The 144179-nt window shown below is 41.1% G+C and overlaps 4 protein-coding genes and 1 pseudogene across 14 annotated transcripts in view; 3 read left to right on the plus strand and 2 right to left on the minus strand.

Moving 5' to 3' along the window:
- CECR2 (CECR2 histone acetyl-lysine reader) overlaps window positions 1-35068 on the plus strand; it is a 180054-nt gene extending 144986 nt beyond the window's left edge. The window contains exons 9-19 of the mRNA XM_077759258.1: window positions 9113-9266; window positions 20716-20845; window positions 21354-21391; window positions 21478-21569; window positions 21786-21912; window positions 22629-23017; window positions 23634-23762; window positions 23929-24772; window positions 30357-31779; window positions 33757-33868; window positions 34608-35068. Coding sequence (XP_077615384.1) covers window positions 9113-9266; window positions 20716-20845; window positions 21354-21391; window positions 21478-21569; window positions 21786-21912; window positions 22629-23017; window positions 23634-23762; window positions 23929-24772; window positions 30357-31779; window positions 33757-33868; window positions 34608-34613 — 3444 coding nt within the window. The 3' untranslated portion in view covers window positions 34614-35068. The remainder of the gene's footprint in view (window positions 1-9112; window positions 9267-20715; window positions 20846-21353; window positions 21392-21477; window positions 21570-21785; window positions 21913-22628; window positions 23018-23633; window positions 23763-23928; window positions 24773-30356; window positions 31780-33756; window positions 33869-34607) is intronic.
- A 6931-nt stretch (window positions 35069-41999) lies between these two features.
- On the plus strand, window positions 42000-70615 carry SLC25A18 (solute carrier family 25 member 18). Of its 2 annotated transcripts, XM_077759259.1 has the most exons (12): window positions 42000-42187; window positions 46919-47093; window positions 47234-47307; window positions 59005-59104; window positions 60387-60509; window positions 60755-60810; window positions 61917-62007; window positions 64330-64448; window positions 67663-67825; window positions 68617-68771; window positions 69375-69450; window positions 69847-70615. In XM_077759259.1, exons 4-12 carry the CDS (start codon window positions 59085-59087, stop codon window positions 69986-69988), a joined length of 945 nt encoding a protein of 314 aa, XP_077615385.1. In that variant the 5' UTR covers window positions 42000-42187; window positions 46919-47093; window positions 47234-47307; window positions 59005-59084; the 3' UTR covers window positions 69989-70615. The 2 variants fall into 2 exon arrangements, with proteins under 2 accessions (XP_077615385.1, XP_077615387.1); XM_077759261.1 differs by lacking the exon at window positions 46919-47093.
- Window positions 70616-71576: 961 nt separating this feature from the next.
- Window positions 71577-99136, minus strand: ATP6V1E1 (ATPase H+ transporting V1 subunit E1). The gene is made up of 9 exons (XM_077759262.1): window positions 98957-99136; window positions 93806-93871; window positions 91848-91957; window positions 91378-91444; window positions 80418-80507; window positions 79759-79827; window positions 76950-77044; window positions 73384-73471; window positions 71577-72183 (listed from the first exon to the last, which is right to left on the minus strand). Exons 1-9 carry the CDS (start codon window positions 98987-98989, stop codon window positions 72121-72123), a joined length of 681 nt encoding a protein of 226 aa, XP_077615388.1. The 5' UTR covers window positions 98990-99136; the 3' UTR covers window positions 71577-72120.
- A 10489-nt stretch (window positions 99137-109625) lies between these two features.
- The window catches only part of BCL2L13 (BCL2 like 13), an 88777-nt gene continuing 54223 nt past the window's right edge, over window positions 109626-144179 (plus strand). For 4 of the 10 annotated variants that reach the window (XM_077759263.1, XM_077759274.1, XM_077759272.1 and 1 more), the window contains exons 1-3: window positions 109631-109738; window positions 120937-121107; window positions 141780-141869. In XM_077759263.1, coding sequence (XP_077615389.1) covers window positions 120987-121107; window positions 141780-141869 — 211 coding nt within the window. In that variant the 5' untranslated portion in view covers window positions 109631-109738; window positions 120937-120986. The other 6 variants (XM_077759264.1, XM_077759273.1, XM_077759265.1 and 3 more) reach the window with 6 other exon arrangements.
- On the minus strand, window positions 135851-136017 carry LOC144227562 (small ribosomal subunit protein uS14 pseudogene; annotated as a pseudogene).

Below are 144179 nucleotides of genomic sequence, written 5' to 3' on the forward strand. Positions count from 1 at the left end.
GTGAAAGAACCCTCAGTCCTCTGAAACCTCCATTTCCTCATTCTTTTACCAGAGGTTTTTCTCTGTTGCTAATTTCACTCTCAAATCCAGACCCTGTGCCAGTCAGTTCTTACATTCTCTATACTTTTAAATTTTTAAACGCCTTTTAGCATATGTCTTGTTGAATATTGCATAGTTTAGTGGTCTTAGAAAGTATAGAGCCTTCTTACTGCCTCAGACTAATGTTTTCATGACTTTTAAATTGAGGTAACAGCACAATCGTGTTTTACAGAGGTCTTGTCATCATCTAATATATTCTACCTTGAGCCTAAAAGGAGGAAATTTATACTTAAATTTATAAACTTCTATTTAGTTAAATACATTTGCATTTATCCTTTCTCTTTTTCAGCTCATAGATGTGTTCTTGCCAGTAGATAAATGCCCAACTTTTAATGATTGGCAATTCTGTCATGACTGACTTCAATCTCCCCAGTCTCTTCTTTCTTATGGCATCATTAGTTTCAAAATGGCTTTTGGTAATTGGTAGCCACCCATAGTTCTCAAATGGTTTTCTAGCTCCTTTTGTTTTTTGTGTCCTCTCCACTTTCTTCAATACCGTAACAGTTAACACCTCTTTGAACGTTCTCTTTTGTATTTTATTTTCTGTTCATTGCCCCTGGACTGAGTCCTAACTGCCCTAATGTACATTTCACATAACATAGTAATCTGAATACAGACCATAAGGTTTTTCATAGCTTAAGCAAAGTTTAGCTTTAAACACTAAAATTTCTTTTTAGTTATTCTTCATAGGGTTTGTTTTTTTTCTGTTATCTTTAGTTTTAGATGCAACTAACCATGGAATTGTAGAGCTCCTGAATATCTGCTGCAGTACCCAGTGTCCTAGGGAAAACCTTACATGTGGTATGAGTTTTGTGCTTTTATTTAAGCAACAGAGAATCATCAGACCATTAAAGCCTTATAGGCAGGGTGTCTGACCTATATTGGTTACCCAGGAGGCCAATCTTTTTGTCTCAAAAAGTCTTTTAATTGTGACTCCTGGGGAAAATATTAGTGAAGGGAGATAGTCTTTCTGAACTCTGGGATTACAGCTGCATTGGTTATTTTTGTCAGAAGACTCTGGACATTGCTGTTACTAGGGAGCTCTTTGTGGTGGTGTGGTCTCAAGTGTGCTACTAAATAAAGTTGGCAAGGGCGCTCTGGGTAAGGGGGGAGCACAGAAGGGGAGTCTAGGCACTGCTTCAACCAGATTCTATTTATAATACTTCAGAGGATTTCAGAGTGGTGTTTCTAATTAGCTTCTCATTAAAATCTCCCCTTGATTCTAGCAGGTCTCTTTCTTATGTATAAAGCATTTAAAAATAAAAATAAATAATAAATAAACAACATAGACCCCACCCCATCTACACAACTGACCACGTATAAAAGGGGGAAAAAATGCAGAGCCAAATAGTGTAAGAATTTTTTTTAACTGTTGAGGTTTTGTTTTGTTTTGTTTTTGTTCTTTGGGTTGTACTTGTTCTTTAAACTCAGTGTTTAAACTATTAGAGTTTAAAACATTACCAAAAGTGTCTCCAGGCAGTGAGTCATGTCTTAGTGGTATTTTCATCAATACTTGCTTTATCTTGGGGTGGTGTACTGCTGGAAACAACAAAAATTTTAAAAAACTATTTTTAGGGGCTCCTGGGTGGTCCAGTCGGTTGTACGTCCAACTTCGGCTCAGGTCATGATCTCACCACTTGTAGGTTCGAGCCCCACATCAGGCTCTGTGTTGACGGCTCAGAGCCTAGAGCCTGCTTTGGATTCTGTGTCTTCCTCTCTCTCTCTCTGCCTCTCCCCCACTTGCAGTCTATCTCTCTCAAAAATGAATAAATGTTAAAAAAAATTTTTTTAAGTTTTTTAATATTCAGTTTTGAGAGCGTGAGCCGGGGAGGGGCAGAGGGAGAGGGAGACACAGAATCCAAAACAGGCTCCAGGCTCTGAGCTGCCAGCACAGAGCCTGATGCTGGCTCAAAACTCAGGAATGGTAAGATCGTAACCTGAGCCAAAGTTAGACACTTAATCGAGCCACCCAGACACCTGGAGAACAAAAATTTTTAAAAAGACTCTTCGTTCACAACGTGGATTTTTTTTTTCAGGTGTGTATGATGCAATTTGTATAAAACAATACTTGTTAATAATTCACATCAGATAAGAATTGCTGAAATTATAGCACATGATGAAACACAGCCACACACCGATTTACATTACAACCAACTGTGCATGAGGTTTCCTTTCCTCCACATCCTTGCCAACACTTGTTATTTCTTGGCTTTTTTTTTTTTAATTTTTTTTTAATGTTTTATTTATTTCTAGGAGAGAGAGAGAGAGACAGCGCGAGCAGGGGAGGGTCAGAGAGAGAGGGAGTGACAGACTCTGAAACAGGCTCCAGGCTCTGAGCTGGCAGTCAGCACAGAGCCCGACGCGGGGCTCGAACCCACAAACCGCAAGATCATGACCTAAGTGAAAGTCGGACGCCTAACCGACTAAGCCACCCAAGCGCCCCATTTCTTGGCTTTTTAATGATAGCCATTCTAACAGGTGTGAAGTAATATCATCTCATTGTGGTTTTGATTTGCATTTCACTGATGATTAGAAATGTTTCATGGAACTGTTGACTATCTGTGCCTCTTTGGAAAAATGTCTGTTGGGGCACCTGGGTAGCTCAGTTGGGTTAGCGTCCAGCTTTGCCTCAGGTCATGATCTCACAGTTCATGGGTTGGAGCCTCGCGTCAGGCTCTGTGCTGACAGCTAGCTCAAAGCCTGGAGCCTGCTTCAGATTCTGTGTCTCCCTTCTCTCTGACCCTCCCCTGCTCACACTGACTCTCTCAGAAATAAATTAAAAAAAAAAAAACATTAAAAAGAAAAATGTCTATTCAGGCTCTGCTTATTTTTTTTTTTAAGAAAAAAATAGGGGTTTTTTGCTATTGATTTGTCTAAGCTTTTTTAAGATGCTATAAATTTAAGTTAATTGTATCTTACGTGCTTAGCATAAACATTAAATCATTGAAAACAACAACTAAATAGATACATACTGTATAATTCCAGTCATGTGACATATTCAGAGTAAGGAAATTCACAGAGAGAGAGAGCGCGGATCAGTGGTTGCCAGGTGCTAGAGGATTAGGGAGTAAGAACTGGCTGGCTAATGGGTTCCGAATTTTCTTTTGGGGTACTAAAAATGTTTTGCAACCTAATGTAGGTGGTGGTTACATAACATAGTGAATGCACTAAATACCACTGAGTTATACACTTCACAGTTGTTAATTTCATGTGAATTTCTCTTTGATTTTTAATAAAAAACTTATTGAGAGTAAGTTTTACATCGTTTTTAAATGATGTAGTACCTCTGATTTTTAGCAGAACATGTTTTACATCTGTAATTATCCCAAACTTTTGGATTCCTGCTTCATTGTTACCAAAATAACTTAAGCTATGTATAATCAGTTTCTAGTGCCTCATCTTAAAAGCTACAAGTTCTGGGGCACCTGTGTGGCTCTATCAGTTAAGTGTCCAACTTTAGCTCAGGTCATGATCTGGCAGTTTGTGAGGTCAAACCCCACATCTGGCTTGCTGCTGTCAGTGCAGAGCCTGTTCAGGTCCCTCTCTCTGTCTCTGCCACTCCCCTGCTCATGTGCACAATCTCTCTCTCACAAAATAAATAAACTTAAAAAAATTTTTAAATAAAAAAATCAAGTTCTAACCTTTGGGCACTTTAACATAATTTTTTTTAATGTTTTATTTATTTCTGAGAGAGAGAGAGGCAGCGTGAGCAGGGGAGGGTCAGAGAGAAGGGAGACACAGAATCTGAAACAGGCTCTAGGCTCTGAGCTAGCTGTCAGCACAGAACCCGATGCGGGGCTCCAACCCACAAACCGTGAGACCATGACCTGAGCCGAAGTCAGACTGAGCCACCCAGGCACCCCGTACTTTAACATATTTTAATTTTAGACTTTTAACAGAGATCACATAGAGGGAGTAAAAAGTCAATAAAAATAGATCATTTCAGAATATGTAATACTAGTTTATTTCCTCAGTTTACTTGGGAAGTCCAGAAGAATTTACCTACTTTTATAGAAAACGTGGGGGACTACATTAGAAGACTATAGTACTCTAACAATTCACAGATCATCAGTACTATGCCTTTACCTTTTTGCTTCAGGCCCTTTCTCTAGGCATTTATTACAAAACTGGCAACTTTTTTTTTAATGCTTATGTTTGAGAGAGAAAGAAAGAGAGAGACAGATGTGAGTGGGAAAGGGGCAGAGAAAGGAGACAAATCTGAAGCAGGCTCCAGGCTCTGAATTGTCGGCCCAGATCCCAACAAAGGGCTTGAACTCAAAAACCGCGAGATCATGACCTGAGCTGAAGTCACTTAACTGACTGAGCCCTTCAGGCACCCCAAAACTCGAATCTTATTGAATATTATTTTGTGGCTTGGTTTTTCATTTAACACTGTGAGCATTTTCATATATCATTAAAAATTCCTTAGAAATATATGGTGATGACTATATAATTTCACCTATTATTAGACATTTAGTATATTTTTAACTTTTCACCATTTTAAATGTTGAGTTGAGCCTATTTATAGAAATATCTTTGCCTGCCTGTCTCATTTTTACAGTAGTCACAGAAGTGTGTAATACCTCTGCTTAGGGTTCTTTTTTTTTTTTTTTTAATGTTCATTTTATCTTAGGGAGTAAAAGAGTGCGTGCAAGCAGGGGAGGGGCAGACAGAGGATCCGGAGTAGGCTCTATGCTGACAGCAGCGAGCCCTGTGTGGGACTCGAACTCATGAACTGTAAGATCATGACATGAGTCAAAGCTAGACACTTAACCAACTGAGCCACCCAGGGGCCCCTAGGTTTCTTGATATTTATATCCAAACTGTCCTCCAAACCACCTGTGTTCCAGCAAGTTGATACCATTCATTTTACCACATTTTTACAAATGTATCACCTTTTATCCTCCTTCACTATTTTATAAGTGAAAAGGCTATTTTAGGGAGAAGATATTTGCAAATGACATATCAGATAAAAGATTAGTATCCAAAATCTATAAAGAACTTATCAAACTCAACACCCCAAAACAAATAATCCAATGAAGAAATGGGCAAAAGACATGAATAGACACTTCTCCAAAGAAGACATCCAGAGGGCCAAACCACACATGGAAAGATGCTCAACATCACTCATCATCAGGGAAACACAAATCAAAACCACAATTGAGATATCACCTCATACCTGTCAGAATGGCTAACATTAACAACTAGGCAACAGACAGATGTTGGCGAGTTTGTGGAGAAAGAGATCTCTTTTGCACTGCTGGTAGGAATGCAAACTGGTGTAGCCACTCTGGAAAACAGTATGGAGGCTCCTCATAAAATTAAAAACAGAACTATCCTACAACCCAGCAATTGCACTACTAGGTATTTACCCAACGGATACAGGTATGCTGTTTTGAAGGTGCACATGCACCCCGATGTTTATAGCATCACTATTCAACGGTTGAATGGATAAAGAAGATGTGGGTGGGTGGGTGTGATATGGAATATTACTCAGCATTCAAAAAGAATGAAATTTTGCCATTTGCAACAACGTGGATGGAACTAGAGGGTATTAATGCTAAGTGAAATTAGTCAAAAAAAGACAAATATCGTGTGACTTCACTCATGAGGAAGATATAAAACAGATGAACATAAGGGAAGGAAACCAAAAATAATATAAAAACAGGGAGGAGGACAAAACATAAGAGACTCTTAAATATGGAGAACAAACAGGGTTGTGGGTGGGGCAATGGGCTAAATGATAAGGGACATTAAGGAATCTACTCCTGAAATTATTGTTGCACTATATGCTAACTACCTTGTGTGTAAATTTAAAATAGAATTTAAATATGAAAATAAAAAGAAAAGGCTGTTTTCTTTTTAGTCATGGATGTGGTTTATCTTCTCTGAACTTGATATTCATGTTCCATTTGTTTTGAGGGGGGGGGCTGTTAATTTATTTGTAAGGTATCTTTACATAGTAAGAATAATAAATTGTTGGGGTGCTTGGGTAGCTTGGTTGGTTAAGCATCTGTCCACGTGTTAGTCTAACTTCACTTCAGGTGATGATCTTCCTGTTCACGTGTTCAATCCCCACATCAGGCTCTCTGCTGTTGGCACAGAGCCCGCTTTAGATCTTCTGCCTCACTCTCTGCCCCTTCCCCCCTTAAAAATAGACAAACATTACAGGTGCCTGGGTGGCTCAATTGGTTAGGCATCCAACTTCGGCTCGGGTCATGATCTCAAAGTCCGTGGCTTCGAGCCCCACATCAGACTCTATGCTTATAGCTCAGAGCCTAGAGCCTGCTTTGGGTTTTGTGTCTCCCTCTCTCTCTGCCTCTCCCCTGCTGTGCTCGCGCGCACTCGTGCTCTCTCTCTCTCTCTCTCTCTCAAAAATAAATAAACATTTAAAAAAATGTTTAAAGAATAATCATATTTGTTGCAAAACTAATTATGTAATTCTGTAGATATTCTTAAGGTTTATTTAATTAACTATTTTTTACGCTTTTCACCCCTTCCATTGACTTCAAACATGAAACACCTCCCCTGTTTATTAACAGGTGATTCTTATCTTGATGCTTCCATTCATAAGTGAGTAGCTTGAATTTCTTTAGTCCTTAATAAAATGCTGACCCTAATTAATATCCCCTTGCACTGGTTGAAGGAAGAATATTTCACGTGTTCTCACCTGCTCACCCCTGGCAGGAAGAAGCAGGATACACATACATTATACAGAAAACACTACAGTTTTATTCAAATGAAATTAATTCCTTTGTCCAGGCTCAGTTCTCCTCTCTCCTCCACTTGTCTCACCCTATCAGTTGTTAGGAGTATCTGCTTGGAGTCTATACAACTAAAAGGAGCAAAAGCAATTTGTTTTGGTATGTTATGACTTGTTACATAGTTCTATCATAATTTCTCAACTGGGTTGGAATAATTAAGGACTTGTTTGGGTCAGGATATTTGTTTAATTGAGAGAAGGTGCTTAACTAGCATTTAGGAGGCAATAGCTAGATATGCATTCTTCAGTAGCATCTCCATTTCAGAAAAAATATTTACTGTATCTAAACTATCTGCCTTCTATAGAGGATAAAGATATTAGGGAACTTTCTTTCATTTTACAATGTTAGATGTGTGATAATGTGAAAAATTTTTTATTTTTTGGTTTGTTTGGGTGTTTTGGGGTTATTTTTTTTCCATATTCATCTCTCCTTTTTCATTCATTTTGGATTTTTACCTTGTAGGTAACAAACTCATGCTCATAGAATTTGAAAGGTCAAGTGACTTTGGGAAGGTCTACTATCTAGGCAAGAGCACTTCTGAATTCTGAGTCAAATATGAATCTGAACTTGGTTTCAAGGATCATAAAGAAAATAATACAAAATTTTAATCAGAGCACTTTCAGTGTTCAATGAACACTTATAAATGACTTGTAAATGTCAATATGCATTTATCTCTTTTCTCCCTTCTTTAAAAAGAACACTTGTGTAATGTCCATAGCATACAACTTTTTGAAAATTTATCCAATACAGCAGATTTCTTAGGTCTTCTTACTACCTAAAAGATGTGTAATGAAAAGCCTCATATTCCTGATTAAGGTTTACCCAAAATGGGATAATTATGTTATCTTTTATGTGAGGGTATTGTAATTCTCCCTTTGTTGATAACGGATTTATTTTTTTGTCTCTGCAATTCTATATGCAGGGAACAATTACTACCTCTTCAGTAACAATTTTGCTTAAAAGTTATAGCTTTCACATCATCACAGAAGGCAAAGGAAGAATTGAAAATAAACAATTTCAGCCCTAGCTTCACTATTGTAGTTTACAGAATGGCTTGGAACTAGTTATATTGGAAAATATACAGAGTAAAACTTACATAAATTATGATGGTAATGGTCCTATTTTCCCTTTTGTTAGATTTCTTAGCCAATCACTTTCTCAGTGACCATCTGAAATATTTGTATTAATGTTGTTTGTGTGAAAAACAAAGAAGATGCTAGCCAATCTGAGTAATTTTAAGAATTTCTGGACAGTTGCTTCCTTTCTGTATCTTAAGGCAAAATGGTAGACCCTCCCACTAAACTCGATTTTATTCATTATTTTATTTTATTTTTTTAAAGAGTCCTTTCTTTTCTTTTTAATTTTTGTTTATTTCTAAGAGAGAGAGCAGGGGAGGGGCAAAGAGAGAGGGAGACACAGAATCTGAAGCAGGCTCCAAGCTGTCAGCACCAACAGCTGTCGAACCCACAAACCGTGAGATCGTGACCTGAGCCAAAGTCGGACACTTAACCGACTGAGCCACCCAGGCACCCCAGTTTTATTCATTATTTTATTTGTAATGTATTAAAGTTAAGTGTTTTAAAGTCATACATGTTGAAATTGTGACCCTATGTTCTTTCATCCTTTCAAAAGTTTATTGAGATGAGAGTACTTTTAAGATGTCACTTTTCTCGAATAGTAAATCTGTAAAAGTGGTGTCTCCAAACTGTTTCACTTTCTCTTTTCTGGTCCAACATATTCATAGAATTATCTCCTAAAGACTACGAATTATGTAGATTGTTGAGACCAACATGTTTACCTTGTTTTAAATCGCCATTGTGTTGTAATGTTCATGTTTTTGTATATCTCCATACATTTATTCTATAGATAAGATCAACTTGTGGATGTAAGTTCCCTACCTATCTAATATTGGTTATTAAATAAGTTGAATTCAGTAAAAGTTGAATCTTAGGGGCACCTGGGTGGCTCAGTCGGTTAAGCGTATGACTTTGGCTCAGATCATGATCTCACAGTTCATGGGTTTGAGCCCCGCATCGGGCTCTGTCTGACAGCTAGTTCAGAGCCTGAAGCCTGTTTCAGATTCTATGTCTCCCGCTCTCTCTGACCCTCCCCTACTCATGTTGTCTGTCTCTCAGAAATAAATAGAACATTAAAAAAAAAAAAAAAAGAAGAAAAATTGAATCTTAGAGCAGAGAACTGATCTTACACAATTGTGTATTGACTCTGTATACTTGATTGACTCTTTACAGGAGACCCCTGTACTTACCAGAATAGAAAAACAGAAGCGCAAAGAGGAGGAAGAAGAACGTCAGATTCTCCTAGCAGTGCAGAAGAAGGAGCAGGAGCAGATGTTAAAGGAAGAGAGGAAACGAGAGTTGGAGGAAAAGGTCAAGGCAGTGGAAGGTACGTGGGCTCTCTGCGCAGTACATTTGGTATGGGAATAACCCTCCACTGGCAGTTTCTATTAAATGTCTTGTTAACTGTGCTCTGTCTTGGATCCAGTCTCCTTGCATTTGCTTTCCTTCTATTGCACTTGTATTTGTTAATCTTGGTGTTCCTTTTAGTCTCGTGCTCATTTCTCTCATCTATGCACATTCCTCATGTAAAATATCAATTCTAAAATATTGATGCCAAGTTTCAAGTATGGCACTATACAAATTTAGAATATTACCATTGATTTGATTAGGACAAAATAGTTTTCTCAGACTTGGGTCCAGGTGTTGGTCTGGTCTGATGAGATTTTTCTTTAATTTGCAGTTAATACCAGGGATAATGACTATCCCTAGATGTATCAGATAGCAGTTGTATTTATAAGCTGAACCTAATAAATCATGTGGTAACAGATCATTTGGCTTAGCTGAATACAGATCAGTATTTCTTTTCTTTTAAGTAAATGTATTGAATATTTTAAATTTTTGAATAAAGTCACATGGCCTGTATTTGACTCTTTAATGCGGTGTTTCATTTCAGAATTTAAATAAATTTTGGCTGTAAAATTTAATGGATTCTGGCTTTATTAAGTGCTTTTTTCCTACCATAAAGAGGAAGTGGTGCCTTCTGTTTCTTCACAGGTTAACCCCATTCCTACTTTGATCATTTCTTCATTATAAAACCCTTAGGACATTTAATCTACGAATTTAGCCTGTGTCACAATATGTAGTATAACCTACTTATAAAATGTTTCATAGGTTTTGTTTCCAGTGCTAGATTTAAATTCCTTGAGACAGCAACTGTGGCTTTTATTTCTTTATATTTTTTAAGGGGATTCTGTAGTTTTCAGTGAGGTTCTTATTGGCTACACTATTGTCATTTGACTTTTATTTTATACAGATAGGTTCAAAATCTATTTTTATGGCTTAGTTTCTCTGCCTGTATGATTAATAATACCTGTTATAGATTGTTCTTTAAATCAACAAATATTTTTGGAGGACCCGTTCTGTGTCATGTGGTGTTCTAGGAATATAGATATTAAACAAAATAGTCCTTTCAGAGAGCTTATATTTCAGTGGTAGGAAGACACAATAAACAAGTATTGTAGAATCGTAGATAGTAGTGAAAGATCTAAAGAAAAAACAGGTTTTGAGATAAAGAGTGACATGATGCAGGTGGCATTTAAATTAGATTGTCAAGAAAGCCCTCTCTGGGGGCATCTGGGTAGATCGGTCAGGTAAGCATCCTACTCTTGATTTCAACTTAGGTCGTAATCTCAGGGTCGTGAGATCAAGCCCTGGGTCAGGCTCTGCACTGACAGTGCCAAACCTGCCTGGGATTCTCTCTCTTCTCTCACTCTGCCCCTCCTCTGCTCACTCACTCTCTCTCTTCCGCTCATCCTCCCCCCTCCCTCACTCCTTCCCTCTTGCCCCACCACTGCTTGCGCATATGCTCCCACTCTCGCTCTCCCTCTCTCTCTCTCTCAAAATAAATATACTTTTTTAAAAAGGCCTTTCTGAATATATAGCATGTAGTAATGAAGTGAATGAAGGTTCCATATGAACACCTAATGGGAGAAGAGCATAGCACACAGAGGAAATAGCAAGTGCAAAGGCACTGTGGAAGGAATAAGCAGGAAGAAGGTCATTGTGCTGGATCAAAACGAGCAAAGCAGGGGAAGTTTGGCAGGAAAAGAGTTCATAGAGATAACCAAGGGTCAGGTTATGTAGGGCTTTGCAGACCTTGTCAGAAGGATTAAATAAAAACTGGGTAGTCTCCAGCATACAGCAAGCTCGCAACTAATAATTAATCATGGGGGAAATATGGAGAGAGTTTTTACAGGCTGTAAAATAGTTAAACTTTTCCTGAATTCTTAGAAGCTAAGTAAAAAAGAGAGAATAATGGATTTTTTAATTGAGAATTTATTTACTGAAAATTTTATAGTTTATAATAGTGAATTCAGAGAAGCAACCTTTTTGTAACATTAAATTCAAAGAGGATTTCATTATGTGGTTCCTTTTACCATAACGAATAATATTTATCTGAGGTCTTAGCAAAACAGAAAAACTTTTATACTAATGTTCTGTAAAGGGAGCACAGAACCTGTCAGTTAGTTTTAGTCTGTTGTATGCTTCTTTCTACCTGTCGTCCCAGCAGTGTTGACAGGCAGTCACTAGAATGGGATCCCCTGAAGTTGCTGGCAACGTTAATGTGATATGACATGAACACATATTTCCAAAGAGAGGGCTCATAGCTTTCATTTGTTTCAAGAAATTTGAAAAATGAGACGTGGATTAAGAAAAGGTAGAAGCCAAAAGATGGAAAGAACCGAAATGTCCAGAAATGCATGAATTGATAAACAAAGTAAGGTTTATACCAATGATGATTTATTATTCATCCTTAAAAAGGAATGAAATTCTGACACAGTCTACAACATGGATGAATCTTGAATATATTATTGTAAGTAAAATAAGCCAAGAGGAAGGAAATGGGGAGTTCTCATAATAGGTACAGAGTTTCTATTTAGGATGATGCAAAAGTTCTGGAAATGGTAACAGTTGCAGAATATTGTGAGTGTACTTAATACTACTGAATTGTACACTTAAAATGGTTTAAAAGGTAAATTTTTTTATTTCTTAAAATGTTTTTAAACTGGACGCCTGGGCAACTTGGTCAGTTAAGCTTCTGACCAGCTCAGGTCATGACCTCACAGTTCGTGAGTTTGAGCCCCGCATCAGGCTCTGTGCCGACAGCTCAGAGCCTGTAGCCTCCTTCAGATTCTGCGTCTCCCTCTCTCTATGCCTCACCCTTGCTTACACTCTGTCTCTCCCTCTCTTTCAAAAATGAATAAATGTTAAAAAAAAAAAATTAAACCAAAAGGAAGAAAAGGCCACAATAAATGTACTGCTTTTTATTAGTATGATAGTTGTATAAAAAATAAAACTGGATTGTGACATAAATATTCATACCAAGTTGAATAATTCAGTATGGAAATCTGAATCTCAATCATCATTGAGACTTTCTCATCTCCGCTATGGTTGATATGTAACCTAAAAATTCTTTTTGCCTCAAATACATAGAAATTCATTATTTTCCTTAATGTTTATCTATTTTTCAAAGAGAAAGCATGAGGGGTGCCTGGGTGGCTCAGTCGGTTAAGCATCCAGCTTTGTCTCAGGTCATGATCTCCCGGTTTGTAACTTCAGGCCCCATGTTGGACTCTGTGTTGACAACTCAGAGTCTGGAACCTGCTTCAGATTCTGTGTCTCCGACTCTTTCTGCCCCTCCCCTGCTCATGCTCTGTCTCTCAATTATAAATAAAAACATTTAAAAAATTATTTTTAAAAAAGAAAGCATGAGCAGGGGAGGGACAGAGGATCTGAAGCAGTATCTGCATTGACAGCAACAAGCTCAGTGTAGGGCTCAAACTCAAAAACCGTGAAATCATGGCCTGAGCTGAAGCTAGATGCTCAATTAGCTGAGCCATCCAATACTAGAAATTCTATTTGTAACATATATTTGTTATAATATTTTGTCTAACATTGTATAAGTACTCTTTTTAAGAGCATATCTGAGGCCACTTGGGTGGCTCAGTTGTTTGTGTCTGACTCATGGTTTCAGCTCAGGTCATGATCTCATGGTTTCATGAGGTCAAGCCCTATGTCAGTCAGGCTTGCGCTGCCAACACAGAGCCTGCTTGGGATTCTCTCTCCCTCTTTCCCTGTCCCTCCCACACACACTCTCTATCTCTCTCAACATAAATAAATAAGCCTAATTTTAAAAAAAGAGTATATCTGAAATCTTAGCCAAATAAAGGAAGTTATCAGGCATTGTCTTTACGGTAACTAAAAACAGAGATAAGTTGTCAGCAGATGATTAGTTTGAATTGTGGGTATGGAGTGGCCTGTTTACCGAAGCTCTACCCCTCCCCCAGAAATGACAACCATCAGTAAATTCCTGACAAGGATGTATCCACGATAAGAATTTCAAAGCAAACAAGGAAGCAACACTGTGAAGAGTAATTGTTGGTAGTTATAGCAGACAAGAAAGAAATCCATTCAATATTATCAGGAAAAAAAAAGAAGATACTGGAAACATAAGGAAAAAGTAACCTTGTTGAAAATAACAAGCAGATTCAAGGAAGCAAACAGAACTCCTAGAAATGTAAGGTGTGGTTATTAGAATATTAAACAGCTTGGGTACATGTGAAAAGAGAATCAGTCAACTAGAAGGTATGTCTGGGAAATTACATGGAACACACACTAAGATAAAAGTCACTGGTGGTTAATCTTTCAGTGTCCAGTCATGAAAACAAAACCTATGCTAGATGTTTTGACACACAGAATTTTACTTTTTTAAAATATTTTATTGATTGATTGATTTAGAGATTGCTCGTGCACACACATAGGACGGGCAGAGAGAGAGAGAATCCTAAGCAGGCTCTGCGATGTAAGCACAGAGCCCAACATGGGGCTCAGACTCACAGACCATGAGATTATGACCTGAGCCAAAATTAAGAGTCAGATGCTTCATTGACTGAGCCACCCAGTTGCCCCTCAACACAAAGAATTTCAAATGGGTCTTTGGTTAAATGGAAGTTAGAAAAATAAAAAAAGTTAAAAGAGCAGTGTAAGATAGCACCCCTAAAGGGGAAGCAAAGAGAAGAGTTTAGGTTATCAGAACTTAGAAGTTGAGGGGCTCTGCCGAGTTGGACCTCAGACATCAAAACATGGGGTGCTGTTGGTACCTCTCTACAGGCAAGCAGCAAGCCTGGTTCTGGGACTACCAAAGAGAAGCTGGTTATCAGAACTAACTGGGTTGGTTCATCTGGTCCCAGATTAAGGACCATTGCTATCATGGTATTGAACAGTGACAACAAATAGGGAGAAGGAAATCCCTTCTCCCCTCATCCTGCTGCCATTCTTCCTCTGGTACTCTCTTTTGGCAAAATATAAAACTAGGAAATGGAAAAATGATGGATTTGGAGCTTATAAGCTTGATATTGATAGTTTAATAACTTAGGTGGTATCTAGCATGAAGGATCCAGTGTGTGCCTACTGTTAGTTCTAAAATGAAACAATCAAGAGAATGGGGGAGAGAAAATATAGATAGATACAGTGGTTGAGAATTTTCTTGATTTATTGAAAAACAAACCATCAAAGTTAGAAAGCAGGAAGAAATGTAAACTGGATATAAGTTCCATGTAGACACATTGTAATGAATTCTAGAACCTATGACCCACAGATATTAAAGTAATCAGTTTGGAGGGGTATTTGGGTGGCTCAGTCAGTTGAGCATCAGACTTCGGCTTAGGTCATGATCTCGTGGTTTGTGAGTTCAAGCCCCATGTTGGGCTCTGTGCTGACAGTTCAAAGCCTGGAGCCTGCTTCGGAATCTGTGATTCCCTCTCTCTCTGCCCCTCCCACACTCACGCTCAGTCTCAAAAAATAAACGTTAAAAAATTTTTTTTTTAAATAATCAGTTTGGAAAAGGCAAATTACCTTAGAGGATGTTCTATAACAGTGATAGACTTCCCAAGAGTTATAATAGGATTCAGGAGAAAATGGATTGAATTTTATATTAATTTCCAAGGAAATTTATATTAATTTCCATAACTAGATAGTTTAAGACAAATTTAATTTTCTCAGAGTTCTGGAAACTAAAAATCTGAATCTAGATTATGACAATCTCTATAGACTAGAGGGACTCTTTAGACTCTTTAGAATAGAGGGAACTTCCTCAACCAATATCCACTTTTTTTTAATTTTTTACTGTTTTATTTATTTCTGAGAGAGAGACAGACAGCGTGAGCAGGGGAGGGTCAGAGAGAGAGAGAGGGAAACACAGAATCTGAAACAGGCTCCAGGCTCTGAGCTGTCAGCACAGAGCCTGACGCGGGGCTTGAACCCACAAACCGTGAGATCATGACCTGAGCTGAAGTCGGACGCTTAACCGACTGAGCCACCTAGGCGCCCCCCAATATCCACTTTAATGGGAAACATTACAGGGATTCCTTCTTAAAATCCAGAAGAAAAGATTTTTTTCTATCATTGCTTTTATTCTGTATTATATTGTTTTGCAGAGTGTTTTCTGCAAATAAAGGAAAAATATTTCTGTTTATATATACATTTATGTTATAGAACTATATACATTAAATATATAGATTAGGGAATGTGTGATTTGAACCTCTAAGAAAATTACAAGAAACTATCATAACTGATAAGAATTCAGCCAAGTAGTTGGATTCATTTTAAGTGTTAATATGAATAACTTGTAAACATGACTTAATAGCAGTGGGAATTTTTACCACGCAGATAGTGGCCTCTAAATATCATTTCTCACCAGAAGGAACCACGTTTCTCTGGAGAAATGACTGATTTCCGTACTAGGGCAGTAAAAATACAAGGTGTGAGCCTAGATTATTTTATAACAGAAAGCAAGGAAAGTTGAAAATTCTCTCAACAGATATATTCTCACTGGCCAACATTGGATATTTTTGAGCACTGAAAAAAGAAAATGAACAAAAAATATGAAATAAGTTTAAAATTTATTTTTGAGAGAGAGCATGTGTTCATATGACGTAGGGAAGGGCAAGATAGAGAGGGAGAGAATGAATCCCAAGCAGCCTTCATGCTGTCAGCTTGGAGCCAAATGCGGGGCTTGATGTTTAGAACTGTGAGATCATGGGACACCTAGGCAGTTCAGTTAGTTAAGGATCCAACTTTGGCTCAGGTCATGATCTCCCAGTTCATGGGTTCAAGCCCTACATCATCAGGCTCTGTGCTGCCATCTCAGAGCCTGGAGCCTGCTTCAGATTCTATGTCTCCCTCTCTCTCCCCCTTCCCTGCCCGTGGTGTCTCTCTCTCACAAAATAAATAAACATTAAAAAAAAAAAAAAGAATGATAACACTGGTGGCAAGAACAGAAAGAAAAGAGAGAAAGAAAGGAAGGAGGGAGGGAGGAAGAAGGGAAGAGAAGAACTGAGAGATCATTGACCTGAGCTGACATCAGGGGGATGCTTAACCTACTGACTCACCTAGGTGCCCCATAGTGGTATTTTATAAAACTCATTGATTACCTTAGGAGTTTAACAGGACAACTTGTTATTTTCAGACCTAGTAAAATAGAAAGTCCTACAGACTGTATTTGAGAATATGCAAATAATTGATGAGGAAAATAATTTTTTCTATAAATACAGCAATTATAAAGAATAACAAGTAATTAAAAAAGGAACCTGGGCAGAGCTTTTCTCAACCAAGCCTTCCAAGAGACTATTAAGCCCTAAAGTAGAGATCAGCTAACTTGTTTTTTTTAAGTTTTAGGATATAAAGCTTTTTATTTTTATTTATTTATTATTTTAAGTAGGCTTCATGCCCAATGTGAAACTTGAACTCACAACCCAGAGATCAAGAGTCCTATGCTCCACTGACTGAACCATCCAGGCCCCCTGAAATCAGCTAACTTTTTATAAACTGTCAGATAGTAAATACTTTAAGCTTAGACATAATATGGGGCTGTGTTCCTATTAATCTTTCATTCTTTCCCTCTTTTCCTTTCTTTTCTTTCTTCCTTTCTTAATTATATAAACAGTCACCCTAAGTGTCCTACATACTGTAGTTTTCAGTTTGCATACCCCTGCCCTTGTAGTTTGAAAGACTGATGAACTGAGTAGTGGAAAGATGAAGTTAACATTAATATAGTAGAAAATCACAAAAGACAGATAAGTAGATATTATATCTGCTGATGTAATGAAAAAGGATATATACATATACATCATCCATGAAATAATATTGCCCAAAAAATCAATCATGTTTGTCTGATCAAAGCCTCTAGACATAACTCAATTTACAGAAATTCTAGAGGTATGGGAACACATTAACACCACAGTGAGGATGCCATCAGCTAAATCCAGAATGCACGAAATTACACAAAGACAAAATGACCCAACTTCTCCAACAAATAAGTTAGAGGGAACATTATTAGAAATTCAGCTAAATTTAGTCTACGGCCATACCACCCTGAACACGCCCGATCTCGTCTGATCTCGGAAGCTAAGCAGGGTCGGGCCTGGTTAGTACTTGGATGGGAGAAATTCAGCTAAATTTAGACACAGACAAATGCAGTATATGGGCCTTTTTAGGTTTGATTTGAACAACCCCAACTTAAAAATATTATTGCACTAGAGGGAAAGTTTGACCATGATTCAATATTTGATATTAAATAAATCCTTTTATGTTCCTAAAGTTCATACAGAAGAGCAAAGGACTAAGGATCGCCAAGATAATTTCCAAAAACAATATGGTGGGGACATTCATTTTATGGATAACAAAATAAAAGTAACAGTGAATAAGAGAATGGTACTGGGGTACCTAGGTGGCTCAGTCAATTAAGCTCAGGTCATGATCTCACAGTTTTGTGAGTTCTAGCCCCGTATTGGGCTCTCTGCCATCAGCACAGAGCCTGCTTTAGATCCTCTGTCCTCCATTCTCTCTTCCCCTCCCTTGCTGTCTCTCTCAAAAATAAAAACATAAAGTGAATGATATTGGCATAGAGATAAAGATGAAGCCAGTAAACTACACAGCAGCAGGCCTTGAGAAGGAATGTGGATTCTTAAGTAAATGATACCAGTACAATTGTGTACTCATCAGAGGAAGAAAAGAACATTTCTGCTTCCCATTTATGGTCTAGATGAACTAAAGCCCCAAACCATTTTGAAGACAGTGTAATAGATGAGTATCTTCAAGATGTCAGAATGAAAAAGAATGTTATTAAGCACAAAAATGCACAAGCCTAAAAGGGGAAGATTGATGTTTGACTGCACGGATTGTTAAAAATTTACGTATGATACAAACATCACAAAATGAAGAATCAAAGTGGAGGAAGATTGGGGGTGGGGTGGGGCACGCAACCAAGTAAGGGGCAGAGAGAGACAGACAGAAGCTGGGCTCACCCGATGCAGGTCTGGAGCTTATGGACCGTGAGATCATGTCCTGAGCCGAAGTCAGATGCTTGACTGACTGAGCCAGCCAGGCACCCTGGTAGAAGATAATATTAACACATAATCAACAAAGTCTTATTATCCAGATTATTAAAAGCATTTCTCTAAATCAGAAATGCAACAACCCAAAGGAAAAGGGGCAAAGTATATAAGCAAGAAATTCACACAAGGACTCTAAATTGTCAGTAAACATGAAAATACATTCAGTATCACTCCAGTCAGGAAAACAGAAATGAAAACATCAAAATTCCTTATCAGTAGTCAGCAGTTTGGCAGAAATGCTCGTTTTATCAGACCAGGTGAGTGTGAGTTCACTCAAATCGCTGTTGAAAGAATAACTATACCCCTTTGGAAAGCACTCTGACAACTCCTGATAAAGTTCACTATCTGGCAATTCACCGGTAGGTGTGCACCCTAAAGAACTCACATGAATGAGAAGACATGTCAAAAGAATTGTCATTTATATCATTTACAAGATACAAACAAATTGCAACCAACTGGAAAGTGGATTATTTTTTCTTTTATGTTTTTTTTTTAATAGTTTATTGTCAAATTAGTTTCCACATAACACTCAGTGCTCATCCCCACAAGTGTCCTCCTCCATGCCCATCCCCCCTCCCCCCCACATCCATCAGTCCTCAGTTTTTGTCAGCATTCAAGAGTCTCTCATGGTTTGCCTCTCTCCCTTTCCCCCACCATTTCTGCCCTTCTTCTCCCCCTTGTTCCTCCGTCAAGTTCCTCCTAATCCTCCTATACGTGCAAACATATGATATTTGTCCTTCTCTGCCTGACTTATTTCGCTCAGCATAACACCCTCAAGGTCCATCCATGTTGCTACACATGGCCAGATTTCATTGTTTCTCATTGCCATGTAGTATTCCAGGAGCACATGTACCCCAATGTTCATAGTAGCACTCTCCACAATAGCTAAAACATGGAAAGAGCCTAAGTGTCCATCAACAGATGAATGGATCAAGAAGATGTGGTTTATCTATACCATGGAAAGTGGATTATTAAGCTGTGAAGTACTATATTAAAGTTAATAAAGCAAAAATGTTAAAATCTGCCAGTTTGTTAGGTTCGTGGATATTCGTTAACTTCATTACATTTTTCTTTAATCTTTAAATCATTTTTTTAAAAGTAATATTACAAGTCATTGATAGCCAACTACCTTTCACTAATTAAAGCAGATACACATTTAAGTTTTTAAGTGAATAATTGTAAGAACAAAAACACAATTAGCAGGGTCCTGTCATACTCATCATGGTGGACAGATGGAAAGACTGTCTCTTGAGTAAGAAAATGGAAGATCTGTCTTGGCTTCTCCCTTCCATTTTTGTGTCTTTCTGTCTGACAGTGTTCTTTATCTTCCTGGCTGTTCTCTTTTCTCTTCTCTTCTCTTCTCTTCTCTTCTCTTCTCTTCTCTTCTCTTCTCTTTCTTTCTTTCTTTTTAAATTTTTAAAAATGTTTTTTATTTATTTCTGAGAGAGAGAGAAACAGCGTGAGCAGGGGAGGGTCAGAGAAAGAGGGAGACACAGAATCTGAAACAGCCTCCAGGCTCTGAGCTGGCTGTCAGCACAGAGCCCGACACGGGGGCCCGAACCCATGAGCTGTGAGATCATGACCTGAGCTGAAGTCGGACCCTTAACCAACTGAACCACCCAGGCAGCCCCTTAGCTCTTTTCTTTACTCCTGACCTTCTGGTTCCTTGCTGGCAGTGAGTGTCCCATCAGACTAATAGTGGAATGCCAAGTGTGTTTCTCATGGCTGTGACTATGAGCCAGAAAAAAAAAAATCAGCCATGCCTTCCAGATCTTTGCGCATTCCAGCTGGCATCTTTCTCTTTTTCCCAGCCAAATTTATTACTACCACTGGCCTGATAAGGGCCAGCTGCCAGTGGTGAGGGTGGATTGAAGAGCAAAAACCATTGGTACGCAAAGATACCTTTGCAAATGTAAAAGCTGAGTGCTTAGATGTGCATATAAAATCTTAATATGTTTTGGATTGAGAATCTGCTCCTTAAAAAGGGATGTTGCTTTTCTGAGAAAACTAGGAAAGGCTTCAGGTATTAAAAAAAAAGATAATCTTCATTCAGTCTTGTATTTTTTTCCTTTTTCTTCTAATTCTGTTTTTCTTCAGCCTTGCTCTTTTCTCCCTCTCCATCCCAGTGCCTACCATACTATCCTCATCCCACTCCCCAGCCCTTGATCTCAATATGCATAAAGGAAATGAGATCCACAAGATTATATTTTTCATAAAGCATTCCTTCTGTAGAATCATCCTAATTGTCAAGAGAGGATGGCAAAAGAAGCAAAAATAATTTTATGATACTGTTTTGGTGATCTTTCTTCTCTCAAAATGCTTAATATCTAATCTAAAGAGTACTTACCTCACTTGTACAGTAATGCACTGTGTTCATTATAGATCGAGCAAAGAGGAGAAAGCTCAGGGAAGAAAGGGCATGGCTGCTGGCCCAAGGGAAGGAGCTCCCCCCAGAACTTTCCCATCTGGACCCTAACTCCCCCATGAGAGAAGAAAAAAAGACTAAAGACCTGTGAGTATTTAATGATCCTGACAGTAGCAACCAAGAACATTTAGGAAGCACTCAGGGATTGTGCTAAGCACTTTGCTCATTTAATTCTTAAAACAACCCTGTGTGGTAGGTAATATTCAGTGTTCATAAGCTTCTCATTCTTCTTTAAGCCCTTCTGTATTATTAGTATTAGTATTAGTATTAGTATTGAGATTACAAAAATATTCATGAGGGTAAAATATAGCCCAAGAAATAATGTGCTATTAAATAACTAACATTATAGAATCATTTAAGTTGTGGATCATCTCCATCAACCTCAGCATTTTATAGATGAGGAAAATAGGCTTGGGCTCACTGTCACCTTCACGATTCTTTTCTGGAGATTATCAGTGTTACAAACTTACCTTAAAAACAGTTTATTGGGACTATTCCAAACCTTGGTACAATCAGCTGTGTATCTGTGATTAAAGTAAGAGAGCTAAGGAGAAAAGGTTGTCAAAGTTACTGTTTCTTATTTTATGATTCACAGCTTTGAGTTGGATGATGATTTCACTGCCATGTACAAAGGTCAGTTCCCATTCTCAACTATTACTGTTTGTGATAGAAATACTCTTGTGTGAGTGCGTTAATTAAGCTCTCTCTTTGGCTTTCAGTTCTTGATGTGGTAAAGGCTCACAAGGATTCCTGGCCCTTTTTAGAACCTGTGGATGAATCATATGCCCCAAACTATTACCAGATTATTAAGGTAGATGCTGTCTTTACTGTTATACCTTCTGTGGTATGTGTTTCTTTCTTGATTTTTGTTGCTTTTTTGTTTTGTGTAAGTTCACCTGTTCTTGAGAATCAGGATTGCTGGATGCCATGCTCCTGAGCATCTCATAATGGCATGATTCCTTTTCCTCACAGGGAATATGAGATGCTTTTTCTCCAGCATGTTGTAATTTAATGTATCCTATTTTAGGTGCCCATGGATATCTCAAGCATGGAGAAAAAACTGAATGGAGGTTTATACTGTACCAAGGAAGAATTTGTAAATGACATGAAGACTATGTTCAGGAATTGCCGAAAATACAATGGGGAAAGTAGTGGTAAGTGGGGAAGGAGTTTGCTATGGATACACATATTATACCATTTCAACCAAGAATAAAATGCCTTCTTTTTTAGAAATATACAAAAATAGAAGTTCATCCCTGACAGAAATGATACAGACATTTCTTTGGGGCTATGAACACCATGTACATTAAAAGCCATGGGATTGGCCATTCTAACCACTTACACAGGAGTGCTAGAACCACTCCTGTTCTGTGTGACAAGAGAATATATCTGGCGGCTAACTGGGCTCAGGTTAGTTTCCATTATCTTAAGACCAGGCTGGGCTTAGTTTGTACTGTGCTTCCTTAATTCAGCAAGTTAAGCACTGACAAGACTGACCCTAGATTTTTTAAGTCATCTTGAGAAGTCGGTAGAGTAGATCTCCAATAATAAATAAAGCTCCAGTAGCTCAAATGCTTTAGCAGCTTCTAACTAAATACAGTCACTGTACTTAATAATTCTGCATTTAGGTTTATTTGTACTCATTTAAGGTAATAGTCCTAAAGTCCTATTCCAGCCATACAGCCTAGAGCCTCTTAGGCCAAAAACAGTGCCTTCTTGTGTTCATAGCTGTACAACATAAGTGCACTCAAGCCAAATTAAGCTTAGGAGTTTACCTAAACAGCATCTCTTCTTGTTTGTTGGTAGGAGAATTGTTTTTTATGTCCTGTAGAAGCTATATCTGGAAGTCAATCCTTGTATCTTCCCACAGAATATACCAAGATGTCTGATAATTTAGAGAGGTGTTTTCATCGGGCAATGATGAAGCATTTTCCCGGGGAAGATGGAGACACAGATGAAGAATTTTGGATCAGAGAAGATGAAAAGCGAGAGAAGAGACGGAGCCGGGCTGGGAGAAGTGGCGGAAGCCACGTTTGGACCCGCTCCAGGGATTCTGAAGGACCCAGCAAGAAACAGCAGCCAGTAGAGAATGGAGGAAAGTCATTGCCACCTGCACGCCGAGCTCCCTCTTCTGGGGATAATCCTAGCAGCAGTTCTACACAGCTCCCTCGGGAGGGGAGCACCTCAAATGGCCGAGGCTTTTCTCGTCCCCTACATTATGGGGGGATGCCCAACCAGGCACCCCTTTTAAACCAGATGGTAAGGAGTAGCTTAAAATTCTCATGTGGTTTCTCCTAGTTGGTGAATTCAAAGAGAGGTGGAGCCTTTTAATTGGCTCCTCTTCCAAAATAATTTTTCTGTATATGGGTGATTTCTTCTCTCCTCTGTCCATTCTTTCTTCATTCTTCCTCTTATTTTAAATCTCCTTTCTCGTAATCAATCTGACATACTCTCAGTATGGGCAAAAAATTGTGATTTAAAAAATCTTTGTGTAAAAAGCACAGAAATACATGCAATACTTAAAATACACAGCATATCTGTGGCATTAAAATTACACATTAAGGGGCAGTTGGGAGAAAATTGACTTAAGAGGCTCTTGGGGAAGGAAGTAGCAATGAAAGAGAGATTAAGAAACACCAGTCTGTCTTTCCTACAGCAAGAGATCACTTTGGGCTCAGGAACTAGTCCTGCTCTGGGTGAGCCCATGTGCTAATGTTCTTCCCTGTCTTGACCCTATGCTGAGTTGTTTTAAGGTCTGTGTTATTTTAGCAGTACATCCATCTGTAGGAACATCCTTGTTTTCTACCTAATGTCTTCTATGCTTTTTTTTTTTTTTCCCTTGCCTCTCCCCTTGCCTTTATTCAACACCCTCCAGAGGCCAGCAGTACCAGGAACATTTGGCCCTCTTCGAGGATCAGATCCTGCCAATTTATATGTCTCCTCTAGAGTCCCAGAACCCCACCCTGGAGAGCCTATACAGCAGCATCAGCCTTTTACCATGCAGGTAAGCACTGTGATGCTCAGAATATGCAGATGCAAAGGGTTTCACAGATAAATTTCAGAAATCTAGTCTCTTCCCAGGTTAAATAGGGTCTGTTACTATAGATTAAGAACATTACTTATTCAGTGCATCTCTTGAACATTGCTTTCTTCTCTTTTCTTGTTGCCAGCCCCCAGTTGGAATTAACCACCGAGGACCCAGGCTAGGCACACCAGAAGAGAAGCAAGTGTGTGGGGGGCTGACACACCTCAGTAACATGGGATCACATCCTGGATCCTTGCAGCTTAGGCAGATGGGTGGCCCCAGTCAGGATGGAAATATTTATCCCACAACTCAATTCCAGTCAGGATTTATTCCTCCCAGGCATGGTGGGGCTCCAGGCCGACCCCCAGACTTTCCTGAAAGCTCAGAAATTCCTCCCAGCCACATGTACCGATCATACAAGTACCTGAATCGAGTACACTCTGCTGTCTGGAATGGGAACCATGGTGCTACAAACCCAGGACCCTTGGGCACAGATGAGAAGTCCCCCATGGGGCCAGGACCCTCTCACCAGCCTCGTACTCTTGGTCATATGATGGATTCCCGAGTGATGAGACCTCCTCTCCCTTCAAACCAGTGGACTGAACAATCAAGCTTTCTACCTCATGGAGTTGCTTCTTCAGGGTATATGCGACCACCCTGTAAATCTGGTGGACTTCGGTTACAGCCACCTCCAGCCCCAACGCCAAGTTCTCTATTTGGAGCACCCTCCCAGGCTCTGCGGGGGGTGCAGGGAGGGGACTCCATGATGGACAGCCCAGAGATGATTGCCATGCAGCAGCTTTCTTCCCGAGTTTGCCCACCAGGTGTGCCTTACCACCCCCGACAGCCTACACCGCCCCATTTACCTGGCCCTTTTCCGCAGGTAGCTCATTCAGCATCAGTAAGTGTGTCAGCCCCCAAGCCTACCTTGGGGGATCCCGGGAGGACACAGGATAACAGTGAAACACAAGAGCCTGAAAATGACCGAGGTAATTTGCACCGTCACTTTCGTCTGACTTCTGACATTTAAGCTATTAATTCATAAAGAATCTTTTTTATGAAGACTGTCACAGTCATTTGTAGCCTCTTTTTCTTGAACCACTCACTCAGGGTTGGGCCAAAGATCTGAAAGGATTTCTGGTGGTAATGATCATTACACAAACACAGTCCTTACCATAATGTGTAGTCTTTTTGAGACATGTACATACAGTAATTCAGTTCTCAGAACAAGCTTTGAGCTAGCTACTGTTTAATGATCCTTGTTTGTACAGGTGGAAAATCTGAGGCACAAAGCTATTAGATTGGTTGCCCTCATGAGATGAGGAGTGGTAGAGCTGATATTTGAACCTAGACCCACTCAGTCCAGCACTCATGCTCTCAACCATGGTGACATCACACTGCCTTTAAAAATGGCTATCTTGGTGTGCCTGGGTGGCTCAGTCATTTAAACCTCTGACTCTTGACTTCAGCTCAGGTCATGATCTCAACGGTTTGTGAGATCGAGCCCCATATTAAGCTCCATAGTTTCCAATGCTTAGCCTGCTTGGGATTCTCTCTCTCTCTCTCTCTCTCTCTCTCTCTCTCTCTCTCTTTCTCTCTCTCAGAATAAATAAACTTTTTAAAAAAATAATAAAACTGACTGTCTTAAAATTTATCATTATGAGATAACTTTTCAGTACTTAAAGTCTAATTATTTCCATCCTTCTATTCCTTGGACACATAGCTATAGCTACTAAGAATGAAAAATGGTGAGATCTAGCAAATCATGAAGAAATTTCTTAAAAATGTCATTTAAGAGAATAAACCTGAAAATTGAGAAGAAAAATGAAAAGAATAATTTGTGGGGCACCTGGGTGGCTTAGTCAGTTAAGCGTCCAACTTTCGCTTGGGTCATGATCTCGCGGTTCGTGGGTTCAAGCCCCGCGTCGGACTCTGTGCTAACTGCCAGCTCAGAGCCTGGAGCCTATTTCTGTACCTCCCTCTCTCTCTGACCCTCCCCTGCTCACGCTGTCTCTCTCTCTCTCTCTCTTTCCTANGGATAGAGGTCAACCACATATTGTATGTAATTTTTTTAATACATGACTGGAGAATAGAGACATCTAGACTTTAAGCAAATATGAATATTCCACATAAAATTAATGGTAGGCCTAGAACTCATTTACTTTTTGTTTTAATTAATTAATGTATTTTTTAATTTAAATACCTACTGAAACTTTTTTTTTTTTTTTTACTTACACCATAGTTAACATACAGTGTTATTAGTTTCAGGTATATAATACAGTGATTCAACAGCTCTTCTATACATTACACAGTGCTGTGATAAGTGTACTCTTTGTCTCCTTCACCTATTTCACCCATCCCCACACTCCTCCTCTCTCTGGTAACCGTCAAATTATTCTATATAGTTTTTCAGTTTGTCTCTCTTCTTTTTCAGTTTGGTTCTCTTTTCTTTGTTTTGTTTTTTAAATTCCACATGAGTGAAATAATATGGTTTTTGTCTTTCTCTGATTATTTCACTTAGCAAAATACCCTCTAGATTCCTCCATGTTATTGCATATGGCAATGTTTCATTGTTTTTGACGACTGAGTAATACTCCATTGTATATACGGACCACTTCTTTATCCATTCATCTCTTGATAGACACTGGGGTTGCTTCCATATCTTGACTATTATAAATAATGCTGCAATAAACACAGGTGTGCATATACCTTTTCAAATTACTGTTTCATATTCTTTGGGTAAATATGCGGTAGTGGAATTAATGGATCACATGGTAATTTTTTTTTTTAATTTTTTAATGTTTTATTTATTTCTGAGAGAGAGAGAGAGAGAGAGAAAGCATGAGCAAGGCAGGGTCAGAGAGGGAGGGAGATACAGAGTCTGAAACAGGCTCCAGGCTCTGAGCTCGCAGTCAGCACAGAGCCCGACGCGGGGCTCCAACCCATGACCCGTGAGATCATGACCTGAGCCAAAGTCAGATGCTTAACTGACTGAGCCACACAGGCGCCCCTATTTTTAATTTTTTGAGGAACCTCATACTGTATTCCACGGTGGCTGCACCAGTTTTCATTCCCAACAGCAGTGCAAGAGGGTTTCTGTTTCTCCACATCCTCACCAACATTTGTTGTTTCTTGTTTATTTTACCCATTCTGACAGGTGTGAAGTGATATCTCATTTGCTTTTTGATTTACATTTTCTTGATAATAAGTGATACTGAGCATCTTTTCATGTGTCTGCTAGTGATCTGAATGTCTTCTTTGGAGAAATGCCTGTTCATGTCATCTGCCCATTTTTTAATCGGATTATTTATTTTTTGGGTGCTAAGTTATAGAAGTTCTTGATATATTTGGATACTCTTTATCGGACATGTCATTTGCAAATATCTTCTCCCATTCAGTAGGTTGTCTTAGTTTTATTGACTGTTTCTTTTGCTATGCAGAAGCTTTTTATTTTGATGTAGTCCCAGTACTTCATTTTTGCTTTTGTTTCCCTTGCCTCAAGAGACTTATTTTCAAATGTTGCTGTGGCCGATGTCAGAAATTAACTGCTTCCAGGTTTTTGATTTCAGGTCTCTCATTTAGGTCTTTACTCCATTTTGAGTTGATTTTTGTGTAAGGTGTGAGAAAGTTGGTCCAGTTTCATTCTTTTGCATGTGTTTGTCCAGTTTTCTCAACACCAGTTGTTGAAGAGACAGTCTTTCCCATTGTGTATTCTTGCCTCTTTTGTCAAAAGTTAATTGGCCATGTACCAGTACCATTCTGTTTTGATTATTACAACTTTGTAATAAAGTATGATACCTGGGATTGGGATACCTCCAGCTTTGTTTTTCTTTTTAAAGATTGCTTGGGCTCTTTGGGGTCTTTTGTGGTTCCATACAAATGTTAGGATTATTTGTTCTAGTTCTGTGAAAATTGCTGTTGGTGTTTTGATAGGCATTGCATTAAATTTATAGATTGCTTTGGGTGGCATGGACATTTTAACAATATCTATTCTAATCCATTGGCATGGAATGTCTTTCCATTTGTTTGTGTCATCTTCACTGTTTTATAGTTTTCAGAGTATAGGCCTTTCACCTCCTTGGTTAAAGTTTCTTAGATATTTTATTACTTTTGGTAAAATTGTAAGTGGGAGTTTTTTCTTATTTTCTCTTTCTACTATAAGTATATAGAAATTGGATAGATTTCTGTATCGTGATTTTTATATCTTGTGACTTTATTGAAGTTATTTATGGTTGCAGTATTTTTTTTGGTGGAGTCTTTAGTGTTTTCTATATGTCATATCATGTCATCTGGAAGTAGTAAAAGTTTTACTTTTTCTATACCAGTGTGGATGCCTTTTCTTTCTTTTTGTTGTCTGATTGCTATGAGTGGACATTCTTTTCTTCTTCCTTATCTTAGGGAAAAGCTCACAATTTTTCAGCATTGAGTATGATGTTAGCTATTGGATTTTTAATATATGGCCTTTATTATATTGAGATATGTTCCCTCTAAACCTACTTTGTTGAAGGTTTTTATCATGACTGGATTTTGTGCTTCGTCAAATGTTTTTTCTGCATCTATTGATATGATCATATATTTTTAATCCTTTCTCTTGTTGAGGTGATGTATCATGTTGATTAATTTGCCTTTGCATCCTAGGAATAAAACTTGATCATGGTGAGTGACTTTTTTTTTTTTTTAATATATTGTGTTTGGTTTGTTGAGCATTTTTTTGTCTTTATTCATGACAGATACTGGCCTGTAGGTGTTTTTTTGTAGTATCTTTATCTGGTTTTGGTATCAGGGTAATGTTGGTCTTATAGAATGAATTTGGCAGCTGTCCTTTCTCTTCTATTTTCCGGAATAATTTGAGAAGAATAAGTATTAACTCTTCTTTAAGTGTTGGTAGAATTCACCTGTAAAGCTGTCTGGTCCTGTACCTTTGTTCGTTGGAAGTTTTTTGATTATTGACTCTATTTTTTTGCTGGAAATGGCCTGTTCAATTTTTCCTAGGATTCAGTTTTGGTACGTTGTATGTTTCTAGTAATTTATCCATTTCTTCTTGGTTGTTCAATTTTTTGGCATATAATTTTTTACAATCTCTTGTAATCTGTATTTCTGTGGTGTTGATTGTTATTTCTCTCTCTCTCTGAGTCTGGCTAAAGATTTGTCAGTTTCATTGATTGTTTCAAAGAACCAGTTCCTGGTTTCATCTATTGTGTTATTTGTAGTTTCTATTTTGTTTATTTCTGCTCTAGTCTTTATTATTTAGTTACTTCTACTGGTTTGGATTTTATTCTTCTTTTCCTAGCTCCTTTAGGTATTAAAAGCCTGGGTTGTTTATTTGAGATTTTTTTTTTTTTGAGGTAGACCTACATAAACATCCCTCTTTATTTTTTTTTTAATGTTTGTTTATTTTTGAGAAAGTGTATGCGTGAGCAGCAGAGAGGGAGACCAAGGATCCACTTGCGCTCTGTCTCTCTCAAAAATAAACATTTTTTTTTAATTAATAAAAATTTTTAAAAATAAAAATGTTTCTTTTGAAATAAAGCTTGCTTTGTAAAAACCACCTCTAACAGAATTGTCTAATACTGGTTTCATATGGACTCTCGAAGAAGCTTTAGAAGAGTCCCTCTGGTAAAACTGGATAAGCCTATTTGTTAGTTGCCATGTTTTATATTGATAAAATAATAAGTGTAGATTTAATTTTCATTGTGTAGCTTGTGCCTTTGATTTTTGAAGACCACATTATTAGTTCATTAGTTGACCGAGATTTTAGTAGGTCTTTAAAAGTTGTTATGAATCCTTTATCTTGTCTTTAAAATTTGTTACCAGAATTGTATTTTGATCCACCTGAGCAACAACTCTGTCCTATTCAAAGGCTTATAATAATAAGACCATATTTCTGGTTTGATAAAATAGCAAGGTAAAGGATTCTGAATTTATAGTTAAGCGTTTGAGTCCAGTAAATTAATTTATTTGGGTTTATTAAATTTCTGTAATATGTTAAAGATGCCTTTCGAGTCCTGTAGGTATCTTGTTTTCAAGCACCCGAACAAGATATTTTCATTCATTCAACAAATATCGATTGAGTCCCCGTTTTGTGAAAGTACTAAGAGCAGTAAGAAACAAAAGTCCCTGCTGCTATGGAATTTGTGTTCTGAAGGGACAGAAGTCAGGGATCTGGCCTTCTTGTTACATACCCATCATGTCCTGGTCCTTATCTCCATATGTGACATGCATCTATGTGGAGTCCACAAGCCATGAATTATCTCACCCTCACTTACTAATCTGACTGTGACCACACAGGAAGAGGGAGGCAAGGACATCTCCATTCTTTGGCAGACTTTATGAGTAGCTGTAGAGGTGCTAGGTCTTACCTCTTGGTCTATAAGAGGGAGTTTGCAAAGGCCTCAACATCATGATCCTTTCCAGGGACTCTCAAAATTTCTAGCTGAAACTTCAATGGCCACATATCCACCTCAGTCCTACCTCTCCTTATCTGACAGCTTTCATGTTCTTTTCCCTACCAACTCTATCAATATTGTCATTATAGCTATTGAATTATTATTTTCTTCTATGTTTTCCTTACAGCAGATCCCTTGCCTGGGCTTGAAGAGAAACCACCAAACATTGGTGGTTCAGAGGGGGTGTACCTCAAACAACTACCTCACCCTACACCTCCCTTGCAGACCGACTGTACGAGGCAGAGCTCACCACAAGAAAGGGAAACAGAGGGCCCAGAGCTCAAAAGTGACTCCTCAGAATCTGGAGACAGCTGTAAAGCAACAAAGAGCAAGAATACCTGGCCCCCAGAGAGCAGCTATACCAGCCCAGCCACTCAAGGATGTATGCGAGACCTCTCCACTCTGGCAGATAGAGGGTCTCTATCCGAAAATGGAGTAATTGTTGAAGCATCCCCTTGTGGATCAGAGGGGAAGGGCCTTGGTGGTAGTGGTTCAGAAAAGCCACTCTGCCCCAGAGGCAAAGCACTACAGGAAACCATGCCATGTGCAGGACATAACCCAGCTACACCTCCCAACACAGACCCCAGTTTGATGGGAGGCACTGTAAGCCAGTTTTCTCCCTTGTACATGCCTGGCTTAGAATACCCAAATTCAGGAACCCATTACCACATCAGTCCAGGCCTGCAAGGTTTGGGCCCTGTGATGGGAAGTAAACCCTCAGTATCCCATCCTCAGCATTTTCCCCCTAGGGGCTTTCAATCTAACAACCCTCATTCTGGAGTCTTTCCCCGGTATCGTCCCCACCAAGGAATGAGGTATTCCTACCAGTCACCACCTCAGCCTTCCTACCATCACTATCAGCGAACTCCTTATTATCCGTGTCCACAGGGCTTTTCTGACTGGCAGAGACATCTTCATCCCCCAGGAAGCCCAAGTGGGCTCCCACCTAATCCACCTCCCCCACCAAGGCCCCTCTTCTCAGATAAGAGCACCTTGGCTAATCTGCAAGGCTGTGAGACACTGAATGCTGCCTTAACTTCCCCAACCCAAATGGATGCAGTGGCTGCTAAAGTAGTCTCAGCTGATGGGCAAAATCCTGGTCCAGAGGAAGAAAAGCTGGATGAATCTATGGAGAGGCCAGAGAGTCCCAAAGAATTTTTAGACCTGGACAACCATAATGCAGCTACCAAGCGACAGAGCTCATTGTCAACCAATGAATATCTTTATGGAACTCCTCCTCCACCTCTGAGTTCAGGGATGGGATTTGGTTCATCTACTTTCCAACCCCATGGGGTGATGCTACAGACAGGGCCTCCTTATACACCTCAGCGGCCAGCCAGTCATTTCCAGCCCAGAGCTTACTCTTCCCCTGTGACTGCTCACCCACCTCATCATCCAGTGGCTGCCCAGCCCAACGGCCTCTCTCAGGAGGGCCCCATCTATCGCTGTCAAGAAGATGGCCTGGGTCACTTTCAAGCTGTAATGATGGAACAGATTGGCACTGGAAGTGGAATAAGGGGACCTTTCCAAGAAATGTACAGATCATCAGGGTAAGATTACATTTTACCCTGGTTTTTGGAGTTTTGTCTCTTTTCTAAAAAAAGAAATAGATGTTAGTTTTGTAAAGCAAAATGACCTTAGGAATGACGATACATGTTAGCAATCTAGGTCCAAGAAAAGCATGTGAATCATTGATAATTGAAGACTTAATGGAAATGAATCAGCCTTAGAGTCTGATTTTATCTTTGGCACTTTTTTCCCCTCGTGAAAGTGAACTGGCATTTAAATGACCCAGTAGTTAGATTTTGAGACTGGAAACCTGATAGCCAGGTTTCTGAGGGCTATAGGCAGAGGCATCAACATGCTGCTAAGTTCAGATACTTTGACCAAGGTAAAATGGGTCTCTCAAATCCTGAGGCTGTGGGATCACATGTAATGTTCAGGTTTTATCCTTTATCTCTCATATCTTCCCCTAACACTGAATGAAGAAACTAGGTTTATCCAGAATTAAAACAAGTCAAATACTGTCCCCATGAGAGTTCTTGCAAATAGTGATGAGGTGACTTGTGATCCAGGAGATTTTCAAATTAATAATATATAAAAGATGGTTCAATGAGTTGTTCGTATTAAAGTTACAAAGCCTAGGGGTGCCTCTGTGGCTCATTTGGTTAAGTATCCAACTCCATTTCAACTCAGGTCATGATTTCACAGTTTGTGAGATTGAGCCCCAGGTTGGGCTCCGCACTGAGGGTAGAAAGGTAGAGCCTGCGTGGGATTCTCTCTTTCTCCTACTACCCCACTTGTTCTCTCTCTCTCTCTCTCTCTCTCTCTCTCTCTCAAAATAAATAACAATAAAAAAAAAATGAAGTTATGAAGCCTAATTGTAAAACCATTACCATCCAACTTAAAAACTAGCATGCCCCTCTTCGATGCCAACCTAAGACCTGACCGTCAAATCCTCTTCCCCATTTAACATTGTGCTATGTTTGTTTTATGCCTCACTAAATGTATTGTTTCTTTTCTTTGTCTTTTCTTTTAAACCATTGGGAAGTAAGCTGCAGACATCCTGACCCCTTCTCCCTCAATGCTTCAGCATGCATCTGCTAAGAATAATGACATTATCCTGGAGCACAATCTCAAACTATTTTCACACCCAAGGAGAATAACACTAATAGTATTTAATACAGAGTTCTTACTTAATTTTTCCAATTGTCCCCAAAATGTCTTTTAAAACTATATTTCTTATGGCACCTGGGTGGCTGAGTTAGTTAAATGTCTGACTGCGGCTGAGGCCATGATCTCGAGGTTCATGAGTTTGAGCCCCGCAACAGGCACTGTGCTAATGTTCTCAGCCTGCAGCCTGCTTCAGATTCTCTCTCTCTCTCTCTCTCTCTCTCTCTCTGCCCCTCCCCTGCTCATGCTGTCATCCTCAAAAGTAAAACAAATATTAAATCTACGTTTCTTTTATTTCTTTTTTCCAATCCAGGATCCAGTTTAGGTTAACATGCATGTTTGGTTGCTTTGTCTGTTTAGTCACTTAATTTAAGACATTTATGCTATCATTGTTTTGTTTTCTTTTGTTTTTTGAAGACTCCAGGTTAGTTCTCATGTATGACTGTCCCAATCCCTGGATTTTTTCTCATTGATTCCTCATGTTTGGAGTCCAGTTAAATACTTGTCAAGAATACTACATAGGTTGTGTCATGTGCTTTTTTTTTTTTTAAGTTGGCTTCATTCCCAGCATGGAGCCCAACATGGGGCTTGAACTTAACCCTGAGATCAAGATCTGAGCTGAGATAAAGAGTGAGACACTTAACCAGCTGAGCCACCCAGGTGCCCCAGTATCAGAAACTTCTTATTGCAACTCACCTGGAGGAACATGATGGCACTTTGTCCCAGTATTGATTCCAAGTTTGATTACCTAGATAATTAAGGCAGTTTTTACTAGGGATTTTTATGATTAAAGAATCTCTTTTTTAATTAATACATCTTCATTAATTTGTAACTATGTTTTCTTGTGGCTACAGAATGCAAATGCATCCAGTCCAGTCACAGTCCTCGTTCCCAAAGACCCCAGCACCAACAACGTCACAGGAAGAGCTGCCCGCACATAAGCCCCCAACACTTCCTCTTGATCAGGTAAAAATTACCAGCAGTTAGAATTTTTGTTATTCTTTGAGGTGGCAGAGAATAGTTCATTGTGATTTTGAAAAAATCTTTTTAAGGGGTCCTGGAAAATGCTTCATGTCTCCTAGCAGCCAAGTAAAAAGGGCCACTCGGGCCCTATGCTCCAAGTAGATTCAGCAGTGGGAGAAGCCAGGAAAAGATGACCTGGAAGTAGCTCCTGTGCTGTTTCCATATGGTCCTTTTTTCTGTCCTTGTGGTAACCGACTATTTGGGTTGTTTAAGCCTCATGTTTCCAAACTGGCCACTAGTATTTATTTTGACGAGATAGCTTTGTATTTTTTATCCTTTCTACCAATTTCATCTGAGAGAGACTAGCCAGTCTAGTTTTAAAAGAACAGTAGCTACCTTTAAGTGCTGCTTTTCTGTCAGCACCATGCTAAGGGTTTCTGCATGCAGCATCTCATTTAATCTCTTCCTTGACCGCCGTGAACTAATTGTCATCACCAACATCACTTCCATTCCCTAGTGTGCAAGAAATCCCACAGCTCCTCAGTGATGAGGTTGGGGTCTGGATCAGAAGGTCCAGAACTTTTAGAGCCCACCCTCTGGAAGTAAACTGTGATGGCTGGAACCAAAACCAAGCCATTTTCCCAGGTGGAGAGGAACATGTACAGCTCTTTAGCTTAGGTATTTCTTTTTAAACAACACAGCTATCAATTTTGTTTAAATTGTCTTTATTTGCTTCTCTTAGAGCTAGTCCAAGGAGGAAATAAACCCCAAGGAAACAGAAAGCTGCACATGAAGACTGGAACATGGAGAATTTAGGGGAACGATCCCTGCCCATCTCTGTTCCTGTTACCCCACCACACCCCTTCACAGTGCATCACTCATGCCATCCAAGAGCTGGAGCCATTCCCAGAGTCCTAGACTAACACCAGCCTGCAGCGGTCCTTGGGCGGGGATCTTTTGCATGGCTGATAGTTAACAGATGAACTGACATTAGTGATGGCTTTTCTAAGTCCTGAGACTCTTTTTTCAGGGAAGATCATCCTAAAATTGGGGGAGGGGTCATACTTATGAATGGAGTGGTGCTTGTAAACTTTCATGAGCAGCTAAACTCAGGTATATATTTGGGGAAGGGACTACTCGTAGTATTAATGTGTTTGGAGCTGGGTCCAGTTTACAGAATTTTCATGTTGCCTTTTAAAAATATTTTTTGTTGTTGGTGGTGAATGTATTGTATATAAAGTGGGAAGGGTGGGTGGGGGTGTGGAAGAAATGGAAGTCCTAACTATGGCGGGCACACAGCACTAGAGTGATCCTTATCTGTTTACAATCATGTCACACTGAATACTTTTGGGAGCTGGAGAAGAGGGTAGGGAAAGTTTACTCTTGTAAAATGTCACTATTTCCTCAGTGGCTAGCAGTCCTTTGTTAGCTAAAGGCCTTCTTTCCAATCATACTTTTGCACCACCCCCTGGTTGTTTGCTTTTTCTCCTTTGGGAAGCGGAGTACTCTCACATCTTCTTCCAGGAGCATCCGCCCATGACACTGGCTTCCCTCTCGTCCAGTGGCCTAACTCCTGGATTTCAGAGAGCAATGCCCTTCCTGATTTGCCACCAGCCCTACCAGATAGTTGTAAACCATTATCAGGAATTGGGATCACTAGAGTGCTTTGCTTATTTGAATATAAAATGAGTCATCCTCTTCACAGACCTGCCGGGACTGTGATCTGGTAGGCATCACACAAAGCTTTCTGGCACGAATCACATTATGTGGAAGTGACTACTCAGGTTTGTATATGTTAGTATCAATAAAGAAATTGCACAGTTTTGAATAGGAAAAATGTATTCTATAGATTTACAGTTTGAGTTTAGGATTATCTCGGTATATATAGTTTTTATTCATTTTAAGTGAATCATAGTAAGATAAGTCATGGTGATTTAAAATAGCTTTCAGGAACAAGTTGTTGGAAATCATTTGTCATATCTGTGATAGGAAACAATTTTACAGTATTAAATTACTTTGTTACAGTTTTAGAGGTGAATTACACTGGATTGTCCCTGGTTAGCATTCTGTATTTGATTTTAGCTGAGATGCCACCAAAGTTAGGACTCGATGTTTTAAACTTTTGAATATCCCACAAAGAAAAAATAAGACTAAGGAAAAATGCCCTGAACTTACAGGTTTTTGTAAAGAATAGCATATTTTTAAGCATGCTTTTGGGATAGTAGAAAAGCTACCATGTAATATTAATCTGCCCTAGTTTCTTACAAATTCAACCTTGTGAGGGGCCAGTAGAATCTTTCCCTCCAATTCCAGCATCCTTGATGAAACGTGGAGCTAACGTGTTTAAAGTGTGCTAAGTGTGTGCTATCAGGAAAAGAAACAAATTGGATATATCCCTGTTATACATATAGGTGGATTCCAGACACCAGCTCCAGTGTATGGAAACTCACACAAATAAGGGAATGCTTTTGACCTGGCATTGTGGCTCACAGCTCAGGTAGGATTGAGAGTTGCATAGGGAACAGTGGAGCCTTTAAGATACAGTACACAAAAATACAAATTTTTCTCTAATACTTCAGTTTTAAATTTGCTGTGCTTTTATATGGCATGAGTTTTGAGGCTGTGTTCTCACTTGATCCTAATTCTTGTTAGAGAGCTGTCACTGGCATAATCTGGTTTGGAAGAGAACAGGTCAGCCTTATCCCTCTAGGAAGAACAGATTCTGTGTTAGCCCCTGAGCTAGTGTAAGCTAACATGGCCGAAGCATTACTACTTCTGTTTTTGTGTTTGTAAAGAAGCAGGGAGGAGAGAAAAACCAACTGGTCTTGACAGCTAGTTTGGGTCTGTTTAGAGCTGGTCCAGGCCAAGAGCCTTGTGCTGCTGACAGTCTCTCTTTTCACATGAATGCTGGTTTGGGTGGGAGGCTTCTGGCTGCTGCATAACTGGGAGCGCAGTAAGCACGGGGTCTGTTCCCCTGGCACCAAAGTTAGAGGCGTTGCTTTGTGCTGAATGGCCCTGGGGCGTGGGAAGGAGTGGACCATAAGCAATAGTTGGGCCAATTTGGGCCCTTTCCTTCCACCCACTCAAGGTAACCTTTTCTCCACACTCCCTCAGCCCCTTACCCCCTGTTCTCTGTTGCTAGAGAGAAGCTGTGAACAATATAGGAAGAGATCAGTAATCCTTAACCTCCCTTCTTAGTATGTAGAGAGGTGAGACGATATTAAGGAAGAATAGTATCAAGGATGAACTACTGTATCATATAACACTGGGAAAAGGGGCAACAGCAAACTTGTCAGCCTTGTTGCATCCCATGTGGGAACTGGGTCATGTGTTATAGGTGCCGGCACTTCAGCCCTTGTCTGCTATATCCTGAGCTTGTATTGGTCTTTGAAGTCCAGATCTGCTAAAAGCAGTCAGGTGCTGCAAGATTGCAGGAACACATGTGACCGTTGAGCTGCTGTGAATCACTGATCCACAGGACCATTTCTTCCCTTTTCTTTCTTCTCTGGCACTTCTCTTCCCAAGTGTCTTAAGCAGATGCAGATGCATTTGCCATCGTCTCCATGGTGGGGTTGATGGTCATGTGATATGCTGTAACTAGATAGTGTGTGAGGAGGTACTAAAAATGATCTCTCTTGGGCTAGAAGGACTTTTACACGGTGGGTCAGCTCTCGGCTGACTCTCAGGGGTCCCCAGGAGGGGATAGCTGGAGTCCACAGGTAACGAGGATACTCTCACACCTGTTTGATTTGATAGTCCTGGCTAGCCTTTATTAGAGTTGTTAATAAGTTAGAATCTGTTTCCCCAAGACCCAAGAGAAATAAATGATCCAGAAAGAAAAGTAAAGCCTTTCGGAAGGTTTCTGGTTTGGGTTTTTGTTTTGTTTCGTTTTTCCATCAGAGTCTGTTCATTTAAAAAGTAGCTGTTGGCTAAAATTATGGTAGATGCATGTGAAGAGTAAGGGCAAAATATGCAGATCTTTGTTCCTAAAAATAAAATTAAACCCACTCCACACCTCTCCTTAATCACATTGGTTTAGTTCTTCTGGCAGTGCACATGAGCTTGTTATTAACGATTCTTTTGTTTTCAGTGAGCCCAAGTCAGACTGCTCTCCAAAGGCAAAATTCTTTTCATGCTCATCTTTGTTTTTATGTTTATTGAAAACTTTTAAGACCCATAGTGTGTGTGTGTGTGTGTGTGTTCACTCACACCTCAGCTTGAAATGTCAGTGTGCCGTAGCCTAGCCCTCAGACCTTGGAACTGCTTTTCCTGACTAACCATGTGGTGGTGTTATCCCATGGCATTTGTGTAGTGTGTGGTTTCTGCTAATTCCCATGGAGTCCAAGAGTATGTCCAAAACACATACTCCAAAACAAAGCGCTGTCCAAAACACACAAAATCCCAGTGTTGCAGTCACCACAGATGTCAGAAACAAGCTTTTGATCCATACCACTAGATTGAAATTTTTTCCCTTTTTTTTTTTCATGGAAGTTCAAATCTGTAAATAATATACTGCTCTTAAGACCTAATCTGAATTTCACAGGAAGTCTTAACCCAGTAGTCCCAAGGCAAGGACAGTCACATAGTGTCAGAATCCTGTCATACTTTCAAAGAAATGAAAGGCTTAGAGTGTTCTAGCATTATTGCTACCCTCTGCTTTGTGACTGAGTGTCAGTGCTTTTGCCCCCTACCAGATTCTGCATGGGCCTCCATAAGGAAGTCAGCTCCATGTGCATGTGAGTCAAGATTGTGCCACCGTGGGGGGTTCTGGGATACAGTGTCCCTGTGGATAGCTCTCTGTTCAACATGTCAGTGAGGATACTTGAAATTGTGGTTGAGCTTTTATTTCTGGGCTCATGTCACTGTCTAAGAACTAAGAATGTGATTGAGACTTGCATGAGAAGAATCCCCTTTTTAAACTTTTTGGGTGGGTTGGACTCTCTCTATAACATGGAGCCGTAGGACACCCAGCCTTGCCCTGCTTTCCCGTTGGGAAAACAGAACTTATATGAACATTTCTGCATCCCATCTCTTATGAAGCTGTGACGCAAACCTTCTCTCCAGGTTGGGTGTTCATCTGGCTCTGCTTTGTAGGCCTTTGCTAAACAGACATTTAGCAGGGCTGTCTCCCCAGCTAGTCGTGGTCTCTCACTGTGTACCAGGGGACTGACTGAACTCTATGTAGAAATGCCTGAGAAGCAGCTGATTGTCCTGCATGTTTTTGAAAAGGGTGGGATGGGGTTGGGAACAGGGGTGTGGATAATGAGTAAGTTATTGCAATGCTGAACCCCATTCAATGTCCTCCGTGTGACCCCTTTCCCCTAGCTGGGACCTGGGTACCTCACTCTCCTGCCTTGCACACAGCTCCTGGGAGCCCAGGCCAGTCTCCACCAGCCTGCGGCATGGTGTCAGGGATTCTTCGCTCCTGCTGCAAAAGCCGTGAGAACTTTCCTGGCCAGTACTGGAAAGGGGAATGCTATTTATTTTTATATTGTGTATATTTTGTCGTGGTCTGCTGATTTCCTTGTTTCACTGAGAGCGACACTTACCTCAATAGTTAGTTCGATATCGTGTGTTGGATAATTTTTTAAAAGAACTTTTTAAAAAGCTTTTTGATCCTCAGAGATCTGTAGATTTTATTTCCATATGAACTGGTTATTTTGTATAAAGTACATTCTTAAAATAGCAAGGCTCTGATATGTGTGAGTTGTGTGTGTCCGTGTGTCACTTTTATCATTGGGATGAAGGTTTGAACGAGGCCCCAGCACCACCACCCATCTCCCCTGGCTTCATCAAGACAGGCGGGCGGTTGTAGGGGCAGTCAGAGGAGTGTGCCCTTTGCAGGTGATGGTGGTGCGTGTTCTGTGGAGGGCCTCAGAACAGTATGAAAACTGACTGGCTGTTCACATGGTATCTGGGATACAATACCCCCCAGCTAGCCCCGTCAACACCCGCCTCGTTGTGCCCACTCTCAATACCACCCCCACACACCTAGCCCTTGATACACACCTTTGACACACTTGTATACACTACTTTTGCTCTCCTTCCAGCAGACAGCTCTGGCCTACAGCTGTGTGTGAATTACAGGTGGTCAAAAGTGGGAGCTACTAGGCTAGGTAAGCAAGCAGGTGCTCTTCTACCTGCCCAGTTCATTGAGGTTTTATTTCCAGTTCCTAGGAGGGTTTTTATTATGGGGGAGGAGAATAGATAAAAAGTGACCACCTTGGGGCACCTGACTGGCTCAGTCGTGGAACATGTGACTCTCGTTCTCAGGGTCATGAGTTTGAGCCCTGGGTTAGGTGTAGATTACTTGAAAAAAGAACAACAAATTAACCGTCTTAAAGTAGCCATAGTCCCAAGACCCCAAAATTTCTGGACTGTTTTATCCTTACTTGGCCTTGTGAGTAATCTCATTCAGTAAAAATTCTAACACAAATAGTATCAATTTCCAAATCTGTTGTTCACTCAGGTTTATCACTTTCTAGGACAGTGACAGATCTCTTTTGACCTCCTGATTATCTGGTGTTGTTATCTCTGTTGATCTATTATTATTAACTAATATATTTTTGAGATTCCTATCCTGTCAGCTGCTTTAAAACTATCTCCCATAAAAGGCATTTTTCCTAAAAAATATTATACCAGTCATGTTTTCTAGTTTAGTAGTTGCATTTCCATATAATTTTTAAAGCAAAAACCAACAATAAGGAAAATCATTAGTAAACCCTAGATTTGACACGATGCTGGTTAGATGCTTTCGTAGTGTCTCCTTTTGCATTGGTGGGATAAGGTGGGTGGACCACTGCCCTGGCCTGGCTTCCTTTGTTGTCGTGGCAACTGTGACACTGACATGGTCCATATCAACTCTACTCCCAGTTCATTTGAGTATCACATCCGTAAGATGCATGAAAAAACTGATTTCTGACTTCCAGATTCCCAACTGCAACTACTGTGACATGAATTCTTCACCAAGCAAGGGCTAAAATTCTTTGACTGTTTCAGCTAATGATAGGGTTTAATTTACTTTGTCATAGGAACTTAGCTCTTAGCTGAGTGTCCTTTAGGATGTTTCCAGATTTATCTCTTTGGGATCAAAACAAAGTACCTTCCACAAGTGAACTCTGTTTCAAAATTTGGTACAGTAGGCAGTGTTGATGCAGCTCTATTTTTGGAACTATTATTTGAATTAACACTCATTAAACCCTATGTGTACATAGCTCACACAGCAATTATAATCACTGAGCTGCTTGCTTCAAATTGGAGCATGAAAAGAAAGCTGGCAGGGCAAGATTTAGGGAAAAGGAAGGAAGTCACAAATTGTCAGTGAGGATTAGTCTCAAAACTCTGCGGAACTTTCTTTTTTGACATTTGGAAACATCCAGAGTGCTTCTCTTGTTAAACATTAATGTCTTCTGTCTCTAAACCAATTGCTGTCATTGGGGAAGGAAAGGTATCTTAATTATATAAACAAGTAGTCCCTGTAGGGTTCAGTTTTGCCATAATCTACACTCTCTGAGAGTGGTATTAGCAGAATGCAGAAAATAATCCAGGCTTGGACTCTCTTGGAGGTCACCCTTCACCCTGTAATCTAACTAGAGGTGAAAGGCCTATGTCAGTAAACTGTTGTGCAAGGGGTGCCTTTGGAAGAAATGCCATCGGACCTTTTCCTCCCAGGCCTGGATTCTAGACCAGCTGGGAATGAGGCAGAGCTCTGAGTGTCCTGACTGCTGTAGCTGGCACTCACCCTCCCTCCCCACCCCCAACGGGATTCTCTGTAGATTGGCCCTGCAGATCTGTTACCCTGGCCTTGAGGTTTTCCCTTGGGTTTTTTCATGGAGAACATCTGTGTATGTGCTTTAGTCCCCTCTCTTGCTTACCAGTGCTCGCTCCTCTAGTTTCCTTAGGCAATTTTACCAAAAATCTTCAGTGTAAGATGGACTGTGAAATACCAGCCAAAGAGGCAGCTGGAAAATCCCCAGATTTGGCTATTGTGTGCTGAAATCCCAGCCCCCTTCTGTTTCCATGACCCGCATATAAATTCAGGTCCCCTTGAGAAGTCTTCAGGTTTGGAAAAGCACTACTTGCTCCTAGAATCTTGGATTTGAACCTCATTTTGGACAGAGAATGGCAAGGAAGAAGTAGCTCTATTCTAAGCCAGTTCATGCTAGATAGAATTTTTTTTTTCACAAAGTGGAGTTAGTTCCTTGGATTGGATTCAAGGTTTTTGCTTTGGGGAGGAATTGAGTCCACAGTAGGAAGGCAAAGACATCCAAACGAAGCCTGGCCTGTGTGTGCCCCAAGAACTAATTTGCAGTCAAGTTCTCAGTAAGTATTAAATTCCAGCTTATGTCTAGTTATTTGCCTAATTACTAACAGTGGAAAAGGAGGGAAATAGCTTTCTTTGCTCAGAGTTCACAGTAAAGGGAGAAAAGTAATACAGAAAAAATGGACTACAATAAAGTGTTAGAAAGAACACACTGCATTAAGTAGTAGAAAGATTTGTATTCCCTCCCTGCAGTTTAATCATTGCAGGAGGGTGGTGTGTTGTTAGCCATTTGGTTTGGACAGACCTGGATGTGCTGGCGAGGAACGCAGAGCCGGCATCTCCTCAGCCTTGGCCTGGTGTCTCAGCTTGTTCCGTTCAGTAGTCTCTGCCTGGTTTTCTCTGAGTCCTTGCTGCAGCTTACATCCCTCTTCCTTTTCATCCTGGTTCTGCTCCCATGAGGCTACACTACAGTGATGAAGACATGGAGCAAACCATTCTAACACCAGTAATTCTCCCCAGGGGGGGACTGAGAGGAGGTTTCCTAGAGACAACATAGGTCTGTAGAAACGAGCATGTTTATGGAGAGGGCATGGGACGGCCCCACTACAGCAGCCTTCCATATTAAGTGTCTGCTGTTGTCTTGTGGTCACATACTCTATTGTGCTTCTGAGTGTAGTCTCTGGACCAAAGCATCACCTGGGAATTTGTTAGAAATGCAAATTCTGGGGTCACCTGCGTGGCACAGTCCGTTGATTGAGATACTCTAACCCCTTCTCTCTCTGAGCCCCTCCCCCACTTGTTCTCTGTTTAATATATATATGTGTTATTTTATATAGATAGATAGATAGGTAGAAAGAAATGTAGAAGGACACCTCCGTGGCTCAGTTAGTTAAGCATGTGACTTCAGCTCAGGTCATGATCCCACGGTTCATGGATTCAAGCCCTGTGTCAGTCTCCATGCTGACAGCTCAGATCCTGGAGCCTGCTTCTGGTTCTGTGCCTCCCTCTTTCTGCTCTTCCCTTCCTTGTGCTCTGTGCTCTCTCAAATATAAATAAACATTAAAAATCATTTAAAAAATACAAAATCTGACTGCTGGCTTAGACTGAGGGTGGGTTTTCTTTGGGTGTTTTTTTTTTTTTTTTAGTAATTTCTACACCCAACATGGGGCTCAAACTCACAACCCCAAAATCAAGAGTCACATGCTCTTCTGACTGAGACAGCCAAGCACCCTGTACCTTCATCCAAACTTTACCAATAGAACCTGACTTTTTTTTCCTGACATTGGCTTCCTCCCTACCTTTCTAAAACTACTGACTTACATAGAGCCTCAGCCCTTTCACAGCCCTTACAACTTCTGCGTGGCCTCTGACAGCTTGATCGACCCCCTCTTGAACCGGTTCTCACTGGTGCCATGTCCCACATTCACCCAGCTGTCACATGGCGTGCCCTTCCAGTTACCTTCTTTTTCTTTCCAAAGGTGTGTTCTTCCTAAGACCTGCTCCCTTTCTTCTTTTTTTTAAAGACTTTTTTTTGAAATGATCTCTACACCCGACATGGGGCCCAAATTCACAACCCCAGGACCAAGAGTCACATGTTCTACTGACCAAGCCCAGCCAAGCACCTTCCTCTAGATTCCTTTTACTTTTACCGACAACTTAAGATGTCTATTCAATCAACTTCCATCTTCAATTCAGACTTTTTTGCCATGATTTGGTCACTTTTTCCAAGCTCCTATTGGACATTGACACCAAGTGTCCCTACTGCCATTATTCGATAAGTTTTATTTGCCACTATTAAATTTTTTACCAAAATGATTTACAGTTTTGTTTCCTATGTCTTGTTTATTTTTAACATTCTTTCTTAGCCATTTTATTATAATTCACATTAATTGGGGTGAATTGGGGTGCCTGGGGTGCTGAGTTGGTGAAGCATCCAACTTTGGCTCAAGTCATGATCTTGCTGCCCATGAGTTCAAGCCCCTTGTGAGGCTATGTGCTGACAGCTCAGAGCCTGGAGCCTGCTTCAAATTCTGTGTCTCCCTCTCTGCCTCTCTCTTTCTCAAAAATAAAACATTTTTTTAAAAGTTAAAAAAAACTGGGGCGCCTGGGTGGCTTAGTCGGTTAAGCGTCCNCTTCCCTTCTTCATCCAGTGTCACCCATTTATGTTTAAATGTAATATACTGGCTTCATGGCTCATCTCTTTTCCTTTCTACCCTGATGAAATACACATAAAATATACCATTCTAACCATTTTTTAAATACTTTCTTTTTGTTCTTTTAATGTTTATTTTTAAGAGACAGCATGAGGAGGCAGAGAGAGGGGAAGATACATAATCTGAATCAGACTCCGGGCTTCTAGCTAACACACAGAGCCCAACGCGGGCTTGAGCTCACAAACTGTAAGATCACAACCTGAGCCCAAGTCAGATCTTAACCAACTGATCCACCCAGGTGCCCCAAATGCATTTGCTTTTTTTAAAATTTTAGATGTTAAAAAAAAAAAAAATGTTTATGTTGAGAGAGAGTAAGCACAAGCAGGAGAGGGACAGAGAGAGGGAGACACAGAATCTGAAGCAGGCTTCAGGCTCCAAGCTGTCAGCACAGCGCCCAATGTGCAGCTTGAACCCACAAGCTGTGAGATGTGATCTAAGCCGAAGTCAGACGCTTAACTGACTGAGCCACCCAGGCGCCCCTGGCCATTGTTAAGTGTATGCTTCAGTTGCACTGAGTACAATCACCTCATTGTGCAACCATAACAACTATCCATCTCCAGAACTTCTTTATCCCATAGTGAAGCTCTATACCCATTCAACTAATTCCCTACCTCCCCTTTCTCCCAATCCCTGGTAACTACTTTTCTTTCTGTGTCAATGAATTGGACTATTGTAGGTGCCCCAGATAAATGGAATCATACAATATTTTTCCTTTTTCTGTCTTAGCATGTTTTCCAGGTTCATCTATGTTGTAGCATGTAGCAGAATTTTATTATTTTTTTGAGGCTAAAGAACATCCCATTGTGTGTATATGCTGTATTTTATTTATCCATTCATCCAACAAAGGACATTTGGGATGTTTCCCCTTTTGGCTGTCATGAATAATGTTGCAGTGAACATGAGTGTACAGATACATGTTTAAGGCACTGCTTTCCATTCTGGGTGTATACCCAGAGGTGGAACTGCTAGATCATATGGCAGTTCTGTTTTTAACTCTTTGAGGACCTGCCATACCGATTTCCACAGCCTCTGGGTTATTTTACATTCCCATCAGCAATGCATGGGAGATCCAATTCCTCCACGTCCTTGCCCACGCGTGTTGTTTTCTGTTTATTGGATCACCACACCCTAACAGGTGTGGTACCACTCTTTCTGGTGCACACTGCCATCCCCTGTTTTGTGGCTGCCACTTTAAACTCAGTAGCTAGCCTAACTTTTCTTCCTCCTCACTCTCCTAACCTACCCATTCCTGATGCTACTAGTGGGGTGATGATCTATCTTCTCTTGTTGATCCATGTGTCAAACCTGATATTTGTCCCTGGCATGTTTAATCACCTGCCAAGCCCGATTGATTCTTCACAGAAATTACACATCTCTTCCCTCCTGCAGACAGGTTCTCATTTTATTTCTCACCTAGATTATTGTCATCTCCTGGCCTGTCCAAACCACTTGGCACTGCCATAAACCTGAACTGTGACCAAAAAGAAAGAAAAAAAAAAAAAACAGGTGGGCACCTGGCCAGTTCAGTCAGTAGAGCATGTGACTCTTGATCTCAGGGTCATGAGTTCAACCCCCATGTTGGGCATGGAACCTACTTAAAAAAACAAAAAAAAAAACCTGAACTGTGCCCTCTGAGCCCCTACTCCACATCCTGTGTCAGCTTTCCATTGCCCATCAAGAAAAGGGAGGAAAAAATGTTATCACTTAGTGAACACCTTTTATGTGCCAGCCACTAAATGCTAAATGTACTAAATGCTCTACATCTCAGTCTCATTTCACAGAAGAAGACGCAAACACAGAGAAATTAAGTAATTGTTTAAAGTCATGCAATGCAGCTAGTAAGTGGTAAACTGGAATTCAAACCAGTTCAAAAGCAGTCTTACTCCAAAGCCCACTCAATCACTCTACTCTGCTGCCTCGTAGCAGTCTTATAGAAGAAGTGGATATCTCAAGTGCCTTTTGAGGAAGAAAAGCACTAAGTTAAATAACTTGCCTAAAGTGAGGTAGTTATTAACTTGGAAGCTGGAATTTGAACCTGGGTCTCTGACATCAAAGTCTGTCCCATGCTGATTCTTCATCCCTCCCAAATCCTTGGCCAGGCAACTAGGTCCTCTACCTTTGGGACCCAGTATTTTACCAGCTTTTTTCTCTCCGCTACTGCCTCCTCCCTTGCCCCAGGTTAGACACTTTGCCGCTAAAAAGAAGCTGGGTTTTAATTTTACCTCTCTGCCCTCGGTCTTCAAGGCCAAAACCGATGACTACTTCCAGTAACCTCTCCAGCGGTGTAGCTGGAAGAAATCCTCAGTGGCGGCATGGAGTTCACGACTCAGCTGTACCGCATGTGAGTGCAGGCAACGTGCCACATCAGCACTGCAGCCCTGCCACGGTGGAGTACGTGGTGGACCACTATACGTGGTGGACCACTGAAAATACAGAGCCACTGAACTAGGCAATCACCTGTAGCTGGAAAAGTGTGTGAGTCTGAGAAGCAGAAGCTGGCTTCTGACCTCAGAAGTCTGGCAGAAGTGTTTGCACTGCATTGATTTTCCCTTGTTTGTCCTCCTCCCTGACTTCCAGGTCTCTGAGTGGGTGGCCAGTCTCCCCTCACGCCCAGCCCACGCTGCCCTGACCAAAGCTTTTTCCAGCCCGAATTTTTGTCTCAGTCATTCCACAAGCAAGTAAACAGCCACTTGCTTGCCACCTGGCGAGGAGGGACTGGGCTTGGCTAGGCTGCGTAGTGACCTCTTTTCAGGTAGGAGAGAAGCTGGGGACCCGGAGTAGAGGATGGCTTAGTGACTCCCTCCCTGCCCCAGGGGAAGGGGCTGTGGGGGCATGAAGAGGGAGGGCCACTAACGATACCAACAGAGGACCATAAACCAACCCTTCCTGCAGTTCCTGCGGTTCATCAGTGACTTGGCTTCGAGCTTGGCATCCAGAAAAGGCGGAAGGTTCCTTACTGAAAGCAGGTAAGTGTTTCTCTTGTCTGTATCAAGCTTAGCGTTGGTAAGGAAAGACCCACTTCTAGCAAATAAATATCTGGAGAAGGTCAGAGCAGCCAGTGAGAAAGGGTCTCCTTCCATTTGCTGCACTGAGTTGGAAGGGGGTGGCCAGTCCTGACCATAGGACATCCCAAATGACATCTCAGTCAGGAAGCCAGTTACTTCCTTGGCACTGCCCTGACAGGGGCTTATCTCTGAAGAACTCTCGCTTGCCCTGCTAATTAGAGTAGGTGGAGAAAGAATGCTCCTCTTCCCTGAGGGCCCCCGCACAAGGTAGAGAGAGAGACAACTGAGAGGCAGAACTGTCTGTCTCACGATGAGACTGACTACAGAGTTAAAGGCAGCAGTCACCCTCGTGGTCTGCTGATTCCAACATCTTCATTGACTACCTCTGCACCAGGCCCTGGGACACAACCCTAACCCTTTCCTCCCCCAGTAACATTTTGATTGGGGGTGGACAAAACCGCTGTAATACGACATGGTGTGTGCTATAACTGGATATTAAATGGGATCACAGAACAGGAACAGGACTCCTGGCCAAGATTTGAGGGACTTAAGGTAAGGGCCCTTGGGTACCTCCGTGGGTTAAGCGCCTGACCTTTAATCTTGGCTCAGGTCGTGATCTCACGGTTGGCTGTGAGACAAAACCCGTGTCAGGCTCTGCATTGAATGTGGAGCCTGGTTGGGCTTCTCTCTCTCTCAAAATAAATAAACTTTAAAAAAAAAAAAAAGGGGGGTGGGGGCCCATGAGAGGAAGCTGAGGCCCAAAACACATTTTTTTCTTTTTTGTTTTCCAAAAACCAATTTGTATTTCATCAGGTACAGATGGGGCAAGAGTGTCCTACTTAACAGGACAGTATGTGCAAGGCTCAGTATGTGCAAGAGACCATGGTGTGTTCCCAGAAGTGAGTGTTCTCAATGGCTGGCAGGGAGAGTAGTCTTGGTGATTTGGGAGGGCACAGTCAAGCAGGAAAGCAGGGTCCGGGTCTGGCCAAAGGATTGGGAAGCTGCCCTAAGAATGGTGGGAAGTTAGCGCTACACTTCAGGCGGGGAAGTGCTTACGTGGCAGGCTAGCGGTTGGGTCCAGACTTGCCCTTCTGCTTACTTGGCCACGCGTGGAGCTTAGATTTGAGGGAAGCAAGACTGAAGGCATGGACAGGGGGTGGAGGGCTGTCAGGTGCGCCAGACAGTGGGTGATGCCCATGTGATCAAGCAGTGGCTGGTGGGCTCATGAGAGACTTAGGACAGCTCTTTTCCACCCATGATGAAAAGCCTGTTTATCCTAGTCTATTATGGAGAAATAATTTTCTAAAATACAATAAAAATCAATTGAATTTTTTATGTTTTATTTATTTCTGAGAGAGAGAGAGAGAGAGAGAGANAGTCAGATGCTTAACTGACTGATCCACCCAGGCGCCCCTAAAAATCAATTGATAGAAAAATAATTTTATTAAAAAAATTTTTTTTAAGTTTTATTTATTTTGAGAGAGAGAGAGAGAGAGCATGAGCAGGGGAGGGGCAGAGAGAGAAAGAGAATCCCAAGCAGGCTCCACGCTGCCAGTGCAGAGCCCAATGTGGGGCTCGAACTCACAAACTATGAAATCGTGATCTGAGCTGAAATCAAGAGCCAGACGCTTAACCAACTGTGCCATCCAGCCACCCCCCAAAAAAAGAACTTTAAATGATAAAATTTTTAAACGCTCTAAAAATAAAAAAATTTTAAATGATAAAATATAAGCTCACATTTTTCTCAGTAAATTGTAAAACATGAAATTCCTCAAGATGCCATAAAAATTTCTAAGCATTTACTCTCAATTTCTGTGGTTGTTCACAGACCAGCACTGAACCAATGCCCTAAGTAGCACTGACTTTAGGAGAAAGAGTTGCCAGAACATGATAAGTTGTGGGGGCCTAAGGGAAAAAGGAGGAATCAAAAATGGCGCATGGACTCGGCCTGGATAATTGAATACCTGGTGGTGCAGCTTCCAGAGCTAGGGAACCAGGAAGAGAAATAGCAGATCTAGAGGGGTGGATACAAGTAAAAAGACATGTTACTATACTGTGTGAGGCCAGGCTGCTAATATGGGGACAGCCAGAAGCTGGTTAAGATGATGGTGAGGGGCTCAGGGCAGGAATCCTGAGCTGCAGGTACATCAGCGTCATGAGCAAGTAGACAGTGACTGAAGCCCAGGAGAAGGTGGGTTTTCAAGATGGCTGTGTGGAGTGCAATAGAAGGAGTCAAGAATCTTGGCAAGACTTTATGGATACCAGTGACCAAGGACACTGGTCATGAGAGGCTGGGAAGCCACTGGGGAGAGCCAGGGAGTCACAGAAGTCAAGATAATAGAATGTTTTAATGTGGGGGGAATGAAAAGTGGTGGAATCAGGAGCTCAGAGAACCCTCGCCTGCTCCGGTCCCTACAGCTCACCATCTAGAATCATCCCTCTAAATAGATGTGTCTCTGGACAGCCTAATTCAAAATATGATCCTGGGAAACCATGTAACAAGAATTACTTCAGGGGTGCCTGGTTGGCTCAGTCCATAGAACATGCAACTCTTGATCTAGGGGTCTTGAGTTCAAGCCTCACACTGGGCATAGAGCTTACGTTTAAAAAAAAAAAAAGAAGAAGGAAAGAATTACTATACAGGTTTCTGTGCTTTCCAAATTTTCTAATTTTTTTCTAGTACTATAAATACTTTAAGAAATAGAACAATTCGGGGCGCCTGGGTGGCTTAGTCGGTTAAGCGTCCGACTTTCGCTTAGGTCATGATCTCGCGGTTCGTGGGTTCGAGCCCCGCGTCGGGCTCTGTGGTGACTGCCAGCTCAGAGCCTGGAGCCTGTTTCAGTCTGTGACTCCCTCTCTCTCTGACCCTCCCCTGCTCACGCTGTCTCTCTCTCTCTCTCCTAGAAATAAATAAAACATTAAAAAAAATTTAAAAAAAAAAAAAGAAGAAGGAAAGAATTACTATACAGGTTTCTGTGCTTTCCAAATTTTCTAATTTTTTTCTAGTACTATAAATACTTTAAGAAATAGAACAATTCGGGGCGCCTGGGTGGCTTAGTCGGTTAAGCGTCCGACTTTCGCTTAGGTCATGATCTCGCGGTTCGTGGGTTCGAGCCCCGCGTCGGGCTCTGTGGTGACTGCCAGCTCAGAGCCTGGAGCCTGTTTCAGTCTGTGACTCCCTCTCTCTCTGACCCTCCCCTGCTCACGCTGTCTCTCTCTCTCTCTCCTAGAAATAAATAAAACATTAAAAAAAATTTAAAAAAAAAAAAAGAAGAAGGAAAGAATTACTATACAGGTTTCTGTGCTTTCCAAATTTTCTAATTTTTTTCTAGTACTATAAATACTTTAAGAAATAGAACAATTCGGGGCGCCTGGGTGGCTTAGTCGGTTAAGCGTCCGACTTTCGCTTAGGTCATGATCTCGCGGTTCGTGGGTTCGAGCCCCGCGTCGGGCTCTGTGGTGACTGCCAGCTCAGAGCCTGGAGCCTGTTTCAGATTCTGCGTCTCCCTCTCTCTCTCACCCTCCCCTGCTCATGCTGTGTGTGTCTCCCTCTCTCTCTCACCCTCCCCTGCTCATGCTGTGTGTGTCTCTCTCTCAAAAGTAAATAAAATATTTAAAAAAAAGAAAAAGAAAAAACGGGCACAACAGGGGTCAAAAAACTAGCCTGGCACCGCGCACAAGCAGAGTGGTATCCTGCCTGCCAAGTGAGGGCACCTGGTCACTGACTCCCGCAGAGCTGGAGGAAACCCTTCCCAGCACCCCGGCTTCTCCCCCAGGCCGCAGCCTCCCAGCAGACGGTCTCCTCTCCTGCCTTGCCTGCCTTTTCGTTCCTCAGCCCCTCCAGTTTCAGGCCTCCACCAGCTCCACGGTTCTTCAGCCCTGGACAGTTGCCAAGCCCAGGCCCTTCCTTTAAAGAGTTCTCTCCCAGCTCTCCCTTGCCCTCTGCACCCTCCACCACCCCCCTCTTCTCTCTACCTCCTTGCTTTGCCATCATGCCACCTGTCTGGCTTCTCGCATGAAATTTCCCTTTCTCAACCTGTTCTTCCTGAATTGTCCTCATACCACATACCTCATACCTCATACCACATTTAAGGGTGCTTTCCCCCTTAAAAGTGTGCAGTAGTTTTTTACTGCCTGAGGGATCAAATTTGTGAAAAGTTACCTAATTTAGCGGGGCACAGACTATACCGGGCAGCCCCAGGTTCTCCACGCCAGGCCTAACCTACTTTTGTAGCCCTTTTCCAGCATTCTGGTGAGCCAGCCAGGGCAATGAGCTGTGCCCTCCGCCCTTTGCTTGGCCCCCTTAGGTGCCTCACACAGTGCTGTGTCCAAGCCACCTCCCCCTCCTCGTCTCCTTATAAACTTTACCTGATTTTTTTCTTTAGTATATGTGCTGCTGAAGCAAGTACCCCCATATTTTTTTTTTAAGTTTATTTATTTAGATTGAGTGCTCATGGGGAAGGGGCACAGAGAGAGAGAAGTGCAGAGCCCAGCATGGGACTTGATACCATGAACTGTGAGATCGTGTCCTGAACTGAGATCAAGAGTCAGACGCTTAACCAACTGAGCCACCCAGGCGCCTTTCCCTTATTTTTTAAGGCCATTTCTAGATCCTTCTCCAAGCCAGGCTGGAATGGCCTTGCACATCTCTAAACACTTACAATATTCACTATCTAAGCATCTCAATTGTAATGAAATGGAATTTGAGAGTTCTTTAAGGTTTGCTTATTAGTTAAGAAGTCTTTGGCTAGTTGGGTGCCTAGGTGGCTCAGTCAGTTAAGCATCTGACTTAAGCTCAGGTCATGAGCTCATGGTTCATGAGTTTGAGTCCTGATTCAGGTGAGCTCGAGCCCCACTTTGGGCTCGGCGCTGACAGTACGGAGCCTGCATGGGATTCTCTCTCCACCTCTCTCCCCATCCCTCACTCATGCCCTCTGCCAGGAAGGAAGGAAGGAAGGGAGGGAGGGAGGGAGGAAGGAAGGAAGGAAATCTCTGTGGATACCCCGTTAGAAAAACTAATTCTAATTTGCTTAAGACAATAAGTCATTTCAAAAATAAACAAAAAAATCCCCAAACAAGAAGACAACAAGTCAATTCATTAGGATACTGGAATATCCCTTTGGTACTTAAGGTCAGGAATGAAATGGGTCACTGTATAGTCAGGGCTTCAGACCCCACCAGAACTCTCTGTTCTCTCTCTTGGTCTGCTTTATCCATTTCTCTTGTTATTATCTTTCTGTTTCCCAAACCACATACCACATGACAGTAAACATGACTGCAAATTGGTCGGAAGGGTTATGTTACAGACAAAACTTTAAAGAAGCTACACAATCTCTTCTTTAAAATACCTGTAGAGGGGCGCCTGGGTGGCTCAGTTGGTTAAGCATCCGACTTCAGCTCAGGTCATGATCTCATGGTTGGTGAATTTGAGCCCCATGTTGGGCTCTGTGCTGACAGCTCAGAGCCTGGAGCCTGCTTAGGATTCTGTATCTCCCTCTCTCGCTGACCCTCCCCCGCTCATGCTTTGTCTCTCTCTCTCTGTCTCAAAAAATGAATAAATATTAAAAATGTTTTCATTAATTTTTTTAAAAATAATAAAATACCTATAGGGGAGATTAAATGGTCTAGATTAAGTCAGGGGCCCATCCTCAGATAATCAACACTACCTAGGAGAATAGCCTCACATGTTAGAAACATGGCAGTCCCCACCAGGTGAATGGTTAAGAGAGAATAGGGGGTTCCTGGCAATGCAGTAATGAAGAGATACAACAGTTGTATTACTGCATCCCACCCTTTGATGCCTGGGTCATGCAGACGCATACCGTTTCCCATTCATTCAGATTTCTTTTTTTTTTTTTTAAGATTTTATTATTTTTTGGGGAGCGCCTGCATGGCTCAGTCGGTTAAGCGTCCGACTTCAGCTCAGGTCACGATCTCGCGGTTTGTGGGTTCGAGCCCTGCGTCGGGCTCTGTGCTGGCAGCTAGCTCAGAACCTGGAGCCTGTCTTCGGATTCTGTGTCTCCCTTGCTCTCTGACCGCCCCCCCTGCTCACGCTGTCTCTCTCTCTCAAAATAAATGAGACATTTAAAAAAAATTTTTTTAAGATTTTATTTTTTTAATGTAATATCTGCCCCCAATGTGGGACTCAAACTTGCAGCCTCAAGATCAAGAGCCACATGTTCTACCAACTGAGCCAGTCAGGTGCCCCTAAATTTCCCCCTTCCAAATATGGATCAATAATCACATGTCAAACTATAAATGCACTTATCTTCCCAATGTGAGATTACTCAGTGTCATGACCAGATAGTGCAGCCAGAGGCAATGACAGGGAGCCTCTGTTATCCAGATAATGATTACTTTTTTATATGTATATATCCTGTCCTTCTCCCCTTTGGTTCCAAAGGGTTCCAGATGTAGATTCTCATAATTCTGTATCCCGGTGCTTGAATAATTAGTATTACTACCCCAGTATTCCCCAAACACTCACTTTACAGAGAGCAGGCAAAATATTACCTATTGGCCAGTAGTCTAACGCATAGAGCACACCCGGCTCAGTCAGGCGTCCACTACACTTGATCTTAGTTGTGAATTCGAGCCCCATGTTGGGTGTAGAGATTACTAAAAAAAGGAAATTAAACAGGGTGCCTGCGCAGCTTAATAGGTTAGGCATCTGCCTTTGGCCTAGGTCATGATCTAACAATTCATGGGTTCAAACCCTGCATCAGGCTCTGTGCTGTCTTTGGGTCCTCTGTCCCCTTCTTTCTCTCCCCCTTCCCCGCTTATGTGCATTTTCTCTCTCTCTCTCTCTCTCTCTCCCTCTTTCTCTTAAAAATGAATAAATAGGGGTGCCTGGATGGCATGCTGACAGCTCAGAGCCTGGAGCCTGCTTCGGATTCTGTGTCTCCCTCTCTCTCTGCCCCTCCCCTGCTCACTCTGTCTCTCTGTCTCCCCCCCAAAAAAAATAAACATTAAAAAAAAAAAGATTCTCCCTTGGGGGGGATTCTTATTTTTAAAAAAAGAATAAATAAATACTTTTTTAAAAATCCTAAAAAAAAACAATTTTTAAAAAGGCTAAATATTTTAATCAGTGTCCATTTGTTTACTAAATTCTCTGGCAGTGTAGGGAGCTCTTTGGTCAGAAAAATGTCTGCCCCAGGACCTGGCTTACCAGAAGAATTTCCCCTGCCAGGGATCCTTCAGGTTCTACATGGAGAGAAAAACGGTGCCCAGGAGCGCCCGGTGGGAGGGTGTGCTGTATCACTCTGGAAGTGTATTCCTAGCAGGCCTGGAACCAGTAGAATTTAAACTCCGAAAAAGCAGGGACCTTGTTTTTGTTCTTGGCTGCATCCCTGCTGCCTGAAACTGTGATCACTGACATAGTCAGCACTCCCCACGTGTTTGCAGGGTGACTAATATGTACAGATTGCCTGAGGTATTGAGCAAGTATGGACCCTGTTGCCAAGTTTGGGGTTTTGGGGGTGACGACTCCTTTAAAACCTTCACTGGCTCTCTGTCAGTTTCCTCTTTATTGACTCTGTTTGCTAATGCCTTTACCCGCGCCAGAAATCTTGTGTGGCCCAGTCCTTGAATACTAAGTCTGTTCAAGGGAACTGCCATGCCAGGGACTTACAGTGGCCAGTACCGGGGGGGGGCGGGGTGCTCTGCAGTGCACACACACGCTACACACCAACAGACAAAGGCACTTAGAGGTGGAGACATTATCACATCTGCCTCATGGAAGCACTATGGCCCTGGGATTGGGGTGTCCCGAATCTCTCTGGCTTCTCTTAAATACCCCTATTCCAAACACCAGGGAATCGCGCATTGTTAAACTAATTTCATTCTAGAAAAAGCAGGGAATATGGCTGCAAGATACTCCATTATTTGAATCTCTGCTTTCAGACTGACAGGGTTTCTGAATGTCCCATTGTTTCCTACCTACTTTTAGGGTGGCGATTCAGGATTACAACACATCTTTCTCTCCTAACAACTTTGTAAGTGTCTCAAAGAACAGCTGACACACTTTACTTTCTTGACATTTTGTGCCTGGGGGGCTCAGTTGGTTAAGCGTCTGACTTCGGCTTGGGTCATGATCTCGTGGTTCCTGAGTTTAAGCCCGGAGTCAGGCTCTGTGCTAACAGCTCAGAGCCTGGAGCCTGTTTCGGATTCTGTGTCTCCCTCTCTCTCTGCCCCTCCCCCACCCATGCTCTGTCTCTCTGTCTCTCTCTCTCTCTCTAAAAAAAATTTTTTTCCTGACATTTTCCCACAAGTTCCCTAAAGCTCTGGCTTTTGGATGCACGTGGTTCGAGCCTCACCACATAAGAACTGCCAGCCTCTCAGCCCGGGATGGGGTTTCTTTACAGCCGGTGCCCTGCTTTCTCTGAGTCCACCTTCAGGCTTCTAATTTGCAAATCCTCACTCCCTTTGCCATTTTAGAGGATAATTAAGTCTCTTTCGGTTGGGAGTATCAGAAACACATTCTAGCAAGTTAAGTAATAATGACCTCACTGATTGACGGGACACTTGAGTGTCTCACGGAATCCAAGGACAAGAATACAACTGGCACCAGGAGCAAACTGGAAACTGGGATTTTAAACAACGTTAGGACTATGTCCGTCTTCTGTTTCTCCTCCAGATATACTTGCTTCACTTTTCTGTTTCTTTCTCTACAGACCAGCTTCCTATTTCTCCAACAGATCCAAGTGTTACACGTTCTGGGTCCAAACACCATGTTCAAAACTTCCAGTTTCTCAGACAAAAAACTCCGGTGTCCCCTTAACTAGTCCTGTGTCTCTCGCATCTGTTCCATTAGGAAATCCTGGTGGCCTTGCCTTCAACATCCATCCATAATTAACCACCTGTCATCCCCTCTCCTCCCTAACCCCCAACAAGCAGCCTTTACCTCTTGCCTAGGTTCCTGAAATAATTTAATTGATCCTTCTGCTTTTATTTTTTTTTTTAATTTTTTTTACATTTATTTATTTTTGAGAGACCGAGAGAGGCAGAGCACAAGTGGGGAAGGGGCAAAGAGAGAATGAGACACAGAATCTGAAACAGGCTCCAGGCTCTGAGCTGTCAGCACAGATCCTGACTCGGGGCTCGAACCCACAAACTGTGAGCTCATGACCTGAGCTGAAGTCGGACACTTAACTGACTGAGCCACCCAGGTGCCCCCTTTCTGCTTTTATCTTGAGCCCTCTGCTGCCTATTCTCAACACAGCAGCCAAATAGTCCTAGCAAGAGCATGTCATTTCTCTGCTCAAAACTCTCCAATTGTTTCACTGTTCATTCAGAATAACAGCCAAAGAGCTTCCTTGGCCTTACAGGGTCACATGTCCACCCATTATCTCTCCAACTTTGTCTTTATTGCATGTCCCCGTTCACACTTCCGGGCTACCTCACTGTTCCTTCCGCTCACCAGTCTTTGCACTTGCTCTGCCTTGAGCATGCTTTCCCACATACCCGCATGGCTCGCCCGCTCTCCTCTGAATCCTCAAGTCACCTCAATCAATCCTTTCTGGGTTAAGCCATCAAACACCCACCCCAGTGACATTTTCCTATCTTCCTTCCCTTCTACATTTCTTTCTCCAGAGAATGTATCAGTATCTGGTATCCTTAGGATTTAATTTCATTTTTTTATTTTTTTTTATTTTTTTTTTTAATGTTTTATTTATTTCTAGGACAGAGAGAGAGACGGCATGAGCAGGGGAGGGTCAGAGAGAGAGGGAGACACAGACTCTGAAACAGGCTCCAGGCTCTGAGCTGGCAGTCAGCACAGAGCCCGACGCGGGGCTCGAACCCACGAACCGCGAGATCATGACCCAAGCGAAAGTCGGACGCTCAACCCATTAAGCCACCCAGGCACCCCAGGATTTAATTTCATTTTTTTAATTTATTTATTTTGAGAGAGAGAGGGAAGGAGAGAGCACATACATGGGGGGAGGGGTAGAGAATCCCAAGCAGGCTCTGTGCTGTCAGCTCAGACTCATGAACCCTGAGATCATGGCCTGAGCTGAAGTCGGATGCTTAACTGGCTGAGCCACCCAGTCAGTTTTACTTACTTCATTTATTGCCTGTCTCTTCCTTTAGAATTTAAGCCCCATGAGAACTGTATCCCCAGACCTGGAACAGCCAGTGCCTGGCATCAATAAATTTTTTCTGCATGGATCAATATACACCAAGAGAAGGACAGATCTCTCTCTGTTCTTCTCCAAAACAAAACACTTGGAGACAACAGAAAATTGCCGAAAGCCTCAAGGACCAATGAGGAGCAGGGGACAGGAGTGGGTGCATAATGCAGCTTGAAGGGAGCCTGAAGAAGGAGGCTCCTCAGAGCTCAAGCCAGCCTCCATTAAAGCACCCAGAGAACTCTTCCTGACCCTGCCCAGCTGCGGTCAAGTAGGACCCTCCCCAGAAACTGTGATAATTCCTATTATTGTAGCCTTGACTTTTTGACACTGTCCCTGGTGCCTTCCATATGTATCCATTATAAATAAGCAGCTTAGTCTTTCAACAGGATCATAGGAAGTTCAGAAAACACATTTTAAGAGCCAAAGAATAACTTCGGAACATTTCATGTGTTTTATTGTGGTTCAGGGACCCTACAAGAGTCCATAGCAATTCTTTTTTTTTTTTTTTAATGTTTATTTATTTTTGAGAGACAGACCATGAGCAGGGAAGGGGCAGAGAGAGAGGGAGACACAGAAACCAAAGCAGGCTCCAGGCTCTGAGCTGTCAGCACAGAGCTTGATGCAGGGCTCGAACCCACAAACTCTAAGAACATGACCTGAGCCGAAGTCGGACACTCAACCGACTGAGCCACCCAGGCGCCCCCATAGCAATTCTTAAAATCCCTGTTTCGTATCTATCAGCTTCCCTCCCCACCATTCCCAGGCGCTTCTTCCAAATGCCCCAGAACTCCTCTTCTTGAGCCTAGTGTGGGCCCGTTCTCTCTCTCTCATCACCTTTCTTCTGATCTCAATCCCCAAAGTCCAAAAACGTCCGTGAAGGTGCGCCTGGGTGGCTCAGTCGGTTAAGCATCCAACTTCCGCTCAGGTCATGATCTCATGGTTCAAGAGTTTAAGCCCTGCGTCGGGCTCCGTGCTGACGGCTCAGAGCCTGGAGCCTGTTTTGGATTCTGTGTCTCCCTGCCTCTCTGTCCCTCCCCTGCTCATGGTCTGTCTCTCTGTCTCTCACAAATAAATAAACATTAAAAAAAAAAAAAAAAAATTGCTATGGACTCTTGTAGGGTCCCTGAACCACAATAAAACACATGAAAATGTTCCTAAGTTATTCTTTGGCTCTTAAAATGTGTTTTCTGAACTTCTTATGATCCTGTTGAAAGACTAAGCTGCTTATTTATAATGGATACATATGGAAGGCACCAGGGACAGTGTCAAAAAGCCAAGGCTACAATAATAGGAATTATCACAGTTTCTGGGGAGGGTCGTACTTGACCCCAGCGGGGCAGTGTCAGGAAGAGTTAATAATGTTCTGTCTCAGCACATGCGAGGTTTCTCATACCATGAGGCCGGTGGTGTTCTGAGCACATTCTAGAGGAGGAAACCGGCCCGTGGAGGCTCGTCAGAAAGGTGGCTCAGGTCCATCTCCACTGACACCCATGTTCTTTCCACTCTGCCGTGGTGGGCCACAATCCAGGACCAGACACCACATCTTCCTCGGCCAGCCATCTCCCTGAGAAGCCAGCAGCCCGTGTCCTGGGACCCACCAGCAGAATAATGTCCAGCCAGGATTTGAGGTAAACTGGCTGAGACTCTCTGGGCTGGGTTTCTGTGGTAACAACACTTCATTCAGCTTCTCTACCAGATTCCTGAGTCCTGGGGAGGAGCAAGCAAGGCTCCTTTCCCCCCACTATTCTTTTTTCTTTCTTTCTTTCTTTCTTTCTTTCTTTCTTTCTTTCTCTCTCTCTCTCTCTCTCTCTTTCTTTCCTTCCTTCCTTCCTTCCTTCCTTCCTTCCTATCATCTCATTGAACTACATCTTCTCAGACTGAAAAATTTCAGTCACAATTCTATTTGTTTTCACAAAGTTCTTCTTTGTTCGCTTATCAGGGTTCAGATATGAGAAAATCTATTACCTATCCCTACTACTTCCAAATCTACCTCCAAAGATTTTGCTCACAGTCTGCCCTTGGCCTGAAAGATAAGAAGATATTACTAGGTTCCAAGGAGACTAGGAAGCTTTATTTTCTATTTTCAGTCTTCCAAAATTCCTGGATAAGGGGGCTCACATTATATAAAGTGTGACTTTTTCTTTCCTTTTTTTTTTAACTTTTGGCTAGAGTCAGATAATCTCCATACATTAACCCTGGTTATCTTGCACTGTCTAGAAGCCAGTTCTCTTATTATAAATAATAGCTATCATTTAGCAAGTGCATTAACTTATTTAATCCTCACAAAATCCCTTGAGGCCAGTTTTACAGAGGGAAAAGCAAAGGATCAGGGAAGTGAGGTAACTTGTTTAAGTAAACAGCATAGCCAGGATTCAAATTCCGTTCTGCCTGATCTTAAGCCAAAATAAAATTGCAATCTGTTTGAAAACTTTTCCTCATGTGGCTCTAAAGATGGGGATCAGCTGGATCACCCAGGCCCTGGGTGAAAGCTGTGAGGGACTGCTCTGAGGCGAGCTGAACTCCTGCACCCTGGTACGCTCCCAGGGGGCAGAGTTGGCACTTTGGGCCTCCTTTCCAGAAGCCTTTGCAGCATCGTAGCTTGAGGAACATTTCCCTGGAGTGGTTAGGACAAGATGCCCGAGTCCTGGCAAGCGCAGTGCCTCCGGAGAGGGCGGCCTGACACCTTACCTGTCTGTGGGGGAGGGAGCCCCAGGTTGGCCCAGGAGGTGCTGCAGATGGGGAAGCGGGCTGAGGAAAGGCGTCTCTGGTGTGGTGCTGAGGTGGAGCTGCTGTGGAGCCCCACCTCCATCTAGTCCTGGCGTGCGCTTTGTGCAGCCAGCCCCCCTCGGAGTTCCTGAGTCTCTCTGCCTCCCTCACTTATTCTTTGCCTCCCTCCTCCGCACGGCCTAGTATTACAGCAAAACTCATCAATGGAGGTGTGGCAGGGCTTGTTGGGGTGACCTGTGTGTTCCCCATCGACTTGGCCAAGACTCGGCTACAGAATCAACATGGAAAAGATATCTACAAAGGAATGTAGGTATTGGTGAGGGGAATGGGGTGGGCAGGGAGAGGGGGGCTCCCAGGGAAGGAATATGGCGCCTCATTCCTTCCTATCTCTTTATTTAGAGAGTGAGTGCGTTATGGGGGTGGAGTGGGGTCAGGGGAGGTGGTCCACTGGGGTGTGCCCAGCAGGATTAGGACACCAGGGTGGGGGAAGGGGGGCTGATGGAGCAGCTTCTTGCTCCCCACTGACTTCGTTTTCTGGCCTCTGCTTCTAGGATAGACTGCCTGATGAAAACTGCCAGGGCGGAGGGCTTCTTGGGCATGTACCGAGGTGGGCTTATCATGCACCCCTGGGGGAGGCCTGGCTGGGGCCAGGTGAGAACACAGGGTACAGTACAGGGCACCAGACTTTTGTGGGTTTATAGAACATTGGGAACTGGTGTTTCTTCTGCACAGGGAGCTCCTGGGGCAAGCAGGGCCTGGGCTACCAGGTGATCCTAAGCCACATTTGCTTTTCACAAGCCCCCATCTTCCTTCGTGGAGACAGAGGCAGTTGTGAGGCTTTAGGGAAGCCCAGGAGCCCTAGTTTCCATCCTGGCACCACTACTGCCTCACCGGGTGATGCTGGCCCCCACATTTCTCTTCCCCCCACTTCTCATTCAGGGCTGATTGGGTAGAGGCTGCCTGGGAAGAGAATGGAGAGGGTTTTGAGCTCCTGAAAGGGAGCTACTGGATGGCTTTCCCTGACACAAGCCAGTGCTGTCCCTGGCTGTGTCCCCACACAGCCATGATGACGGATTGGAAAATGGATACCAAGCTGGCATTCAGGAGCTGATGTGCTAGAACCCCTGAGAAATAAAGTAAAAATCTCTGTGACTCAAAGAGCTGCCAGTGGGACTGGGCTAGTAAAGCACAGAGTAATGGAAACCGATCCCTGTCCCCCAGAACCTTCTTATCGGGGCTTGATTTGGGGAACTCTTCACTTATCATCAGAGATGGGCAGCACTAGCAAGGACCAAAATAACGTCCTTATAACTGCACCAGTGAGCCCATAAAGGAAACACATACGTGAAAGAGGGAAATGTGGAGGGAGGAGAGTCAAAGTAGGGAGATGAAAAAAAAATTCATGTTTCTATAAAATAGGCTGAGGAGCCCTCCTCAAAAATCCTTCCCTCCAAGACTCCAGTTACTCCCAGAACCCCCCCCTGGCTAGGTCTGAAAGGAGGTTGCCTATGTGAATGGCAGACTCAGAGAATTGTTCCTTTTTAAAAAATTTTTTTATTTAAATGTTTAAGTAAACTCTACACCCAACATGGGGCTTGAACTTGAATAACCCTAAGATCAAGAGTCACATGCTCTACTGACTGAGCCAGCCAGGTGCCCCAAGAATTATTACTTTTCAGATGGTCTTAACTCATCCTGGTTCTTTACTTGCAGGGGCTGCAGTGAACCTGACCTTGGTCACTCCAGAGAAGGCCATCAAGCTGGCAGCCAATGACTTCTTCCGGCAGCTGCTAATGGAGGATGGGTATGGCCAGGTGGGGGGCTGTGGGATGGAAGTCCTTCGCCGTATGTCTGTAGTTTGGGGAGAAGGTGACAGGGAGAGGAAGGTGCTGGCTTACCTGTCTGCATGTATCTAAACGTGCACACAAATGGCTGAAGGTTGGTTAGTGTATTGTTGGGCAAGTACAAAGTCAAGGGGAAAATGAGCTGGTGTAATTCGAAAGTTCTAGATGATAGATGATAGATAGAGAGAGAGACCATTATAAAATCTATATACACAAATATTTATCAACTAGCTGATGAACATTTTTTTGGTTTTATTGAGCCGTAACTGCAGTACCACACTGTAAAGTTTATACAGTGTATAATGTTTGTACTGTATAATGACCTCATGTACATATCCTGTGAAATGTGAGTTTAGTTAACATCCATTACTTCACTTAGTTACCAAAAAAATTTTTTTTCCTTGCAGCGAGAACGTTTAGGATCTGTTCTCTTAGCACCTTTCAAGTGTACCACAGAGCAGTGTTGACCATAGTCATCATGCTGTCATTGCTTGTTAATCTTATACCTGGAAGTTTGTGCCTACAGACCACCTTCACCTAATTCCTGTCCCCCACCCCCCACCCCCAGCCTCTGATAACACAAACCTGGTCTCTTTTTCTATGAGTTTGGATTTTTTTTAGATTCCTCATGTAAACAAGACCGTTGAGTATTTATTTTTCTCTATCTCCTAATCTCACTTAGCATAATGCCCTCAAAGTCCATCCATCTCTCATTTGGCAGGATTTCCTTCTGTTTTACGGCCGAACAACATTGTAGTGTGTGTGTGTGTGTGTGTGTGTGTGTGTGTGTGTGTGTGTGTATACTTATCTGTCCATGAACGCATGGGTTGTTTCCATATCTTGGCTGTTGTGAACAATGATGCAGTGAACATGGAGGTGCAGATACTTGTTGACATAGTGATTTGTCTCCCTTGGATAGATACCCAGAAATGGAATTACTGGGTCATGTGGTAGTTCTCTTTTTAATTTTTAATTTTTGAGGAACCTCCATACCATTTCCCATAGTGGCTGTACCAATTTACATTCCCACCAGTAGTGCACAGGGTTCCCTTTTTACTACATCCATGCCAGCATTTACATTCTATCTCTTTGATGATAACCATTCTAACAAGTGTGCACTGATATCATATTGTGGTTTTGATGTGCATTTCCCTGATGGCTGGTAATGTGGAGCACCTTTTCATGTACCTGTCATTTGATTATCTTCATTGGAGGCGCATCTGGATGGCTCGGTTGGTTAAGCATCCCACTTTGGCTCAGGTCATGATTTCACAGTTCATGAGTTTGAGCCCCATGTCGGGCTCTCTGCTGACAGCTCAGAGCCTGGAGCCTGCTTCAGATTCTATCTCCTCCTCTCTCTGTTTCTCTCTCTCTCTCTCTCTCTCTCTCTTTCTCTCTCTTTAGAAAATATCTTTTCAGGTCCTTTGCCTGTTTTTAATTGGATTATTTGTTGCTTTTTGCTGTTGAGTTGTATGATTTCTTTATATATTTGGATATTAACCCCTTGTCAGATATATGATTTATATGATATACAAATATTGAGTCCCATTCCATAGGTTGCCTTTTCATGTTGTTGATGGTTTCCTTTGCCGTGTGGAAGCTTTGAAGTTTGAAGTAGCCACGCTTGTTTTTGCTCAAGTGGCTGTGCTTTAGTGACCCATGTCAAGGAGCTTTTCCTCTGCATTTTCTTCTAGGAGTTTGATGATTTCAGGTCTTACATTTAAGTTTTTAATCCATTTTGAGTTCATTTTCATAAGTGGTATAAGATAGGGGTCTAGTTTTATTCTTTTACATGTGAATATCCAACTTTTCCCAGCACAATTTATTGAGGAGACTGTCATTTCTCCACTGAGAATTCTTGGCTCCCCTCGGGGGTTTATTTCTGGGCTTTATATTCTGTTCCATTGATCTATGTGTCTGTTTTTATGCTGATGAATTTTTAAAAATCAACCCCCACACACTTTCTAGTATTCTCTGTGCCTCCCATTGCCCTAGTGATATTGCTGAAGGGATCAGGGACCGTCAAATCCCCACAATAGGTAGTTTCACTGTAGTAGCTTCAACTTCTATGCAGGTGCTACCTCCCTGACAGCCGCTTTTAATGTAGTTTCATGTTTTAAGGAGGCTGAGTTTGAGGGCCAGGTGATTATTTACCCAGCTGATCTGAACATAGCTAAATAGCATGCGTGGATAGTCCCAACTACCAAGGGAGGGTAGATGGGGCGGGGGTGGGGTGGCAGACCTTGCCTGTCCCTGAAACAGCCTCGCTCATGGTCCCACAGGATGCAGCGGAACCTGAAGATGGAGATGCTAGCCGGATGTGGAGCTGGGATGTGCCAGGTGGTGGTCACCTGTCCCATGGAAATGCTCAAGATTCAGCTGCAGGATGCTGGCCGCTTGGGTGAGGCCTCTCCCGACTCCACATGAGATTATTGAAGGGCTGTGATCAGAATAGATCTCCCCACATTCTGCACTCATTTGCTAGACTGTGTTATTGAATCAGGTTTCTAGGTCAGTAGAAGTCTTTATTTTTTTAGTTTTTTTTTTAATGTTTATTTACTTATTTTGAGAAAGAGAGAGCATGAGTGGGTGAGGGAGGGTCAGAGAGAGAGCAAGTTCCGAACTGTCAGCACAGAGCCTGACTTAGGACTCAAACTCACAAACTGTGAGATCATGACCTGAGCCAGTATCAAAGAGTCGGACACTTAACTGAGCCACGCTGGAGTCCTCTTTTTTTTTTTTAAGACTTTTTATTTATTCATTTTTTTAAGTTTATTTATTTATTTTGAAGGGGGAAGAGGCAGAGAGAGAGGGAGAGAGAGAATCCCAAGCAGGCTCCACACCATTAGTCAGAGCTCAACACAGGGCTCGAACTCCCAAATGAACCATGAGATTATGACTTCAGCCAATATCAAGAGTCAGACACTTAACAGACTGAGCCACCCAGGCACCCCAAGAGTTTTTATATTTTTAAGTCACCTCTATACCCAATTCAGGGCTTGAACTTACAATCCTGAGATCAAGAGTCACATGCTCTACCAACCAAGCCAGCCAGGCACCCCTAGAAGTCTTTTGTTTTATGGTTACTATTCTAGATTTTAACACTTCCAGGTTTAGAACAAGTAACAGAAAAGAGAAACTTGACTCAGAGGGAAAGAAAATTCCCTAATATCTCTATCATATCACCATGACATTTAGGCTTGATTTCCTAAAGATTTTAAGAAGTGTCAACAGCCTGATCACAAATATTCCAGTCAATAGACATTCTATTATGCTCCAGAGCTGGCTGTTAGTGGGAAGGCCTAATAAGGGATGAGAGAACCATTCCTATTGTTTTTGTTTTCTCTGTCTAAAGCAGACAGTGGGGAAATAATGCCCATTGATGAACTATTTTTTTGTAGTTGTTTATTGATTGATTGATTTAAAAAATTTATTTAATGTTTTATTTATTTCTGAGAGAGAGAGACAGCGTTAGCAGGGGAGGGTCAGAGAGGAGGAGATACAGAATCTGAAACAGGCTCCAGGCTCTGAGCTGGCTGTCAGCAAGCACAGAGCCCGATGTGGGGCTTGAACCCACAAACCATGTGATCATGATCTGAGCTGAAGTCGGACGCTTAACCGACTGAGCCACCCAGGCGCCCTATTTATTTATTTTTGAGAGAGAGAGAGAGAGAGAGAGAGAGAGAGAAAGGAGCAGAGAGAGGGACTCCTATCTGAGCTGAAGTCGGACGCTTCACCGACTGAGCCACCCAGGCGCCCTATTTATTTATTTTTGAGAGAGAGAGAGAGAGAGAGAGAGAGAGAGAGAGAAAGGAGCAGAGAGAGGGAATCCTAAGTAGGCTCCGTGCTGTCAGCACAGAGCCCAATGTGGGGTCCGAACCCACACACCATGAGATCATGATCTGACCTGAAACCAAGAGTCAGACACCTGATGGAGCCACCACGCACCCCTGATTAACTACCTTCTTAAAGCTAATTGTTTGAGGTCTGCACCTAGATCGCTACCATTAGAAACTATGTGCAGTAACTAGCTTCTTACTATGAAACATTGCCCTGCTGGGTATCAAACAAAATTGAGATATGAAATAACTGCCTTTTAGTAAGACTTATAATCTAGACCAAGCTTCTCAAGCAGCGAGAATTAAGAAAACAGTCACACAATTTCAGTGCATTAAACCCTGTGGTCACTAATGGAACTCACCCACATTTGAAATGCTTATACTTGAAATGCTCAGGAAAAAAAAATGCCGTTCTATTTATTCGATGTTTAACTCATCAAATTATGGGTTCTGAATGATTCAACTAAAATGAAGAATCAAATTCTATAAAATGATGAAGGGTATAGAGGCCACGCTCACCTAATCTTGGAATACTGGAGGGAGGAGGCACCTCTGGAAGTCTGAAGGAGGAAGTTTCTGGACAAAAAGAATTTGCTGCCTTTACACATTAGGCAGAAGGTACATGGGACTCCAAAGTCCCAAAGTGCAAATAGGATGAAGCTATGTAAATAGCTCAGAGGTGGTTTAGAAATGGCACCCAGATCAGAAGCAGTTTTAGCAGGACAAGGACCCGGCTGGCGGCGGGGAGACAGGCGGCTCTAGCTTCCTGTGAAGGGAGTCAGGCAGGCCGTGGCTGTGCTACCTTGTGTGGTAGGGACAACAAATTGGATCCTAACCATCTTAGAAAGATTTCCTTGATGCCAAAAACTAACGTTCTAAAATTAGAACAGGGCCGCCTGGGTGGCTCAGTCAGTTGAACATTGGACTCTTGGTTTTGGCTCAGGTCATCATCTCGTTTGTGGGATCGAGCCCTGCATCAGGTTCTGTGCTGACAGTGTGGAGCCTGCTTGGGAGGCTCTCTGTCTCTCTCCCTCCCTGCTCCTCCCCTCTCGCATGCACTCTCTCTCTCTCTCTCCAAAATAAATTTATTTATTTAAAATTTTTTTTAAACGTTTTGTTATTTATTTTTGAGAGAGAGAGAGTGTGAGCAGGGTGAGCAGGGGAGGGTCAGAGAGGAGGGAGATACAGAATCCGAAGACAGGCTCCAGGCTCTGAGCTGACAGAACAGAGCCCATCACGGGGCTTGAATCCACGAACCATGAGATCATGACCTGAGCCAAAGTCAGACGCTTAACCGACTGAGCCACCCAGGTGCCCCTAAATAAATATATTTTTTAATTAGGACAATCCAGGGGGCCTGGCTGGCAAAGTCGGAGCATGCAACTCTTGATCTCGGGGTTGTGATTTCGAGCCCCACGTTAGGTGCAGAGATAATTAAAAAAATAAAAAAATCTTTGGAGCACCTGGGTGGCTCAGGCAGTTGAACGGCAGTCTCTTGATTTTGGCGCAGGTCTTGATCCCAGGGTGGTGGGATCGAGCCCCGAGTTGGGGGCTCAGTGTGGAGCCTGCTTGAGATTCTCTCTTGCTCTCTCTCTCTCTCTCTAATTAAAAAAAAAAATCTGAAATAAAATTAGGACAATCCTCAGAATTCTAGTAGGGATGTCAGGCCTGCCTCTGAGGCGTCCCAGGAACAGGAAGTGGGGGCACACTCCCGTCAGTGTTCCGCAGCGCCTGCTGGAGCCTGGCGCGTGACGGCATCTGTCCTGTCCCTTCCAGCGGTCCATCGTCAGGGCTCAGCCTCGGCGCCCCCCTCCAGGTCCTACACTACCCGCTCGGCTCCCATCCACAAGCGCCCGTCTGCCACACGTATTGCCTGGGAACTACTTCACACCCAGGGCCTGGCTGGTCTCTATAAGGGTCTGGGTGCCACTCTCCTCAGGTGAGCCCTTCCTGAACTTGGGACACAGAAGGGCCCCAGGGAACAGAGAGGGGCCAGCAGAGGGACTGCCTCTCCAATCTGTCTCTGCATTCTTCCTAGAACAGTCAAACCCCAGAAAGCAAACTATCTCTATGCTTCCTGTTTGGTCAAGAATTGGGCAAAATTGCACAGGGTGGGTACCTGGGAGACGAGTTTGAGGCCCCTGCTCCAGTAACCAGGCCCCCATGAGTACTGGGTGTTCTGTGGTCCAAAGGCACCTAAGAATGTCCTGTGTACAGAGGACTTTGGTTCATTTATAAGTGCACAGACCCCTCATTTTACTTTGCTACTTGGCCAAAATCCTTAAAGTTGGTCTGAAGTGCCCTGGGCCAGGGCGAGAGTTTTCTTGCATTACCTAGGCAAGAGATGAATGAACTTCACCTTCCTGCCCACCCCATCCCCTCAACACTTAGCTTACATAGCCCTTCACCAGCCACTTGCTCGACTCATTACGTCTAACCTGTCCACCCTTTCTCATTGAATGAGCCGCCAGCCTCTGCACCAGCTGCTGGCTCCGCACTAATCGCTGCAGGTGCTGGTAGGGCAGAGTAATGAGCTGGGGGCGGGGAGGCAAACCCACCTTCTCCCTTACACTTTTGCCCACATTATCACGGGTGCCAGAGGAACGGGAAATGTGGGCTTGTCTCTGACCCTCTGCGGGGCTATAAAGCTCACGGGAAGGCATGCGCATGACCTTGGGTGGGAGCCCCCGAGCAGCGGGTACCTCAGGGTTTCTTCTTCCTCCCCTGCAGAGACATTCCCTTCTCCATCATCTACTTCCCACTGTTTGCCAACCTTAACAACCTCGGGTTCAACGAGCGGACCGGGAAGGCCTCCTTTGTTCATTCCTTTATGTCAGGCTGTGTTGCAGGTTCCGTAGCCGCTGTCACAGTGACACCTCTGGACGGTAAGTGCATTGGCGATGAGGGGCCTTAGGGGTTGCTTTACAAAGGAGACAGCTGTATAGTTGTCTGTAGGATAAATAGGAATCTGCCGCTTTCAGGACAGAAATGAAACCGTTCCAACCTGAAATCCCTCTTGGGTCACAACCTGTGGCCACTGGCAGAAGCTCACCAAGAGTCTTACCAGATAAAGCAGGGACAGGGAGACCTTCGCTTTATTTCTTATCACTGACAAGTCCCTTCCCTTCCTAGGTGCTGATTTCATTCGTTCTTTGTTCCTCGGGTGGGGGTGAGGGGTTAAAATCTAAAAGGCTAAAGGGCGGAATTAAGCAGTATGGGAAGAACACGCTTCTCCTATCCTCAGGGCTACACCCGGCTCCTCCAACACCCGGGTGGACTTTTCTGTGGTAGGAGTCACCTCCCACTTTCCTATAGAAACTATGTCGTTTCTGATTCCTCCAGGAAGATCTGGTCCAAATCACGCAATGGCAGAGCTGGCCCCAGGACAGTCTTCTCTACGCTGGCTCTGCTAGGAAACCACTTCAGGTGGCAGATAGGACGCCACAAGCGAGACGTGCGTTACTAATTCTAACTTTTGCTTGATTTAGTTTTGAAAACTCGAATCCAAACCCTCAAAAAAGGCCTGGGTGAGGACAGCTACAGCGGGATCACCGACTGCGCCAGGTGAGAGCCCTGTGGCCGCTCACAGGCTGCGGCCGGGCCGGTTCCCCTGCTTCCATGTCTGCCCGCACCGCACACTCGGTCACCGCACTGCGCTCACCTCCTAACAGAAACAGGATGTAGCGGGAGCTTTTTCCTCCTTTGCATCCCTGCAGCATCTTTCTCCCAGGGTCTAGGCAGATTAAGCCGCTTTCCCAGGGCCTGGCCCGGGGGGCTTGGTAACCAGGCTGCACACACACCACGCGCAGGGCGGGGCGCCCACATGCCCGGGAAGTGATCTCGCTATGGAAAATGACATCTACCCTCCGTGGAGAGATGTGCACACATTGGAGGGGAGCGGATCACTTCACACCGTCTGCAGTGCACCCAGCAGCTCACAGGGCTCTTCTCTCTCCGCAGGAAAATCTGGACTCAGGAGGGACCATCTGCCCTCATGAAAGGAGCAGGCTGCCGGGCCCTGGTCATAGCCCCTCTCTTTGGGATCGCCCAAGGGGTCTACTTCATTGGTATTGGAGAGCGGATCTTGAAGTGTTTCGAGTAGAGACAGCTGCACAGCTCAAGTCCCTTTACTTGCTGCCAGCTCTCTAGCACATTCTACTTAGAGAGGGATGAGCAAGACGCCCCCCATGTCATCCTGTCCTCTAACCTGTAGTGCTACCTCACTCTCTCCCTTTGTGACGTCCGCATCCATTTTTTGGTGGGGTTATAGTCACCAGGGAGCTTCAGAAGCCCCTAACCACCTACCTTTCAACAGCAAACATAGTATGTGCGTGGGGTGTATTAACTGCGGGACCCTAACACACAGTAAGATAGAGGGGTGGTTTCTCCATTTTACATTTCTACTTCACACTCAAACTCCGCACACTTGAGTCAGTTTGAAGACTTAGTGTTAATTCTGAATTAAATAGCTTATGGTTAGTTCTAGCACTGGTTTGGGGGAAAAGGAAGATCAGAAGTTCAAGGGGACCATGAAAGCCCTCAAAGTCAGCACCTAGTTTGAAACCAAGCAGATCTTTTCAAGTTGTGGCTAGCAGAGGCATCAGGCTGACTCTGAGTGGCCTGGGCATCAGGGCGGCTGTCCTGGCCGGCAAATCCTCCCTGTGCCGCACAGGCTCTCACAGAACAATGTCCATGGAACATGGTTTTAAATAAAATTGATTAAACTCTCGTCGTGTGATTAGTGAGAGCAGCAGACCCGCTGCAATGGTTTGCCCTCCACCTTTGCCCGTCCATTCCAGAACCAAACTGCATGAAAATGAGCTCTGAGGCAGGTCTCTATCATGTACTCTTCAAATCACCACTCAGGAGGTCAGAGGGCAGCCATGGGGATACTTTATCTTTCCGTTACGCTGGGTTTGAAGTCCTGACCCCATCATTGCCTAACCGCGTCACGTTGAGGAACGGAGTCCGCTGTGACAGCTCCCACACACCTCAGTGCCTTCCCATGAGGGCTGCCACAGAGAACCGCTCTCAGCGTGCGGGCTCAAGTCTTAAGTAAAAAATGTCTGCTCCAAGAGTTGGTATGTACATTAGTCCCCACCTAATCTCACGTATGTTAATGAAAAAACGGCCAGCCTCAGTAGCCTCATTCTCTCCAGAGAGGCCCACATTGGAGTCCGGCTGCAGAGACAGACCCGAGTTAGATCCCAACTCTGCCTCGCTGTAAGATGTTGTTGGGTAGTTCTTAGTCGTCATCTGAGAAGAAACAAAGAACGACGAGAGGAAGAAAAGGACCTTTGTGAAAGGACTTAGGCCTAACACACAGTAACCCTTCTCCTCCAATAAGCCCCTAGATGCTTTTCTTTTCTGACCATGCCAAAGCTAGTAAAACTATTTCCTCAATAAAACCGTCGAACCCTCTGGAGGATAGGTAATACTGAACACCTGTGTGTGTGGTATGTGTGAAAGATCCTAAGGGGCTACAAGGAACACCTCTGGAGAAGGGCCTGGTAAAAGTGAGCAGGAAGTGCCAGAGGACACAGAGGGTTAATGGTTTCAAGTAGTGACAGCTGTCGAACAGCAAATGCTATAGGGATTAGGAAAATGCTGCCTTTCTAGATAGCTCAGGAAGAACTGGACCCTCTCAAACCACACACCTGTAGAGCCTTGCATAATAAATCACAATGAAATCCATGTAAACCTTTTGTTTTAATAAATAAAACATATTCATGGCTTAGATTTTAAATCACATTTACAGATGAGGAACACTTCTAGGCCCAAACAGGTTAACAGGGAAGCTACTACTGCTAGAAGGAATGTGTGCCCCCCCACCCCCCGGCGCCATGCATTTTAAGCCTAAAAGCAGAGACTTAATATCAGAGAACACCATACACGTCACCCTCTAGAGTGGAGAACTGAAACCAGAGGAAGAGCAAAGACTTGGTGAAGCTCCCGTAACCACCATCTGATACCCTCACCTCCATGCTACAGAAGCAAATGAAAGCTGTGCTACTTTTAGAGATGCTAGAAGGTTTCCTGATTACATTAAGCAGAACTTGCTCTCATTGTTAACAATTAGGCCACAGGCATTAGCTACAGAAGGGTATCCACTGATAAATACAGAATATTAGGAGAGCGAAGAGGAAGCCACACAGGTATCTTGTTTCTTCAAATATCAGAAACTTCCACATCACAGCCGGAGAGCAATGGATCAACTCCACCTCTCCCAAAGGCTTAGTCCAAAAACTTCCTGTTGGCATTTGCACCAAATAAGGCTCCCCGTACTTCTGGCATCATCTGTGAAGAAATAAAGTCTTTAATAGGTAAGTGTTACCAATAGGAAAATATGGAAGAACTGCACATCTTAACTGCAAGTGGCGAGTCACTGACCCCTGTGTGGCTGGGAAGGAAATCACAAAGCTAATAAGTGCATCCAATCTACAGAATCCCTGGCAAGAAACTTAACCAATCACAAATTTGTGGTTATGGCTGACTGCTTAAGAAGACGAAGAAAACAACAACAACAACAACTAAAACTAAAGCCATTAATTATCCATTTACTTATTAAAATTATATTTTAAGCCTTCTTTTTTTTTAAAGTAATCTCTACACCCAATGTGGGGCCAGAACACACAACCCTGAGACCAAGAGTCGCACGCTACTGACCGAGCCAGCAGGGCGCCCTTACCGCTTAAGGCTTCTGTTACTCTGTAATGTAGGGAGAAGAGAGGATCCCTTAACAATATTCTGAATCACCTATGTTCTTTCTTTCAACAAAATCTCTGAGTGCTTACTATGTGCCAAGCAGAAAACACATAATGCAAGTTTGTGAGGAGGCACCTGGTCATTATGGCAATTGAAAAATCCATAGGATTTAAGCTCAAACTTCTAAGGTTATGAACAGGCCACTTGTGCATTTGAAATGTGGCCAGTGCAACCACGGGACTCATTTTCTAATTTTACTTGAATTTATTCAGATGTAGTGGCTACTGTAATGAGAAACACAGCTTTAGGGTATAAGTAACCAGGAGATGATCTGCAAGGTCAAAGTGCTTTCACTGTAAGACAAGTCAGCAGCCACCGCAGCAGACTACCACCACTGAAAGAGGCACCGCATTTTGAGACAACTGGATTTTCCTGGAGCTCATTTGTGCAAAGCTGGAAACATCTGGAGAGCCAGCAGCACTATGGGAATTCCTTTAAACAACATTTACTTTAGATCCCACCATTCTTACTAGAGAAAGGGACTCTGCTAAGCATCTCTACATGGAGTAAAATGTTTCTATTAGAATCCTAAATAAATAAATCCTCATTTGACCCCAAATCCACTCTCATGTAAATGGTATCACCTCAGTAAATGCCACTAAATGCCCACTACCCATTCAAGAAAATGTCACAAAATGTGGACAAACTCAAATTCCAGGGAATGGACATATGTTCTCTGTACCACTTCAAAGCAACAACAGACCAACTAATAAGAAGTATTCCCACACTTACCTGCTGGGCTATGAGATCCAGCCGGCTTTCTAGGGTATTGGAAACTTTTATTTTACGATCTCCATTATAGATCTCAACTCCACCAGCTCTACAAAGAACACAGGAAATAACAATTTTTATAGATTTGAGTAAGAGAGACACATGGTACATTTACTTTCTTCTCTTGAAAGAAAACTGTTTTGGTGTGTGGTGTATCTAAATAATATAAGGGACCAATAAACATAAGCTTAAGCCTCTGAGAATTTAAGGTATGGATGGTGATAATAACTGTCATTTACCAAGTGACTGCTATGTGCCAATCTCATTTTATGCTTAGCACCTAATTTAATTCTAACCACCAGCCCTCCCCAACAAAATGGAAAGGGGAAGGATTTAGTTACATTTTGCAAATCAATGGAGTCCTTATCTGAATATTTCTCAAAGATCCAATCCTGCTAATTACCAGCAGGTACTGATAAAGCAATTTTCATAACTGCACTGTATATCAGATTATAGGTACCACAGCAATCTTGTGCCAAACTAGACCTTAGAAAGTCCTGCCTCTGGGGGCACCTGCGTTGCTCAGTTGGTTAAGCATCCGACTTCAGTTCAGATCATGATCTCACGGTTTGTGGGTTTGAGCCCCGCATCGGGCTCTGTGCTGACAACTAGCTCAGAGCCTGGAGCCTGCTTCAGATTCTGTGTCTCCCTCTCTCTCTGACCCTCCCCTGCCCATGCTGTCTCTAGCTCTCTCTCAAAAAAAAAAAAAAAGTCCTGCCTGTAGGGGCGCCGGGGTGGCTCAGTCAGTTGAGCATTCAACTTCAGCTCAGGTCATGATCTCAAGGTTTGTGGGTTCAAGCCCTGCGTCAGGCTCTGTGTTAACAGCTCAGAGCCTGGAACCTGCTTCTGATTCTGTGTGTGTCTCTCTCTCTGCCCCTCCCCCACTCATGCTCTCTCAAAAATAAACAGTAAAAAAAAAAAAAAAGTCCTGCCTCTAGAGCCACCTGGGTGGCTCAGTCCATTAAGCATCCAACTCTTGATTTCAGATCAGGTTGTGATCTCACATAATCTCATGGTTGTGAGATTGAGCTCTGAGTTGGGCTCTGTGCTGAGTGTGGAGCCTGTTAAGATTCATTCATTTTCTTTTTCTCTTTCTCTCTCCTCCCCTCCCTCCATCCCTCTACCCCTTCCCCACCTATGCAAGTGCACTTTTTCTCAATGGGGGGGAGAAAAGGTCTGCCTCTAAACACAACTCATTTCTTTTTCCTCTGTGCGTTTATTTTTGTTTAGTAATTTTTTTTAAAGTTTATTTATTTATTGAGAGAATGAGGGAGCATAAGCAGGGGAGGGGCAGAGAGAGAGAAACCCAAGCAGGCTCCACACTGGGCTGGATGAGGGGCTCCATCTTATGACTGAGAGATCATGACCTGAGCCGAAATCAAGAGTCTGACACTTAACCTGAGCCACTCAGGTGCCCCAATTTTTATTTACTCTTGTTTAGTAATCTCTCCAACATGGGGCTCGAACCTACAACCCCAAGATCAAGAATCACATGCTCCTTTGAATGAGTCAACCAGGTGCCCCAAGCCACAACTCACGTCTGTCATTTCTAAAGTTTCTAGCACTTAGAGGCTTAAGGCATATAATAGGCCAGCTCTTAAAAGAATTCCCCTGGAATGACATTATTTTACCACATTAGAGTTTTATCAAATAATTGTATTAAATAAGCAAGCTGTATGACAAAGCCTGGGAAAAGATTTTGCAAATTTTCTTTGTAAAGTTTTAATGGACTAGGACGTTAATATTATTTTCTTACTCTATTCTTCCTCCCCTGGCATTTATTTCTTTGTTAAATCTATCTTTGGTTTCTCTAAACAGACTAGATCCTTCATAAGGACACGGTTGGTTCTTTGCGGAAATCCTGACCCCAATGTCTGTGACAGAATTCTCTGTCCTCACAGAGGAAGTAAGGGAAGGAAGACCACCACTGTCTGAGAATATCGACTGTGTGCCAGGCACTCACTGAATGGAAAGCCTAGGGTTGCCCACGACTTCTGTCTTCATAATAACCCCACCAAGGTCTTGGTATCCTCACCATTTTACAAATAGGAAAACAGGTTTAAAGAGATTCAATAAAATGAACTGACTGAATAAAACAGTAATATTTAAAATTCTACTTTGAATTAGCACTAGAATAAGTCTGCAGTTCCTTATCCACATTTCTGAAATTCAAAAAGCTGTCAGAACAAAAGTCTAATTAATTTGTGTGTCTCCACAAGCTGAACTGACCTCTAGTCAGTGGCAGCAAATGACTTAGTGAATCTTTATGTGTTTTTCCCTTGTAGTGTGATTATTCCTAGGTTCCCATTCAGAAATATGAATGTATTTGATCGCAGGATGATGCCTCAGACCCTGTTGGAGACATCATGTAACATGTAGCATGTGTACTTTATTGCTTTTCTAAACACATATTCAAAATATCTGGCCCCCAAAAGTTTCAAGACTAAAACACATTATTTACCAGGCTCTGAACTAAGTGTTTTATGTCCTGTGTAGTTAATCTCCATTAACAATGATCATCTGCTGTTGAATGTAGCAGGCACTGCATTAAGTGCTGTACAGATATTATCTCATTTAAGCTTCCAAGAATTCTGTGAGGGAGGTGCTACTGCTCCAATTTAGAGGTGAGGAAATAAGTCTCCAAGAGACTAAGTAAGTAGTCCAAGAGCACCTAGCTAGTATGTGAAGAATCAAACCTAAATCTGACAATACTGAAGCTTTTGGCACCAGCTTATATCTCAGTTTATAACACATGTACAATCTCATCTCTTCTCGGTTCATGAAACAAAAAAGCTAAAAGCACTGATCCCATTTTACAAATTATGGTAATCAGTCTCCAGGTCCCATAGCTAACAAAAGGCCAACTCGGGATTCAAACCTATGTCTGGTGCTTCTTCAACCAGGTTCACGTGTCTCAAGGACTCTCTGCAATGTCAGTCAACGTGTGCCTACACAGCATCAGACACACAGGCGCAATCAAGAAAACGACCTTGGCTCTGACCTTGTCAGGAGTTCCTATTACCTATCCCAACTGCCCCAAGCTTCTCAGGGATGCTGAAGAAATGACTGGTCATTTCCTCACAGCAGGAAGTACCACTGGTAATTGCAATTCTATATCTAAGGAACCTAACTATTAGAAACTTTTATTAGTCTACACACTAGTCACTATTATTTGGGATTACTTTTCTTATTTCTAAGAAACTTAGAAGTGACAATTCTCTTCCTTTGCATCTGATACAGAGATGTGGACCCAGCTTTGAGTTCTGGGTAAAGAACTAGTGCTGCCTCTCTGCAGCATAAACTAAGTGCCCACAGGAAACAGGACGTTGAGAGTATGTCTAGCGATTTAACAAGAGGGAACACCACAGTAGTGACAGAGAAAAACGAGCAACAATTACAAGTGGAACACCAGCACACCTCCGTTCCTGTAGTAAACAGTGCCTCACAGAAAACTTTCAGAAAGACTCAGCACAGAGGCCATTCTCACAGTGAAAGAAGCTTAGGTGTTAAAGCAGCATACTCCTTACATTTCCTCAGGCAGGTAGGCCTCTTGATCAATTTGGACATCAACATCTTTTTTGGTGGCGATTTTGTACATAGGAATTGCTTTTTGCACTGCGGCCTGGAAAAACAGAAAACAAGAGGCTTAGTAGACACCAGGCAGCAGGCATCAAAAAGATCAGCCAACTATACAAGGAAGGGTATTCCTACTTATTTATCAGGTAAAAGAAGAGATGCACTGCTGGTGGGAACATAAATGGTGTAGCTGCTGTGGAAAATGGTATGGCAGTTCCTCAAAAAAATAAAACTCTGAATCACCATATGATCCAGTAATCCTACCTTTGGGTATGTACCCAAAAGTGAAAGGAGACACTTGAACGGGTATCAGTACAACCACATTCACAGCAGCATTATTCACAATTGCCAAAAGGTAGGTAGAATTCACCCAAGTGTCTAACAGATGCATGGCTAAACAAAATGTGATATATGCAGACAATACAGCCTTAGAAAGGAAGGAAATTTGGGGCGCCTGGATGGCTCAGTCGGTTGAGTATCCGACTCCGGATTTCGGCTCAGGTCATGATCTCACAGTTCCTGAGTTCCAGTCCTGAGTCGGGTTCTGTGCGGACAGTGTGGAGCCCGTTTAAGATGGTCTCCTTCTCTCTCTGCCCTTCCCCTCCTCCGTCTCTCAAAATGAATAAACATTTTTTAAAAAGGGTGGGGGAGGAAATTCTGACACATGCTACCACATGATGAACCTCAAAAGTCTCACAAAAGGACAAATACTGTAGGATTCTACCAGTAAAAGGTACCCAGTGTAGTCAAATTCAGAGACACAGAAAGTAGAACGGTGGCTGGCAGGGACTGGGGATGGGGGAATGGGGAGCCAGTGCTTAATGTGGACAGAATTTCGTTTGGGAAAATGAAAATGTTCTGGAGACGGATGGGGCGCTGGGGTGATGACTGCACAACGGTGTGCATGTACTTAAGACCACTGTACACCTAGAATGCTAATCTTATACTATGTACATTTGACAATTTTAAAAACAAATGAGCACGTCAGGAGAAAAAATAATGCTATAATTAGTGTGATAAAACATAATTAGTGGATTGTGAGTAGACATGTAAATAACATTTTCTTAAAAGGAACTTCAGTTGGCAGCTCAGGCCTGCCTCCAGAGAATGCTTATCACCCTGGCGAACTATCCAGTAGGTCTAGCTTTCTGTCTTACAGGTTCCTACACAGGCTGTAAGCACAAACGTGGATCCGGGTTACGGGCATGATTTATAAAGCAGAATCACAATTTATCTTTTTATTTTAGAGAGAGAGCATGTAAATGTGAGAGCAGGGGGGTAGAGAAGGGCAGAGGAAGAGAGGGAGAGAGGGAGGGGGGAGGGGNTGAGCGTGAAGCCTGACTCAGGGATCAATCCTATAACCCTGGGATCTTGACCTGAGCCAAAATTAAGAGTCAGACGCTTACTGACTGAGCCACCCAGATGTCCCTAGAATTACAACTTAATTAATTTATACCAGAGAGAGAGAGGGATCAACACCTGTGTTCTCTAGCTAGAACTTTTTCTTTCCTAGAAGTTGCTTGAGAAACAAATTATATTAAGAATGCAAATATATTATGTATTATTAAGTGTACTAATTTATAATACGAAGTATAATTGCTAAGGAAATGTTAGCTAGGGGTGCCTGGGTGGCTCAGTTGGTTAAGCTTCTGGCTTTGGCTCAGGTCATGATCTTACGTTTGTGATTTCGAGCCCTGCATCTGGTGAGTCCCATTTCTCTCTCTCCCTCTCAAAAAAAAAATTGCTAAGGGACTAATCACTCAATCCTTGCCTGAGAGCAAACTGCATGGAAAAATTTTATTTCATTTCAGTTTTTAAGGTTTAAATTAGGGGTGCCTAAGTGGCTCAGTCGGTTAAGCGTCCGACTTCGGCTCAGGTCATGATCTTGCAGTCTGTGGGTTCGAGTCCCGCATCAGGCTCTGTGCTAACAGCTCAGAGCCTGGAGCCTGTTTCAGATTCTGTGTCTTCCTCTCTCTCTGCCCCTCCCCAGCTCGTGCTCTGTCTCAAAAATAAATAAAACCGTTTAAAAAAATTTTTTAACGGTTTTATTTAAGTAAATATGGGATTTGAACTCACAATCCCAAGATCAAGAGTCGCATGCTCTTCTGACTGAGCCACTATCCCACATGAAAGAATTTTAATCTGAAGAGCAACTCAATGACACAGAATCAGAGCTCGGAGAGCTCATTCTGACTCAAGGGTCCTTTGGTCTAGAGCATCCATCTAATGCTACAGCCTACATGTACCTGCCATGGTGGCAGCGGCCGCCCCTCAGACCGGGGCGCTTTTTCCCTTAGACAGGACACGGACGAACACCTCAGTATTTGCCTCTGGGCCTGCACCTATGTTTTCACTGCTGACCAACCTTTTTTCTGGTACCCACATTATTACTCCACGTATAGGAAGACACTGCATTACAGCCACGCTTTGCTGGTCTGGGAGTAGTCTGCCTCTTTTAGATGGGATTGTTTGCCCATCTTTGCTTCAATGCAGTATGGACTGTTTTTTTGCTGAATTCTCAGAAGATGATGTTGCTCCAATGTTCCCAGAAAAGGAGGAGGGTACTAACTCAGATGGGGCAACTTGACCTCTTTATGAAAAGAAATTAGAGGCTTAGGTACACTTAATATCCACAATGTGTTAAGATACCCATAATTTCCATGGCTGAGGTATCATCTATTTAAAACATGCAATCTCATCTCTAACATTCTGATGTATTTAAAAAAAAAAAAAAAAAGATTCCTTCTTTAAGCTCCTTACCTTTACCAGAGGGAAATCCTGTTTCCTGCAACGAACAATCATTCGGGGCTCCAGCAACTGATACAAACCCTTTAAGACACAATCAGATGGAATTAGTAGGAAATGCAATTTATAAAACTCAACAGCAAAACAAAATATTTTTCTAATTCTTTCATGTAGTTTGGAAAAAGACAGAATACACACTATGAGAACATGGTAAAAAGCTTTTCATATCACAAACCAGATAAATACACCCAACACTCCAGTGGTAGAAACAAAATTTAAAGAGGAATCTTCTCTTACATCACCTAGGTGGAGGCCAAATGTTATTATAATTAACCTAAGTAAAATAAGAATCCACAAACAAGCAGCCAACATTTAAGATGCATACTATCTCTGGTCTGAACCCCAAAATTTAAATCAAGTATTTCAGTGGTGTAATCAAATTAAAAAAGTTTAAAGCCAGAGGTTGCAAGCAAATCTGACCTTTGAGTTCTAAAGGACTAGTAAGACTAAATAAAAGAGGAATAAAGTTGGAAGTCTCATCCAACCAGACAATATTGTCCTCTAATGCATTTATCTATTAGACAAGGAAAAGAGCAAAAGGAAAAAAGCTGAGATGACAGAACAAAAAAATGGGCTGGTCTCTAACACATCTTGTCAATAACCTATAAAGTTACCTGGAGCACCAGACCATCCAGCAGCACCTGGTACCTGGTTGTATCTTTTACCACTTTGCTGAGTCTCTGTTTGGCTTCATTTAGTAGGTCCTACAAAGAGAAGAGAAGAAAAAGCTATCTACACATGTGGGTCATTGCTCAGAAGCCACCATGAGGAGGGGTCCTGGCTCAGGCCCAATCACTTCACATTATATTACTGTTTTCATTCAACACACGTTCCGAGATAGATGATAAACTGGATGTTGTACCAAGTCCTATACTTCAATACAAGGAAGCATGAATCATCATGGCTCCTGGGGAGTTCACACTCAAGCAGGATAGCCCAGATTATCAATCAATTCAGAAACCTACAACACCAACTAACATGGAAAGAGCTACATGATAAAGATTTTAAAAGCAAGCTATTAGGGGGCACCTGGGTGGCTCAGTCGGTTAAGCGTCCGACTTCAGCTCAGGTCATGATTTCATGGTTCGTGGGTTCGAGCCTTACGTCGGGCTCCGTGCTGACAGCTAGCTCAGAGCCTGGAGCCTGCTTCTCATTCTGTGTCTCCCTCCCCTGCTCATGCTGTCTCTCCTTCTCTCAGAAATAAATAAAACATTAAAAAAATAATAAAACCAGCAAACTTTTTTTTAAAAAAGCAAGCTATTAGGACAACTGTGCAATATGATTACTTTTTTATTACAAAAAAAGAAAAACAGATAATATCTGGATAGATAGCAAAGTGTCAACAATGTTTACCCCTGGGAGGCTAGATTATCAATGATTTCAATTTTCTTTTTCTTTTTTAGTTTTTCTTTAAAATCCAGTTAGTTAACATACAATATAATACAATATAATTGTGTCAGGTGTACAATATAGTGATTCAACATGTCTGTACAACACCTGGTGCTCATCAGAAGTGCCCTCCTTAATTCCTATCACCTACTTAACCCATCCCCTCACCCACCAATGATTTCAAATTTCTTTATGCTAGTTTGTATTTTCTAAGTTTTTATTTATTTTTGAGAGAGAGAGAGACAGACAGACAGACAGACAGAGAGGGCGCAAGCAAGCAGGGGAGGGGCAGAGAGACAGGGACAGAGAGAGAATCCTAATCAGGCTCTGCACTGTCAATGCAGAGCCCACTGCGGGGCCCGAACTCACAAACCATGAGATCATGTCTACTCTGACACCAAGAGTAGGATGCTCAACCGACTGAGCCAACCAGGCGTCCCTGTATTTTCTATACTAAATATGGACTTCTATAATAAAAATAACTAAAAATAAAAATTAAAAGGGATTATCAGGAAACATAACAAAGAGAACACATTGGAAATTACTCATTAAGTAACAAGCATTTATTGGCTAGCTGGCGAAAAGAGGAGTCCGGTCTTTTAAAAAGACAGAGATAATGCTTCTTAATTAAATTCTTCGACGCAGTCTATTGTAGTTAGTATAATCCTTGGAAGGTTATGATTTTTGGTGTTTGAAGGAGGAAGGAGAGACACATGCTCATCTATAGGCCAGAGTCTGGGGAGAGAGGGTAGACGGGAGGAAGGGGCCCTCTATGTTGAAAACCCCTTTGTTCTGAGAGTCACCCTTCATCCCCACCCCTCTGAGAACCCCTGCCATGCGGGGCACCTGCAGTGAGCTCTTGCTCCACAGGGAGCTCCTACATGAGGGCACTCTGTCTGACACTCAATTCACGCATCTAATTTCAAGCAAACATTTGTTTCATTTGACATTTACTAAGTGCAAATGCACCAAGATTTATTTAAAAAATCACAAGTACTCACTTTAGCATCAATTAAAAAAACTGTTTTAATAAAAAGCAAAATAAGTTCAAAGACTTCCATAGCACCACCTACTATCTTATCATGGTATATAAGAACGGTGGGGATACCTAGGTGGCTCAGTTGGTTAAGCAACTTTGGTTCAGGTCATGGTCTCATGGTTTGTGGGTTCGAGCCGTGTCAGGATCTGCAATGATAGCTCAGAGCCTGGAGCCTGCTTCAGATTCTGTGTCTCCCTCTTTCTCTCTGCTCCTCCCCCACTCGTGCTCTCTCAAAAATGAATAAATGTTTAAAAAAAAAAAAAAAAAGAATGGTGGCCCTTCACCTGTACAGACTAACTCTGCAAGCAATTTTCTGTCAATTTTGACATTAGACAACTAATCAAAGTTCAAACACACTTTCACATGGAGACTGATTCTAACATACTAACAAATGAAGAAAAATTGTAAACATGAGCATGCACTACTGTAGAAGATTTCTTTTAGATAATAAATAGTACAAAATTGGTTTCTGCAGATTTTTTTAATGCTTACATTTGAGAAAGAGAGGGAGAGAGAGGGAGGAGCAGAGAGAGAGAGGGAGAGGCAGAGAGAAAGAAGGAGACACAGAATTCAAAGCAGGCTCCAGGCTCTGAGTTGTCAGCACACAGCCCGATGTGGGGCTCGAACTCACAGCCGTGAGATCATAACCTGAGCCAAAGCTGGACGCTCAAACGACTGAGCCACCCAGGCGCCCCACTGCAGAAGATTTCTAATCTGTGGTTGGACACCCCCAAGAATTTCATGAAGGTGCTCTGAGAATCCATGTCATTACAATCTGTAATGCAAACTACTTAAAATTTCTATTTTATAAAAGCAAATAAAACAGTATGAAAAAATTCTGATTTACATATTGTTATACACCTTTAAGATTATCTTCACTGAATTCAACATCTGTACAAAAAAACCTTATACTGCATTATTACAATGTCTCTAGAACATCCAGAACTAAGGAAAAACAAAAATCCAGTGGCAGTATATCCAAGGTGACTTTTTGTTTACCTGAAAATAAAGACTAACCACACATACAATAAGTTATTTGCAAAGAAATGCTTGTTAAAAAGCTACCCAAATGCTCTTATGTTGTTCTTAGAGCACCTTCCGCCCCCAATTATGACAATAAACCAGTTGACCTCTTTAAGCCCAAAATGCAAGGATTCCAAACATCAAGTTATGACTGCAGGTTGTCTATTTTAGAAACTTTTTTTTTTAATGTTTTTTTTTAATTTATTTCTAGGAGAGAGAAAGACAGCGTGAGCAGGGGAGGGTCAGAGGGAGAGGGAGTCACAGACTGAAATAGGCTCCAGGCTCTGAGCTGGCAGTCAGCACAGAGCCCGACGCAGGGCTCAAACCCACGAACCACGAGATCATGACCCAAGCGAAAGTCGGATGCTTAACCGACTAAGCCACCCACGTGCCCCTATTTTAGAAACTTTTAACTTGAACATGGTTTACCTATTCCTGTATTTCAGTCTATGTTATAATATATACTCTGTCACCAAACCAAATATGACCGGATGCCATTCACTGGTCAATGATTCATACTTTTCACTTATAATTATACATATATATACGTATATATGTGTATATATATATATTTTATAATGCTTATTTTTAAAGAGACAGAATGTGAGTGGGGGAGGGGGAGACACAGAATCTGAAGTAGGCTCCAGGCTCTGAGCTGTCAGAACAGAGCCCCACACAGGGCTTGTTCTTGTGAATCGCTAGATCATAACCTGACCTGAAGTCTGATGCTTAACCGACTGAGCCACCCAGGCGCCTGTCATAATTATATTTTTAAAGTTTATTTATTAATTTTGAGAGCGAGTGCACAAGTGGGGAGGGGCAGAGAGAGAATCCCAAGCAGGCTACACAGTCAGCTTGGTGCCCAATGTGGGGCTTGAACTCACAAACCATGAGATCATGACCTGAGCTGAAGTCAGATGCTGAGCCACTCAGGTGCCCCCATTTATATTTGTATTTTATATATATATATATATATTTTTTTTTTTTAAGTTTATTTTGAGAGAGAGGGGGAGAGAGAGAGAGAGGGGGAGAGAGAGAGAGAGAACATGCTCGAACACATGGGGAAGGAGCAGAGAGAGGGGGAGAGAAAGAATCCCAAGCAGGCTTCTGTCAGCACAGAGCCGGACATAGGGCTCAACCCCATGAACTGTGAGATCATGACCTGAGCTGAAACCAAGTCAGATGCTTAACTTCCTGGGCCACCCAGGAGCCCCAGTATAATTATATTTTAACTAGACTACATCACTTGTTAAATGGAGAAAAGATAGGAGTATTATAATTGTTTTAAACTTTAAAATGCAGTTTTAATATACTAATTAAATTTTTTCCCCTAAAAGAAAAATCACTTTTACATTCTGCACAAAACTGAAAAAGTGATTAAAATTCCCAGGGGAGTTTGCAAGATTCTAGTTTGTTAATAAATGAGGAAAGGGGGGCGCCCGGGTGGCTTAGTCGGTTAAGTGTCCGACTTTCGCTCAGGTCATGATCTCGCGGTTCGTGGGTTCGAGCCCCGCATACGGCTCTGTGCTGACTGCCAGCTCAGAGCCTGGAGCCTGTTTCAGAGTCTGTCACTCCCTCTCTCTCTGACCCTCCCCTGCTCATGCTGTCTCTCTCTCTCCTAGAAATAAATAAAATATTAAAAATAAGTAAATAAATAAATGAGGAAAGGATAGAAAATTCTCTTTTACTGCTTCCCTGCTTATAACCCAAAGTAGAAGTCCTTTCCTAACAAAGTCCTATTGAGAAATGGGCCCAAGTAACAGCAAAATAGTATAGTTTGAAACCTGAAACAAGTTAGCAGGCAACTTTTGCTAAATTTACCTAAGCAAAACCAAGTACTTTTTTTGTTACTGAAGTATAATTGACATACAATGTTATATTAGTTTCAGGTGTGCAACCTAATAATTTGACAAGTCTACCCATTATTCAGTGTTCACCACCGGAAGTGCAGTCAACCATCTGTTACTATATGACATTATATTATTGACTGTATTTCCTATGCTGTACTTTTCATCTCCATGACACATATCTGTACCTCTTAATCCCCTTCACTACCTCACCCATCTCCCAACACTCTCCCTTCTAGCAACCACCAGTTTGTTCTCTGTATCTATGAGTCTGTTTGTTCACTTGTCTTGTTTTTTAGATTCCACATATAAGCAAAATTATACGGTGCTTGTCTTTCTCAGACTCATTTCACTGCGCCCAATACCCTTTTATTCATTCACGTTGACACAAATGGCAAGATTTCATTCTTTTTTACTGGCTGAATAACAGTCAATTGTGTATATACACCACATCTTATTTATCTATTCATCTATCAATGGACATTTGGGTTGCTCCTGTATCTTGGCTATTGTAAATAATGCTATAGTAGGGCTGCATATATCTTTTTGATTAGTGTTTCCATTTTCTGTGGGTAAATACCCAGTAGGGGAATTAGTGGATCATATGGTATTTCTTTTTTTTTTGTTTTAATATTTTTATTTATTTCTAGGAGAGAGAGAGAGAGAGAGACAGCGTGAGCAGGGGAGGGTCAGAGAGAGAGGGAGTCACAGACTGAAACGGGCTCCAGGCTCTGAGCTGGCAGTCAGCACAGAGCCCAACGCGGGGCTCGAACCCACGGACCGCAAGATCATGACCTAAGCGAAAGTCGGACGTTCAACCGACTAAGCCACCCAGGCGCCCCGGTATTTCTCCTTTTTAAAAATATTTTTAGGGGGTAGGAGGGATGGGCATGGAGGAGGGCACTTGTGAGGATGAGCACTGGGTGTTATGTGGAAACTAATTTGACAATAAACTATTTGTAAAAAAAAAAAAATGAATAAACTTAAAAAAATAAATTAAAAAAAAATTTTTATTTTATTATTTTTTTAAGGTAATCTCTACACCCAATGTGTGGCTTAAACTCATGACCCTGAGATCAGGAGTCACATGCTCTACCGACTGAGCCAGCCAGGCACCCTGGATCATATGGTATTTCTATTTTTAATTTTTTGAGGAACCTCCATACTGTTTTCCAGAATGGCTGCACCAGTTTATACTTCCTACTAACAGTGCATGAAGTTTCCCTTTTCTCCACATCCTAGCCAACACCTGTGATTTCTTATCTTTTTGACAGCCATTCTGAAAGGTATGAGCTGATACTGTGGTTTTAATTTGCATTTCCCTAATGATTACTGATATCAAACACATTTCATATGTCTGTTGGCCACGATATGTCTTAGAAAAAAAATGTCTATTTAAGTCCTCCATCCAATTTTTAACCAGATTATTTCAGGGAGGTGGTTTAGTGTTTAGTTGTGTAAGTTCTTTATATATTTCTGATATTTACCCTTTATTGAATACATTATTTACAAATATTTTTTCCCATTCAGTAGCTCCCATTTTGGCTTTTTTGTTGTTGTTTTCTATTTTTTAAAATTTATTTTGAGAGAGAGAGCACACAAGAGGAACAGAGGGTGGGGGAGAGAGAGAATCCCAAGCAGGTTTTGCACTATCAGCACAGAGCCCAATGTGGGGCTGAAACTCACAAACCATGAGATCATGACCTGAGGTGAAGTCAAGAGTCAGACGCTTAACCGACTGAGCCACCCAGGTGCCCCCCTATTTTGTTTTAATGATGAAAACCAAGTACATGTAACAACAAGGGCACCCAGCTGGCTCAATCAGTGGAGCATGCAACTCTTGATCTCAGGGTTGTGAGTTTGAGCCCCACATTGGGTAGAGAGATTACTTAAAAATAAAATCTTAGGAAAAAAAGTTAACAACAAAATGTCAAAAAGGACCATCCTTTTCCTTCTTCTAAGTATGTAATTACTAGATAACAGTCACTTTCTTTTTCACATTTTTCCCAGGTGGTTATATCAAGTTGGCTTTATTTCCATTTGTTATAGAATATCAGCTACCTTTTGCTTTAAAGCATTTAGCTGACAGAGGTATTGCCATGATAACCTCTAATAAAGGAATCAACTAAAGAAACTATAAGGCCATTACCCTTTTCACTATACTGAGTGTGATTAGCTTTTAAGATTTTTCTAGTCCCTCCATAAGAGACTCTTAGTTTAGTGAACAAACTGAGGGTTGATGGAGGGAAGTGGGCTAATTGGGTGATGGGTACTGAGGGTACTTGTGATGAGCACTGGGTGTTATATGTAAGTGATGAATCACTAAATTCTACTCCTGAAACCAAAAAAATCAAATAAAAACAAACAAACAAAAAAACCCAAAGCCAAATAAAATAACAAACAAAAATAACTTTTCTAGTTCCTGAGGGTTCAAGAGAAAGTAGAGCCTCAAAATCTCCCCCACAACAACAGTCATTCTCAAATATATTCTGCACAAAGCAGACTAAGCCCTCATAGCAAGAAATATTTAAACAGGTAAATTCCATCTCCTCACAAAGATCTGGAGTCTGAAGACAGGGTTATAATTCTGAGTTAGCCCAGACACTGAAAGACATGATGACAGCAGTAATGTGAAAAACATTCTTTAAGTTCAGAGGAGGAAGAGCACGTATTTAAAAAAAAAAAAAAAAAAAAAAAAAAAAATTTTTTGGGGGGGGGGGGGNATGGGGGGGTTAAAGAAACTTGGTGGAACACGATGCCCTCACAAAATATTTTTACAATTAAAATTTTTCTTTTCTTTTTTTTTAGAATTAATTGAAACTATTAAGAAGTACTCAAAAACAACCTCTAATTTTAGGTGTCCATCAGAATAAGCTAACCCCCAGAGGTGTTATTAATTCAAGCCGAACAGCCTGGTTAAGAAGTTACTTAAGGCTTTCCAATATAGGAAGCTTATGAGCATAAGGATTTAAAGCATTTACTATATAAGACTTTAAGACTTTTGGCTGAAAGAAACTGTAGCCCCTCCTCACTGTGGAATCCCTCAAGCATTTTTCTCTTTGGGCTGGAATTGACCAATCAACAATGGTCAAGCAAAGAGGAGTGGAGTATGGAGATAGGTTTGCTGTAAGAGAACAAAATTAAGTAAAGTCAACTTGTAAAGAGCAATACTAGCCATCTGTAAAAGCAGCCCACTATAAAAAATCTGGAAATAAGTATGTGAGGACTTTTAACACTACCTAAAACTCCAATCAAGGAGGTAGGGAAGGGGCGCCTGGGTGGCTCAGTCAGTTAAGTGTCTGACTTTGGCTCAGGTCATGATCTCACAGTTCATGAGTTCGAGCCCTGTGTCAGGCTCTGTGCTGACAGCTCAAGCCCGGAGACTGCTTTGGATTCTGTGTCTCCCTCCCACTCTGTCCCTCCCTGCCTCATGCTTATGCTCTCTCTCTAAAATAAACCTTAAAAAATTAAAACAAGAAGAGAAAAACCCAGCCCTCTGAATACAGAGTCATAATTAATATATTTGGAAAGAGGAAATTGAGGGTCAGAAATAATTTACTCAAACTAATATGGCAAAGCTAAGACTCGTAAGCCCCAGTTCTTTACAACAACCTACTTTCTCGAAGCACATACTATTATTTTAAGAGCAGTTTATAAACTAGGTCAATCAATTCCCATTGCTAAAGAAATCTGAATCCTGTGGAAGGAAATCAACCACTGGTTACAGAAACTCAACATTTTAGTGAAACCACTCAGGGTAACAGCTACCCTCAGGTATTAACATTTTGCAGTCAACATTTCTACAAAAAGCTGTCTAGTCCTCCTTTTGTATTTTATAGAGTATGAACTATTCATTCCCATGTAGCAAGATAACTTAGCAACAGATTTCTTATTTTCCCATACTCCTAGGATTTAAAAGCATTCACACTTAAAGTGCTATGAAGGTTATGTTAATAAGCAATCTCTGTTGTCCTGAACTTTAGACTCTCACTTAACATCCTGACAAACATTTCCAACTGGAGATGTCTTGGCCCCTTAAAGTATGTCCAAAAGTAAGCTATTTTTTTTTCTTTTTTAAATTTCTAGGAGAGAGAGAGAGAGAGACAGCGTGAGCAGGGGAGGGTCAGAGAGAGAGGGAGACACAGACTCTGAAATAGGCTCCAGGCTCTCAGCTGGTAGTCAGCACAGAGCCCGACGCGGGGCTCAAACCCACAAACCGCGAGATCATGACCTAAGCGAAAGTAGGACGCTTAACTGACAAAGCCACCCAGGCGCCCCAGTAAGCTAGTTATTCTTAAAAGAGCTTGCCCTCCAGGAGCGCCTGGGTGGTCCAGCTGGTTAAGCATCCAACTTCGGCTCAGGTCACGATCTCACAGTTTGTGAGTTCAAGCCCCAGGTTGGGCTCTGTGCTGACAGCTCAGACCCTGGAGCCTGTTTCAGATTCTATGGCTCTCTCTCTCTCTCTCTACCGCCCCCTGCTTGTGGGTGCATGCTTGCTCTCTCTCAAAAATAAACAAACTTTAAAAAAAAAAAAAAAGAGCTTGTCCTCCTGAACTTCCCATTTCATTAACACAACCATCATTCCTAGTTAACCAGCTCTGAAATTCAGTATTTAGCATTGGACTTGGAAGAGGAAGAGGAGTCAGTCAGTTGTCAATGTCTGGAAAGTCTTCCTGTAAAACTTGTCAGCACTGATATACTTACTCAGTTCTCATGGCTGCCACACAAGATTCAGCTAATAAGAATTGCCCTCTTACAATATTCATTTGTGTTTCTTAAATCTTCTAAGGAAATGGTATGTTTTTAGGACACCTGGGTGGCTCAGTCAGTTAGGCGTACATCTCTTGATTTCAGCATAGGTCATGATCTCAGGATCATGAGACTGAACTCCCACATCAGGCTCTGTGCTGGGCCTGGAGTCTGCTTGGGATTCTCCCTCCTTTTTGCTCCTCCCCTGCTCACATGTGCACACACTCTCTCAAACAAATAGACAAAAAAAAGTTATGTTTTCCATGTATTCAAATTTTGTATTTTTAGTTTTATAGCTTTTTCATATAAATGCTAGTTTATTCACTAGCATTCATTCATAATAATTTAACTTTTGCAATCATCACAAAGAAATCCACTTTTTATTTTACTTGCTAATTGGTTATGTTGGTATATATAAAAACGATTAATTTCTGTATACTCTCTTTATAGCCAGTCACCATTTTGAATTAATTACTAGTTCTTACTGTTTTTCAGATGTTCTATTTTTTGTATAGGTAATCACAGCTGTGAAAAAAATTATTTATTCCTTCCCAAATTGTGTATAATTCTTGTTTCCACACCTTAAAGGAATCTAAGGTCTCCACTGTAACAATGAAAAACAGTGGAAACAACAGGCATCATTGTTGGCTCCTGAAATATAATTTGAATACCTTTATGTGAACACTTTTTTCAGTAAATGCTACATACAACGTGAGGCTCAAACTCACAACCCCGAGATCAAGAATTGCATGCTCTAACGACTGAGCCAGCCAGGAGTCCCTAATTCAAATTCCTTCAAACTTTCTGAACTAAACGGTATGTTTCAGTAGGTTTCTGCCTTCTTCCTTAGATGATAATACTTCCCAAGTGGTTATTTGTGTCTAACCTCTTCCTTCTAATTTCTTTTTTAAACGTTTATTCATTTTTGAGAGACAGAGAGTGAGTGGGGGAGAGGCAAAGAGAGAGGGAGACACAGAATCTGAAGCAGGCCCCAGGCTCTGAACTGTCAGCACAGAGCCCAACGCAGGGCTCCAACTCATGGACTGCAAGATCATGACCTGAGCTAAAGTCGGATGCTTACCTGACTGAGCCACCCATGCGCCCCTAACCTCTTTCCTCTTATATTTAGCCTATACATTCTTACCACGAACTCTATTTATGATAATTTTCATAAAATAAAAATGTTAATAGCTTCTGCTGAAAATAGGTGAAGCTCTTTTAGCTTTGCACTCATGGCCATAATTTTACTAACTTTATTAGTCCCTATCATCCTCACATACTGTACTGTCCACCCAACAAGTACTGTATGACCAAGAGAGCCTATCTGCTCTGTTAGAGGGTCTTTGAAGACATGGCAATATTTTATTCACTTTGTATTTATTACAATACCTAGTATAATGATTTGATGACCAACTGTTTTCTAACAATCATTCACCTTCTTAATTAGCTAATGCTAACTAATGCATTCTCTATATTAGGTTAACAAAATAACATTTTACAATTTTATAATAGGGGCTAATTACTCACTGTAATAAGGTCATCTCTCGCTCTGAGGACTTTGAGCCTTGCTTGATTCATCAAATTAGACATCTGACTACAAAAGATATGGAAAAATAGTATCAGTACAGCATAAAAAATAGAAACTGCAGAGAAAGAAATATAAAGCTTCCTATGAATGCACACTCTTTTTTGCATATACTCCAGAGTGGTTTCTATCAACTTATTTTCAAAGAAAAAAAAGTATATTAAGGGCTTACCAAGTGGCAAGAAGTTTCATATCAGTTATTCCAAATTTCTTTCAATAAATCTGATGCAGCTGCCATTTTCACAAAGAAAAACAATTAAGCAACTTGCCCAAGGTCAGAAAAGTAGAAGTTGGTACAGTTAAGACTTGAACCCATGCCTCCCTGACTCCAAAGCACCTGCTTTTTTTTTTCTCTTATCCCACTGACTTTTCAAAGCTTCTGTAACTAATACTGTAATCAGGATCTACTTACATTTTCTTCTGCTGCTCAATCTGCTTTTCTTTCTTCTCATAGTATTCCATAATCTTCAGTCTTTGGGTTTGCACAAGACGACCTTTCTCAATGTTGAACTCTTCCTCTGCCTACCAAGGAATTAATTATTATTAATTAATTACAGCAGATTTGGAGTTTTATTTTAAGCAGCTGGTAACCAGTGGTACTTGCTTATAATCATCGTTTTCCATATAGGAAGATTATGACTTGTCTTCAAAAATTATTTCTAATTTACTTAAAAGAGATAACCATTGATTTTCATCATAAATGATGAACCAGAAAACTAAAAATACAATAAAGAATAATTGTACCCAGGGCCAACTGCCTGGCTCAGTTGGTAGAACATGCCACTTTTGATCTAAGGGTCCTAAGTTCAAGCCCCATGTTGGGTATAGAGCCTACACAGTTAATGTCCAACTTAAAAGAAAAAAAAAAAAAGAAAAATAGTACCTACCCACAAAGTCATAAAGGATATATTGATAAAACGTTCTGTATGTGAAAAAAATCATTGCGGTGCCTTGGTTGAGCATCTAACTTCAGCTCAGGTCATGATTTTGTGGTTCATGGGTTTGAGTACCACATCAGGCTCTCTGCTGTCAGTGTGAAGCCCACTTAAGATCCTTTGTCCCCCCACCTCTCTCTCTGCACCCCCCCCACTCATGCTCACTCTCTCAAAAATAAACAAACATTAAAAAAAAGTCACTATGTATTCTAAATTTAATTCATTTGCATACTCGGGGGCTAATGAAAAGAACACAGAATTTGGAGTTTAGAAGATCTGGGTTACTGCCTAAAAATTTGGTCAATTAATCTCAATTTTAGTCCTCCCCTATAAAATAAAAGAATTATAACAACATTCTTTCCTCCACAGATCAGAAAAATAAGGTAAGTCTAATAGTCCTTTTAAAATTATAAATTAGGGGTACCTGGGTGGCTCAATCAGTTAAGTGGCCGACTATTGGTTTTGGCTCAGGTCATGATCTCACAGTTCATTGAGTCTGAGCCCTGCATTGGGTTCTGTGTTGACAGTGTGGAGCCTGCTTGGGATTCTCTCTCTCTCCCTATCTCTCCACCCCTCCCATGTGCTCTCTCTAAATAAATAAACTTCTAAAAATTTTTTTAAAAACAAGGAAAAATTAATGAAAAAGCAAAATCACAACATAAATATACTACACCTCTTTTTTTCATTTTTTTAAATGTCTATTTATTTTTGAGCGAGAGATAGAGAGTGAGCAGGGGAGGGGAGGAGAGAGGGAGACAGAGAATCTGAAGCAGGCTCCAGGCTCTGGGCTATCAGCAGAGCCCAACATGGGGCTCAAACTCACAAACTGTGAGATCATGTCCTGAGCCGAAGTCAGACTGACTCGGTGGCCAACTGAGCCACTCAGGCACCCCAAAACTACACCCTCCTCAACCAGCTATCATAATTAGCCATAGATGGTAAATGTCTGGATTCCAGATTCCATGAGAAAATTAACCCATTACTTTTCTACTCCCTACCATAAAATTTCAGGACACTTATTGGCAATTAGAATACTTAGAAAGGAAAATTTATTTTTAACATTAAAAAGAAGAGATATTTGGAGTGCCTGGGTGGCTCAGTTAAGAGGACACTCGGTTAAGTGTCCAACTTTGGCTCAGGTCACGATCTAACATTTCCTGAGTTCGAGCCTCGTACTGAGTCCCACATTAGGGCACTGGGCTCTCTGCACAGAGCCTGCTTCGGATCCTCTGTCCCCCTCTCTCTCTGCCTCCTCCCACTCATGCTCTCTCTCTCTCTCTCTCTCAAAAATAAACATTAAAAAACTATTTTAAAAAGGTAAAAGATATTCTTAGCAGTCCTATGTGATGTGTTGTTAAACAACTTTACCAATTACTGATTAGCAAAGCAAAAACAATATGAAATTATAACTTAAACCTAGAAAATGAAATCTCACCTTTGCATCTATTTCTTCTGCTTTCTCATTGGCTTCTTGTTCAATAAAAGCCATCATATGCTTAATCTGTAAGAAAAAAATGAAAAGATTTTATTTTTGAGTAAAAGAAGAAAATATATCTATCTTTTCTGATTCATTCAACAATCAATCATTTATTAAATGCATATTATGTGTCAGGCTTTGTATACAAGGAAAAATGAGGTAATTTCTGGTCTCAGGTATCTTTTAAAAAAAAATTTTTTTTAATGATTTATTTATTTCTGAGAAAGAGAGAGGCAGCATGAGCAGGGGAGGGTCAGAAAGAGAAGGGTACAGGGGCACCTGGGTGGCTCTATCAGTGAAGCGTCGGGCTTCAACACCAGGTCATGATCTCACGGTTCGTGAGTTCAAGCCCCGCGTCGGGCTGTGTGACAGCTCAGAGCCTGGAGCCTGCTTCACATTCTGTGTCTCCCTCCCTCTCTGTCCCTCCCTCTCTGTCCCTCCCTTGTTCACGCTCACACACGCGCTCTCTCTCTCTCTCTCTCTCTCTCAAAAAAAAAAAACAAAAGAAAAAGAAAAGAAAAGAAAAGAAAGAAGGATACAGAATCTGAAGCAGGCTTCAGGCTCTGAGCTATCAGCACGAAGGGATTTGGGGCTCGAACCCATGAGCTGTGAGATCATGACCTGAGCCAAAGTCGGACACTTAACCAACTGAGCCACCCAGGCGCCTCTGGTCTCAAGTATCTTATAATCTGGAATTTGCTCTAGCAAATGGACCAGATGCAATATTCAATATCACAGAACATTTTTCTACTCTCAAGGAACTTGGGAGTCTATGGGGGAGGGAGGACTGAATATATATCTTCTTCTATTTCATACCCCTTTTTATCGTCATATAAAATANTTCCTGATATTTCATACCCCTTTTAGCCAGGATCCTCTTTTTCTCTTCTCCATCTCTAATAAAGCAGATCAAAGAGCTATTTAGATTTACTTTTTCAATTTTTTAAAAAATATTTTATTTTTTTAAAGATTTTTTTATATTTTTAAGTAATCTCTACACCCAACATGGAACTCGAACTTCTCTTAACTCTGAGATCAAGTCGCATGCTCNTTCAATAAACCAACAAGTCCTATCAATTCTCTCTTCTAATAGTTCTTTTATTTGTCCATGTCTCTCCATCTTCTTGGCCACTATCCTAGTCTTTGCTATCATGTCTCTCAACTGAATTATTACCACAGCTTCCAAATTTGTCTCCTGGCTCCCACCCTGTTTCTTCTTTCATCAACTCTACACTGCAACCAGAAAGATCCTTCAAAAATGTCAGTCTCATCACATATCACACTCCACCAGACCCCCAACTTCTTTTACGATAAAGTGCAAAGATTTTAGAAAGTACATGATCTGGTCAGTGCTTACCTTGCCAACATCATATGAAATATAACCTTCACCACTCACCACTCTTTAGACTCTTGGTTCCTGTCCTACTAAACTTATTTCAGTTTTTCTGTTCCTTGAATTCACCACTCTCTTCCTCATTTCCTATATTTCAAATATGCTGTTCCTTCCACTTGGAATACTCTTCCTCCTCCTTCATCTAGCTAACTTCTTGGGATTCAGCTAGCTTAATTGTTACCTCCTTTGGAAAATCTTTTCTGAACTTGTCACCTCCACACTTCCTCTACCTAAACAAATATTCATAATTCCTTGCTTACTTGTCCCTATCTGCAACTAAACTATAAGGTAAGGTACTTGTTAAAGGGCTTTAGATGTCTGGCTACAAACAGAGAATAAAGTCCACCGAAGACTTCTGAATGGGGCTTGGGGTGAATGATCCAATTTAGACTCATAAATGAAGTATTGTCTCCCATGGAAGATGTAAAATACACCCAAGTGAATATACAAGTAACCCAGTTAATCAAACTCACTGGTAGTTTCATTTCATAGGGGCTCTATCTGAAAGAAATTATGAATAAAAGAAAAAAAGCTGACTTTAAAAATACCAACAACCTCTAGGTTATTAATTCATTGTGTTTATTAATCCTCCCATCTAAGGTAAGCTCTGTGTGTACTGAGATCTTGTCTTTTGTATCACCCATAACCCCAGAAAGGAACAACTGCCACTATACTGGGTGATCAATAAACATTTTTGAGTGAATGAGAACCTGCTGGGTATTTTAAGCCTGCTGAGATATCTCAAATACATTTTATTTTTTATATAAATATATATATTTTTGTTTATCTGTGAGAAGGAGAGAGTGCAAGTGGGGGAGGGGCAGAGAGGGGGGAGGGGCAGAGAGAGGGGGAGAGATCTCAAAGCAGGCTCCAGGCTCTGAGCTGTCACCCCAGAGGCTGATGCGGGACTCAATCTCACAAACCGTGAGATCATGACCAGAGCTGAAGTAAGACACTTAACCAACTGAGCTACCCAGGCGCCCCCAAGAACTTTTTAGAGTTTAACAATCTGGAAACAATTCCAGCTTCTCCATGTGCCACAAAGATATTATAAATCTAAGGTACACACAGGTGTGCAAAAGTGAGTCAAGATGTGTTTTACGATAACGTGAACATACGTAACACTATTTAACTGTACACTTAAAAATGGCTGAGTATGTGTTTTATATATGTATTTTAAAGTGCATTAATAAAAACTCATGGCATCAAAGTCTTAAAGAAAATACACAGTATGGTTTTAAAAGGGAAGACTTTTTTAAAATCAAAATTCTTAGCAGCTACCCTATGCTTGAGGAACCAAAATAAATATAATAATCAGAGCCTATTTCATAGATAATACTACACATATGCAATCTCAGGCCTTGAAATATTTGGGGTCCCTAATTCAGAGATACACTGCAGAGAAAAATCACTGTGACCTTGCTAAAAGCATTAACCCCCACAAATCTGTGTGTGTGTTCATGGTGAGGAATCATATCTACACAAGTTCACTTTGAAGCCTTACTGAACTCAGTTTGGAATTTTATTTATTTATTAAAAAAATTTTTTTTAATGTTTTATTTATTTTTGAGAGAGAGATAGAGACCTCCTGAGCAGGGGAGGGTCAGAGAGAGAGGAAGTCACAGAATCCGAAGACAAGCTCCAAGCTCTGAACTAGCTGTCAGCACAGAGCCCGACGCGGGGCTCGAACCCACCAACCGCCATGATCATGACCTGAGCCAAAGTCAGACGCTTAACCGACTAAGCCACCCAGGCGCCCTTAGTTTGGAATTTTAAAATACTTTAAATACAGTAATCAAAACAGGTGTTTATAAATGCCACAAGGCATGGGCCTTAGAGGTGAACCCTGATTCAAACCTGCATTATCTGCCTTTATCAATCATGCTGGACCCTCTGCTACCAGATTTGACTAGACCAGCACAGCCTAGAGCAAAACACACTCATTTTAACCCAGGCCAGAGAACCTGTTTACAGCCAACATGATCATATTCTGTCTTCAAGAGTTCCAACAGGAGAAACAGTCAAACCCTTCAGGACATTTAACTCCACCCCTAAGGCAGAAAAATCTGGCCTTTAAAAAATACTTCTCTTCTTCCTGCTAACCCTACTAGATTTTAAGTTTTTTGAAGTCACATTCCTTCAAAAATTTGATGAAATAACCATACGCTCCGTAAAAAAACAAACATAACACACTGCCCTTATGGAGCTTACACGAGTGTGGAGGGGCAGAGAATAGATTTCTTCATCTTTCAATTTTACAGAAAAAACAAATGGTTTCGGTCTAAGGAAATACACTTTATCTTTTTAATAGATTTTTTCCGGGGAAGCCTTATTCTTCAATAACCAGGGTAGGAAAAAGATGAAGGAACAAGTGGAAGAAGAGAATCAGCACTATAATTGTGACTACTGGAAAGTATGGAGGGCACTGTACTTTTCCACTGCACCAAGTTTTTCCTATAGTAAAAATCAGAAATAGCAGTTTATATATTTAAAAACCCCACTGTTTTGTAAGAGTATTGTTAAGATTTCTTAATCTCCTCCACAGACACTATTTTTGTTACAGGATTTCCCCTTTATGATTAGCACAAGACCACTGATGAAGAAACACTCTATTCTCCTTAGTGCATATTAGATTAAAAATAAAATGCAGTCATTTTCTAGGAAATGGAAACATCCAAGGAAAACTATTTTATTGCTCATTTAAGAAGATTCATAAGCCAGTGAGTGAGATTTAGTCAGGGAATTTTCCTAGTACCTCAAAAAGAAATGGACTTAGTTCTCTAAATTATGTAAAGATTAAATTGCAGGCTTAAGCGTCTTTCTCTGAAAAACCTTTTGGCAACATGACTACTAAATTCAAGGAACCAGGTTGCAAAGTACCTATGGCAGGGCAAATGGAAACCACTTTTTCCTATGTAACTTACAGGCCTATCAATGTCAATATATTAGCATGGGAGACTTTGAAATTGTAACTTTCTCATTGCCCACATACTTGAAGGTACGCCACATTAAGAAAAGAAAAAACAAACAAACAACAACAAAAAAAACCCCAAAAGTTTCCCAGGACTGTTTATACACTTGCAAAAATAATCTAAGTTCACGACTTCCAAAATTTTTTCCATTTTTCCATTTCCATTAATTACTTTGTGTCACACTGGAGCTGGAGTTCATAAACGTGAGAGAAATTCTGCACTATTAATAAATATTAGCAAAATATTAACGTACACACTAGCGAGAGAGCAACCATTACAGTCATTATGATAAAGGGGATTCTACCAAGTTGAAGATAAATAATTCATAAAATGAATGACCTTAAAACAACATTGGAAGCAGTGGTCTCCCGTCAGCACTTTACCGTACTGTGAACCCTTCCCCCAGGGTTAAAACTCAAATGAAAAGGTTTTTAACCCTTTTGTTCAATCTGCATTTCAACCCTGGTTAACCACAGCCCTGGGAAAACAGGGAACGCCGAGGTGGGAACCAAAAAGCCAGCAGATCCGAAGGGGCAGCGCGCGAAACTCCAGCTGAAGACACAAGGGATGTGGGTCAAATCTCCCTCCCGTAGACAGACCACTAAGCCCCGGGGGCTTGGGGTAAGGGACCCCTCCTTCTACATCTGGGCTGCCCCAAGGCCCGCGTCCTCCCAGAGCCGGGTTCCAGTTCGTCACCCCGCGACCAGCACTGCGACTTCGCCAGACCCAACCGCAGGCCCTCACCTGCTTCTGCACGTCAGCATCGCTGAGAGCCATGGCGAAAGTAGCGCTAGGCTGGAGGGACACTGGCTGGAGAAGTGGTTAGAAGGAGACGGTGGAAGCAAGAGTAAAGAAGAATCCAGCGCAGGTTTCGGCTTCCTTTGCTTTATAACTCCAGCTTCCTGTCTCTGCCAGGTGACGGCACGCTCTGGCCCTTGTCACCCAGTGAGAAGAGAGCTGGTCCCGGGAAGTCCCGCCCTGGCCCCGCCCTTCCCTGGCTGGGCGCCTGCGCGGGCATCCTCGTCCCCGCCCAGTCCCGGTTCTTTTCTCGCTGGTTCGTGATTTCTGAGCTGTTTTCTTCAACAGTGTCTTCCTTGGTAGAAAAGACAGTAGAGGACTTCTGGTGTCTAAAATTAGTTGAATTGTGTGGGTTTTTCTAGGCTTATAGCCCTTGCATTTTTTTAAGTTAAATTTTTATTACAAAATCAGAATTTTTTATTTTGCTTTCTTGGCCTTAATGAAAAGCAAATTTCACCAATGTTTTATTTATTAATAGATTTTATTTTTAGAACACTTTGAGATGTACAGAAAAAAGCAGATGAAGCAGTTTTCGTGTATCGTTCTCCCCCTCACACACCGGTTCCTGTATTAACATCTAATTACTATGGCGCATTTGTTACAATTAATTAAGTAATGTTGATGTATTAACTCAAGCCCATCATTTATTCGGATTTCCTTAGTTTTAACATAGTGGGCTTATTCTGTTTCAGGATCCCATCTAGGATACTGTGTTTCGTTTAATTGTCATGTCTCCTAAATTTCTTGGGTGTGAATGTTACTCAACCTTTCCTTTTTGATGACGTTGACAAATTTGAAGGATACTAATTAGTTATATTATAGGATGCACGGCTCTTGGAATTTTTCTCATGATTGGTTAGTGGTAATGGGGTTTTTGTAGGAAGATTACAGGGTGCTATTTCATCACATGATACCTAGGATTCATGCTGTCAATATGATTTTTGAAGGGTGCCTGGCTGGCTCCCTCTGAGAACCATGTGACTCTTGGTCTCTGGGTGGTGAGTTCAAGCCCCACACTGGGTGTAGAGATTACTTAAATAAAAATTAATTTTTTTAAATATGATTTTTGACTGCTGATGTCTACTTTGATCACCTATCAGCTTTCTCCACTGTAATGTTAAACTTTTTTCCTTTTACATACTGAAATCTTGGGAAGGAAGTACTATGTGAAGCGCACACTTAAAGAGTGAGAAGTTATTTTCCATTTCCTTTAAGGTGGAGTATGTACAGAATTTATTTGGAATTCTGAATGAGCCTATGCATTTTCCAGTATCATTCCCAAGAGCTACTTAAAGGGAATTATTCAGAAAATTAGGGCAGAAATTCCCAGAGACTTGTTTACCTAAAGTCTTATTTTCCCCCCAACTGTAAAGACAAGAATTTTTGAGGGGCACCTGGGTGGATCAATCGGTTAAGCATTCCACTCTTGATTTCAGCTCAATTCATGATAACACAGTTTCTGAGTTCCAGCCCCACATTGGGCTCTGTGCTGACAGTGTGGAGCCTGCTTGGGATTCTCTCTCCCTCTCTCTCTGCCCTCCCTGGCTTGCATGCCCTCTCTCTTATAAATAAATAAATTAATTAAATTACAAAAAACCTTTATAGGGGTTCCTGGGTGGCTCAGTTAAACGTCTGGCTTTGGCTCAAGTCATGATCTCACAGTTTGTGAGTTTAAGCCCAACTTTGGGCTCTCTGCTGTCAGTGCCGAGCCTGATTCAGATCCTTTGCCCGCCCCCCCCCCCCAACTTTTCTCTGGTGTGCATGTGCTCTCTCTCACTTTCTCTCTCTCAAAAATAACTAAAACATTAAAATAATTTTTTAATCTTTATAAAAAAAGAACTTTTGAAAATTTGTTTATTTTTAGGATAGGCTCCTAGCAGTAAAATTATAGGTCAAAATGTACATATATTTTTATTACCAACTTTTTATTTTGAGAATATTTCAAATATAATAAGTTGTAAGGACAGTGCATTCACCTGCATTCACCAAGTGTGAACATACTTGCTTTATCACTCTTCATCAATCAAATTCAGGAAATTTAACAAGTCCAGAATCAGATTTCACTATATGTTCCACTAATATCCTCTGTAGCATTTTTTTTTCCTGATCCAGGATCCAGTCCAAGATCACCTATTGTATTAATTAGCATGTCTTTTTAGCTTCTTTTAAAACGGATGATTCTTCAGACTTTGTCTTTCCTGATAATGACATTTTTGAAGAGTCCCACACATTTGAAGAGGCCAGTTGTAGAAAGTCCCTCAATTTGGTTTTCTCTGATATTTTTCTCAATTAGATTCAAGTTATTCATTTTGAAAGGAGCACTACATCTGTGATATTGTATCCTCAGTGCCTCACATCAGAAAAGCACATTTCAGTTTGTCCTTTAATGAGAATGGTACACACATTTCTAAGGCTCTTAATGCATGCTGCCAAATTGTTTTCCAGCTGTACTGGTGTACAGTGATCTTTGTAGTATGTGACAGATTGGTCACATATTTGAAAAACATTGGTAATGTTTTGGATAAGGGAAGGATTCAGCCATTAACAGAGCAGTAGAAATCCGTGCAGTGACTTTAACATGATCAGTATTCTAATCAACTAAGCTAAACCAATTATGCTTATTTGCCTCATCTTGTTAGTTTTGTTAGTTTTTGCATTAATAACTTTGTTCTTTGCCATCCCAGAAGACAGATTTCCAGGATTATGCCTCTTTCCAGCATCCCTAGGTCAGGGTGAGGTACTATTCACTCATTTGAATTACAATCCTTCCTTCCATTTAAGTTTTACAATATTCTGCAAATAACTGGGGATGGGGAATGGGAGCAGCAGTCTAATGCCACCTGTCTAATCATTTGTGAAATTAATGTCTGGAACAGATCAATGTGTTTTTGGTTTATGGAAAATAGTGTGCTGATTTTTATGATTTATGTATTATTAATTTGAGACAAAAATACAAAAATAATTTCTTTTTTTAAGATTTTTTAATGCTTATTAATTTTTGAGAGAGAAAAAAACAGAGCATAAGCAGTTAAGGGGCAGAGAGAGAGAGGGAGATACAGAACTCAAAGTAGGCTCCAGGCTCCATGCTGTCAGCACAGAGCCCGATGCAGGGCTCGAACTCACGAACCGTGATATTATAACCTGAGCTGAAGTCAAATGCCTAACCAACTGAGCCACCCAGACATCCCGAAAGAATAATTTCAGTATTCATATAGCATGTACCAGCACCCAGAATCAATAATTAATATTTGTCACATTTACTTTAAGACTTCATTTCTAAAGTAAAATAGTGTTACAGATATAGTTGACGTTCCCTTTTGTGCAGCTTTCTCCTCTACTATGTTAATACTCTTTACAACTAGTTTCTGCAGTATTTTGCTGATTCACCAAGGAATGGGCCAGGTCCTCTCTGGTAAGAATATGGGTAAGCTTCACAGAGACAGACTCTGGAGTGAAAACGTTATTATAAGTACAATAAAAGGTTAACTAGCTGGTAGTTTTCTAAATCCAATTTCCTTCTATATTAGCCTCGTTGTGTGAAGCTTTTTTATTTTATTAATGTTTATTTTTGAGGGAGCGTGCAAGCAGAGGAGGGGCAGAGAATGAGGGGGACAGAGCATCTGAAGTGGGCCCCTTCAAGCTCTAACTCACTAACCATGAGATCATGATCTGAATCAAAGCCACTCAACCAACTGAGTCACCCAGGCATCCCTTGTGAAGCTTTTATCTATCTATCTATCTATCTATCTATCTATCTATCTATGGGAGAGCACAAGGCAGGTGGGTAGAGAGAGGGAGACAGAGGATCTGAAGTAGCTGACAGCAGCGAACCTGATGTGGAGCTGAAACTCACAAGCCCAAGTTGGACACTCACCTGAGTGAGCCACCCAGGTGCCCCTGCAGCTTTTTTAAAACAGCTTTTCAGATGGAGGTGCCTGGGTGGCTCAGTCAGTTGAGTGTCCAACTCTTGATTTCTGCTCTGGTCATGATCCCAGGGTCGTGGGATTGAGCCCTGCATCGGGCCCGCTGCTGAGTTTGAAGCCTGCTTGAGATTCTGTCTCTCCCTCTGCCCCCTCCCCCACTCTCTCTCTCTAGCTCTCTAAAATTAAAAGAATAAATAAATAAAACAGCTTTACAGATAAATTCCAAAAATCCCACTCCTAGATAAGCCTATTTACTTATGGCTTCACAAAATTACTGTCCTAGATTCCTGTCAGGTTAGTCACAGAGATGCTTTCTGTGTTCATTGTCTCACCTGCTCCCAAGCTGAGGCTTCAGTCTGTATCTTAATTAGATGTTAAATCAGCAGAATAAACTTTTTTTTTAATGTTTATTTATTTTTGAGAGAGAGACAGAGTATGAGTGAGGGAAGGGCAGCAAGAGGGAGACACAGAATCCGAAGCAGGCTCCAGGCCCTGAGCTCTCAGCCCAGAGCCTGACGCAGAACTAAAACTTACGAACAGTGAGATTATGACCTGAGCCAAAATCGGACACTTAATCGACTGAACCACCTAGGTGCCCCAAGATAAACTTTCTTTTTTTTTTTTTCAAAAATTTTTGTTTTATTTATTTCTGAGAAAGAAACAGCATGAGCCAGGGAGGGTCAGAGAGAGAGGGAGACACAGAATCCGAAACAGGCTCCAGGCTCTAATGCGGGGCTGGAACCTATGAACCATGAGATCATGACCTGAGCCGAAGTCGGCCACTCAACTGACTGAGCCACCCAGGCACCCCAAGATAAACTAACTCTTGAACTGATTTGCTGGGGAGGACACACAGAGAGCCTAGAGGTAAATGTAAATCCTATCAGGGTACCTGGCTGGCTCAGTCACTAGAGTTTGAGACCCATGTTAGGTGTACAGATCACTAAAAAAATAAACTTGGGGCACCTGGGTGGCTCAGTTGGTTAAGCCTCTGGCTTTGGCTCAGGTCCTGATCGCACAGTTCACGAGTGAGCCTCACGTTGGGCTCTGTGCTGACAGCTCAGAGCCTGGAGGCTGTGTATCCCTCTTTCTCTGCCCCTCCCCTGCCCACGCTGTCACTCTCTCTCAAAAATAAATAAACACTGGGGCGCCTGGGTGGCTTAGTCGGTTAAGCGTCCGACTTTTGCTTAGGTCATGATCTTGCGGTTCGAGGGTTCGAGCCCCGCGTCGGGCTCTGTGCTGACTGCCAGCTCAGAGCCTGGAGCCTGTTTCAGAGTCTGTGTCTCCCTCTCTCTCTGACCCTCCCCTGCTCACGCTGTCTCTCTCTCTCTCTTAGTAATAAATAAAACATTAAAAATTTTTTAAAATAAATAAATAAATAAACATTAAAAAAATAAACATGGGGCACCTGGGTGGCTCAGTTGGTTAAGTGTCTGACTTTGGCTCAGGTCATGATCTCACAGTTTGTGGGTTCAAGCCCCACGTCAGGCTCTGTGCTGACAGCTCAGAACCTGGAGCCTGCTTTGGATTCTGTGTCTCCCTCTCTCTCTGAGCCTCCCCTGCTCAAACTGCTTCTCTCTCTCTCAGAAATAAAGAAAAATTTTAAAAAAAACATAAACTTTAAAAAAGTGTAAATCACCTCTGTTTATGAATGTTGAAGAATCAGGTGTTATTTTTGAGATTTTATTTTTCAGTAATCTCTACACCCAACGTGGATGGGGCTCAAACTCACAACCCTGAGACCAAGAGTTGCATGTTCTATCCACTGAGCCAGCCAGGCACCCCTTGAAGAATTAATTTTAAAAAGAGAAAGCAAATGATACTAGAAAACAGTGCAACTCTAACTTAGGTGCCCACACTTTTTACCCCTTTCCAACTAATTTCCTACACAACAGAGTGGTTTAAAACCCAGATGGCAGGGCGCCTGGGTGGCTCTGTTGGTTAAACATCTGACCCTTGATTTTGCCTCAGGTCTTAATCTCACTGTTCATGAGTTCGAGCCCCACCTTAGGCTCTGTGTGCACATCATGGGGCCTGCTGGGGATTCTGTCTCCCGCTCTCGCCCCCTCCTCTTCCTCCTCTCTTTCTCTCAAAAATAAAGAAACATTAAAAAAATTTTAAAAAACTAGATGGCATATAGTCACTCCCCAATTTATAGTCCTCTAATGGCTTCCATTTGCTTGTGAACACTTCACAGACCACATGGTCTGTGCGAGTGCTGCCCAATCTGGCCCTGCCTGCTTCTCTGACCGCATTGCTCCTCTTTCCTTTGCTCACCACCTTATAGCTGTACTGGTTTCTTCTCAGCTCCTGGAAAACACCAAGCTTTTTGCCTGAATTCTTTTCCTGCACTTCCCACTTAGCTTGTTTTTCCATCTTTAAGATCTCAACTTAAAATATCACCTCCTTAGAGAGAGAGCTTTTCATAAGCGCCCATTCACCTTCCTTTGTATTCCAGCCCCTTGTTTACTAATTTAGGACATGCCACAATTAAAACATTTTTTTTCTCTTTTTGTTTTTTGGTTTTTATCTGGTTTTCCAATGACAATGTCTGCCGAGACTATGTAAGACTTATCCATTACTGTTTTTGCAAGCATCCAGCACACTACCTGGTATATAGCAGGGGTTCAATAAATAGTGAGAATGAGAAGGAATAAAATGACTAGAGTCTAGAGTTTAGGTTTTGTTTCTTCTTATTTTTTGAGTTTAGGCTTTATTTTTTTTAATTGAAAAAATTTTTTTAATGTTTTATTTATTTTTGAGAGAGAAAGGCAGTGTGAGCAGGGGAGGGCCAGAGAAAAAGGGAGACACAGAATCCGAAAACACGCTCCAGGCTCTGAGCTGTCAGCACAGATCCCAACGCCAAATCCCTGAACCGTGAGATCATGACCTGAGCTGAAGTCAGACGCTCAACTGACTGAGCTACCCAGGCGCCCTTGAGTTTAGGCTTTATAATCACATCAGGCTACAGGCTAGAATTATGTATAACTTATAAGATCTGTCAAAATAAGCCCTACAGAAAACCCCATAAACTGCTGTGATTAAAGTCAAATCATTTCTGTAAAAGGTCTATATTATTCTATACCATTCGCTGAAAAGATTATCCCTTTCCCCACTGAATTGTCTTGACACCTCTGTCGAAAATCAGTTGCCCATGCTGGACTTTCTATTCTGTTCCACTGACCTATATTCCATTCTTTTTTTTTTTTAATTTTTTTTAATGTTTTATTTATTTCTAGGAGAGAGAGAGAGAGAGAGGGACAGCGTGAGCAGGGGAGGATCAGAGAGAGAGGGAGTCACAGACTGAAACAGGCTCCAGGCTCTGAGCAGTCAGCACTAGGAGAGAGAGAGAGAGGACCTATATTCCATTCTTATAGTTTACATTAAAAAAAAAAATAAGGGAAAACAGCAAACCTTAAAACTGGAAGCAATCTGAAAGAAATGAACCTCACCACCCATCAAATTGGTAACATAACCATAGAGAATTATTTCATGTGACTTAAAAAATTTACATACAATAATCTGCAGAGACATATAAACTACAATTAGATGAATTCTGATGCCCGTGTGATCACCAACCTAATCAAGATGCAGACTACTTTCACCACCCTAGAAAGCTCCTTTCTAGACAATCCCACACTCTCTGCTTCCAGGCAACGGTGTGCTGATTTCTATAACCATTGACTAATTTTGCTTATTCCTGAAATTCATATAAATGGAATCACATAATTTGTACATTTTTGTGTTTGGCTTTCACTCAACACAATGCTTTTGAAATTAGCCCATATTGTCCCATGTAATATTAACCTTATAACCCTGTCAGGATTCTTTTTTTGTTTGTTTGTTTTACCAGCAAAAATGGGTTTATTCAGAAATAGCAGAGAATTGCAATTCAGGACATTCAAGCTCTGGCAAATCCAAAGAACAAAGGACTGCTCTTTATTATAGAGGAAAGTGGTGAGATGGGATATCACACTGGCTTAGTCAGAAGAGCATGCAGCTCTTGACCTCAGGGTCATGAGTTAGAACCCCATGTTGGGTGTAGAGATTACTAAACAAAAACAAAAGCAAAGTAACTCCACTCAGTAATCTGGGAGTTCCAAGTTTAGTAGGTTTTCATTAACTAAATTGTGACCATCTCTCATTGGCTCATTTGTTGCCAACAGAAGAGAAAAATCTACCCTTCTTTTACTGGGGTAGTAAGGTACTATGGACTTGCAAAGTACCCCCTCTTCCTTTTTAAAAATTTGACTTTTACTTTAAAAACATTTTTAAGTTGATTTGAGAGAGAGAGAGCAAGCAGGGGAATGGCAGAGAGAAAATCCCAAGCAGGCTTTGCACTGACAACAAGGAGCCCAACGTGGGGCTTGATTTCATAAACTATGAGATCATGACCTGAGCAGATACCAAGAGTTGGAAGCTTAACTGACTGAACCACCCAGGCACCCCTTATTTTTATTTTATTTTAAAGATTTTATTTTTAAGTAATTTTCACACCCAATGTGGAATTAGAATTCACAACACAGAGATCAAGAGTCACAAGCTCACCCAACTGAACCTCCCAGCCCCTGTCAACACTGGATCAGCAATTGACAGATTGATAGGGCATGAGAGCTCCCCCTTCTGGCTTCTGACTCTATTTTATCTATTTATTTTTTAAAGTTTTTTGTTTGTTTTTGGGTTTGGGTTTTGTTTTTGTTTAGTAATCTCTACATCCAACATGGGGTTCTAACTCATGACTCAGATCCAAGAGCTGCATGCTCTGCTGAGATAGCGAGCCTCTTCCTCTATTTTAAATGAGTTTCCCTTTTATTAATTTTCACAAGATTCCTTTTTGTTTTATTACTGAATAATTTCCACTGTGTGAATATGCTTGAAAAAGTCAATGTTATTAAAAATAAAATTAGGAAACTATTAAAATATGTAACAAACGCATGATCCTGGTTAAAACAAACAAAAAACAATTCTTGGGGCCCTGGCTGGCTCAGTAGGTGGAGTATGCAACTCTTGATCTTGGGGTCCTGAGTTAACACCCCACATTGAATGCAAAGCCTACTTTAATAGAACCTATAAAAAACATTACTTGGACATTGTGGAATTTTTTTTTCTTTAAGTGTTTATCATTGAAGAAAAAAACACAGCAGTAAGTTCTGTGTTGGCTTCAACAAGACCCAATAGTTAATCTTTAACATAGCTGTAACACTCAAAATTGGAATCAGCACAGTCATTACTACAAAAATTTTAAAGTGTGTCGTTTTGTATTGGAGACACCAGGAACACCCGGGGTTCCACAGGAGCCCTTTAAAAAAAATTTTTTATGGGCCCCTGGGGCTCAGTTGGTTAAGCAGCCTACTTAGGCTCAGGTCATGATCTTGGAGTTTGTGAGTTAGAGCCCTGCGTCAGGCTCTGTGCTGACAGCCCAGAGCCTGGAGCCTACTTCGGATTCCGTGTCTCCCTCTTTCTCTGCTCCTCCCCCACTCACACTCTGTCTCTGTCTCTCTCTCAAAAATAAACAAACATTAAATTTTTTTTAAATTTATTAAATCCAACTTGGTTAAGACAGAGTGACTATTAGAGATCGTTTTATTAGCTCACTAAGCTTTTCTTGGCAAATCTCTGTCCACTTTCTCAACTAATGACGCTACTGTTCTCTCAATCACTCAGGCTTAAAGCCTGTTAGGACACCAGCTCCAACCTTTTTGCTTCCACCCCCACCGCCCTTATATCAGTCAGGTTTTCATCACTTTTTTTTTTCCACAACCTTATTGAGACACAACTTATACCATACAGTTCATCTATTTAAAATGGTTTCAAGTATATTCACAGGGTGTACAACCGTCACCAAAATCAATTTGAGAACATCTTCATCAACTGACTCCGAAAAACGCTGTACCCATTAGCAGTCACTCCTTATTCGTTTTTCTGGCTCCTTGTAACAGTCTTCCAGTTTATCTCATGTACACCAGACAATTCGGTTTCCCTAAAGCATGGTTTAGACATTATACCTTCACCTTCTGTGACTCCTCCACAAAGGACGTTTGGATTCAAGTAAACAAACATCCATTAACACACAATCTATTCTAAGCATTGTGCTAGGTGCGGTGAACAAAATGGATATTACTTAAGATTTCCTTTACCGCTATAGTGTCTGTGCTCTATGGACCCTCCGCCTAGAATGCCCTCTTTACCCCCACCCAACCGCTAGAAATCTTTCCCAACTTTCAAGGACCGTCTTCCCCGACAAATGGCTGCGAACTCTGCAGCTCTCTTTAAGTTTCCTGACGCTTCTCTAACCCGTTCGCTTCCACACACTTAAACCTCAATACTTGTTGGCCCAATACATCCCTAGAACGTTCTGCGAAAGCAACAACGCTCCTTTCCGCGGGAACCGCCGGCCTCTCTCCCCACACGATTGGTTCGTCAATTTCCCAGCACCCTTTCTCCAGCTTTCAAAGACCTCCGCCACCCCACAAATCATAGATGTGAGTGACTCCTGGTAAGAGCGGGCTAAGAGAGGTCGGTTCTTCCGGGTCACATCTGCGAAGAGACCTCCGGGCCTCTATGATCCGTGCTTCCGCTCAGGAGAACAGAGCCACCTCTCTTCCGGCGCTCCTCTACGCCCCGCCCCGCCCCGACGCTGTTGTTGACGGAAGCACGCTGGGGGTGACCTCACCTTCCAACATGGCGGCGGCGGTAGATTAGGGCCGCGGGTCGAAGCAGCCACCGCCGCTGGGGGACCCTGTCGGAAACGACTGCCGCCGCCGCCGCCCCTTACATCTCTTCTGGGGCAAGGGGCCAGGGCCAGGTGAGGGGAGTGGGGTTTTGGACAAGGCAGAGTTGGGTCCTCATCCAGCTCTTCAGGCGGTTTTCACTGGGCAGGAAGGTATCCAGAGACTGTGCCGAACCACTGGCTCCCCAGTGGTTCCGACGACGCGTGAGTGAGTGTCTGTGAGTGTGTGACAGTGAGTGAGAGAGTGTGTGTACCGGCGCTCCTTTGCCCAAGGGTTCTCAAAGCTTCAGGGGCCCATTTCTTTGTAACCGGACCTGTCCAGCGTGGTCCCACCGCGGACGCTTGTTGAGCGGGGCTTCCTGAGAGGGCTGCCACAGGCGGAGGAGCTCGGCCCTTGCCCCACACCGCTGTTCTTCCCCACAAAGACCTTCACGTGGAAAACCCGTGTCCATTTTTAGGACCAGGCTGGGGAACGTGGACTTCTTTTTGGTCGAGGGAGAAGGTTTCATGCGATTCGTTCAGAACGATTGTAGATTAGCTCTGCCAGCCCTAGTTGTTTCTTCTCACAGATTGTTAGAAATTTTTTACCCATTATTCGCTGCTGTTCTGACACCCATCATTATTATTACTTATTTTTCAGAAAAATCTGCCGCCTTATTCTTGGAGGCAATACAGTTCACACTAAGTCGTTTCTTCCTTTGATTTTTTTTCCCTCTCATTATTCCAAGGAAATGCCAAGTTTGTTTCCTTCATAGGCAGCTATGGAGGAGAACTAGATTTTGCGTTGAGGCTTTAAACCTGGGTTGAAAAATAAGACAGAGCTGGCCAATTCACACGCTCCCCACTGCGATCTTTGTTTTAACCACTCCCCGCACAAGTATTTATTTGTTTATACAAAATAGCTGTCTCACTGTCTCTATTTAGAAGTTTTAAGCTGAACTGACGGTAACCTCCAGCCTCTTCCTTCCCCCACCCCCCGTGTTTTTTTGTTTTTGTTTTTTGGTTTGTTTTTGTCTTCATGATCTAAAGCAAACCAAAGTCTTTTGCGAAATTGTCAGTAAGATTTCCTCTGGAGGCTTGGTGTAAAGCCGAATGTTGATCTCTGCCCTAACTTGTTGTGACCTTGGATGAGTTGCCACACCCTTCTAGTACCTTCTTTTTTTTTTTAATCTCAGAAAATTAAGCAAATGTTTTTCTAGGTAGTAAACTATTTATACCTCATGTATATAATGGGATAAATGCACAGTGCAAAACTGCACCTGCAAATTGAACTATTTAAGCCATTATGAAATAGTCTTCATTTGGTAATAGGCCAGTAGGCTTTTGGAAATCTTTTTACTCTGGTCGGGTACTGGTTTCAGTACTTTTTTTTTTAAATGATTCATTTTTTCATGGAGGTTTGTATCTCAGTAGTTGAATGTAGTTGAAGGATATATAAAGTTGTGTCCAACCACTTTTTTAAAGGAAAGATATGCTATCACATCAGTTAGTATTAAATACCTCTATACTAAGCTTTTAGGACAAATAATTTGCAACAATCATTGTTTTAAAAATATATTTCTCTTTTGAAATATTTTAGACATACAAAACAAGTTTTAAACAATCGGTCTTGCTGTCCTACTTTTTATCATTGTTTTTCAAATATTTTGATTCATGTCTTATTCCAAATAGTCACCGAGATTTCTTATTTAATATAACAGCATTGAAGGGAGGGGGATATTTTCAGAGTAGATGATTATTTAACACCATAATTAACATACAATTCACCAAATGCATGATTTAATGTTTTTTTGGGGGGGGGAGGTTTAGTATATTCACAGACTGTGGAACCACCGACTCAATTTTGATCACCTCCAAAAGAAACCCTGTACCCATTAGCAGTCATTCATTATTCCCCACCTCCCCTGTGTGGAGGGAGGTATCTAGGCAATCATTGCTTTATTTTCTGTCTGTATAGATTCACCAATTTTGGTTATTTCATATACATAGGATTACACAATATGTGGTCTTTTGTGACTGGCTTCTTTTACTTTGCATGATATTTTCAGGGTTCTTCCATGTTGTAGCATGTATCAGTACTTCTTTTTATGGTCATAAAATATGCCATCAGGATATACCAATTTTCTTTATTCATCAGTTGATGGGCAGTTATTGCCACTGTGCGGCTGTTAAGTATTGTGCTGCTGTAACTGTTCATGTGCAAGTTTTTGTTTAGACATGTGTTTTCATTTCTTTGGCATATATTTAGGAGTGGGGCAGAGTAACTGAATTTTATGCTTCCCTTTTACAAAGCTATCTACATGGGAAGCCTGATTATTGTGAAACGCAGAGAGAGTGAGGCATTCCTCTATAAGTACGTTATCTTCCTACATTATCTTTGAATGCCAGCTGCTGAGTGAAAACATTTTGGGGCAGCTCTTAACACAAGATTGAACTAGAATATTTTGATTAAGCATGTTTCAGTATGAAAGGGACTGTCCATACTAGAATATTTAGTGTCTGCTGAGTTTTAAAAATGACACCCTTGCCCAGTCGCATTTCTCAGTTGGGTGGGGTGAATTTTTTAAATTTCACAATTTTATTTAGGATTATTTAATTGTATTTCTTTTATTTTGGAGAAAGTTCTAGAATTCTATAGGGGCTAATAAAGTATGGATTTAAAAAATATAGTTATCAGACTTAATTTATAGAACTTTAGAAAAACTCTCTACTGAAAACACTAGTGAGTCTTGAGACTACAGATCTGGTAACCAAAAAACATTAATGTTTAAAATTCCAGAGTTTTGATTTGTGATTGAGTTATCTGTGGATTTTTGTCTTTTTATATAGATCTGTTCAACTGTATTCCTGGAGAATGTAACAGTCTTATTGCATTGTAATTTTATTTTAGTGGACAGAAATGATCTAAAAACAAAGCTTGAAATAATTTAATTAAAACATGTTAAATTGTAATCTGTTTCTGTTTTGGTTCTATGGGGTTAAAGAATACAATATACCTATGATATTCTAAATAGTATGTTGGAGGTGGTACTAGAAGCTTCTGTTTTCCACGAACATTCAAGGTGATTACACTCAGACAAGTTTGGGAAACAACTACAGAAAACTCTCATGTTGCTGCAGATTTGCTTTAAATAAGAATTTACAATAGAATTTAATAGTTGATGCCTACCTTACGGTTATAGTTCGTAAAATGTGCTTTAATTTCTAAAGTACTATCAGTGCTAGCATCCTGATATTGCACTAGTATAAATTAATAGAAAACTGGTTAAAAAAAAATAAAGCAAACTATTTATTGTAAACTGTGGGTGTTACATTTGTTACTGGAGGATCATGGATGTTTTATTTGTGCCTCGTTTTGAAGATGTCACCAAATGAATGTATAAACATAGGATTAAGTTACCCTAAGCTTCCTCAGGCTGTCCATCTGGCTGACAACTACTTGTAATTTAATGGAGGAGCAAACTAAAGGTATAAGTCTGATAAAGAAACAGCTAGGTAACACAGATATATTCAGTGGCTTGTTAGAATTGTGCAAAAGATAGTTTTTATATTTATTTACTTATTTTCTAAAATTTTATTTTTTTAAGTAAGCTCTATGTCTGACATGGGTTTTGAACTTAACGACAACCCCAAGATCAAGGGTCACATGCTCCACCGACTGAGCCAGGCGCCTCGATAGTTTTTGTATTTAAAATTGTATTTAAACTTTTGGATACCAAGAATATTTACACCTGATTTGAATTCTAAAAGGTTCTACTAGGCAAAGTTTAGAGTAAAAGTAACTATATTCTTCTTATCATTTAAAAGGAAGCTTGGGCTGTCTTAGGTATGAAATGTACTCTGTGTTGGTGAGGCAGTCCGTAGTGGGGTGGACCTGAGCACAAGTACTCTTGTTTCCAGGAAAGCTCTGGGTGGTGATCTCAGATCATATTTACCTTTTATCCGATCTGCCTTTTTCCCTTTTTTCCTCCCCCATTCTTAAAATTGACAAATTTGTTTCTTTCAGTGCTCTGAAAAAACATCCTGTTAGTCTACCAGTTCTTCCTGCTATTATTGTTGTTAGTGTCTTCACCTCTGCATTCTTCTCACCCAGTACATTGCCTGGCATGCAGTAAATATGCATTGTGCGAATGCGGTGAAAGGCTCAGAGTTCTGATGTACTGAAGAGGATGTACCTGACCAAGTGATTGCACTGTTAATTAGCTGTATGGTTTTGTGTAAATAAATTTTCTATTCTTGTTTCTCCAATAAATTGAGACTATTACCTTTTCCTTCTAGCATAGAGGATTGTCTCAACACATGGAAGAGTGCTTTAGAAATAGAGGTCTCTTGCAACTGTAATTTATATTCTAACTGCAAAAACCCATTGTGCAATATGGGCTACTCTGCACTACAGAACGTTGCAAAGAAAGTGGATGCCCTCTCTTCCCAGAATACCCTTAGAGTACTGACCCTGTAGTTGTGTTGTGGAGTTTATATTTTGCATATTCTCAGTGCCTTTGTTCTCTTATTTAATACAAACACACTAGATGGGTAATAGTGTTCCTAGGGTCTGTCTACTTCACCACCTAACCACAGGCCTGAATGAGCTGCTTTGTGGCTATACAACTGGAAGCTCATACTAGAAGTCTGTCATGTTTAGGTCAGATATGTTTATAATTAGGTTCTCTGATACACATTTAAAGCCTAAGAACTGTATACTGAACTTAAAGTTTGTAGTATCATCTCCATTAATGTCAATCATTGAAAAATGATTGACTAGAATATAATCACCAAATATATAGATGTGTGGATATAAACATGTATACTAGAGCTGAGGGCTTTATTGCAACTAGAATAGTGAGTGTGGAAGATGGAAAATTGTGAAATCTATGATTAAGATTGAATTTATGGTTAGGCAATTGGGATTTGTAAGAAAATCAAAGAGCACTAGGCTAAAAATGAAATGTGGAAATTAAGTGAACTATGCTTTTTGTATGGCTTCTGAGTCAGAATGACTAAAATTGTCTTCAGACACTGATGTTTGATAAATAACAGGAATTTGAATATAACAAATTTGAGAACATGAATTTTTTATTTCAAGCATTTTTCAAAATGTAAGTACTTTATTCTTGTTACCAAAAAATTGTGAGACCTTTGTAGAGCTGAAATTTTGTTACTGATTTGCTGTGTTCTCCCATCTCTTTTGGAACATCACTTCATAATTTATTCCTTGCTTTCTATATTTATTTATATCTTATTGACTCCTTCTCCACTTGAGTGTAAATATGCTTAAGACTGTGTACAAAAGCAAAACAAATGAACTCTCAAACTTGTCTGTCTCTCTCTGGCCTCTATTCTCTTCTTCCCTTCTAACTAGACTCTTTGAAAAAATAGCCTAAAACTCCTTTCTGTATGTTCTCACTTACCAGTCACAATTCAACTCCCTACCTTCTGCCATTGCCCCTGCTAGGCACATAGAACTGGCCTCTCAGGGATCATTACCCTGATATTTTCATTCTTTTTGGTGGGTTGTTGCATTTTGTACATGAAGCACCTTCCCTGATTCTGTGAACACACTCTTTTCTGGTTTTCTTCTTACCTTTCTAACTGTTCCAGTCCTGATTTAGGGGTCATCTCTGCCAGCTTTTCATCTTTTGGTCATGCCTGAAATGTTAGGTTTGCCCTGAATCCTAATGGTGTTTGTTTTTCAGATTAAACCAGTATTTCTCAACATATTTTTTTAAGTTTGTTTATTTACTTTGAGAGAGACAGAGGAAGGAGAGGAGGGTCAGAGAGGTAAAGAGAGAATCCCAAGCAGGCTCTCTGATGTCACCGCAGAGCCCGATAGGGGGCTCAGTTTTGCAAACCATGAGGTCACGACCTGAACCAAAATCAAGAGTCAGATGGTTAATCAACTGAGCTACCCAGGGACCCTACTCACATATATTTTTAAACCATGTCTCCTTTTCATAAATACATTCTCTGGGTCCTATTCTGATGGTAGTCCTCGGGATAGGGAGTGATGGGTATATTTATTCTTCCCTCCCATCCCTGCATGAAGTCATTAATACAAAGAAGATTGAAGATTTACTGAACTTTATTTTCTATACTTTTAATCAGAAAACAGTAGGTAATATTTCCTTCTCCAGTGTGAAACTATATATTGAATATGGGTTTCAAACTGTAATACCCTTTCTCACTCCTGGAAATTTTGACCTATAGGAAGTCACTAACTCTCCATTTACTCTCCTTCGATAATTTCATTGACTTGTATCTATGTAGAGCACAATTTTGTATCTCCAGTCCAAACCTCTTAGTATAAGACTTGTATATCCAACTACTTGTACATCTTCACCTGGACAACTCAGGTATTTTGAAATTCAGTACACCCTAAAATGAACCTGTATTCTCTCCTAAGCCAGCTTTTCCTATATTATCTGATTTGAGAAACAGGAATAACACCACATTCAGGGCACCTGAGTGGCTCAGTCGGTTGAGTGTCCAACTCTTAATACCGGCTCAGGTCAGAGTCCCAGGGTTGTGGGATTGAGCCCTGCATTGGGCTCTTCTCTGAGCATGGAGCTTTCTTAAAAGTCTCTCCCCCCCACCCCCACTCCTTATCTCTTCTCCTTCCCCACTGCCTTTCTCTCCTGCTCACTCTCTTTCTAAAATAAAATTTAAAAAATTTTTTTAAATACCACTTTCCATACTTCCTAGATTACTCTTTTATTGAGTTAGTGAACGTCTTTGAAACTCTTAATATTTTTCCTATTCGTTCCCCTTCTTTCTGGTGTTTCCACTCTTAATTTATGCCTTCATACATCTCTTGTTTAGATTATTCTTGTATTCCTCTAACTGTGTCTTTTCTTCCAATCTCTATCTTCCTCACACCACCTCCAGGATGATTTTTTCTAAAATATAATCTGTTGGGTGCCTGGCTGGCTCAGTTGTAGAGCATCCAACACTTAATCTCAGGATTGTGAGTTTGAGCCCCACATTGGGTGTGGAGCCTACCTTAAAAAAAAAAAAAATATATATATATATACACACATACATATGTACATATTATATGATCTCTTGATATGCTTTTCTTGCGTTTTTAAAACCCTTCAGTAGTTCTAGTAGTGTTTATCTTTTACATCATGATCTAATTTAAAAATCTAATGAAAAATGGAGTGATTTTTCTCTCCAGAAGAAAATGCTCATGAACACAGAATTTGCATTTTAGGGGGTTCGTTCATGAACATGGGTTAAAATAATTCCTTGCTTATAGGATAAAACCTAAGCTTCCTCACATCCCATAGCATACAAAGCATACCAAATGCTAACTGGTACTTACTCCTGCTAAGCCTCATCCCCTTTGTATCTTATTAGCCATGTTAAATTCCTTAGTTTTTATGCTCTTTGCTGTTTCAGAACGTTTCTGTGCTTTTTTTTTTCTGGTTATCTTTACATCTGAATTTCTTCATTCCATCCCCCTAAACTGGTTCAGTTAGTGAATATCTACTCATGTTCTAAGATTGATTTATATTTTACTTTCTAAAGCCTTTCCTGGTTTCTACTTTTTCCCTTTCCCAGAGAGACTCTTTTGGGTTGCCCTCCCCTGCTCTGTGGATACTGACTTGTACCATAGAACCTTACTGTTCTTATTTATATTTTTGTTTTCTTCTACTTGGTCATAAACTCCGGAGGGCAGATGATTTAATTGTCCTTATGCTTAATGCCTACAGAGTACCTTGTACCTTAAGAAACAAGTGTGTGTTGAATGAACACAAAAAATTATTAGAAGGTATTGTCTTCTCTTTCAGGAGGTAAAATTACTAGGTTGATATGTGGACTTGGCAGCATTTGAAGATTTTTCTAAACTAAATTTAGTCTGGTAATCGTCACATGAAAGTAGTGTGTTAAAATTGTTGAGGAACTGCCTTAGATGTTTTAAGAAAATTAGGTTCCAGTCTTGGCCCTTGTTCCAGTTAGGTCTTGGTTGCCAACAACACAGAGTGATTCTGGCTTATTTAAGCAGAAAAGGAACTTTGAAAAGGGCATCGGGTAGCTCACAGAATGGATGGGAAAGCAGGAAGGAACCAAGGGAGACTCGGCTGCACACTCAGCCAGGGTCAGGCCAAGGAATAGAAGAGATAGGACGCTGCTATGGGATCTGCACCATTGCCTCTGCTGACCTAAGACCACAGCCTTATCCATGAATTATCATTAAATGACTTAGCAGATTCTAGATCCTAGTGCAAGCCTCTGACTTGGCTGAACCTACATGCCACAGAACAGGAGAGAAAAAGTCTAGTCCATTTTAGCTTTTGTAGTGGGGGCTGGGAGATTTGTTTCCAACTAAGTTTGACACAATGTTGGATACACAGGAAACTGGGTTCAGATGGCAGGCAGGAGGCAAAAAAAAATAATAATAATAATAAAGAAAAACCCTGAACATTCATTACAGCACTGCTGCTAGTTAGTCCCTGGCCAATAGGCCTCAGAAAACTTATTTTATCTCTATGGGGTATCCCATTTCATATTTATAAATTTGAAATTCTGTCTTCTCACCATTAAATGATAACAGTGTAAAAGCATCAAATATTTTGAGCTTTTTAAGGGTAAAACACCCTGTAAGAACATAGTGGATGTGGCTTTTGTTCCTGTGATGTAAGATGTAACACTTTTTTCCTTTCTTTGGAGTATGTATTCATAATTTTGAAATACCTTTTTGAAGTTTATAAAGTTTTAAAGTTGAGCAGGGCAGTTCAAGGCCTATTTATTTGAATTAATGTATGTTTTGATATAATTTGGTAGCATTGTTCCCTAAAAATGGGAAACAATAGGGACTTTTAAATGTTGAACTAAGATTTCTTTTGATAGCCTAAATGACTACTGATAATTGCACCCATAAATGCATTAAAATTTTTTTTAATGTTTTTTATTTATTTCTGAGAGAGAGAGAGACAGCGTGAGCAGGGGAGGGTCAGAGAACCTCCAAGCTCTGAGCTAGCTGTCAGCACAGAGCCCGACGCAGGGCTCGAACCCACAAACTGTGAGATCATGACCTGAGCTGAAGTCGGATGCTCAACCGACTGAGCCACCCAGGTGCTCCCATAAATGTGTTTTTTTTTTAAGTTTATTTATTTTTGAGGGAGAGCATGAGTGAGTGGGGGAGGGCAGAGAGAGATAGAATCCCAAGCAGGCCTTGTGCTGTAAGCACGGTTCCATCTCATGAACCATGAGATCATGACTTGAGCCAAAATCGAGCCTGACGCTTAACTGACTGAGCCACCCAGGCACTTTCATATTTTAAAGACAGTATTTAACTACTGAAAGCATATTTTTATGTTATCTTTCCTTGTTATCTTTTTATATAGCCACTGTTTTATTTGATATATTTCAAATTCTGCATGTATTTTTTCTTGTTTATCACTCTTGGACATTTCTCTTTGTTTATAGATCTTTTTTTTTTTTAATTTTTTAATGTTTTATTTATTTATTTTTGAGAGAGAGAGCATGAGCAGGGGAGGGTCAGAGAGAGAGGGAAACACAGAATCTGAAGACAGGCTCCAGGCTCTGAGCTAACTGTTAGTACAGAGCCCAACACGGGGCTCAAACCCACAAGCTGTGAGATCATGACCTGAGCTGAAGTCAGACGCCTAACTGACTGAGCCACCCAGGCACCCTGTTTATAGATCTTAAATTTTGTCAACATTGCCTATGTCCTTTTTTTTTTTAATGTTGATTTATTTATTTTGAGAGAGTGTGAACAGAGGAAGGGCAGAGAAAGAGAATCCCAAACAAGCTATCAGTGCAGAACCTGACGTGGGGCTTGATCCCACGAACTGTGATTATGATCTGAGCCGAAATCAAGAGTCATTTAACCAAGTGAGCCGCCCAGGCTCACCCCCTGCCTGCCTCTGTCTTATATTGTTAGCTATCTGGACCTGTTTTTCTTTCCTTCCCTTTTCTTTTTAAAGATGTTACTATTTATTTATTTTTTAATGTTTTATTTATTTTTGAGAGAGAGAGAGAGTGTGAGCAGGGGAGGGTCAGAGAGAGAGGGAGATACAGAATCCGAAACACGCTCCAGGCTCTGAGCTAGCTGTCAGCACAGAACCCGACAAGGGGCTCAAACCCACGAACCCACAAACCATAAGATCATGACCTGAGCCCAAGTTGGATGCTTAACCCAGGCGCCCCACTGAGATTTTATTTAAATGAAAGATTTTATTTTAAGTCATCTCTACACCCAACATGAGGCTCGAACTCACAACCTTGAGATCAAGAGTCGCATGCTCCACCAACTGAGCCAGCCAGGAACTCCTGAATCTCTTTTTCTTTTACTGAATATTTCTTGAGATCTTAAAGCAGTATTGTTTAAGTAGAAAACAAAGTTATTTGCAATTTTTGATTTGAAACAACTGTTAAGATACATGGTAGGTACAACAGCTACTAAGTCTGTAAAGAGGTAAAAGCTGTAGTTGTATTAATTAGGGTACAAGTTACTGAAGAGATTTCAGAATGAAGTACCTTAAATAATAGTCTAGATGTAGTTGGTCCAGGCTGATAGGGTGGTTCTGCTACACATGCACACTCAAGAACCCAGTTCCTTTTCTCTTTACCATCCCCTAAAGTGGTGTCCTTGTTTGCATGTCAAAATGGGTGTCTGCCATACTCACATTCCAAACCATAGCAAGGAGGAAAGAACATCTTTAAGGAGAGACCCACAGATTGTACATATAACTTCTCATATTCCCCTGACTCAGGCTAATCATATGGCACATTAAGCTGCTAAGGAACTGGGAAATGTGGTCTGCAGTGTGTGGCCATGGATCTCACAAGACCAAGAGGCTTTATTTTTCTTCTAATTATTATTTTTTTCTAATTTTTTTTACAATTTTATTTTTAAGTAATCTCCATACCCAACGTGGGATTCAGACTCACAACCCTGAGATCAAGAGTCAGTTCTACTGACTGAGCCAGCCAGGTGCCCCTAGGAGGCTTTATTATTAAAAGAAATAAGAGAACATATATTGAGGTGGGGAGAGGCAGGGACATAGCCAATGTTTTTGCCACATAGATGAAAACAGAGAAACTAGGGAGAGAGAGAGATTTGCTTTTGATCTGAAATTTGAATTAATAAATTCCCGCTTATAAGTAAATTAAAGTTACAATTTTTAAAGATTACTGAGAAGAAACATCAAATATTTATTTTGGTATTTAGTTGAATAATTGGAGTTAATGGGGAAATGTATAGCATATAATAAACTTTAAACTGAAAAAATACTTTTATGTTTTAGGTTTCACACATCCATAAGGAGACCTTTTTGGAGCTCTGCCTGCAAACTCAATGGCGTCCTCTACTACCGTGCCTCAAGGATTTCACTATGAAACAAAATATGTTGTTCTCAGCTACTTGGGACTTCTCTGTCAGGAGAAGCTGCAAGAGCAACATCTTTCCTCACTCCAAGGTATTATCTTTGGCTTATGATGGTTCTTTTAAGTAGTAATAATTAGTTCATATATAAAAGTACATATATTTAAATAATTTATGTCTGTGGTTATAATATCAAGTAATACTAAAATTTTTTTAAAGAATAAGCCCTTATCCCATCCATTCCCAGAGAAGACTTTTAATGCTCTTTGAAAGCATGATAATGTAAATGACTGCTGTTGGTACATGTGAAAATGTACTAAGTACCTGTGAGTGAACAGAAATCTACGCTTCTTTTGAGATTTTATACTTAACAAGACATAGATTAGAATTACACAAATTGTGTATATACAACTGTGAAGTTGTATATATTCTTCTGTGAGTAGTTTTCCAAATGAAGCTTATAACAGTTACTAGAGTCTACATTAGCCTTCTTCATAAGATATAACATCATCATAAATGTTTTTTTTTCATATTTATTTTGAAAGAGAGTGTGCACATGAGTAGGGAAAGGGCAGAGAGAGGGGGAGAGAGAATCTCAAACAGTCTCCACTCTGTCAGCACAGGGTGGGGCTTGAACTCGAGCTGTGAGATCATGCCCTGAGCCAATATCAAGAGTTAGCTGCTCACTCTCAACAATAGCCAAAACATGGAAAGAGCCTAAGTGTCCATTTGTAATAAAAATAAATTAATAAATAAATAACAACAACAACAACAAAAAAGAGTCAGCTGCTTAACCCACTGAACCACCCAGAACCCCAGCAGGTTACTATTTTAACAAAATGCCTATGAGGGCATATTCAGTATGTTTTATAGTGAAATCATAATGGGTTACCTAATTCAGCAAATTACTTCAGTAGTGATTAGTTAAGAATGTTTTTATATGTTGCTTTTTAAAAAATTTATTTACTTTTGCTAAATCATCTAGAGTCAAACTATGGGATCAAGGAGTAACTATTTTTATTAGGAATTTGTCATTTAAAATAAATATGTGGCTTCTAAATTGTCATACCATATAGCATAATTTTTTAAGCTTTTACACATTGTTTTAAAACTATAACTTGTGAAAGTGCTGGATTCCATTGTTTTAAGACTTAGGTGTCTAGACTCAGTGAACATGTACCCGTAATAGACATACAGAGACTCCAACCAAGTACTTGTGTTGATAGTGATTAATGCACAAATGGTTAGCACACTTGAGGTAGGAATTGTATCTGGACCACCATTTTACTTGGGGAGGAAGATTCTGATAATTAATTTTATGGAACACATGTGGACATCAAGACCCAGTAGATAAGAGCAAGGCCATGCTCTTAACAAACAACAGGAATGTTACACAATAGCACTGGTTTACCCTGCCTCCATCTACCAAGGGGTAATGTGATGAGCTCACTTAATGGCATTTTATATAGTAGGTTGTACTACAGCCGAGGAACCCAGTACTAAGAGCTTAGCACCTTTTGTAGCAAGCCAGTTACCCTATTTCAGAGAGTGAGCAAAATGACTTTGTGGTCATTTTGACCTATCTAATTGCCTTTATTACTAGTTATAAACATGGCTTAGAGTCAGAAGACAGTTAGGTCTTCAGTTTATCATACTTAGTAAGGATATACAGGGATGCTTGGGATTCATTGCAGCTATTGCAGTCTACCCTTCAAAATTAGATGCAGTGACATTCAATGAAATCCATTTAGTTTGTCTCATATAACACTAGATTGAGGCTGTTTTAATCAGAATCCCAATTAGCAGGATGAAGCCATTCTGCAGTGTGGATCTCAGCTATCCACCTCAGGACCCCAGATTCAGCCAAGTGAGTAAGTCCCAGAAGGGACTAGTAGGTGTTTTCAGAGAAGTTCAGATTAGTTTCCTTTCTTTAGCATGTATGGCTTGTTCCCTTATGTTCATCTGTTTTGTGTCTTAAATTCCATATATGAATGAAATCATATGATATTTCTCTTTCTCTAATTTTGCTTAGCATAATAAACTCTAGTTCCATCCACATTTTTGCAAGTGGCAAGATTTCATTCTTTTTCATTGCCGAGTAGTATTCCATTATATACCACGTCTTCTTTATCCATTCATCAGTTGGTGGACATTTGGGCTCTTTTCCATAGTTTGGCTATTGTTAATAGTGCTGCTGTAAGCACTGGGGTACCTGTGCTGTTTTGAAACAGAATTTTTGTATCCTTTGGATAAATACCTAGTAGTGCAAATGCTGGGTCATAGGGTAGTTCTATTTTTAATTTTTTGAGGAACCTCCATACTGTTTTCCAGAGTGGCTACACCAGTTTTCCTTCCCAGTAGCACAAAAGGGTTCCTGTTTCTCCACATCCTCACCAACATCTGATGTCTGAGTTTTAATGTCAGCCATTCTGACAGGTATGAGGTGGTATCTCACTGTGATTTTGATTTGTATTTCTCTGATGATGAGTGATGTTGAGCATCTTTCCATGCGTCTTAGTCATCTGGATGTCTTCTTTGGAAAAATGTCCATTCGTGTCTTTTGCCCATTTCTTCATTGGATTATTTGTTTCTTGGGTGTTGAGTTTGAAAAGTTCTTTGTAGATTTTGGATACTAACCCTTTATCTGATTTGTCATTTGCCAACATCTCCCATTCTGTCAGTTGCCTTTTAGTTTGGTGATTGTTTCCCTTGCTGTGCAGAAGTTTTTTACCTTGATGAGATTCCAATAGTTCATTTTTGCTTTTGTTTCCCTTGCCTCTGGAGATATGTCACACAAGAAATTGCTGCGGCCCTGGTCAAAGAGGTTGTTATCTGCTTTCTCCTCTAGGATTTTGATGGCTTCCTGTCTTACATTTAGGTCTTTCATCCATGTTGAGTTTATTTTTGTATATGGTGTAAGAAAGCGATCCAGATTCAATTCTTCTACACATCAGTGTCCATTTTTCCCAACACCATTTGCTTTTTTCCATTGGATCTTCTTTCCTGTTTTGTCAAAGTTTAGTTGGCTATATGTTTGTGGGTCAGTTTCTGGGTTCTCTGTTTTATTCCATTGATCGATGTATCTGTTTTTATGCCAGTACCATACTGTTTTGATGATTACTGCTTTATAATACAGCTTGAAGTCTGGAATTGCGATGCCTCCAGTTTCGGTTTTCTTTTTCAGGGTTACTTTGGCTATTCAGGGTCTTTTCTGGTTCCATACAAATCTTAGGAATTGTTCTAGCTCTGTGATGAAAGCTGGTGTTATTTTGATAGGGATTGCGTTGAATATGCAGATTGCTTTGGGTAGTATCGACCAGGTTACTGATTATTATTGGTGGGACATGAACTCCATTATCAAGGAACAATACTTTCTCTGTTGTATGGAACCTGGAGTGAGTGTATCTCTGAGTAGGACAGCCTTCTTTACCTGGGGACCCAAAAAGGAGAATGCAGTCCAAGGGGTAGTGTCAGCCACTCTTAGGAACATTGTCCAGGGCAGTGTTGGCAAGCAGTAGGCCTTGTAATTTTAGATTTGGTTTTTAAGAAACATTTTTAAGTCTGCAGTGAAAGGTAATTTCCATAGCTATTTGTTATTTGATAATAGTGGTTGAGTGTGGCTCTTCTTGTTCAGAAGAATTTCAGTCTCATTCTTGTGTTCAAAAAATTGCAGTGAAACACTTCCACTCCTTACCATTGAACTACTGTGTGGTAGGGTAGGTCAGGGCATTCAACTTCTATTTCTGACAAAAATTCCTGAAACTGACAGTAGTTAAGTCCACAACAGCAAATGAAGTTCACTGTTGAAACTCCTGGTTCATTGACACGAGATAGATTTTGATATTTTCTAGAGTACCTACTGATGATGAATACTACTGTGAATAACCATAGGTTAAATACTTTACATTTTCATAATCTGTCAAACTAGTTTTGTCAAACTAATAAGTCTTTTTCTGCCCTACACATTTGCCATTATCAGTAACACATCTTAGCGGATTCCACTTTGCATTGTAGTGAATTAGTGTTTTCTCAATTATTTTGAAAATATTCTCACCTATAATTATTTTATGTTAATCACTTCAAACTCAGCATTGACTCCTTGAATGAACAACAGCTGAGCAGTTTCAGAAAACTATCAGTGCATTAAGAGCCAAAGAAAACCACTCAAAATTGTTTGCCTCGTATTTCAATTGACTATTGATGTTGTTCCCATTGTCCCCAACTTGTTGAGTAACTATACTCTCCAAAAGGCTAATCTTTTTTTTTAATGCCTTCTACCATTCAATGTTTTATTTTTTTATTATTATTATTATTTTTTACAAATAGTTTATTGTCAAGTTGGTTTCCATATAACACCCAGTGCTCATCCCCATAANCAGCATTTCTATATCCCTCCAAAAGACTAATCTTGAACTTTTGTCTTTGTGACACATTTCTTCAGCTGTTTCAAGAGAATACAGTTTAATTGACTCAACATCAGGAAATGGCTTTCCTTGTTGGATTAACCACTGAGCCACTTAGAAACTTACTTTTGTTGCAGCCTCATTTTTTACTTTTATGAAGAAATTGTACGATGAGAAGTTCCATTTTAAATTCTTTATTTCTTTTCCATTTTTGTTTTTGTTTTTGTTTTTTGAGAGTGAAAGAGTAAGGGAAGGGATAGAGGGGGAGAGAGAGAGAGAATATCCCAAGCTGGCTCCATGCCGAGTGGGGAGCTTGATGCAGGGCTCAATCCTAAAACCATGCGATCATGATGTGAGATCATGAAATTGAGAGATGCCGGCTCAACTAATTGAGCCACCAGGTGCCCCTCCATTTTAAATTAAAAATTTTCTATTTAAAATTTTCTAATCTTCCTGACTTGCTTTCCTGTGAGTTGGGAATACTCTGATGAGTGGTATTTTATTTTATCTTATTTTTTTGATGAGTGCTTTATAGTCTGGTAATATCAGTATATGTGGTGTGCTTCTAGAATAGCTCTAATGCCACTGCATAATAAGCATAATACTTTGCTGCCTAATTTGATAACAAGACAATGTATATTCCATTGTGCCTTAAGAGTAAGTAGGATACTCAAAGTCCACTTTTCTCTTTTTTTGTTTTGTTCTGATGTGATGGGTATGCACAGGTTACATAAAAGTTGTGCTATATTGGGGTGGCTCAGTCGATTAAGCGTCCGACTTTGGCTCAGGTCATGATCTCCCGGTTCTAGGGTTCAAGCCCTGCGACAGGCTCTGTGCTGACAGCTAGCTCAGAGCCTGGAGCCTGTTTCAGATTCTGTATCTCCCTCTCTCTCTGACCTTCCCCTACTCATGCTCTCTCTCTCTCAGAAATAAATAAAACATTAAAAAAAAAAAAGTTGTGCTATGGCAATATGTGTGGCGATTGAAATGCTGTGTAGGTATAACTGTCACTGCAGTATGTAGTGTGCTGAGCAATAGTGCGCAGTTGCGAGAGCGCCACACACAGACTTTGGTCCACCATTCATGTCCACTGTTGTATCTCGAAACAACTGGCTGTGTTCCAGTTCAATTTTATTTGTAGGCACTGAGTTTCCTATAATTTTTATGTCACGAAATACTAATCTTTTTATTTTCTTCAACAATTTTTTTTGGTTTTTAAATTATTATTATTTTTAATTTACATCCAAGTTAGTTACCATATAGTGCAATAGTGATTTCAAGAGGAGAATCTTAGTGATTCACCCCCTATGAATAACACCCAGTGCTCATCCCGATAAGTGTCCTTCTTAATCCCCCTTGCCCATTGACTCATTCTCCCAACAATTTAAAAATGTAAAAACCATTTTGGCTCATGGGCTGTAGAAAAACATGCACTGGGCCAGATTTGGCCCACGGGTTATAGTTTGCTGACACTTGGTATCAGTGCAGGGAACTGATGAGTGGTATTTTTCTCATTACTGTTGAGGAATGCATTCCATTTATGCACAAAACTGAATGATGTTAGTGTTAAGTCCAAGTATGTCTCCTTGTCACTTCCAATCTTTAATCATATTTCTTTTTTATTAAAATATTTTTAATATATGTGAAAGTATTTGGAAAAGCAAAAAAAAAAAAAAAAGACAGTAAGAATNTTATATAGGAACATGTAAATTTGAATTTATAGTTTATAAAAATCAGGTGATACCTGTGCCATTTGAGAACATTTTAAAAATTAACAACATATTTGAAAATCTGTCCATGTCAGTAAATAAGTATCTGTAGTCTCCTGCTGCGGGGACACGTAGGGTGTTCACCAGCCTTCTTTGGAATAGGCACATGAGAGTCCTTCAGTTAGCTCACAGATTCCTTAAAACTTGTCCTTTTCCAGTTTCCAGTTTCATTTACTTTTCTAAAACCTTCTTCTGATTAGTGATAGCCTAACAGGTCTATAAAAATACTAGTTAATAGAATTTGGGACAGTGATGAGCATGTTGTGTATGTGCCCTGTCCAGTATTGTAGTCCCATGTCACATGAGATAGTTGAATGTATGACTAGTGTGACTAAGGAACTGAATTTTTAATTTTATTTGATTTTTATTTAAACTTAAAAAGCTGCCTGTGGCTAATGACTAGTGTAATATTAGACACTTCTTTTCTCTTTTAGACACTTAGGTTTAGAACTCAGATTTTTTTTTTTTTTAATATTTTTATTTCTAGGAGAGAGAGAGACCGCGTGAGCAGGGGAGGGTCAGAGAGAGAGGGAGTCACAGACTCTGAAACAGGCTCCAGGCTCTGAGCTGGCAGTCAGCACAGAGCCCGACGCGGGGCTCGAACCCACGAACCGCGAGATCATGACCTAAGCGAAAGTCGGATGCTTAACCCACTAAGCCACCCAGGCGTCCCTAGAACTCAGATTTTTATTTTCCCCTCTAAGCCAACCTCTGTTTTTACAATAATTTGTTCACAATACCACTGCTACTACCCAGGCTTGAAACATAGGAGTCATCCTTTAGCTTTTTACTCTGCTTCTTGCCATCCCTTCCTCCCTCCTTTCCTTCCTTCGTTCCTTTTTTAGTAAGCTCTACACCCAGCATGGTGATTGAGCTTCTACCCTGAGATCAGTAGTCATATGCTCTACAAACTGAGTCAGCCAGGCACTTCTCTGCCCTCTTTCTTTGTCCGCTCTTAACACTGTCCCAATTTTGTGACGATTCTCCCATTATCCTACAGGTCCTGCCTCAAGTTATTGCAAATATCTCCTGATTTTTATCCTTCACTTTATGTCTTCTCCATCATGCATTTTGCAGACTACAAGCCCATGTTGAGCTTTCTCACATCGCTCCTTACATTGGGAACCCACAGTTGCTCCCTTTCCCTTAAGGCTACTTTACAAAACTTTAATTGGTTTCTGTGATTTGGTCATCACCTATTACGTCTTATGTCTCTTACTATCTTGTTATTTGTTTATTTTTATTTTAAATTTTTACAAATGTTTTATTTATTTCTGAGAGAGAGAGAGACAGCGTGACAGCGTGAGCAGGGGAGGGTCAGAGAGAGAGGGAGATACAGACTCTGAAATCCAGGCTCTGAGCTAGCTGTCAGCACAGAGCCCAATATGGGGCTTGGATCCACGAACCACAAGATCATGACCTGAGCCGAAGTCGGATCCTTAACCAACTGAGCCACCCAGGCGCCCCTATTTTTATTTTAGAAAGAGAGAGCTTGTGAGTGTGGGAGAGGGGCAAAAGGAGAGAGAATCCTCAGCAGGCTCCATGCTCAGCACGGAGCCTGACGTGCGGCTTGATCCCACAAACCTGTGATCGTGACCTGAATTGAAATCAAGAGTCAAATGCTAACTGACTGAGCCACCCACGTGCTCCTATTTTTTAATTTATTTTAATGATTTTATTTTTATTTGGATTAATCTCTACAGCCAATGTGTGGCTTGAACTCACAACCTTGAAATCGAGAGTCTCATGCTGTACCGACTGAGCTAGCCAGGTGCCCTTGTGTTGTATTTAAAAAAAAAAATTTTTTTTTGTTTTATTTATTTTTGAGAGAGAGAGACAGCATGAGCAGGGGAGGGTCAGAGAGAGAGGGAGATACAGAATCTGATACAGGCTCCAGGCTCTGAGCTAGCTTTCAGCACAGAGCCAACATGGGGCTTGAACCCACGAACCGTGAGATCATGACCTGAGCCGAAGTCGGACACTTAACCAACTGAGCCACCCAGAGTTGTATACAACACCCTGTGTTGTATTTTAAACAAACCATGCTTGGGGCACCTGAGTGGCTCAGTTGGTTAAGCATCCAACTTTGGCTCAGGTCACAATTTCATGGCTCTTGGGTTCGAGCCCCATGTCAGGCTCTGTGCTCCCATCTCAGAGCCTGGAGCCTGCTTCAGATTCTGTGTCTCCCCCACTCTCTATCCCTCCCCCACTTGTACTCTGTCTCTCTCTCAAAAATAAATAAACTTAAAAAATAAAAAATAGGGGCGCATGGGTGGCTCAGTTGGTTGGGCGTCCGACTTTGGCTCAGGTCATGATCTCACAGCTTGTGGGTTTGAGCCCCACGTTGGGATCTGTGCTGACAGCTCAGAGCCTGGAGCCTGCTTCAGATTCTGTGTCTCCCTCTCTCTCTGACCCTCCTCTGCTCAGGCNGCAATGGTAGATTCTTATGATAGTGATTACTAATGTTCACCCGTATCTTATTCTTCTCTTCTTGATGGGCCCATGGAAAACTTGCATTTAGGCAGAGCCATATGGACTAGTCCTAGCCAATGAAATTTGAGTGGTGTGATTTGTGTCACTCTAGGCTGTGGCATTTAATAACTAGTTTGCTTTTCTCTCTTGCTCTGTGGGGTGTGTGTGGATGTAGGAGGGATCATATGTTCCAAATGGCATTGTTACAGTAGGGCAGAGCCACCAGCAGCAGTAAGGGTTGCTAAGTGACTATATGGAGCAGGTCTTCCAGTTCCTTAAGTTAGATATGTAACATGAGGGAGAAATGGACTTTTGAGTTAAGTTGCTGAAATTTCTGGCTTCATTTATTACATAGCATAGACTAGCCTGTCCTAATTAACATGTTTCCCAGATATACATATTAGGGTAACCAAGTGTCCAGTTTGCCCGGGAAAACCGGGCAGGTGCTGGACTAACTGGGACCCTAATACATAAACACTTCCCCACCTATTCAAATTCCGCTTGTTTATGTTATTTCTCATTTTTTAAAAATTTATTTTTATTAAATTTTTTTTTTAATTTGAGAGAGAGAGAGTGTGCAAGTGAGGGAAAGGGTCAGTGAGAAAGAAGAGATTCTTTTAAAGTTTTTTTTTTAAATGTTTTATTTATTTCTGAGAGAGACACACACATGGCATGAGCAGGGGAGGGTCAGAGAGAGAGGGAGATACAGAATCTGAAATAGGCTCCAGGCTCTGAGCTGGCTGTCAGAGCTTGACGTGGGGCTCGAACCCACGAACCTCGAGATAATGACCTGAGCCAAAGTCAGACGCTTAACCAACTGAGCCACCCAGGAGCCCCAAGAGAGAAGAGATTCTTAAGCAGGCTCCATGCTGAGTGTTGGATTAACACAGGGCTGTATCTTGGGATCATGATCTGAACTGAAATCAAGAGTCGGATGCTCAACCGATTGAGCCACACAAGTGCCCCTGTTTCTCAATTGTAACAGATTCCATACTCAACAAAACCAGGATTTTTCACCTCCTGTGGTTTATCAAATTTGTAAGGACCCTATGCCTGTATTGGTCAGTTTCTTTCATGCATGAGTATAGAAGTTTTTTCCACCTGAGCACTGTAGGATTTGAGTTTACCTGCTTTACTGATTTTGTTTCGTGTTGTTTTTGAAACTTAGTTGTTATCATTGTACTGTTTTCTTGTAAGCTTGAGTACAGAGTATTTATACTTAAATACAAAAGTGTTCAGGCTAACTTCTTAGAGGGAAAAGTTAGGTTCTTATTGCTGCTTTGCTATCCTGTTATCTAAAATGTGATGTAGAGTGTATTCGCATGCTATTATCCGTAGGGTCTGCTGTAGCATTCATTGATGTAATGTGGGTAGGGTAGGGTTTGGTTTCAAGTTCATAAAGCAGTAAGGGTGAGAAGAAGCTAAGTGAAGTGACCCAATTCATGACCCAAGATTTCTGTTACATTGAACATTTTTCATTTTTTCCCCCCGAGTATTGTGCTGGTTATAGACTTTTCCATAAATAGTTAACTCTACACTTTTCCAGAACTAGCTAACTCTTCCAGTGTTAATTTATGCTGAATATAATCAACCCTGTTCTGGATTATGTATTCTGACTAGTAGAAGTCCTTTTGACTTGCGTATTTGATATCAAATAATAGCTTCTGTTATGGACAATTTTGTGTTTATTCTTATAGAGAACTTTGATGCTGACGTAATTAATATGGATTTACTAATAAGACATTTTTTTCTTAGGTTAAAAAGGAGAGAGTAAGTTCCTGTCTGTTAATTAGTAATGTGACTATCAAATACATGTAGTTGCGATACTGGTTTGGTATTCACTCAACCATTAAACAGTAACTTCCCATTTTCCCCCTCTTCCCTTCCGCCCCAGGCAACCACTATTCTACTTTATGTCTCTATGAATTTAACTATTCTAGACACCTCATTTGAGTGCAATCAAACAACATTTGTCTTTTTGTGTCTGACTTATTTCACTTAGCATAATGTCTTCAGGGTTCATCCATGCTGTTGCATGTGTCAGAATTTCCTTCCTTTTATTTTTAAGTAATCTGTACACTCCACCTGGGGCTTGAACTCATGACCCTGAGATCAAGAGTCGTATGTTCTACTGACTGAGCCAGCAGGCCCCCCTCATTCCTTCTCTTTTTTTTTTTTTTTTTTGAAAAATGTTTTATTTTTTTACTTTGTATTTTTTTTAATTTTCTTAATGTTTTATTTATTTCTGAGAGAGACAGCATGAGCAGGTGAGGGTCAGAGAGAGAGGGAGACACAGAATCTGAAACAGCCTCCAGGCTCTGAGCTGGCTGTCAGCACAGAGCCCGACGCGGGGCTCGAACCCACGAACCATGAGATCATGACCTGAGCTGAAGTCGGATGCTCAACTGACTGAGCCACCCAGGCACCTCTCGTAAAACTTTTTAAACCTTTAAAATTTTATTTTCGGGGCACCTGGGTGGCTTAGTCGGTTAAGCGTCCGACGTTCGCTTAGGTCATGATCTCGCGTCGCGGTTCATGGGTTCGAGCACCGCGTCGGGCTCTGTGCTGACTGCCACCTCAGAGCCTGGAGCCTATTTCAGAGTCTGTGTCGCCCTCTCTCTCTGACCCCTCCCCTGCTCACGCTGTCTCTCTCTCTCTCTCTCCTAGAAATAAAATAAAAATATTAAAAAAAAATTTTATTTTCATCTTTACTTTTTAGAGAAGGAGAGTGCATGAGCAGGGGAGAGGGGCAGAAGGAAAGAAAGAATCTTAAATGGGCTACATGCTCCCTATGGAGCCCGACATGGGGCTTGATTCTATGACCCTGGGATGATAACATGAGCTGAAATCAGGAGTCAGACACTCTACCACCCAGGCGCCCTCTGTTCCTTTTTTTAAAAAGTGGAATAATAATATTCTAATGTATGCATATAGCATATTTTGCTTTTGCATTCATCTGTTGATGGACATTTGGGTTATTTCTCCCATTTGGCTCTTGTGAATAATGCTGCTATCAACATTGGTGTTATGAATATCTGTTTGAGTCTCTGCTTTCAGGTTTGTTTGTTTTTTTTTTTTTGGTATATGCTCAGGTATAGATCTGCTGGATCACATGTTTAATTTTTTGAGGAACTGCTTTACTTTTTTCCTGCTTACAGTAGCTGCATCATTTTATATTCCCATCAGTAATACACAGGGGTTCCAATTTCTCTATTATATCCTCACCAATACTGTTGTTTTCTGGGGTTTTCTTGTTTTTGTTTTTGTTTTGTATTATAAAAATAGCCATCCTAATGCATGTAAAGTGTGGCATCTCATTGTGGTAGCTTATTTCTTTTATAGTTGAATAATATTCTATTGTATGGATGTACTATAGCTTATTTCTCCATTCACCTATTGAAGAACATCTTGATTGCTTCCAAAATTTGACAATTATAAATCTGTTTTAAACATTCATGTGCAAGTTAGTGTAGATGTAAGTTTTCATCTCATTTGGGTAAATACCAAAGAGCATGATTGCTGGATCATATGATAAGAGTATGCTTAGTTTTGTAACAAACTACTAAGGTGTCTTCCACAGTGGTTGTATCATTTTACATTTCTACCAGCAATGTATGGAGGTTCCACTTTCTAAATTCTACATCTTTGCCAAACTTGCTATTATTGCTATTTTTTAAAATGTTATTTTTTAATTTATTTGAGAGACACAGAATATGTGGGGGAAAGGGAGGGAGGGGGAGAGAGAGAGAGAGAGAGAGAAAATCTAAGCAGGCTCCATGCTCAGCACAGATTCTGATGCAGGGTTCGATCCCATAATCCTGGATCATGACCTAAACAAAATCAAGAGTCGGATGCTTAACAGACTAATCCACTCAGGTGCCCCTTTCATTTTTTGATTCTAGCTACCCTAGTGGATATGCAGTGATATCTCACTATGGTTTTATTTTACTTTTTTTTTTTAAGTTTATTTATTTATTTTGAGAGAGAAAGACAGAAACAGAGGGGGAGAGAGAGAATCCCAAACAGAGTCTGCACTGTCAGTACAGAGCCCAATGTGGGGCTCAAACTCATGAACTATTGACATCATGACAAGAGCTAAAATCAAGAGTCAGATGCTTAACTGACTGAGCCACCCAGGTGTCCCTCACTATGGTTTTAATTTGCATTTCCCTAATTGTTAATGAAGTTGAATGTCTTTTCATGTGTTTATTGGTCATTTCTATATCTTTAGAGAAAAGTCTATTAATTAATCCTTTTACCATTTTTTGATGGGTTATTTATCTCTCTGTTGTTGAGTTGTAAGAATTCTATATATATTTTAGATACCAGACCTTTATCAGATACATGATTTCCAGATATTTTCTTCCATTCTGTAGTTTGTATTGATAGTGTACTTTTTTGTAATATTTATTTTTAAAAAGACCATGCATGTGCATGAATGGGGGATGGGCAGGGAGAGAGAGAATCCCAAGCAGGCTTCACACTCAGCATGGATCCCCCCATGGGGTCGACCCCATGACTCTGAGATCATGACCTGAGCTGAAATCAAGAGTTGGACACTTAACCAACGGGCCTACCTAGGCACTGTGGAGTGTACTTTGATATACAAAAGTATATAATTTTATGAAGTCCAGTTTATCCGTGTTTTCTTTGATATGTTTTTGGTGTCATATCTAAGAAATCATTACTTAATCCAGGGTCATGCACATTTTTACCTATGTTTCCTTTCAAGAGTTTTATAGTTTGGGGCACCTGCGTGGCTCAGTTGATTAAGCGTCGTTTACCTCACGACCGTGGGGTCAAGACCATGACCTGTGGTGAAGTCTGACATTTAATCGACTGAGCTACCCAGGTGCCCCTGAAGTTTTTTTTGTTTTTTTTTAATGTTTATTTATATTTGAGAGAGAGAGATTTCCGGGGAAGGACAGAGAGAGAGGGAGATAGACAGACTCTACTGTCAGTGAAGAGCCCAGTGCGGGGCTCAAACCCAGAAACTGTGAGATCATGACCAAAGTCGGATGCTCAAATGTCGACTGACCCACCCAGGCACCCGATAGTTTTATCTTTTAAATTTAGATCTTTGATGGGTGCCTGGCTGGCTCGGTTTGTGGAGGGTGTGACTCTTGGTCTTCCGGTTATGGGTTTGAGTCTTATGTGGGGTTTAGAGACTACTTTAAAAAATTTTTTTAATTTAAAAAATTTAAATTTTTGATCCATTTTGAATTAATTTTTGTATTTGCTAAGTAGGGGTAGAGATTCATTATTTTGCATGGGAATATCAGTTTTTCCAGCACTATTTGTTGAAAAGGCTCTTCTTTCTCCCGTTGAATGCTCTTTGTACCCTTTTCAAAAATCGGTTGACCTTAAATATATGTATTTATTTCTGGCCCCTTAATTAGGTTCCATTGCTCTATTTGTCTGTCCTTATTCCATAACCACACTTATCTTGATTATTGTAGCTTTATAGTAAGTTTTGAAATTGTGAAGTTTGAGTCCTCCAACTTCATTCTTCTTTTTCAAAATTGCTTGGACTATTTTGTGTCTCTTGTAATTCTCTGAATTTTAGGATTGTCTTGTCCATTTCTGGAAAAAGGGTAGTTGGGAATTTGTTTTTTTTAAGATTTTATTTTTAAATTATCTCTATACCCCAAGTGGGGCTCAGACTTACAACCTCCACGTCGAGTCACATGCTGTACTGACTGAGCCTCCCAGGCACCCCACTGTTGGAATTTTGATAGGGACTGCATTGAATCTGTAGATCAATTTGGAGACTCTTGCCATCTCAAATCCACCCTTAAGACAGATTCGTATAACCCCATCCCAAATTTTGACTCACAGTTCATTATTTCTGGAGATTGTGTACTCTTTCATTCTTTTCTCAGCTTTTCTATCACGAACAGATATTTGATCCTGAAACCAGACTTTGAGTGGGTGCATGGTGAATTTCCCCTGCATTCTTCTTCAGATCTGTCCTCTCTCAAATCTGTCTCCCAGTGTGCAGGATACCTGGGGGTGTGGGAACACTAGAGCTGAAAACTACCATTGTGACTGACTATTTTGTACTTTTATTTTCTTTAAATATTCGTAATTGAAGTATTTTTATTTTGTGTGGAATGAGTCAGCATGAAAGTAGGTACCTTGGATATCTGCAGTTAAGATAGGTCTCTTGGATGACCCAGTTGAGGAAGTTCACTTAATCCAACTTAAGGAAGCCTACGTCGTTTGCATACTGATGTAAACGCTGGGGCACATATTGAGGCCGTATTTCTGGATCAGACCATGTGGGTTGAGCAGATGCGGCAGGAATAAGAACCTGACCAGATTTCCTTGATGGCTCCAGTAGAGCTGCTGGTGACCCATCTTACTCTCTCAGATGTAGTGAGACAAAAGTTTGTTTTGTGCTTTTAAAAATCTGTCTAGTATGGTATCATTTGGGGTAAATGAATAAATAATTGAATCATTATGATTATACGGGGTTTTTTAGAGCAGTATTTGTTAAGACTAATTGCCTGAATGCTTATGAGAAAAAGATCATGGGTATGCCTGGCTGGCTCAGTCGGTAGAGCATGCGACTCTTGATCTTGGGGTTTTAAGTTCTGGCCCCACATTAGATGTGGTGATTACTTTAAAAAATAATAATAATAATAAAATAAAAGGTCTTGAGTGCCTGGGTGGCTCAGTCAGTTAAGCATCCAGCTCTTGATTTCGGCTCAGGTTATGATCTCACATTTTGTGGGTTCGAGCCCTGCATTGGGCTCTGCCTTGACAGCACGGAGCCTGCTTGGAGTTCTCTCTTTCTGCCTTGTTCCCGGCACAGAAGCACTCTCNNNNAAAAAAAAAAAAAAATAAACAAAAAAAAAAAAAAAAAAAGAAATTTAAATTTAATTTTTAAAGTTTGGTTTTTTTTTAACTTATTTTGAGATACAGTGTGTGAGTAGGAGGGGAAAGAGAAAGAGAGAATGAGAGCCCCAAGCGGGTTCTGCACTGTCAACACAGAGCCCAATGTGGGGCTCAAACTCACAAACCTTGAAATCATGACCTGAGCTTAAGTTGGACACTTAACTGACTGAGCCACCCAGGTGCCACTCCGCNTAAAAAAATTTTAATGTTTATTTTAAGAGAGTGAGAGCACGATTGAGGTGGGAGTGCAGAGAGAGAGGTAGACACAGAATCTGAAGCAGGCTCCAGGCTCTGAGGTATCAGCACAGAGCCTGATGTGGGGGTTGAATTCACACACTGTGAGATCATGACCTGAGCCGAAGTGAGACCCTTAACCGACTGAGCCACCTGGGTGCTCCCTACAAAAAGTCTTTAAAAAGAAAATCATGGGCCCTAACCCCAGACCTACCAGATGCTCCCACGATGGGGCTTGGGAATCTGTATTTTTAATTCACTCAGTAATTCACTCAGTAATTTTAATGTGTGTCCAGTTTGGGGACCCATAGATTTAGAAAATATTTTGCTCTACTCAAATAACTCTTCTAAACTTGTTGATCTGATACTTTAAAAGCCCTGAGTGTATTGCAGTGCTGGAATATGATGATTGCTGACTCACTTGACTCTTCTTTTGACACTGAGGTGGGTGGGATTTGGTGGGCTAAAGTCTGTTTATCTTTGAAATATTTTTCTCTGGGTTTGTAGTGGAGGATTTATGCTGCATTGGTGCTACTGCATAGCTCTCTGCTTTTGAAAGTCTGGGTTGGGGGGGGTTGATTAAATGAAAATCACTGAATCTGTCTGTGTCTTTGGTTAGCTAAATAAATAGCCCTTTGTATCCTGACAGCAGTAGACTTTTTCTGGTTTAGGTTTTCCACATGGCTTATTATCAAGTATGACAACTTGTCGTGTGTAATCAGCATCACATTAGTCTCATGAGAATAGACACTCTTTTAATCAGCTGCTTTTCTTTAATCTGGCAGGTGAGGCATGTGGTAACTAAGACATTACTGTCATTTACTTTGTGGCATGGTAGTAGTTTTAGGTGGTGGTGTGATTGGGTATGTGGGTGTGTATATGTTTTAGGTATGTAGATTTTCCAAAAGGAGGCAAATGGAAGATAAAACATTCATGTATTCTTTATTTTTCATGGTACATAAAAATTTATCATGTTTTAGAATTCAGTAATAATTTTACTTGTCAGAAGATCTACTTTCTTAAAGATTTTTGTTTTTAAGTAATCTCTACCCTCAACATGGGGCCTGAACTCACAACCCTGAGATCAGAAGTCGTGCTCTATGGACTGAGCTAGCCAGGCATCCCCAAACTTGCTAATGTTGTTTTTATATGGTTTATTTTATGGCAAATCTTTTCAATTTCTCTAAGTCCCATATTCATGTAATGAGGGGGATAGATTAGATGGTCTTTATTTTACAGAGCCTTTCAAATATAAAATAATTCAGGCATTGACTATAACTCTTCATAAACATGGAGATAATAGTTGTGGTCTTATTATTTTTTTAAGTTTATTTACTTATTTTGAGAGAGAGAGAAGAAAGCATGAGAACACACAAGTTGGGGAGGGCAGAGAAGGGAGAGAGAGCATCCCAAGCTGGCTCCATGCTATCAGTGCAGAGCCCATCGTAGGACTCGAGCCCATGAACTGTGAGATCACAACTTGAGCTGAAATCAACAGTTAGATGCTTAACTGACAGCCACCCCAGGCACCCTGAGGTCTTATTCTTCCCATTCCTCTTTCATAATATTGTCGGTCATAATTCCATCACCATAAATAAATGGGTCTATACTCTTATTGACTTACATAAAATGACTTTCAAAAAATATTTTTAATGTTTATTTACTTTTTTTTTTNGAGGGTCAGAGAGAGAGGGAGTCACAGACTGAAACAGGCTCCAGGCTCTGAGCTGGCAGTCAGCACAGAGCCCGATGCGGGGCTCGAACCCACGAACCGCGAGATCATGACCTAAGCAAAAGTCGGACGCTTAACCGACTAAGCCACCCAGGCGCCCCAATGTTTATTTACTTTTGAGAGAGTTAGAGTGCAAGTCGGAGAGGGGTGGGCGGGGGTGGGGAGATAGAGAATCCAAAGCAGGTTCTAGGCTCTGAGCTGTCAGTACAGAGCCCAGTGAGGGGGGAGGGAGAGCTTTGAACCCATAAACTGTGAGATGACTTGAGCTGAAGTTGGATGCTTAACTGACTGAGCAACCCAGGCAACCCAAAACAACTTGTCATTTTATTTCTCTTTTGTCATTTGAGCTAGGCTTAAAATATACTGATAACTTTTTAAATTCCTGTGATTTATTTATTTATTTTTAAGTTTTTATTTATTTATTTTGAAGACAGAGCAGGGTATGGGCAGAGACAGGGAAAAGGAGAGAATCCCCATGCAGGGCTTGATCCCACAACTGTTAGATCATGACCTGAACTGAAAGCAAGAGTTGGACACTTAACCAGCTGAGCCACCCAGGTGCCCTAAATTTCTATAATTTATAAATAACTTTAATTTTGTTTTTTTCTCTTTTTTTGAATAAAGATGATTTATTTTGAGACAGAGAACATGAGCAGGGGAGGGGCGGAGAGAGAGGGAGAGAGAATCCCAAGCAGGCTCCACATTGTCAGCACAGAGCCTGACGCGAGGCTTGATTTCATGAACTGTGAGACCATGACCTGAGCCGAAATCAGGAGTTGGATGCTTAACCAACTGAGCTACCTATGCGCCACTTGTTTTGTTTTTTCTTAAGTATCCTCTCTCCCCAACAATGTTATCATTTATACATATACATCATAATCATTTGTGTCTTTATTATAGTAATAGTGATAGCTATCACTCTCAACTATTTGAGCACTTTTTCACTTTTAGTTATATATTTATTTAAAGAACTATTGTAACTTAAAAATTTTTTTTTGTTAATATTTATTTTTCAGTGAGAGAAGCAGGCAGAGTCTGAGCAGGGCAGGGGCAGAGAGAGAGAGAGAGAGACACAGAAACCAAAGTAGGCTTCAGGCTCCGAGCTGTCAGGCAATGAACCCACAAACTGTGAGATCATGACCTGAACCAAAGTCAGATGCTTAACCAACTGACTCACCCAGGTGCCCCTATTATAACTTTTTATTAAATGTTGAGAGCTTGCTGAGCACTAGACATTTTGCACACAGCATTTTTATTTTTTTTTTTAATGTTTTATTTATTTCTAGGAGAGAGAGAGAGAGACAGCGTGAGCAGGGGAGGGTCAGAGAGAGAGGGAGTCACAGACTCTGAAACAGGCTCCAGGCTCTGAGCTGGCAGTCAGCACAGAGCCCGACGCGGGGCTCGAACCCACGAACTGCAAGATCATGACCTAAGCAAAAGTCGGGCACTTAACCAACTAAGCCACCCAGGCGCCCCTGCACACAGCATTTTTAAAAAGAGTTTATATTTAGGGAGAGAGCCCACGTAAGCAGGGAAGGGGCAGAGAGAGAGAAGCCCAAGCAGACTCCATGCTCTGTCGGTGCAGAGTCCAACTTAGGTCTTGATCCCATGAACTGTCATAACCTGAGCCAAGATCAAGAGTCAGACACTGAACTGACTGAGCCACCCAGGTGCCCCTTTTTGAGTACTTTTTAGTCCTTGCTTGACACAAATCTATGCCTAGGGGAGTATCTCAAATAGTTTGTAATGTGGTCAGAATGATAATAAACTATAAACTCATTGATCAGTATAAGACAGTATGTACTTAAGTGTTAAAATATGTGGCACAAACAGAACTATGTAAAGTGTTCAGATGTGAGCGATACAGTAGTAATAGGTGAACAAGATGTTGTAGAGAAGTACAGAGGCTTAAGTTGGTCCTTGAAGGGTTGACAGAATTTGAGTAATCAGGAAGAAGGATAGTCTGGGTTAGGTAAAAATGTAGCATAATATGTCTTTTTTTTAGTGAAGAAATTATCAGTGAGTGCATACTGAATAGGAATAGGAATAAATTTTTTTAATGTTTATTTATTTTGAGAGAGAGAGAGCTGGGGAGGGGAAGAGAGAGGGAGAGAGAAAATCCCAAACAGGCTCTGTGTTATCAGCACAGATAACATAAATGGCAAATCCATCTGTTTCTAAAACTTGTCAATGGTAGAAAACAGTGATAGAAACAATTGAAAATGTACTAGAAATATGTCTATAAATATATTCTGAATGAGAGTTGTGGGGTGTCATATTTGTGTTCAGTGCTTTCTATGAAATGATGAGGCTCTGCTTCAGATACCTGAGGCAGGAGAAATTAGTAAATTGTAAAGCATCTGGTTTGATTTTTCTCCTTCAGAGCTCTTCCCCTTTGTTCTCCATTCTATGCCACAGACCAAGACCTTCTTTTCCTTTTACTATATGATAATAGCGTGTAGCCAGTACTTTTGGTATTTTCATAGTTTTCCTAAGTTGGAGGATTTAAATCTTTGGAGGATAATAGGCTTTCTTTTAGGCTGTAGTTTGCATGAAGATGTGAAGATAAGGGACCATGAATATCAGTGTTAGAAGACATTTATCACTTACCTAGACAACTTTTTAGGTTTCCTTTTCTGTTATTATGTCAAAAAGATTTCTGAGATATCTCCTTCCTAGCTTCTTAACTAGAAGATGAGGACACAGCCCAGATTAATGATTTTATATTCACACTGACCTGAGTTCAATTAACAGCTCCTCCATCATGGTGGTCTAACCTACCCAACCCTCAACTGTATCATCTTTTTTTTTTTTTTTAATTTTTTTTAATGTTTTATTTATTTCTAGGAGAGAGAGAGAGAGAGGCAGCGTTAGCAGGGGAGGGTCAGAGAGAGAGGGAGTCACAGACTCTGAAACAGGCTCCGGGCTCTGAGCTGGCAGTCAGCACAGAGCCCGACGCGGGGCTCGAACCCACGAACCGCGAGATCATGACCTAAGCGAAAGTCGGACGCTTAACCGACTAAGCCACCCAGGCGCCCCACAACTGTATCATCTTTAAGAATCTTCTAGCACAACTTGTGGGGATGAGCACTGGGTGTTATATGGAAACCAACTTGACAATAAACTATTTGTAAAAAAAAAAAAAAAAAGACTCTTCTAGCCCAGTAGCCTTGATAATGACTTTTGATTTGTATTTTCTGAGTTAAATAATTAAAATACTACCCATATTCTAACGGCTTCCCTCTCTCTCTTGTAGCTTCACAATCTCTGGATCAAGAAGTTTTATTAAAAATTAAAACTGAAATTGAAGAAGAGCTAGAATCCCTGGACAAGGAAATTTCTGAAGGTCTGTTTATTCTTATTTTCCTAGTTAATTAGGAGACTCAGTTTGGTGTGGTTTACTGTTGGTTTGATAGTTTACAGCAGAGCATTCTAAACGTTGCAGAATTGAATTGGAATAGAATTATAAGGGTGAAACTAGAAGGTATCGTGTTTCTTTCCTGGAGGATAGGTTTATAAATGTTTCCAAACGATACCTGACAGCCTTTTCTGTTGTTAAGCAGTGGATTCAACAGTCATTTTAAGGTACTTTCCATTTAATCTGGTTTGATTTGTATTCAGTATTTTTATAATTAATAATAACATTAAAAGGGGAAATGTAAGTAAGTTGCTTCTGTGTTGCTTCTAAGTTGCTTCTAAGTAAGTTGCACCTATGTATGCTATAGATAGTTGTAATAGTAATGTATATGTAATATGTAGCCACATATTTTGTACTTAATATTATACCATGAACTTTAAAAATGGTCATTCCAGGCACCTGGCTGGCTTAGTTGGTAGAGCATTTGACTCTTGATCTAAGGGTTCTGAGTTCAAGCCCCATCTTGGGTATAGAGCTTACTGAAAAAAATAATAATAATAAAATAAAATACTTTAAAAGCCAGTTATTCTACTAATTGCATGAAATTCCATACAGTGAACGAATATTTAGCTAATCATTTCCTCACAATTGAGGGAACATTTGGGTTTTTTCTTAATTTGCCTTCCATGATTAACTGCATTGAACATCTTGCCCAATGATTTTTTTGTACAGTTTATATTAAGTTTACCCATATATTTAAATTTACCCATTTAAAATGTATAGTTCAGGGGTGCCTGGCTGGCTCAGTTGGTAGAGCAGGTGATTCTTGATCTTGGAGTTGTGAGTTTGAGCCCCATGTCGAATATAGAGATTACTTTAAAAAAAAAATCTTTTAAAAAAATAAAATTGGGGCAACTGGGTGGCTCAGTTGGTTGAGTGTCTGACTTTGGCTCAGGTCATGATCTCACAGATCCTGAGTTTAGGCCCCACATGGGGCTCTGTGCTGACGGTGTGGACCCTGAAGCCTGCTTCGGATTCTGTGTCTCCCTCTCTCTCTGCCCCTCACCTGTTCACTCTTTGTTTCTTAAACATTAAAAAAAAAATTTTAAACCTTAAAAAAGAGTACAGTTCAATGGTTTTTAGTATATTCACAGAATTGTGTAATCATCACCACAATCTAAATTTAGAACATTTTTAACATCCCCAAAAGAAACACTGTACCTATTAGTGGTCACTTCCCACTCTACTCTCATCAGTCCTTGCCTTCATCCCTGCCCATGGCAAGCACTAATTTGCTTTCTGTCTCTTTGTGTTTGCCTATTACGGATATACACATAAATGGAATCACACACTCTGTAGTCTTCTCTGGCTGGCTTGTTTCACTTAGCATAATGTTTTCAAGCCTCATCCGTGTGGTAGCATGTATCAGTACTTCATTCCATTTTACAGTGGAATAATATTCCAGTATTATATACCACATTTTGTTTATCCATTCATCAGTTGATGGACATTTAGGTTGTTTCCATTTTTATCTATTATGTGTAATGCTACTGTGAGTATTCTTGGACAAGTTTTTATGTGGATGTGTGTTACCCAATTTTTAACAAGAAATGTTACTATAAATCATGTTTAGGGGCGCCTGGGTGGCTTAGTCGGTTAAGCGTCCGACTTTCGCTTAGGTCATGATCTCGCGGTTCGTGGGTTCGGGCCCCGCGTCAGGCTCTGTCCTGACTGCCAGCTTGGAGCCTGGAGCCTGTTTCAGTCTGTGACTCCCTCTCTCTCTCTCTGACCCTCCCCTGCTCATTCTGTCTCTCTCTCTCCTAGAAATAAATAAAACATTTAAAAAAATTTTTTAAAAATCATGTTTATAAATCAGTTTCCAGTTAGTTGAGAAGATAAATTTATAAATCAGTTCTCTGTTAGAGAAAGAATATGAATAGAAATTCAAATAGTCCAGAAAACTTTTATTTATTCTGAGAGAGAGAGAGAGAGAGCACAAACAGGGTAGGTCAGAAAGTGGAGAGAGGAGAAAGGAGAGAGAGGGGATAGAGAATCCCAAGCAGGCCCTGGCACTGTCAGCACAGAGCCTGATGTGGGGCTTGAGCACAGGAGCCGCAAGATCATGACTTGACCCAAAAACAGACACTCTACCAACTGAGCCACCCTGGAGCCCCCAGATATTCCAGAAACTTAATTTTAATCTTCTGTTTTATTTTCTTTTACCAACATTTTTGAATAAAGTTCCAAAAGAATGTTAAGCCTTTGTCCACTTTCTGGTAACAAGTGCTTATGTTTCCT

The sequence above is a fragment of the Crocuta crocuta genome, unplaced genomic scaffold (genome assembly GCF_008692635.1).
Source record: "Crocuta crocuta isolate KB4526 unplaced genomic scaffold, BGI_CrCroc_1.0 scaffold72, whole genome shotgun sequence".
NCBI lineage: Eukaryota > Metazoa > Chordata > Mammalia > Carnivora > Hyaenidae > Crocuta > Crocuta crocuta.

Coding starts and splice junctions, on each gene's coding strand:
- SLC25A18 (XM_077759259.1), top strand. CDS start 59,085: ATGTCCAGCCAGGATTTGAG. Junction 59,105..60,386: donor ATGTCCAGCCAGGATTTGAG/GTAAACTGGCTG, acceptor CGCACGGCCTAG/TATTACAGCAAAACTCATCA. Junction 60,510..60,754: donor AAAGATATCTACAAAGGAAT/GTAGGTATTGGT, acceptor CTCTGCTTCTAG/GATAGACTGCCTGATGAAAA.
- ATP6V1E1 (XM_077759262.1), bottom strand. CDS start 98,989: ATGGCTCTCAGCGATGCTGACGTGCAGAAGCAG. Junction 93,872..98,956: donor ATGCTGACGTGCAGAAGCAG/GTGAGGGCCTGC, acceptor TTTTTCTTACAG/ATTAAGCATATGATGGCTTT. Junction 91,445..91,847: donor ATTGAGCAGCAGAAGAAAAT/GTAAGTAGATCC, acceptor TATCTTTTGTAG/TCAGATGTCTAATTTGATGA.